Raw genomic sequence first — 105,763 nt, 5'->3', positions numbered from 1 at the left:
CAACTAGCGAAGGACCACAAACAGGACATGCATGGTAACCCGATGTAGTGAGACCTGAAACAATAGATGCAATTAAGAGTGGAAGGTGGGTTTAGGATGCCACGTCCTTGCCTATTCATAATTAAAAAATGCAATGCTTACCTGAACACTCGCCATAGCCTGGGAAGTCATGCATCGTCCACATCAAGACTGCTTTGCAGTTGAAGTCTCGTGATGAGGGAGACCTGCTCACATCATGCACCTCGATACCTCTCCAAAGTATCTCTAGCTCATCAATCAAAGGCTCCAAATAAACATCAGGGTTTTTGACTTTATGCTTCCCTGGAATTAGAAGGGACAGCATGACATGTCCTTTCTTAATAGCCATAGAGGGTGGAAGATTGTAATTCACCAATACCACTGGCCACACACTGTAAGACGTGCTTTTGAGACCAAATGGGTTCACACCGTCCATACCCAATCCAAGTCTCAAGCTCCTAGGTTCTTCCTTGAAGCTTGGCCATGTGTCTTCAATATGCTTCCACGCAGGAGAGTCCGCGGGAGTTCTCCACTTGCCATCGGTTGATCGATGGGAGGAATGCCATGACATGAGCTCTGCAATAGATTTGCACTTGAACATATGTTGGATGCGAGGGATTATGGGAAAATGTCGCAATACCTTACGAGACACGTCCAAGGTTTTGAGATCTGCTCTATATCTTGCCTCTCCACAAGTAGGACACTCTCTTGCATCCTTATGTAGTCCACGAAACAAAACGCAATCGTTGACACATGCATGGATGCGCTTGTAATCTAATCCTCCAAGAGAGGTCACATGTTGCCTTGCCATATCTCTTGAGGTCGGTAATTTATTCTCCCTTGGAAGCATTTTACACAATAGCCTGCACGTGAAGACCACAAATGAGGAAAAGCAGTCGCATAATTGACCCACGCGCATAATTCACCATGTTTGCAAAATCGACTTTAAAGCTTACTTGAGTAATGCATTCAAACTTGCATTGCTCCATCCATAGATGGTTTGCAAGTTTAGTAACTCAAGGGAGGCACGTAGAACAGAGAATGTGCACCCCTCAAATAGTGGAGTCGATGCTGCGGTAAAAAGATCATCCTGCTCCATGCTATTGTCCCTCCCTTGATGGACATATAAATCCCGCACCATATCATCAAACACCTCCTCCTCCACGGCTTCATGAGGTAATGGTGGAGGGCTACTATCACCATCACTCCATGCATCCGTAACGGTCCCTCCTGAAGATCCCACCTCATATCGCCAACGCTTCGCCTCCTCACGATGGGCATAGGGTAACATGTGCGGGTGTGGCACTGCATCCTGTATCAAATTAAAACGGGATCATTATAACTCAAACATATGAACACCCATAGGTATCTCAATCAACCTTAACTTACAAATCCTTACCCTGTTTACGGTCACATCCCATTCTCCATACTTTGAGATATGATTGAGCGTAATCCTGCGTGCACGATACATGTTTCCTCGACATCGATCACACAGACATTTGATTTTTTGCTCCAACCACATTTCGCGATGGTGGATATGGAGGGATTCATCCTCACTGGAGCTGCTTGTTGAAGATGGAGACATCCTACAAACAAACAACCCACCAAATTTGCTCTTCCTCAAATGCTTAAAAACTCTGTGTTGCGTCTATCTTCGCGTCTATCATCGCGTCTAATTGCGCGTCTAAATGCCCGTCTACTCTGTGTATTTTAACGCGCCTTTAGACGCGCTAATAGACGCGACTACTCTGTGTATTCAGACGCGACTATAGACGCGCTAATAGACGCGACTATACCCGCGACTTTTAAACTTGCTTTTCGGCGTGCCGCTCGCTTTGCTTTTCTTTTGACTACTTAAACTTCGCGAGCGGTTTTCTTTCTTCTTTATTAGCACTTCTATAGATTCGAAGCTCCCATACACAAAGCTCCCATACACAGTTCCAAGCTTTCACTCAAGACAAAAGAGCCGTACCTACACAGCTTGCTTCCAAGCCTAAAGAAGAGGAGGAGTACAAACAAAGAGAAGAAACAAGCTTGGAAAAGAAAGATCCTTTCGTACCTTTTTCCAGGTAAGTCCTTTTGAAGTTGTTCTTGCTTGCCTTTTCTAGTTTTGTACTTTTTCGCATCCACGAAACGCAGCATCTAGGTATGAGCAACACGTTCTTTTGTCGGGCAAAACGTCCTTTTCCACTTTTGAGTATTCTCGACTGTCGGAGCGCGTGTATAGAGGCGTCTAAGGGCGCGTCTAAACCTGCGTCTATGGGCGCGTCTATATGCACGTCTGAGTTGTTCCAGACACACACAGACGCGGATATAGACGCCCAAACAGACGCTCTGTTAAACGAAGGTTTAGACGCGATTTTAGACGCGCTGTGTAACGCACTGATAGACGGATTCTGGAACGGACTGTTAGACGCTCTTTTAAACGGAGTTTTAAACGAAGTTTTAGACGGTCTGTTAGACGCAATTATAGACGCGCAGATCAGACGGATCTATAGACGCGCTCTGACAGAGCCTCTTTTTTTTTTCCCCCCTTTTCTTCTCAGCTCCCAAAGTAATAGATTTGTTTATTTTTTTCCAGTTCAAGATGTGGCCAGGAAGTGCTTCTAGCTCACCTGATCCGCGGGAATCGATATGGAAGGATTTATATAATCTTTTAGGACACCCTCCTAGTCCTGCGGAGTTGTACGGGTATATGACGGGTACCCTTAACACTCCCCAGGAGTCGGCACTATAGACTCCGAGCCACCCCACACCGCCTGAGATCACCCCAGCGGAGTCCGCACAGCCATCCTATGCCCCTTCCCCCGTACCGTCCTATGCCCCTTCCCCCATGCCGTCTTATGTCCCTTCTGCCATCCCGTCTTATGCCCCTTCCCCCATGCCTTCAGGAGGTCCTTCTGCCTCAGCGAGCTGTCGACGTACTCCCCAGCCGTCGAGACTCGGTTCTCCAGCTACGAGTGGTCAGCGTAGTCCCGCGCGGTCCCCAGCTACGAGTGGCCAGCGTACGAGCTCGACACGACAGGGTAGCAGGCGTAGTAGCAGGGAGAGCGGTGGCGGATGCTGCTTTGGGCCATGTGGCGGTGAGGAGGAGGATGATTCAGATGATTTAGACGTGCCTCTGGGTGATGGTACGATTTATTATGACATCACCCAGACAGGAGGCATCTTGATGGATGCGCGGGGGAAGGACATAATGGCCTTCATGCGCTCTGTAATTGCTAACAATTACAGAGATTGCTTTATCCACTATAAAGACCACCCAAAGAGGTTGGCTGATGAGACCCTCGCTACTGTTCGCTCTAGGTATCCTAACCCCCCCAATCGCCAGTTCACAGATAAATGGGGGAAGTCAAAGATTGTTACGATACTTAGCAATAAAAGATCTTTCCTTAAGAGGCAGGCACTAGCGGAGCTTGCCAGACTTGAGGCAGGTCAACCTCCAAGGGGCCCGCCCCACACTGCTCACAAGCGTGAGTGGAAGAAGGCAATGAAGTCAGCGAGGGAGGAGCCCAGTCTACAGCACGTGGAGGCACGGAGGATCCAGATGGAGGAGTATAGGAGCGCGCATTTTGGAGCAGGGGGTGTTGACTCATGGGAGGCCCAATTTGTAAGTATCGATCTCAAATTATATTGCTTATGTAGTTTATTAGGAGGTTGGTTGTTTCTTTGTACTAATCCCTCCACAAAGTGTATTGCGGTCATGCAGCTTGAGATCGTGGGCAGATACCCTACTCCAGTGGAGACAGCCTACCACCGCCACCATCGCAGAGGAGATACATGGAGGCACTTCTATGATGACGGGTTGATTACTGAGGAGCAGTATACCCGAGCTACTGGACAGGCCCCCCAGGTATTTGAAAGTAATTAAATAATGCCAAAATTATAAGTAAAGATTTGATTTTTCATACATTGATATATGTTGTCCCTTGTTTACAGGGCGCCCCTGCACAAGACGACGAGGAAGACGCAGAAGGCAGCGCAGAAGACAGCGCAGAAGGGAGCGTGGAAGGCAGCGAGGATTAGTCGTAGAAGTAGTGCTACTATTCTTTTTTGTACTTAAAGCCATTGGCTTGGCTTCGTGCCTCTTGTATATAGACTCCTCTTATTTTTTGTACTTGAAGCCACATGACATGGCTTAGCTTCCTTATTCTTTGTACTTGGAGCCACATGACGTGGCTTAGCTTCGTGCTATATGTATATACAAGCACTTTTTGAGCTTTCAAATTTATTGCGTTTTGGAGTTGTAATATTTTATTTGGAATTGTAATTAAAATGCTGTGGATATGGGATTCTTGTAACTATATAGCATACACAACATACACAATATTCTGTAAAATTTAAAAAAAAAAAAAAGGCGCGTCTATCAGTGCGTTTAAAAATGCGTTTATATGCGCGTCTGTCTGTTCGAATTGCATACGTGCGTCTATCAATGCGTTTATAGGCGCGTTTATTTACGCATGTATGAGCGCGTCTATACGCACGTAAGTCTAATATATAGACGCGCAATTAGACGCGGGTCTCCTGACGCGCAAATAGACGCGCCCGTAAGTTTTTTGTTTACTTCATAAAACACGTCTGTGCGCGCGTCTATGGGTGCTTTGTCTTGTTGTGGGTGTTTCTTTCGGTTTTGAAAAACATACCTTTTGCTTCTTGGATTTTGTTGAAGTTTTTTTGGGAGCATTTCTTTCTTGAACATGTACGTTCATCCTATCACGCATCTATAGAATCACAAACATATTTTTAAAACATAATAAATGCATTAAAAAGTAAAACTTGAACCAAAGTTATTATAAAAAAGTTAACATATTTGGAAAAAATATAAAATTTTAATAAAAATATTTAACATATTCATACCTTTCTTGCTTGATCTCCTTTTCTTACAGTACCTGAAACATTTTCCATAAGAGCTACTTGAACTTCTTCCTGAGAGAGAGACTGAGACACAACAAGACAAAGCAACTATAGATGTGCTTGATAGATGCGCAAAATAGCAGGCGCGTATATAGGCACGAATAGAATTAGAGAAAATATGGGCGCGTCTATTAGCGCATCTAATAGCGTAGTTATTAATGTCTCTAATAGCACGTCTATACTATTATTTAAGCACGTTTATAAATGCGTAGCAAAGAATACAAAGAGTAAAATTTTACTGTAGGCTAATAAATGTGCATCACTACTTTCCAAACATTACCCATGATTACCAAAGCACATAATTTTAATAAAAATATCAATGCTTTTTGGCAAACCCACATATACAAAAATTAAGTGAGGTGAGGAGAATGAGACAATATATAAAAAAGTTTTGCCACTATTAATGATGGGCTATGGTTCGATCTCATCCTCAATGAGATCAAACCTTGCCAAACTATCTAGTTCAAAATCCAAACCAATGTTGAGATCTACAAATACATTCAACCCACTACTACTTGTGCTACTGTGTTCATTGAAATCAGCATCACCAATGGCAGGCTCATCCTCATGGGTAATGCCTTAAATATTTGTATCTCCTATCTCATAATCATCCTCCTCTCTCGTATCATGATCATCATCACCTCCATGGCCATGATCGTCCTCCATATGCTCCATATTAGTAAATGTACTATACATCACTCTGGAACGTGGCGTAATAGGTATGACATGCCACCACCTATTATTATCCACCGTTAGTTGATAGAAAACCTAATTCAAACACAAATACAATCATGTTATTTTCCTTGCATCGAAGGTATCAAATATGAAAAAGTGAGTATTTTTATATATGTGTACAGTACCTCTTCACATTGTTGCGGTAGTACTAGTGTGTCCTTGCTTTACCAAAACTTTGTGGAGTCAATAGTTACAAAGCCACTTGCATGGTGTTTGATTGTTGCATTAGGGCCTCTTTCCACCATGTCCTTAAACCACTTGACATCCAAAACATACACAAAGAGGCGTCGAAAGTCAAGCTTAATAATATCTTGGATTATGCCACAATAATCATCCATGGCTCCATTGGCTCCCTCAAAGCTAGCAATGACACCACAATCTTGTGTGTTTCTCTTATCATCAATCCGTTGTGTCTGAAAATGCTTGCCCTCACACCATATAACATTGAACATAGTACACTACACCAAGACAAAATCAATTGAATAAGCAATCTAAATTGTTGAAAGCTCCTAACTTATGCATAACATTCTATATACCGACCTTTTGCATGCATCCTCTAGCATACTCCTATTCATCCATTGTGATATGCATCCCCTTGTCTCTCTCTCTGCTCTCTCCATTTTGTCAAGTAGCCAATCCACATGAATATCCTTTGGAAGTGAGGGTATGGGACACGAAATCCGTGGTGTGTATGAAAGAGGTCCCTTTCTCCTTGTCTTCTTGCCTTTTCATCCTCGTATCTTGTCACCCATCTTTTGATCACATCACTATTAAGCATGCAATAAAGGTTGATATTATTAAGCAACTCTGTGTCCATTACCTTGCTCCGTCCTTTCCCTTGAAGCACAATAGAGGTCATCCTTAAAGGATAGTGACTCGTGAATTGTGGAAATGATGGCAATAGGGTTTGGAATGTCTCATTGTATTCTGAATGTATTCTTGTTTTTTGATTGTAGGTTGTGATTTAGGGTTGGATAAGAATTGTCTTGTTATGCATTGTAAATATCTTGTGTTTAGGGTTTGGGCTTTGATTCTTCCGTGTCACCATCGCATAGGCTTTTAGGTGGTAATGCCAATTGTTGTGCTCTTGACCAAGTTCAATTGATCAAGAGCATGGCAACTAGCATACCACTCTATCTCATATGCAATAGAATCCTATGCGATGACGTGCGGAAGAAGCATGTGCAAAGTTTAATTTCTTATCTTTGGTGATATTTTTCTTTAATGACTTTAGAGATAAGTTTTAATTGTGTGTGTATGTACATTTGTGTGTGTGTGTGTGTGTGTGAGAGAGAGAGAGAGAGAGAGAGAGAGAGAGAGAGAGAGAGAGCTTGTGATGAAAGTGCATATAATTATATTTCAATGGCAAATAGAAAATGCTTTTCAAGTTTACTTTATATAGTTTGTCTTTGGTAACACACAACAACACAAAGCAACTATAGACGTGCTTGATAGATGCGCAAAATAACGGGTACGTCTATACGCATTGCTTGAATAGAGAAATTATGAGCGCGTCTAATAGCACATCTAATAGCTCATCTATTTGCCCATGTATTGACACGTCTATTAGTGCGTCTACACTGAGAAAATATGGGCCCGTCTAACACTGCGTCTATCAGTGCATCTATTTGTGCATGTATTAGCACGTCTATTAGCACATCTACACTGAGAATTAGACGCGTATTTAGATGCAAAATAGAGAATATAGAAAGTGAGATTTTGGTGTACATCACTGCTTTCCAAACATTGCCCATGATTACCAAAGCACATAATTTTAACAAAAAAATCAATGTTTTTTTGCAAGCCCACATATACAAGAATTAAGTGAGGTGAGGAGAATGAGACAATATGTAAAATAGTTTTGCCAATATCAATGCGCGATGGGCTATGGTTCAATCTCATCCTCAATGAGATCAACACTTGCCAAACTATCTACTTCAAAATCCAAACAAGTGTTTATATCTACAAATACATTGAACCCACTACTACTTGTGCTACTCATGTGCTCATCGAAATCAGCATCACCAATGGTAGGCTTGTCCTCATGGGTAATGGCCTCAATATCTATATCTCCTATCTCATGATCATCCTCCTCTCTCGTATCATGGTCATCATCACCTCCATGACCATGATCATCCTCCATGTGCTTCATATTAGTAAATGTACTATACATCACTTTGGAACGTGGCATAATAGGTATGACATGCCACCATCTATTATTATCCACCATTGCTTGATAGACAACCTAATTCAAACACAAATACAATCATGTTATTTTCCTTGCATCGAAGGTATCAAATATTTAAAAGAGAGTATTTTTATATGTGTGCACAGTACCTGTTCACATTGTTGCAGTAGTACTAGTGTGTCCTTCCTACTTTACCAAAACTTTGTGGAGTCAATAGTTACAAAGCCACTTGCATGGCATTTGATTGTTGCATTAGGGCCTCTTTCCACCATGTCCTTAAATCACTTTACATCCAAAACATATACAAAGAAGCGTCGAAAGTCAAGCTTAATAATATCTTGGATTATGCCACAATAATCATCCATGGCTCCATTGGCTCCCTCAAAGCTAGCAATGACGTTGTAATCTGTGTGTTTCTCTTATCATCAATCCGTTGTGTTCGAAAATGCTTGCCCTCACACCATATAGCATTGAACATAGTGCACTACCCCAAGAAAAAATCAGTTAACTAAGCAATCTAAATTATTGAAAGCTCCTAACTTATGCATAACATTCTATATACCGACCTTGCTCATGCATCCCCTAGCATACTCCCATTCTTCTATTGTGATATGCATCCCCTCATCTTTCTCTGCTTTCTCCATTTCGTCAAGTAGCCAATCCACATGAATATCTTTTAGAAGTGCTCTTAGATACTGAGGGTATGGCACACGAGATCCGTGGTGTGTACGAAAGAGGGCCCTTTCTTCTTGTCTTCCACAACAAGACAAAGCACCCATAGGTGCGTACACAGGTGCATTTATAAAAAACTTATGGGTGCATCTATTTATGTGTCTATTTCCACGTCTGGAGACCCGCATCTAACAGTGCATCTATATAGCAGACACACGTGCGTATAGACGCACATTTAGGCGCCTAAATAGACGCTCTGCTTAAAAATTTAAAAAATAGATAGACGCATCATTAAACACATGTATAGATGCATTTTTAAACGATCTTATAAATGCGTTTATAGACGTGCAAATAGACGCTTCCCGAATAGACAGACGTGTATATAGATGCGTTTATAGACGCACTAATAGATGCGTTGTGTATGTTGTGTATGCTATTTGGTTACAAAAATCCCATTTCCACATTGTGTAATTCAATTCTTACAGCCAACCGCATTTTAATTACAATTCCAAATAAAACATCACAACTCCAAAACACAATAAAATTGAAAGCTCAAAAAGTGCTTGTATGTACATATAGCACGAAGCTAAGCCACATCATGTGGCTTCAAGTACAAAAAATAAGGAAGCTAAGCCACATCATGTGGCTTCAAGTACAAAAAATAAGAGGAGTGTATATACAAGAGGCACGAAGCCAAGCCAGTGGCTTTAAGTACAAAAAAGAGTAGCTAGCACTACTTCTACGACTAATCTATGTTCTCCACGTCCTCGCTTCCTTCCATGCTCCCTTTTGCCCTCCCTTCTGCCCTCCCTTCTGTGCCTGCTTCCTCGTCTTCTTCCTCGTCGTCTTGTGCACGGGCCTATAAACAAGGGACAACATATATCAATGTATGAAAAATCAAATCTTTACTTATAATATTGACATTATTTAATTACTTTCAAATACCTCGGGGGCCGCTCCAGTAGCTCGGATATACTGCGTAATCAACCCATCATGATAGAAGTGCCTCCATGTATCTCCTCCACGATGGTGGTGGTGGTAGGCTGTCTCGACAGGAGTAGGGTATCTGCCCACGATCTCAAGCTGCAAGATGACACAATTTGTGGAGGGATTAGTACAAAGAAACAACCTCCTAATAAACTACATAAGTAATATAATTTGAGATTGATACTTACAAATTGGGCCTCCCATGATTCAACACCCCCTGCTCCAAAATGCACACTTCCATATTGCTCCATCTGGATCCTTCGTGCCTCCACGTGCTGCAGACTGGGGTCCTCCCTCATTGACTTCATTGCTTTCTTCCACTCATGCTTGTGAGCGGTGTGGGGCGGGCCCCTTGGTGGTTGACCTCCCTTGAGCCTAGCAAGCTCCGCTAGTGCTTGCCTCTTAAGCAAAGATCTTTTATTGCCAAGTATTGTAACAATCTTTGACTTGGTCCATTTATCTGTGAACTGGCGATTGGGGGGGTTAGGATACCTAGAGCGAACAACAGCGAGGGTCTCATCGGCCAACCTCTTTGGCTGGTCTTTGAAGTGGATAAAGCAATCTCTATAATTGCAGAAGCTTAAAGGAGAAGAGGGCGAACAAGGAAGAGAAGCAACTTTGAAAAAGGAGAAGAACCTTCCATACCTCTATCCAAGGTAAGTCTTTTTGCAGTTGATCTTTTTAAGAAGTTTGCTCTCTTTGGATTTGTACTTTCTCGTATCCAAAAAATGCATGATTTGGGTATCAGTGTTACGTTTTTGTGTCGGGCACGTCCTTTTCTACTTTTTAGAAAAGTCTGTCTGTCGGAGTGCGTCTATAGGCGCATCTCAGAGCGTGTCTAAAACCGCATCTACAGGCGCATCTAGATGCGCATCTAGCCTATTTGCAGACACAGAGAACCACGTCTATAGATGTGCTGTTATATGCAAAAATAGACGCGCTAATCAGACGCGTCTATAGATGCGCTCCGACAGTAGTCCTCTCCTTCCTTCCCCTTTCTTCTCAGCTCATCAGTAATCGTCTTTTTTTCTTTTTTCCAGTTCATCATGTGGCCAGGAAGCACTGAGCTCACCTGATCTCCGGGAGTCTATTTTTAAAGACTTATATAACCTTTTAGGGCACCCTCCTAGTCTTGCAGAGTTATATGGGTATATGACGGGTACTCTAAACACCCCCCAGGAGTCGGCACTACAGACTCCAAACCACCCCACACCAGCTAAGATCACCCCAGCAGAGTCAGCACAGCCCAGTCGGCTACATAGCGCAGGCCCATGTCCCATGCCATCTTATGCCCCTTCCCCCATGCCATCTTATGCCCCTTCTGCCATGCCATCTTATGCCCCTTCCCCCATGCTGTCAGGAGGTCCTTCTATCTTGCAGAGCCGTCGGCGTACTCCTGTGTAGTCGAGACTCGGTTCTCCAGCTATGAGTGGTCCACGTAGTCCCGTGCAGTCTCCAACTACAAGTGGCCAGCGTACTAGCTCGACACGACACCGTAGTAGGCGTAGTAGCAGGGGGAGCGGTGGGGGATGCATGGCACAGTGCTTTGGGAGGGGTGGCGATGGGGACGATGATGATTTAGATGATTTAGACGTGCCTTCGGGTGATGGTACAATATTCTATGACATCACTCAGATAGGAGGCATCTTGATGGATGCACGGGGGAAGGACATCATCGCCTTCATGTGGTGTGGGTGCCTTCCTCTTAAGTGCAAGCTTGGAAGTAAGTGTGGGTGCCTTCCTCTTAAGCGTCGAAACTGTAAATCTCCTAATAACGAAGCAAGCAAGCCACGCGAAGTATAAGTAATGTGAAGAAAAGCAAAGCGAGCGCACTAAAAGCAGATTTAAAAGCCGCGTCTATAAACGCGTCTAATAGCGCGTCTATGTACGCGTCTAATTATACAGATTAGACGTGGTTTTAGATGTGCTTGTAGACGTGCACCACATAACAAATAGACACGGTTTTAGATGCGCTTGTAGACGCGCACCACAGAATAGACAGACGTAGTTTTAGACACACCTTTAGACGTGCCACAGAGTTTAAAATTAAATATTTGAAGAAAAGCAAATTTTTTTGGGTTGTTTGTTTGTAGGATGTCTTCATCTTCAACAAGTAGCTCCAGTGAGGATGAATCTCTCCGTATCCACCATTGCGAAATGTGGTTGGAGCAAAAAATCAAATGTATGTGTGATCAATGTCGAGGAAACATGTATCATGCACGCAGAATTACACTCAATCACATCTCAAAGTATGGAGAATGGGATGCAACCGTAAACATGGTAAGGGTTTGTAAGTTAAGGTTGATTGAGATACCTATGGGTGTTCATATGTTTGAGTTATGATCCCGTTTTAATTTGATATAGGATGCAGTGCCACACTCGCATATGTTGCCCTATGCTCACCATAAGGAGGCGAAGCATCGGTGATATGAGGTGGGATCTTTAGGAGGGACCGTTAGGGATGCATGGAGTGATGGTGATAGTAGCCCTCCACCATTACCTCATGAAGCCGTGGAGGAGGAGGTGTTTGATGATATGGTGTGGGATTTATATGTCCATCAAGGGAGGGATGATAGCATGGAGCAAGATGATCTTTTTACTGCAGCATCAACTCCACTGTTTGAGGGGTGCACATTCTCTATTCTACGTGCCTCCCTTGAGTTACTAAACTTGCAAACCATCTATGGATGGAGCAATGCAAGTTTGAATGCATTACTCAAGTAAGCTTTAAGGTCTATTTTGCAAACATGGTGAATCATGCTGGTGGGTCAATTACTCGAATGCTTTTCCTCATTTATGGTCTTCACATGCAGGCTATTGTGTAAAATGCTTCCAAGGGAGAATAAATTACCGACCTCAAGAGATATGACAAGGCAATATGTGATCTTTCTTGGAGGATTAGATTACAAGCGCATCCATGCATGTGTCAACGATTGCGTTTTGTTTCGTGGACTACATAAGGATGCAAGAGAGTGTCCTACTTGTGGAGAGGCAAGATATAGAGCAGATCTCAAAACTTTGGACGTGCCTCGTAAGGTTCTGCGACATTTTCCCATAATCCCTCGCATCCAACATATGTTCAAGTGCAAATCTATTGCAGAGCTCATGTCATGGCATTCCTCCCATCGATCAACCGATGGCAAGTGGAGAACTCCCGCGGACTCTCCTGCATGGAAGCATATTAAAGACACATGGCCAAGCTTCAAAGAAGAACCTAGGAGCTTGAGACTTGGATTGGGTATGGATGGTGTGAACCCATTTGGTCTCAAAAGCACCTCTTACAGTGTATGGCCAGTGATATTGGTGAATTATAATCTTCCACCCTCTATGGCTATTAAGAAAGGACATGTTATGCTGTCCCTTCTAATTCCAGGGAAACATAAAGTCAAAAATCCTGATGTTTATTTGGAGCCTTTGATTGATGAGCTAGAGATACTTTGGAGATGTATCGAGGTGCATGATGTGAGCAGGCCTTCCTCGTCACGAGACTTCAACTGCAAAGCAGTCTTGATGTGGATGATGCATGACTTCCCAGGCTATGGTGAGTGTTCAGGTTAGCATTGCACTTCTAATTATGAATAGGCAAAGGATGTGGCACCCTAAACCCCTTTAACTCTTAATTGCATCTATTGTTCAAGTGAATTATAATCTTCCACCGTCTATGGCTATTAAGAAAGGACATGTTATGCTGTCCAAAAATCCTGATGTTTATTTGGAGCCTTTGATTGATGAGCTAGAGATACTTTGGAGATGTATTGAGGTGCATGATGTGAGCAGGCCTTCCTCGTCATGAGACTTCAACTGCAAAGCAGTCTTGATGTGGATGATGCATGACTTCCCAGGCTATGGCGAGTGTTCAGGTTAGCATTGCACTTCTAATTATGAATAGGCAAAGGATGTGGCACCCTAAACCCACCTTTAACTCTTAATTGCGTTTATTGTTCAGGTCTCACTATATCGAGTTACCATGCATGTCCTGTTTGTGGTCCTCCTCACAGGCAGACGCATTGAATAAGGTCATCTATGAGAATCACCATCGATTTCTCCCACCTGATCATCCTAGATATGTTGCCCCTTGGAATGAAGTCCTCCCACAATCACTCACCGCGGGAGATTGGATGAGAATTTGGGACAGTTCCACGACTCCTCCACCACTTTGCATGAGCCGGTAAGGGTTTGTAACTATTGTGTGCTATATTGGCTGGAAATAAAGATTGCCTGCTAAGAGCAACTTTTTTTTAGATACTCCATCTTTTATCGTTTACCATATTGGTCCCACCTCAAGATAAATCACCTGCTTGATCCCATGCATACCTTCAAGAATGTGGCATCTACCATTTGGGAGCATTTGAATGGGACATGAGATTCCGCAAGCATAAGGGAGGATCTACATACCATAGGGAGGATGCGTGAAGCTTGGCCACAAGAGAGACCAAATGGGCATGTTTTTTTACCTCGTGCATCGTGGATGTTATCAAAGCTAGAGATGGTGACGGTGAAGCATACTTTTACTACAATTCATACTCCCACTGGATGCATGAGGTGTTTGAAGGGAGCCTTTACAAAGAGCAAGAAAATAGGTGTAGAGTGATTATATGGCTTGAAATCTCATGATTGGCACAAGATGCTCCAAGTAAGTATTTTATGTGCATAATATCTTTTTCCTTTCAAATTTGTGAGTGAATAATTATAAGCAACTAATCAACCATCTCCTCATGGGTTCAGTTCATACTACCTACTAGCGTTTCATGTAGTGCATCGAAGGACGTGAAAGATTGTATTTACAAGATGGGCGAGCTTGTGAGGTACTTTACATGATACAAAATATGATGCATATCAATGCTCCATGCAAGTTTGAATGCATATTGCTAATATGGTGTACTTTTTTATTTTTAGGTATGTGAGCTCAAAGGAAATAGATCCCACCACGCTTGAGAATGCTCGAGTTATGTCAGTGGAGGTGGTTTGTTTAGTGGAGGAGACATTTCCACGTTCTATTCTCACAAGCCAACTACATCTTATAGTGCATTTGGTGGATGAGATTGCTATATGCGGTACTATACATGCATGATGGTTGTTCTTCCTCGAGCACTTTATGAAGACCTTGAAGGGCTTCGTGAGACAAAATGCATGACCCGAAGGTAGCATGGCCGAGGGTTGGTTGGTACAAGAGTCACTTGTATATATTTTTGAGTTTCTTGTTGATGTGGATAGCTCTCTCCCACGACTATGGAGAGATGATAAAGACCTAAGGATGACCTCTATTGTGCCTCAAGGGAAAGGATGCAACAAAGTAATAGACACGGAGTTGCATAATAGTATCAACCTCTATTGCGTGCTTAATAGTGATGTGATGAAAAGATGGGTGACAAGATACAAGGATGCAAAGGCAAGAAAACAAGAAGAAAGGGCCCTCTTTTGTACACACCATGGATCTCGTGTGCCATACCCTCAGTATCTAAGGGCACTTCCAAAGGATATTCATGTGGATTGGCTACTTGATAAAATGGAGAAAGCAGAGAAAGACGAGGGGATGCATATCACAATGGAAGAATGGGAGTATGCTAGGGGATGCATGAGCAAGGTTGGTATATAGAATGTTATGCATAAGTTAGGAGCTTTCAATAATTTAGATTGCTTATTTAATTGATTTTTTCTTAGTGTAGTGCACTATGTTCAACTTCTATATGGTGTGAGGGCAAGCATTTTCGAACACAACGGATTGATGATAAGAGAAACACACAAGATTACAGCGTCATTGCTAGCTTTGAGGGAGCCAATGGAGCCATGGATGATTATTGTGGCATAATCTAAGATATTATTAAGCTTGACTTTCGACGCTTCTTTGTGTATGTTTTGGATGTAAAGTGGTTTAAGGACGTGGTGGAAAGAGGCCCTAATGCAACAATCAAACGCCATGCAAGTGGCTTTGTAACTATTGACTCCACAAAGTTTTGGCAAAGTAGGAAGGACACACTAGTACTACCGCAACAATGTGAACAGTTACTGTGCACACATATAAAAATACTCGCTTTTAAATATTTGATGCAAGAAAAATAACATGATTGTATTTGTGTTTGAATTAGGTTGTCTATCAACCAATGGTGGATAATAATAGATGGTGGCATGTCATACCTATTATGCCACGTTCCAAAGTGATGTATAGTACATTTACTAATATGGAGCGTATGGAGGATGATCATGGCCATGGATGTGATGATGACCGGTCAATACGAGAGAGGAGGATGATCATGAGATAGGAGATACAGATATTGAGGCCATTACCCGTGAGGATGAGCCTACCATCGATGATGCTAATTTCAATGAGCACATGAGTAGCACAAGTAGTAGTGGGTTGAATGTATCTAAGCACTTGTTTGGATTTGGAAGTAGAGAGTTTGGCAAGGATTGATCTCATTGAGGATGAGATTGAACCGTAGCCCATCATTGATATTGGTAAAACTATTTTACATATTGTCTCATTCTCCTCACCTCACTTTATTCTTGTATATGTGGGCTTGCAAAAAAGCATTGATGTTTTTGTTAAAATTATGTGCTTTGGTAATCATCGACAATGTTTGGAAAGCAATGATGTACACCAAAATCTCACTTTCTGTATTCTCTGGTTTGCATCTAAATACGCATCTAATTCCCAGTGTAAACGTGCAAATAAACGCCCTAATACACGTGCAAATAGACACGTTGATAAACGCAATGTTAAATGGGCTAGTATTTTCTCAGTTTAGACATGCAAATAGACGTGTTAATACATGCAAAAATAGACGCGGTGATAAATGCAATGTTAGACGGGCCCGTATTTTCTCAGTTTAAATGTGCAAATAGACATGTTAACACACATGCAAATAGACGAGCTATTAGATGTGCCCATAATTTCTCTACTCAAGTAACACCTATAGACGTGCCCATTATTTTGCGTGTCTACCAAGCACGTCTATAGTTGCTTTGTGTTGTTCTGTTCTTGCCTTTGCATCCTCATATCTTGTCACCCATCTTTTCATCACATCACTATTAAGCACGCTATAGAGATGATATTATTAAGCAACTTTGTGTCTATTACTTTGTTGCGTCCTTTCTCTTGAGGCACAATAGAGGTCATCCTTAGGTCTTCATCATCTCTCCATAGTCGTGGGAGAGAGCTATCTACATCAACAAGAACCTTCGGGTCTTGCATTTTGTCTCACGAAGCCCTTCAAGGTCTTCATGATGTGCTCGAGGAAGAACAACCATTGTGCATGTATAGTACCACATATAGCAATCTCATCCACCAAATGCACTTGAGATGTAGTTGGCTTGTGAGAATAGAATGTGGAAATGTCTCCTCCACTAAACAAACCACCTCCACTGACATAACTCGAGCATTCTCAAGCATGGTGGGATCTATTTCCTTTGAGCTCACATACCTAGAAATGAAAAAGTACACCATATTAGCAATATGAACACCTTGCATGGAGCATTGATATGCATCATATTTTGTATCATGTAAAGTACCTCACAAGCTCGCCCATCTTGTAAATACAATCCTTCACATCCTTCGATGCACTATGAGAAATGCTAGTAGGTAGTATGAACTGAACACATGAGGAGGTGGTTGATTAGTTGCTTCTAATTCACTCACAAATTTGAAAGGAAAAAGATATTATGCGTGCACATAAAATACTTACTTAGAGCATCTTGTGCCAATCGTGAGACTTCAAGCCATATAATTGCTATACACCTCTTTTCTTGCTCTTTGTAAAGGCCTCCTTCAAACACCTCATGCATTCAGTGGGAGTATGAATTGTAGTAATAGCGCGCTTCACTGCCGCCATCTCTAGCTTTGACAACCTCCACGGTGCACGAGGTAAAAAAACATGCCCATTTGGTCTCTCTTGTGGCCAAGCTTCATGCATCCTCCCTTATGCCTACAGAATCTCGTGTCCCATTCAAATGCTCCCAAATGGTAGATGCCACATTCTTGAAGATATGCATGGGATCAAGCAGGTGATTGATCTTGGGATGGGATCAATATGGCAAACGATAAAAGATGGAGTATCTAAACAAAAGCTAGTCTTAGTGAGTAGTCTTTATTTCTAGCCAATATAGCACACAATAGTTACAAACCCTTACCGGCTCATGCCAAGTGGTGGAGTTGTGGAACCGTCCCAAATTCTCATCCAATCTCTCGCAGTGAGTGATTGCGGGAGGATTTCATTCAAAGGGGCAACATATCTAGGATGATCAGGTGGGAGAAATCGATGGTGATTCTCATAGATGACCTTATTCAATGCGTCTGTCCATGAGGCAACAAGTGACGGACCACAAACAGGACATGCATGGTAACCCGATGTAGTGAGACTTGAACAATAGACGCAATTAAGAGTTGAAGGTGGATTTAGGGTGCCACATCCTTTGCCTACTCATAATTAGAAGTGCAATGCTTACCTGAACACTCGCCATAGCCTGGAAAGTCATGCATCATCCACATCAAGATTGCTTTGTAGTGGAAGTCTCGTGACGAGGGAGGCCTACTCACATCATGCACCTCGATACCTCTCCAAAGTATCTCTAGCTCGACAATCAAAGGCTCCAAATAAACATCAGGATTTTTGACTTTATGTTTCCCTCAAATTAGAAGGGATAATATAACATGTCCTTTGTTAATCGCCATAGAGGGTGGAACACTATAATTCACCAATATCATTGGCCATACACTATAAGAGGTGCTTTTGAGACCAAATGGGTTCACACCGTCCATACCCAATCCAAGTCTCAAGCTGCTAGGTTCTTCCTTGAAGCTTGGCCATGTGTCTTCAATATGCTTCCATGCAGGAGTGTCTGTGGGAGTTCTCCACTTGCCATCGGTTGATCGATGGGAGAAATGTCATGACATGAGCTCTGCAATAGATTTGCACTTAAACATATGTTGGATGTGAGGGATTATGGGAAAATGTCGTAGAACCTTATGAGGCACCTCCAAAGTTTTGAGATCTGCTCTATATCTTGCCTCTCCACAAGTAGGACACTCTCTTGCATCCTTATATAGTCCACGAAACAAAACGCAATCGTTGACGCATGCATGGATGTGCTTGTAATCTAATCCTCCAAGCGAGGTCACATGTTGCCTTGCCATATCTCTTGAGGTCGGTAATTTATTCTCCCTTGGAAGCATTTTACACAATAGCCTGCACGTGAAGACTGCACGTGAAGACCATAAATGAGGAAAAGCCTTCGAGTAATTGACCCGCTAGTATAATTCACCATGTTTGATTTCAATCAACCTTATTTTTTTAACACTTACCATGTTTACAGTCGCATCCCATTCTCCATACTTTCAGATGTGATTGAGTGTAATCCTACATGCATGATACATGTTTCCTTGACATTGATCACACATACATTTGATTTTTTGCTCCAACCACATTTCACGATGGTGGATACGGAGGGATTCATCCTCACTGGAACTACTTGTTGAAGATGAAGACATCCTACAAATAAAGAACCCAAAAAATTTGCTCTTGTATCAAATATTTAATCTTAAAACTCTATAGCGCATCTAATGCCATGTCTAAAACTGCGTCTGTCTATTCTGTGGTGCGCGTGTAAAACTGCATCTGTCTGTTCTGTGGTGCACGTCTATAGGCACTTCTAAAATTGCGTCTGCTTTTTGTATTTAGACGCATGTATAGATGCGCAATTAGATAAGCTTATAGACACAGTTTTCAAATCTACTTTTAGCATGCTTGCTTTGCTTTTCTTCACATACTTTAAGCTTCGCGCGGCTTGCTTTGCTATTAACAGACATAGTTCTGAGCACCCACACTTACTTGCAGGCTTACACAATCATCTCCAAGTACACAAGAGAAGAGGGTTCAAACAAGGAAGAGAAGATAGAGAAGCAACTTTGAAGAAGGACAAGAAGCTTCCATACCTCTATCCAAGGTAAGTCTCTTTCCGATTGATCTTCTTTGAAAGTTGCTCTCTTTGGATTTGTCCTTTGTCGTATCCAAGAAACGAATGTTTTTGGTACCAGTGTTGCACTTTTATGTTGGGCGCATGTCCTTTTCGAGTTTTTACAATAGTTCGTCTATCGGAGCACATCTATAGATGCGTCTGAGAGCGCATCTAAAACCACGTCTATGAGTATGTCTATAGACGCATCTACTCTGTTTTCAGAAATAGATAGCCGCGTCTGTAGATGCACTATTATATGCGAAAATAGATGCACTTCTCAGATGCTCGTCTATAGATGCGCTCTGATAGTTTTAGACCCTTCCCTTCCCTTCTCTTCCCTTCCCTTTCCTTCCCTTCCCGTTCCTTTCCTTTCTCTTTCCTCTTCCCTTTTCCTTTCCACTTCCACTTCCAAGAAAAGGATTTGCCTCTCTTTTCTTCTCTCTTTTCCTATATTTGCCTCTCTTTCCTTCTCTCTTTTATCCTGTCTTTCCCTCTTTTTTCGTGGTAATTTTTCTCTCTTATCTCCTCTCTTTTTTTCTCCTCTCTTTTCCTCTCCTTTCTCCTCTCTTTTATTCCCACTTTTTCTCTCTTTTTCTCCTTCTTTTCCTCTCCTTTCTCCTCTCTTTTATCCCCACTTTTTCTCTCTTTTTCTCCTCTCTTTTCCTCTCCTTTCTCCTCTCTTTTATCCCTACTTTTTCTCTCTTTTTCTCCTCTCTTTTCCTCTCCTTTCTCCTCTCTTTTCCTCTCTTTACTACTCTCTTTCCTTCTCTCTCTTTCTCTTCTTTTTCTCTTCTCAGCTCATCAGTAATCTTCTTTTTTTCTTTTTTCCAGTTCATCATGTGGCCAGGAAGCTCTTCAGGCTCACTTGATCTTCAGGAGACCATCTTTGGGGAGTTATATAATCTTTTGGGGCACCCTCTCAGTCCTGGGGAGTTATACGGCTACATAACGGGTACTCTAAACACCCCCAAGGAGTCGGCACTACAGACTGCAAACTACCCCAACCCCACACCAGCTGAGATTACCCCAGCACAGTCAACACAACCCAGCCGGCTACACAGTCAAGCCCCTTCCCCCATTCCGTCTTATGCCCCTTTCCCCATGTCGTCTTATGCCCCTTCCCCCATGCCGTCAGGAGGTCCTTCTGTCTTGCAGAGTCATCGACGTACTCCTGTGCAGTCGAGACTCGGTTCTCTAGCTACTAGTAGTCCACGTAGTCCCGTGCAGTCTCCAGCTATGAGTGGCCAATGTATTAGCTCGACATGATGCAATAGCAGGCGTAGTAGTAGGGAGAGCAATGGGGGATGCATGGCACAGTGCTTTAGGAGGGGTGGTGGTGGGGACGAGGATGATTCAGATGATTTAGACGTGCCTCTGGGTGATGGTATGATCTTCTATGACATCACTTAGATAAGACGCATCTTGATGGATGCACAGGGGAAGGACATCATGGCCTTCATGCACTTTGTAATTGCTAACAATTATAGAGATTGCTTTATCCACTACAAAGACCATCCAAAGAGGTTGGCTGATGAGACCCTCACTGCTATTCGCTCTAGGTATCCTAACCCCCCCAATGTTCAGTTCACAGATAAATGGTCCAATTCAAAGATTATTACAATACTTGGCAATAAAAGATCTTCGCTTAAGAGGTAGGCACTAGCGGAGCTTGCCAGGCTCAAGGGAGGTCAACCACCAAGGGGCCCGCCCCACATCGCTCACAAGCATGAGTGGAAGAAAGCAATGAAGTTAGTGAGGGAGGAACCCAGTCTGTAGCACGTGGAGACATGAAGGATCCAAATGGAGCAATAGGGAAGGGTGCATTTTGGAGCAAGGGGGTTGAATCATGGGAGGACCAATTTGTAAGTATCGATCTCAAATTATATTGTTTATGTAGTTTATTAGGAGATTGTTTCTTTGTACTAACCCCTCTGCAAATTGTGTCATCTTGCAGCTTGATATCGTGGGCAGGTACCCTACTTCTATCGAGATAGCCTACCACCACCACCATCACAGAGGAGATACATGGAAGCACTTCTATAATGACCGGTTGATTACTGAGGAGCAGTATATCCGGGCTACTGAAGTGCCCACCGAGGTATTTGAAAGTAATTAAATAATGTTAATATTATAAGTAAATATTTGATTTTTCATACATTGATATATGTTCTTCTTTGTTTATAGGCCCTTGCACAAGAAGACGAGGAAGGAGGTAGAGAAGGGAGCGCAAAATGGAGCATAGAAGGGAGAGAGGACACAGAGAACTTAGATTAGTTGTAGAAGTAGTGCTAGCTACTCTTTTTTGTACTTAAAGCCACTGGCTTGGCTTCGTGCCTCTTGTATATACACTTCTCTTATTTTTGGTACTTGAAGCCACAGGATGTGGCTTAGCTTCATGCTATATGTACATACAAGCACTTTTTGAGCTATGAATTTATATACTCTTTTTATTTTTTTGCCTTTCAATTTTCTTGTGCAACGTTCTATCAATTAATGCCTTGTGAACTAAACGTTTTGGAGTTGTAATGTTTTATTTGGAATTGTAATTGTCGGCTATAGATGTGCTTGCAAGAGTGCTAATTAAAATGTGTTGGTTGTAAGAATTGAATTACACAATGTGGAAATGGGATTTCTATAACTACATAGCATACACAACATACACAGCATTTTGTTCAAGCACACAAAATTTAAAAAATATTATGTAGCGCGTCTATCAAACCATCTATAAATGCATCTATATATGCGTCTGTCTATTCGAGGAGCATCTATTTGTGCATCCATATAAGCATCTATAAGACCATTTATAAATGCATCTATAAACGCGTTTAAGGATGTGTCTGTCTGTCTTTCTAAATTTCTAGCAGAGCGTCTATTTATGTGTCTATATGCACGTCTATAGGTGCATTTGTCTGCTATATAGATGTGCCATTAGACGCGGGTCTCTAGACCTGCAAATAGACGTGTAAATAGACACGCCCATAAGTTTTTTTTTAAGTTGAGTAAACGCGTCTGTGTGCACGTCTGTAGGTGCTTTGTCTTGTTGTGACATTCTTTTTTAACGACTTTAGAATTTAATATGATGGATTTAGGGATCGCATAGTTCTTTAAATTCCAAATTCCAATTGATGCATGGGTTTAGGTTTTAAGTAATATGATGGATTATGGATGCATGGTTTTATATTTTAAGTATTAGGATGGATGCAATTAAATATGACCATTGGATTATGTTTGTTTTCAAGTTATGAAATAATATATTGATACTTCCAATTCATGACTTTAGGATTGCATGTGATGGAGGCATGTGACTTTAGGATTGCATGTGATGGATTTAGGGATTGCATAGTGCAAAATAATTATGAACATCGGATGCATATAAATTAATCCCTAAGCATTTAAATAAATGAATTCCACTTCAATAAACTTAAAACAAAGGCATATATTTCCATCACAAAGAGATTGTATACATAAAGAGAATTTATAACTTCATTCAATGTCATGGTCCTGAATACAGCTGTCCCAAGCCCAACACCATGTACAATGCCATTGGCAGTTGGGCTTTACAAAGTGGACAAATTGATCTAGTTGGCAAGTAATCTACTAGACAATAAAGATGAAATTTATGGCCACAAGATAGAGAGTAATATCCAGTACAATTATCAAACAAGCATTGGCATATTGGGCATAAGAAATTGTCTGGGCTATCAAAGGGAAGGGGTTCCATGGCATATAGTTGTGAGGATGGATGGCGACAAATCGCTAATCGTGCCTCCACACTTGCATCTCCGATTAGTGTTACACGTGCTTCATGGGCCTCTTGCCACAACTGCATGTTGAGGTCCTCCAAGCTCTTCACTTGGGCATGTAGAGCAATAATCTCATTCTGCAACTCTGGCTGAGTTCACGGTCTTTTAGTTTCTAGGTGTTGGACCTACTCGAACTAGGCCATGTTCTCTTCATGAAGTTGTGCCACTTGTTGCTCCAATGGGCCACGCGCACCCTCAAATGCCCTAGATAATTGTGATTGGGTGATTGTCACTTCTGTACGACCACACGTATGCTTGTCCTTGTAAGAGGAGAAGTTCACCTGTATGCCCTTAATGAAGTGCACGTACAAGAATTTGGCAAAGTACATCGCCACTTCATTATGGTGCGGGGGCTTTCCATATACCTCAATGTAGGTTTGCCTAGCGTTTTGCCGAATCCATTCATCTCAGCTATTGGCTATCTTCCATCTCTCATGCTGGTCCAAAACTTTGGTTGGGGTGCTTTCATCTCCCTCTGTTCTTCTGCCTCTCCTCGCCTAACTGCCTAAGGCTACCTCTTCATCTACCTCTAAGGGCCAGATTGCCTAGAGCTCTTATTAGGAGACCAACTTGTTTACTTCTTTCCATTGCATGCCTGCAAAACCAATGCCCATGGTGTTGCTTTAAACAAAAATTGAATTATTAAACATACAGACCTCCAGGTTGAGCGTACGTGGATGTACATGCCATAGTCTCTAGCACATGCCCGGGCGCTACATTGGCAACCTTGAGTAGCCGCTCGAACTGTAACCGTTAATGCTCGGCACATCGAGCCTCCTCTTTAGCCTTCTCTTGCAATCAATGGACACTTGCTTGCTCTTCTAGAGACTTCCTCCTCCCTGTGTGGAGGAGGAGTATCGTCTCCTTGTGACATTTTTGAATAGTGTAGTGTGGATACTATAGTTTGGATAGCACACTATAGATAAATGCCCTGAGTGCAGTATGCAAAGTCTGCATGCATCAATTTCAATATTTGTGAGTTCATCTTGTGTGAGATAGGACACAAGATGCAAATGTCACATGCAATATGCTTGATGAAAGATGAAGATGTTACATATGCTATGCAAAATGTACATATTGCAATCTTGGATAAATGCTTTCAAATGTTGCAATCTTTACATTATATAAAAGGCCGTACATCCACAATATAAATGGCATCTTTTTGAATTATAAATGCTTTCAAGGCCAATAATCTTGTTTTTGAACAAGAAGTTTATTATAATAAGTTTGACAGACGCATGTTGTCCCAAAAATATTACAAGGCAAAAAATGTGGCTTTTGTTGCAAGCCTAAGGGCAAGAGGCATCTCTTCCAGAGGCCTCATAACCAATTCTCCCTCACATTCTACTCTCTTTAAGATATCAAGCTCTAGGGGAGTATTACTTTCACCATCTTGAAGTCACTAAGTCGGCTGCTGTTAATTGGAGTATTCTCAAAGCATTGTTTGGAGTAAAGATGTGCCATTCAAAGGCAAATTTAAAGCAACAATTGTACAACCTATGCATGGATGACAATGAATACTTGACAATCTTCCTAGATTGCATGCAATTGTTCTTAAAACAACTTCTAAATCATGGCTCAAAGATAGAGGATGAGGATCGAAAAACAATTTTACTGAAGATTTCACCATCTAGATACTTTGAGATAGCACCAATTCTTCAATTAGATGATGAAGCTAATTTTATAAACTATGTGGGTTTTACTTATGGCAAAAAAAAAGTGAGAGGAGAATACATTTACTTGTGATATTGTATATGCAATGAAGGATAAGTGAACTGTGATCAAACACAAGCGTGCATTCTATTATTATCGCAAGTCACACTACATAGATTTGTTCCAAGAAATAGAAAGATGAGGAGACAAAAAACAAAAAGAATAAGTCATGTAATTCATGCATGGCCAAGGAGTCTACATCTAAAGAGGGGGCTGGTTTTGTAAGTCTCAAGATAAGTTGATGCTTTGAATGCTAACATTGAAAGCATGAAAGAGAGAGAGAGAGAGAGAGAGAGAGAGAGAGAGAGAGAGAGCAAGCCTTGCTCTCTCTCTCTCTCTCTCTCTCTCTCTCTTTGTGTGTCTGCGCATGTGTATCCCCCCCCTCTCTCTCCAAACCACTAGACTTGTCCTTGTCTTTGCTTGATCCCTCGGCCTCTCTACCTCTGCCTGCTCCCTTGTCCTCCTCTCTCTCCACCACATCTCCACTTGCAAGCTCCTCCTCCCATGTGTCAATTACTATTGATAAAACTCTAGGAAGCATCAATATTAACGTCCAAAAGTCCTTTACTAGAGTGCATGGTAATGAGTGATTAGAGGTGATTAGGCTTCATGATTTACTTTTGTGGGTATTATTGCCCTATGGTGGTGGCTCTCATGAGCCATGTCTGTGATGGCTAAGATGCCACCGGCCTGGCAGATAATTACCGGCCACCACAGTGGCCCAAAGTTACCTCCCACTTACCACCACTAGGTTAGGTTTGCATGCATGATTACTACGAGTGTAGTAAATTACTAGTCATCAGCCACCGGGCTGGTGGATAATTACCAGCCACTGCAGTGGCCTGCAGTTACTCACCTACTAGTTACCACCACTAGGTTTGCATGCGTGATTACTACAAGTGCAATAAATTACCAGTCATCACCGCCGGGCTTGCATGCTTAGTAGAGTATTAGAGTGCATGGTAATGAGTGATTAGAGTGATTAGAGGTGATTCGGCTTCATGATTTACTTTTGTGATAATTACTACCTGCTGGTGGTGGCTCTCATCAGCCATGTCTATGGTTGCTAAGATGCCACCGGGCTGGTAGTTAATTACCAACCACCACAATGGCCTACAGTTACTCACATGCCAATTACCACCACCGAGCTTGCATGCATGATTACTACGAGTGCCATAAATTACTAGTCATTGAGCTTGCATGCTTAGTAGAGTACTAGAGAGAATGGTAATGAGTGATTAGAGGTGATTAGGTTTCATGATTTACTTTTGTGGTAATTACTTCCTATTGGTTGTGGCTCTCACCAACCACCTCTGTCGTGGCTAAGATTCCATCGGGCTAGCAGTTAATTACTAGCCACTGCAGTGGCCTGCTCACCCACCACTGGGCATCTGATTCATGATTACCAACCCGTCTGGGGTGGCACCTAAGATTCCACCATGGTGCCCTGCAATCAATATGGATGGAACCTCGGGCTCCAGCCACCACAGTGGCTCAAACTTTATAATATATAAGATCCATGGCATTTGGCATTTTACTACGTTGCTCTCATCTACCCTTGCTCTGCTACTTTGCTCCACACACCCTCCTCTAGCTCTTTTCTTCCCCTACTCTACTTTGCTCCATGCTCCCTTCTCCAACTCTCGTCACTCATCTACTCCCCTGCTCATCTGCTGCTCACCCACTCATCTTCACCATGCTGACTACCACCCCTCGATGCACTATGATCCCAATGTTATCTGCCTTCTCATATAAAGTGATTGTGTTGCACTCACTTGGAGTAGAAATGCTTGTCACTAGTGGATACCCTTGATTCCCATGGTCGATTCCCCCCATATCTACATGTCACCACCTTAGATGACATGCTCACCTCTGGCCTCTTTATGGCTGTGCTGTATGGGTTTACCCTAGACATCAACGAAGGCCTCAGGATTTTCACAACAGAGTACTTTCAACTTGTTGGGGGAGGCATAATATGAGTCCTGGCAATGTGCATGGTCTTCGACCTCTCCATCGTCTCCTCCATTGGCTCCCTAAAAAAATTTAATGCAACAAGCTGGGCTGGCGACAATACTGAGTTGTACAAATTTCCTCTTGCTCAACCACGCCCATAACCACTCAGCAATGGCTGGATGTACTCTTTTGTCCTCTAAGGCTCTCAATGATCTTTTGGCTCACTGAATGTAATGTTTTGGTCTCTAAGGCTCTCAGCAATTGCTAAGTTTTTATTACATTTATGCAATCTCTTTTTGTTCAATCTGAGGCTCTCACTATGCACTTTTATATTGAATGGTTATGGTCGCTAGATGTAATCTTTTGGCCTTTAAGGCTCTCAGCAATTGCTAAGTTTTTATAAACGTAAGATCCTCTGTTCAATTTTTGCTTAGTATAAGTTGTTCATTTTGATATAACTTGTTATTGGATGTAGACGTACATTGTAATCTCTTTTGCTCAATTTTCACTCAATGAATTGTAGTTGATTATCTGGATAGCACCATCAGGCCTCCAGTCACCACGATGGCGTGGAATACTTTTGCCCTCATTTATATTTACTACAACAAGGACAAAAATACCAGTAAAGTAAGACTAATTTCCTTGGTTTAGGACCAAAATAGGGCTAAAATAGCTCCAACAACCCACCATTCTGGTTGCATGGAGATACATCTACAAAAATACAATTAAACTTTAAAAAAATGCAATTGACGATATGGCCCTTGAGGGGTCCCCTCTGGGGGCAAGGGCCATATTGACATGCATTGTACAATATCTAGGATGCCATTGGACATATATGGCATGTCGATATGGCCCTTGCCCCTAAAGGGGACCCCTCAAGGTCCATATCATCAATTGCATTTTCCTTGGTTGCACAATTAAATACATTTTCCTTGGTACACAAATATATAACTCCAAGAACTAGCACGATGGTTGTCATAGATCTCCTTTTGTTTGCCAATACGGTGATCGTCATAGACTTTTTCCCATAATACGTAAAAATAGGTAACGGATCTATAACTCCAAGAACCAGCATGGTGGTCGCTCCAAGACAACCTTGAATTCTGAGCAATGACAGGTCGTCAAGCCAAAGACTGCATTGAGGTGATGTTCAGAATGATAGATTGCATCTCAATCTACTTCATAGTGAGGCAACAAGAGTTAAGATCTCAAACAAAGATTTAGATTGGAGGGTACAAAGATTTGGATATCTAGGGAGATCACTCTAATATAGCTCAAAGAAAGAATTATTGCTCACCAACGTAAAGTAAGCAAGGACAACAGGAACTGGATGGTTTATTGTGATGGGTAGGCACTAATGAGGAACTTGAAACCCAAATCCAAAGACTCGGTCTTAAACTGATGTGGTAAATGCCACTTAATAGTATTAGAATGTAGTAACCCATCGAGAGGAGATGAGCTTTGTGTACTCCCCTGATTCTTTGGTAACTAGATGTAGTGGGTCACTTTTTGGTGTTTGTACTTTGTCTCATAGACCCGTAAGGTGTTCTACATATGTTAATAGATATTTCTTTCTACCTTCCACAACCACCTTGGATCTTCTTCACCTTTTCTTCCTCAAGAATTATTGTTGCCCTTCAATGCTTAATGCAGTATCTTAATTCTATGTTTACGCCCTCATTTACCTCAAGAATTATTGCCTTTGTTGCCCTTCAATGCTTCATGTAGTACTCTTAATTCTCTGTTTACGCCCTCATGTACCTCGAAAACTATTAGATTCATCATGCGCTCCTATCACTTAACTACTCCTCCCTATTTTTGCTCCTTTACATTTATCCCACTCAAACTCTTCTCCTCCCTTTCCACTTGTACTCATGACACCAACCCCCCCTGCCAAGTATCACTTCACCTTTTGTTATGCTTGCACATATGCAATTGGGTTACCTCTTTCCGTTTTATAGAATGAAGTTTATAGGAAGTTTTTTCAAAATAAAATTTCTCCCCTTTGTTCTCCATCATCATAGCTATGATCTTTAAGACTAACTCCTAGAAATTTTAGCAAGGGCAATGTCCCCTTTGATGACCTACCTAGTTCATATAAGCTTATCAGCACTCCACTCTTGCCATGGTCTCACGTCTACATGAGCCTATCTCAGACCCCATTTTATATAACTTTTACCTCTTTTTTGTTGGAATACCATCTTCTTTCGATAGTCTGCTAAAAAAATGTATAATGTAAAAGGCAACTCAATGTCCCCCTCAATATGACTTACCTATTTTCCATAGGCTTGTCAGCACTATGCTATTGCCATGGTCTCACGAGGGCCTCACAATCACATAAAGCATATTAAACCCACCCAGTTTTTCCCTCTGTCTTGCAAAACTATTTACTCTATCGTGCTGGAAGACTAGCTCTCTCTAAGTGTTGCTAGCTTTGTAGTGCTCAAATGTAAACCTTCCTTTGCCTCCACCATCTTCTATACAATACATTGCCATGGCCACGTACTCCAACACTTACACCACCATTCAATAGATTTCTGCTCCCTTTTTAGCCCTATGATTAATACCCTTATGGTTCACAAACACCATCTTAAACAAATGGCACAAGTGGTGCATAATTCCACATACACGACGTTGAACTAGGGCGATTCACTCATATTGTTGGATTTAGATAATGCTATTGGAATGCAAGGGATTCCTCTTCTTGGTTTGATTTTTAACACTCTTGAGTGTTTGTAAATATGGTTTTTCCCAAAATTTGTTAGCAATTGTAGCCTACTTTGTTATCCTTAGTAGGAGTCTCAGGGGGGTCACTATGTATAAACCCTCTATACCACGTGCGTTCAAGGCCTATTTTTAAAATCCCTTATCTGTAAATTTTTCATTAATAAAATGTACCCCTTTTCTATACAAATCTGTAAATTTTTCCCAAAACTATTTTAAATAGTCCCTTATGTATATTTATTTTTGTAAATTTTAGAAATAAAAAATATCCTTCTGTTGAACTCACGTGATAGGGTTACATATGATGAGTGACTCCCCCGAGGTAGGAGTTGATCTCTCAATGATGGTATGTTGAGCGAGCAAGTTGCAACAAAGCTGTAGTTTGAGCGATCATGCAAGCAATGCAAGGGAGACTGTACGTAAACATCAACATGCATGCATGCACACATACAAGTGCAAATGTGTTCACATTTCTTGGAAAAAAAAACACAAAAATGTTGAGTAGCCCATTAAGCCCTTGGCCACCAAATAGCCAGACACAAATGCAGAGGAGTATCTAAGCACCATGATTCAACTATGTTCTCTGCTCATCTCAGTGAACCCCAACAAAAGGTACAAGATACATGCACAACTCATCATAGACTTTGGTCTAAGAATGTGCACCAACTCTCACTACCTCAATGACTAAATGCTCGGAGGATCCTTGATCTAGGTTGCTCCAATGCTCTAGGTACTTTATTGCTGAAGAAAAATGTTGCAGCCCAAAGATTACATGATAATCATACAATCCCATAAGTACATGCCCACAATTGTGCCAAAATAACAAATACAAATGACAGTCCACCTAATCCATCTACAAGTGTCTAAACAATAATTATTGATTGTCATATTGGCAAATTGGCAATGGGCTCTTTAGTGATTCCATGATTTAAAAAACAAATACCATGAACAAGAAATTGCATGACTAACAATCTTATGAGCTCATAGAGCATAGAGTGTCTTAGAGACTTAACATGGATAATGAATTTCCATGCACTTCCTTCGATCCATCTGTCTCTCTACCACCACCAAATGTAGTTGTCAAAGGATGGTGTAGTGAAGTAGGACTCCAAGTAGATACACATGCTAAATGTTGCATCCTTTACGTCATCATAATGGTAGTCTGAGCCTTTGTAGCTACTAAAGTGTCATGTGACATAGTGAACTCCCTCCCTCTAATGTCCTTTACTAGTCATGGTCATTTGACTTGTGTTCAAAGAAGACTCAAAAAGTTGAATTCATACAAATACGACATTGCTAGACCATGCACCATCTTGGGTGACTTGCACGAACATAGCATCCAACGGATTGTGAGGGGCATGCCCCCTAACTATAGCATCAGGATTAACAACAAAAAAATTCCAAACCCCAACCACATGGCACAAGTTGAAAGTGGCCATGAATCCGTCATAACCTCAAAACATAGTTCTATTACACAACCAAACATGATTATAAGAGCACTGCTCTTTGGGATACCTAGGCCACAAGCCATTAATGAAGGCAACATCAAGTGAAAAATGAAGGGGTAAAAGCCACTCAGGGTTACATGCAAGCTGGTTGTTAGGAGTAATACTAACACTTGAAATTTCCTAGCTCTATGCATGTGATATACTTGTGTATGCTTACACTGAAGGGAATTAGGGCTTACTATTGCTTATGGAGGCTAAATTTTAAGAAACGCATCCATATTACAAGTGGAGACAATAAGAAGCGTGGAGCGAAATTGAGGCCAAAGTATGTCTTTGGGGAGGATCACGAGTCAATGCATTTGTGTGATATGTCGCTATGTTGTTGAACACGGGTACTTATGATTGCTTTGTAGTGTAGGATGCAAGTTGTTTGGAAAACCGCAATGTCTCCCTACTTACTAGAAATTTGAAATTTCCAATTGATCAGCTTGTATAAGGAATAAGGGGTAAAAAAGAGAGGTGAATCAACTAATTAGGTGAACTGGGATGTCAAATATGCAACTTGATGAGTTGATATGAGCGGCTTGTGCACTTGTTATTAATCCATGAGCTTATGCTTATTACATATGCTTTATGTTTTCTCTTGACAAGCGTGTACTCTACTAGCCCCAATGGACAAAATGATGAAACAAGCGCATGCTATGAGTAAAGAGGACAAGGAACATGGCGAGAAATTGAACCCATTTTATTGCTCACAAGCATGCTTGAATTTTGCAAGATGAATTAGGAAACTGATGTTTCAAAAGTCTTACGCTGAGGACATGGAAATCCAGTCAAGCTGTTTGTGCACTATGAAGCCAAGCACATGAAGAATAATGTGGCCAGCGATTACGTTGCCCTTGTCCATGCCTTCAATTTATGCATGTCACATATTCTTACCCACAATGCATGAGGCAACATTCACAACCACATCCCATTGAGAACTTATAACTTGCAATTCAAGGAGCCTTGATGACAACAATAACCCAATTAATGAGTTTCCCTGAGAACTGTACAATAATGCTAATATTAAGGGGCCTGATCGATGTGCAATTGGCCTAGAAAGATGCTCCAATCATGCCTTGGATCCTAACCATCAGATGATCATGCACAACGGGAGCAAAGAGCCCATGGATGATGTGGCACATGGATAGGGATGACAGTGACTTTCTTGTCTGCTACATTCCCATTGTTTCTTGAAGAAACACCGGAATCAATATAAGATAATGGAATGGTAAAAAACGAATGTGCACGATTAGTATTTACTAAAAGCTAATAATTCTCACTTGAAAGGAAAATTATTGTCTTATCACAATTGGTTCGACTGTATTACTTATTTTCATAAAAGTCATGAATTTTTTATTGTTGACCTATTAAAAGGGGCCCCCAAAAATCAGAAGAAGCACAAACTAACAGGAAACTGTGCAAAGCTCTTAAAATGACATAGTTTTAGGCAACCAAACTCTAATACGATAGAGCAGCATGACTAGTAGCAGTCTTTTGAAAAAAGTTGGTAACAAGGGGTAATTAGACATAGAGCGCTATGGATACAAAACAATTCATACTCTGCATTGTCAGAAACAGTACAAGAACCAAACAGCATGGGCCCTATAGCAACAAGTCCCATTCTGTTATAATGTCGGACTGCACTGACCTTTTTAGGAGATCATATATTATGGCCCCTGCACTGCAAATAATGAGCCTTGCACAGCCACAATGATTATGTATACACGCCCTAACTGCTCCCTTGAGTTTACGCAAAGACTTGACTGGTGGCTCATGAAGCAGACAAAACAGCACTACAGCCAGTTCTAAAGGCCCTTACCTTGCAAGCCTAGTCCGTCAAACCAATTGATATCAAAAAGCTGCAAACAGAACTGATCCAACTTCCAGAAAACAGCTACGGTGTCTCAAATCCAAAGACACGGAAAACACCTGCACAGGACTCGTCAATAAGCAAACCCCTCACATTTTGGAAATGGAATCACAAACATGGCACAGCAAGATTTTGCTTACCTTCATCTGCTTGATATTTGTTTTTATCATCCCCAGCAAAGGCTAAAAGTTTGAACTTCGGTTTCCACTCCACGCTGTTCATGGCTGCTCTACAAGGTATTTGATATACTGAACGGCCGGTCTCTACCTCTGCCTGTAAGAAACAAAGCATCTTAAAGTATTTGCCTTCAAATATGCACTCAGGTATTAAAGTACTTGCTATAAAAGATATGGCATTGGTTAATTGAAAATAGCTCACTATGTCAATGAACAAGTCCTGGCTAGCTGAAGCTATGTACTTCCCATCATGGTTAAAGCTTATTGTTCGCACTGGCCACCTTGGATACAAGTACAAATAAGCACAAGCTCCTCATTCAGTGAAAAGACACGTGCTTCTTACACCAAAGTTTTGTACAAAAACAGTTCTTGATTTTGTTGTGTCACAGAAAAGGATGCAAAGAGGACTGGATCCCTTCAACCCAAACCAGGCCACACAACCATAACTAAGCCCCTCTGTTAAACCTTCTGAGCTAGAATGAACAGTCTTGTGACATTACAACACTCTGTCCTCATTTATTTATTGTCCATCACTTGCAATCAGATGCGTGGAGAACTAATTTAAGATTATAAGTTTGTCCATGCTTCAACGCTTCAATCTTAGACTACAATCAGGATTTTACGTCTCACATTCTAAGCAACTTCTAGAAGTTATTCGATATATTGACTAACATTAAAGGGATCCCAGTGCTAAATACAAAGCACTTATGGTGCTTTAAATGCTAAGAATTCATTCTCATTGTTACGTTACAAGAAAGAGAGACAAAACTCTTACTCCAGCTTGGTAAATGTGCGAACACACAGCATCTCTGAAAGATCCCACAGACTTACGAGAGCATCAGCGCTTCCCACGGCAAAGTATCTATAGGAGAGGACACGTGAAGATCAGCAATAGGCAGAATTGACTTTCATACCATACCCTGATCAGCAGAGGGCAGGCATCTGTTATGATCAATCCAGCGAGGCAAATTTCGAAACAAATATTTCACCTATAACTCATTATTTGGGTCACAAGAAAAAATCCTGCAACCTTCATGATGTAACAAATTAGAATTTAAATCGCAACCAATCCCCCTGGAAAACAAACATATGCTATTGTAACTGACCACTCCAAGTCCACAAGAGATACAATCAAGAGCTTTGGCCCAGACAGATGTAAACAGATACATCAGAGTGCAATACTCTCCAGACTGAAAATAAAGGCAAACTACTTCATATCACTGCAGAAAATTCAAAATTCCGACTTATCATATCATGCTTTTGTCATTCTTTCATGGATACACAAATACAACTTCAGATGAAAAAGTACCTTCTAGTTAGATCAATAGCAATACAGTAACAACCCGCAGTGTGAGCGTCAAGGCTATATAATGTGGAAAGAGATGGGTAGGACAAGATGTCCACCGTTCCTACTAATTAAAGAAAAGCCAACATCATAGCACCGCCAGGACTTAAATACAAGCAGTCTTTGGGTGGAGGGCTGTTTTTATGACAGTTTGACCCCCTGTTAGTGTTTTACTCATAACTTTCTGCTCGGTAGCCCGATTTTGATGAAACTTATATCAGCGAGAAGCTCTCTTCAAGGCACATGTTCGTATGTGAATAGATCTTGAATCAAATACTACTATAAAAAGTTATGAGTCTTTGTGTTTGACAATCTATTTTCATGATAGTTTTTACCCCCTTTCACTAAACTATCCATATCTCTTCAACCAATTATCTGTTTTCAATGAAACTTATATCAGCGCAAAGCTCTCTTCAAAGCGCATGTTTCTATGTGATTAGATCTTGAATCATATACTACTGTAAAAAGTTATGAGTCTATGTGTTTAACAGTCTATTTTCATGATAAATTTTATCCCCTTTCAGTAAACTATCCATATCTCTTCAACTGGTTATCTGTTTTCAACGAAACTTATATCATACGAAGATCACTTCAAGGCACATCCCTATATATACTTTAATTTCTTATATCAGCTTTCTAGTGGAAGTTTGGCGGCAGGCACAATGATAGATTGGGGATTGTTTCATGCACTAGCAACTTGGTGTGAAGAAGAGTTGAGTCTTTGGGTAGTTATTGACTATAACAATGGAGTGGTGATTCTCAATGCTTTCAACTTCTTTTGCTATGCAAAGGATGAAGAGTACAATATCTTGAAGCTGTTATGTGCACTTCCAATTGTGAGAAGGATGATTCTTGAATGCATGTATATATAATCTTTTCATGGTACTGGTTGGTCACTTATTTTTGAAGACTTTATTGAGGATCACATTGTGGAAGGTTTTCAATAAGTGGTTATGCATAATAAGTTGGTCGTGGTATACTAAGGCTCTGTGGGATCTTGTTTGGATGTTGTTTGGGATATTAGTTGGATCTTGGTATTTCCTTTTTGTGTTTCATCATGGTGAAGATTCCAGTGTTTTGAGGGACCTAAGGGGAAGACCCAAAGTCTTATCTTCGGAATTTTATTCGAGGATGCCAGCTTTCTGGATGGTCCATGAAGGATCGAGCAGAGATTTTTCCTGATTTTCTTAAAGGTGTAGCCTTGAGTTGGCATGAGGCCTTGCCGGACTCTACCAAGGAGGACTGGGACCAAGTTGTGGCAGCAATGAAGCAGAGATTTGGGGCAGTGGAGTCATCAAATGCTTCGATGTTGCAGTTGGACTGGTTCTATCAAGGAGAGGGTTAGACGGTCTCTGCGTTGCTAATCCGATATGAAACTTTATGGACAAAGTATGAAAAGATAGCTTTGCGAGCTATGGCATCTGCATCTCTGTCCCTCAAAGTCTCGTAGGGATGGAGCACTTAAAGATGAGAAAATTTGTTATGGCCTTGGAGCCTCATCTTTGCTCAAAAGCAATGAGTAAAGATCCAACAACTTACATAGAGGCACTTCGCATTACAACCAAGAAAGAAGCTTCTCTAAAGATCGAATCCTCATTTGTGTCTTCAACAGCTTCAACTTCTACGGTAGAGGTAATGGGCACTCCTTAGGTACTAAAGTCCTCTAAGTTAGATCATAAAATCTCCCAATTAATGGCACAGTTTGCTGATTTGAAATTGCATTTGATTAATACACAACAACCTAGAGTACCAAAGAGTGAAGATAGGCCTCGACATAAGAGTGGGGTCACTTGTTATGAATGTAATGAAAAAGGTCACTATCGCCTCGAGTGTCCTAGATTGAGAAAGAAGGAAGAAAAACAAGTATCCTTGTTAGAAGCTTCTTCAGGGGATGAGGAAAGAGAGGTAATGATGGCTAAACGAGAGTGTGGTAAAGCAAAAGAAGAAGAAGAAAGCAAGAAAGAAGTAGATGAGGAACATTAGGAAGAGGAACGCCGTAGTAAGAAAAAGAAGGCATCTAGAAGGAGAGTTAACCAGTCAGACTTTCCTTTAGGACAAGGAATTGGAAGCTATGACTTATTGTCCGACCTTAAAGAAAAGGAACCTCATATCACCTTTAGTCAATTACTTGCTTTGTCTCCAAAACTACGGAAGGAATGGGGAAAGCTAGCAAGCACAAGAGTGTCAAAGAAGAAAAAGAAGAAAAGTTCCATCCCTATTGTTAAAAAGGTAGATATAGAGGTTCGTGATTATGTACCTGTGGTTGATGTGATCATTGATGGTCAAGTGATTTACAATGTGTACATTGATGGAGGTGCATCGATTAATGTCATGAGTGAGAAGACATGATAGATTCTAATTTAAAATATTCTAGTACTACCTCTCCTTATCGCATCAAATTGGCTGACAACACTAGGGTTAAGACCTTGGGAATTGTGAAGAATCTAGAAGTGGATGTATGTGGAATTTCTGTGCCGACTACTTTTCAGGTGATTCCTACCAAGCCAAATGCACGTGCCTATCCATTGATTTTGGGAAGGTCTTGGCTACGCACGGTAAAGGCTGTTCAAAAGTGGGATACTGGAGAATTGATTTTGTAGGGAAATGATAAGAAGGTGCGCTACAACATCAGAAGTTGTAAAAAGGAAGTTGTCAAAGAGGAGTCTTAAGAAAAAGAGATAGGGTGTACCTCCGAGGAGTCTAGCTCAGAGAGTGAGGTGGAAGGAGTGGCCTTTGGTCTTTGTCTTGGTGTTGATCGGGATGAGTCAAGAGGGAACAAGGTGGTGGTACAAGAAGATCCTATAGAGACACTTCATGTGGAGGATGTGAGCACACTAAACGATGCCAATGCAATGAAGAGCTTCTTGGTGATTCTCTATCAGGTAGTGAGAAGCTCCAGTACTTGGATATGTTAGATGATTTTCCATGTCTCTTTGCAACAAGCTATTCACAGGTTCGACCGGTCTCTCTTATGGAGCACGAGATTGAGTTGAAGCCAAAAAGCAAGCCAGTTATGCAACACTTAAGGCGATTGGGGATGATCCAAGCTAAGGCACTAATGAAAGAGAGAACAACTACTTGAGGTGGGATTCATCTTTCCTGTTGATGATTCGGAATGGATATCTCCTATAGTTGTCACACCAAAGAAAGGAAATAAGTGGCAGGTTTGTGTGGACTTTCGTCCTTTGAGTGCATGCACTAAGAGGAATCATTTTCCTTTGCCATTCCAAAATGAAATACTAGACCAAGTAGCAGGGCATGAGATCTATTTTGTATGTGATGGGTATTCTAAGCACTTTCAAATTTATATTCAGGAGGAAGATCAAAAGAAAACATCATTTGTCACACCTTGGGGAGTTTCTGCTTATAGAGTGATGCCTTTTGGATTGACCAATGCACCAGCTACATTTTAAAGGTTCATGAGTCAAGTGCTCGAGCCTTACTTGGGAAAGTTCATAAGGGTGTTTTTGGATGATTTTTACATTTATTCTCGGCACATAGATCACATAGAGAAGTTAAAGATGGCCTTAACTAGGATTGATGAAGCAAAAGGGTGTCTAAATCCTAGTAAGTGTCATTTGGCTCAAACAAAAGTAGTCTTGTTGGGGCATATTGTGTCTGAAGAAGGCCTGCAGATGGATCCTGAGAAGGTTCAAGCAATCATGGCATTGCTAATTCCTGAGAATGTCACTGGTGTTCACAGAATTTTAGGAAAGAGCAAGTATTATCAATGCTTTTGTGATGATTTCACAAAGATAGTGTATCCCATGAACTTGTTAACAAGAAAAGGAGTCTTTTTCCAATGGGGTGTGGAGCAACAAGAGTCTTTTCAGAAACTTAAGGAGGCCATGAGTAAGGGCCCAATATTGAAGCCCCTTGATTAGTCTCAAGACTTTTATATAAATCCAAGTGTATCTTTGCATTTAGTTGGTACTGTATTGCTACAAAAAGGAGAGGCAAGCAGAATGCAACCCATCTATTATGTTAGGCGACAGCTTACACAGGTGGAAACAAGTTATGAAGAAATGGAGCAGCAAGCTCTCTCTTTGGTGTTTTCAGTCAGAAAGTTTTGCTCCTATTTATTATCTCAACCATTTTTCTTCCTTACCTCTCAGTCTGTATTAGCAATCTAGTTCACAAGCCTACTCCTAGGGGGAGATTTGCAAAATGGTTGTCAAAGCTTCAAGAGTTCTCTTTCTCTTTTGTCACTAAAAATACCACTAGGTCCACTATGGCAGATTTGCTCACAGGACGGGAGCTAGTGGTCCACTATGGCAGATTTGCTCACAGGACGGGAGGATCTAGGAGAAGAAAAGAAATATAAGGAGAATATTAAAGATGAAAGAGATACACCACCAATAGCTTTTGTTTTGTATTTTGATGGGGCTTTTAGTCCTTCGCTTTTAGTCCTTCATGCCAACAAGGAGTCGAGGGAATGGTCTTGCTGAATTCTAAAGGTCAAGAAGTATGGGCAAGAGGACAAGAGTTTCCAGGTATCACAACTAACAATGCAGTTGAGTATAATGCTTTGATTCTTGGTTTGGAGAATTGTATTCAAAGTCAAGTTAAAGAATTTGAAGTAAGAGGAGATTATCAGCTTATTATAAAGCAAATGCAAGGGCATTACAAGACAAGAAGTCCTCATTTGAAGGAGCTTAATCAAAAGGCTATGGCACTATGTAGTCACTTTGATTTTTGCAAGTTTGTTCATATAAATAGAAAAAAAAATCAAAGGGCAGATGAATTAGCTACTCAAGCCATTGTACTACAAGACCAGGAGGCGGTTTCTTTGGTAGACACTGGATGGCCAAAACTGCGAGATGATCAGCAATATGTGAAAGAAGGCATGTTTCCTTGAGGGTTAACTCAACAATAGAAGCAGAGATTGGTAAGGAAGGCTTGTCCCTATACTATTATTGATGTCATTATTTATAAATTTGGAAAAGACAAGGTGCTCCGTCGGGTGGTCCATCCCATGGAGACTAGGAGAATCCTAAAAAATGTGTCATATGCTCCAATCATTTTGCTTCAGCAAGCACAACTAGGAGAATTCTTAATGTAGGTTACTTTTGGCCACGCCTCCATAAGGATGTATATGAATGGGATCGAAGTTGTAAAGTATGCCAAAAGTTTGAAAGGCGACAGTTGATTGCTGGGCCCTTGAAGCTTATTTTAGCATATGGACCATTTGAGAGGTGGGGGTTGGACTTTGTGGGACCACTCCCTCGCTCATCTCAGGGCAAGCATTATTTATTGGTGGCCATAGATTATGCGACTCAGTGGGCAGAGGCCAAGGCCAAAGTCAATAGCAAGGCAAGCACAGTTGCGAAATTTCTCTTTGATCAAATTTGTTCACGCTTTGGTTGTCCTTTAGAAATTCTCACTGATAGAGGAACCTCTTTTAGAAATGAACTAATTGAGTATGTGGTACATAAGCTAAAGATAAATTATAGCATGTCCATGCCATACTATCCCCAATGTAATGGCTTGGCTGAGAAAACAAGTGGATTGTTATGCAATTCAATGGGAAAGCTTGTAGACACCAAGAAAAGGCATTGGGATAGGCACTTGGCAGAAGTTTTATGGGCTTACCGAACCACATATAAGCTAGCTATTGGTTTACACCATTCCAACTAGTGTATGGAATAGAAGCCATTTTGTCCATTGAATTGGAGATACATAGTCTTCGCACTACTGTTGCAAGAAAAGAAGGACAGGAGTATGTCTATGCTCAATGCTTGGTACGGCTAGAAGCCTTGGATGAATGTAGATTACAGGCCTTACAAAACTTGGAAGCTTCTCAAAAAAGGCACAAGGCCTATTTTGATACCAAATTATGCAAAAAAAAAGATATTGCAAAAGGAGATTTGATCATGAGATTTGATAGCCGTCTGGACAAGCGGCTAGATAAAAAGTTTATCGGCCGATGGGAGAGACCATATCGAGTCAAAAAGAAGTTCACGAATGGAACCTATCAGTTTGAGGATTTTGATGGCATGGTGATACTCGGACGCACCAATGAGTATCGCCTTCAATTCTTCTATGCTCGACCACCTTGAGGGCCAGCAGACCCTCTCTGTCACTAGGGAGGATCTGTTGGGAGGGGAAAGATGTGGCGCCAAAAATTGATATTTTTAATTTAGCATTGGTATTGTTTTTTTCTATGTTTGATAAGAGTTTGAGTATCAAGTAATAGCCTAGTGGCTTTCACTTATTTCTATTTTCTAGGATATTATATGGGATTGAGAGGATGAGTAGAATGGATCATTGTAAATACCATAGGTATGAATTATAAATACCTTGGTATGGGGTGAGAGTTATTTATGTATGGGATACTGTGGGGTTTTTTAAAAATAGAAAGAGTGAGTCATATAAAGAGGTAGGCTCATGTCCATGTGTTCCAATAATATAAGAGAGGCCACATGCCACGTGTGTGGAAGGCATGTGGAGGAGTGTGGAGTCAAGAGGAATCCTTCTAAAATTCTTATGTGGAATAAGGAGGATGTGGACATATGGAAAAGAGAGGGTCCGGCTCCATATGGGGAGACTCTTGACTTTCTCAATATTTTAAGAGTCTTGAGCATCTTTTGATGGGACACATGGCAAGAGTAGCCAAAAAGGACATGGATGGTGACATACGGGCTTATGTGATTGATGGGGAAAGGAATCTACAGGTAGCAATTGTAAATGGGTGCAGGAGGGTGACAAAATCTCTATAAAAAAAGCTCTCCTCTCCCTTGTTCAACATCTCTTCTACCATTAGGCCTCATGTTGTTGTAGCTTCAGTCTCCTCAAGCCCCATGAGCCTTCTCTCCCTCTTGTAGATATTCTCTTATGTAGATTCTTGAGTCCATCTCTCTCTAGTTTATTCTTTCTCTATATTGAGTAGTCTTGGAGCTTCCGCTCCCTCTTGTATGTATGAAACCTCTTCTTCTCCCTTGTGTTTATAGTATTTTGAGTGTATTTGAGTGGAGTCTTACTCTCATGGCAATGAAAGTCATTTTTATCATTTTCCTTGAGTCTCCATTCCTATGTTCTCTTCTCTCTCTATTCAAGTCTCTAAAGTAGTCCTTGTTCAGCCGCTCACTATGCACACATTGTCCATCCGTTTCCCAAGCCACCATGCAAGCTTATTTCTCTCTTTTGTAAAAATTCTAGGGGTACTAGATCATTGATAATTGTGGAGCGTTGAGGAAGTAGTTTGCTTCGACGAAATTACCATGGATGCATGGCTGTTTTTATGACAGTTTGACCCCTTGTTAGTATTTTGCTCATAACTTTCTGCTCGATAGTCCAATTTTGATGAAACTTATATCAGCGCGAAGCTCTCTTCAAGGCACATGTATGTTTATGATTAGATCTTGAATCAGATACTACTGTAAAAAGTTATAAGTCTTTGTGTTTGATAGTCTATTTTTGTGACAGTTTTTACCCCCTTTCAGTAAACTGTCTATATCTCTTCAACCAATTATCTATTTTCAACAAAACTTATATCAGCATGAAGCTCTCTTCAAGATGCATGTTTTATGTAATTATATTTTGAATCAAATACTACTATAAAAAGTTGTGTCTTTATGTTTGACAGTCTGTTTTCATAATAGTTTTTATCCCCTTTTAGTAAACTATCCATATCTCTTCAATCAGTTATCTGTTTTCAATGAAACTTATATCAATGCGAAGCTCTCTTCAAGCGCATGTTCTTATGTGATTAGATCTTGAATCAAATACTATTATAAAAGGTTATATGTCTCTATGTTTGATAGTCTCTTTTCATGATAGTTTTTACCCCTTTTCAGTAAACTATCCATCTCTCTTCAACGTCCGGTTATCTGTTTTCAACGAAACTTATATCAGTACGAAGCTCCTTCAAGGCATATCCCGGTATATACTTTAATTTCTGATATCAATTTTCTAGTGAAAGTTATAGACCTCTGTGTTTCTAGCAATTTTCATACATTACAAAGTTTAGAGATAGTACATACATCTTCAAATTTCACAATAACTTATAACTTCAAAGAATTCAAAGTTCGGCAAAGCCCCACATGCTTCATCAATTACCATAGATGATAAATCATAAATGACAAGTAGTTTGAGGCCTAGGCTTGGCTGAAGCCTCATAAAAGTGAAGACAAGCTCAAAACTTTTAGCCTCTTCTTCATAAATTTTACTATGCTTCGTGTAGTGCAAAAGATGGAATGAACCCATTGTATTTCACCTATGTTCTCAATCGATAAGTCAAGGCAATGTGATGCACAAGGGGTCCACACAATACTTGGAAACTCATCCTCCAACATAGAGCCCATAGACTTGCAATGCTCCCATTGCCTATCACTACTTGCGTAACATTCTCAGGCGCTATTTGCATGCTCTTTGCATGATTGCCTCTCCTATATGATCCCAAATAAATAAACTGGTACCTGTGAGACCTGGGAGGGAGGCATCAATGGCATTCAAAAACATGGTGCCTTTGCTGCAAGACACTAAAATATTGTACACATTCTGCCTACGTACATTTCACCGTCCATCACACAATATAGTGCAGCCATACTTCTTCCATGTTCCCTTCAAGGGCTCTAGCTGCACTTCTATGCATGCTCTTTCTCGCTTGAGCTCACGTACTCTTAGAGCTTTAGATGAAGGGCCTTCCCACTTGCATCCAATGTGGCTGATGGCTCTCATGGTCTTTCTTTATTGGTTAGTCTTGGCCCCATAAAGGGGAATGGCACACCGTATGAATAATCGAGTGAGCTCCCTAGTTGCCTCTACCATTGCCTGCTTTTGAAACCTAGATTGGATGCTAGCCCTTTATACAAATTTTCTAGGTAATGGATGAGTGGCTCGTGATACATCCTCTGGCAAAGGAGTCCTCTTTGCATGCATAGCCGACATAGAGGAATGGCCACTCTATGACTTTGTATCTTTGTTCCTCTTTGTTGCCCCTAGTGCTTGACTTGAACTACCTTCCTCCTCATTCGCTAACCCCACAGAACTTGAATCTTTGGGAATACCCAAATGCTTTTGCCTCCATTCTTCAAGGCTCTCCTTAACATCTTGAGGAACATAGGGGCATGGCCCTACATCTTTTCTTGGCTCCCCAATTTCTCTACATGTTTCCAAAATGCATGCGGTGTCTGAGCCATGTTGAGGACTTAGGAGAGCAAGGAGAAGAGGGCAAGAACTGAGGAGTGCAAGGAGGAGAGGAGAGGGTAAGGAGGAGAGCAAGAAGGAGAGGTTGGATAGGAGAGCAAGGAGGGGAGGAGAGGGAAAGAGATGAGGAGAGCAAGGAGGAGAGGAGAGGGCCGAGAGGATGAGAGGGCTAACAGGAGAGGCTGAGAGGAGAGGTGAGGGCTGAGAAGGTGAGAGCTAAGAGGTGAGAGCTGAGTTGAGCTAAGAGGTAAGGGCTAAGAGGAGAGGCTGAGAGTAGGGTGAGAGGGTTGAGAGGAGAAGTGAGGGCTGAGAGGAGAGTAAGATGTGAGAGGGCTGAGAGAGTTGAGGAGCAGCATGTGGGAGTAAAAGAGCAAGAGATGGCGTTGGTCGTTGCAGTGTAGGTAAGCAAAAATCTAAGGCAAAAAACTGCCTGGAGACTTGGGCTACTCGATGAAACATGTGAATGCTTCACTTTTCTTGTTACGAAATTGTATTTTCAATATTTCTTGCTATGGAAATTATTTTATTTTAGTCAAGTGTGACTATGGCAAAGTATTCCATATGAGCGTACCGAACGTGGTGGGAGTCCTAGTGGATGCTTTGTGGTGTTTAGTTGGGGATTCCTAACTACATGTGTTTTGCCAAGCTAGATGGTTAGTATTGTGGGTGATTCCATGTTAATAGTAATATCGCTAATGTTACTCGTGTTATTACAATTGGTCGTAAGGTGTCTATTTTGATGTTTATATATCAAGCGTACAATTATGTTGGCATTAGTTGGTGTGATGATTCATCAATTGATTGTAACAACTAACACAATTGCTAGCTTGAGTACATTTGATGAGTTGGATAATGAGGAACGGAGATGCTAAATGTGATTTGGATTGATCGACGTATCTAATGGCTATCAAAGGCCATGGGCCATATTGTAAGTAATGAATTTTAAGCTGAGGGCTAATTTATTTTAATTAATTATGGATGAGGGCATATTAAGCTTCGTGATATTTTAAGCTCATGGAGCTTTGTTGAGCAATCCCTCTAATTATGGATAAGGGATGCTTTTTGATGTACTATTATTGGCTCTTTGCTTTTGGAATTGTAATTATAAATACTCTATCTGATGGGAAGTAAGAGCCACCATCTAGGGGGGCTTAACGGACCCCATGCAGTGTCGCTCTCTCTTTCTCTTCTCTCCCCCACTTGTTTCTTCTATGGTTTTGGTAAATCTTGAATTTGTGAGCATGTTTGAGTTCAATTTTCATAACACTCCTTGTTTAGGAGGTACATAGGCATTGCATCAATGAAGGTGACAAAGTAGTTGCAACCTCCTAATATCACTATTTGCATTCGGTTTGAGTCAACGAGTTTGTGAATCTAAGTGGTGCATGTGCCTTACAGGCTAGAGGAAGTTGTCTTATGTTCCTTGCCCATTGCACAGGATCTGCAAAAGTTTTAGTGACTCGAGGTAAGAAGGGGGGCATCCAAAACATTAGGGCTACAAAGATTTTAGAGTGCTTGGAAATTAAGATGACCCATCTGCCGGTGCCAAAGATGTGCATATGCCAATCGAGTGAACACATCATTGGCTTTGAGACTTAGCCTCCTAGCATCACCTATGGGATAGAGGTTATTCACCTTCAGGAATCTAATATAAGCATTTTGATTCAAGTATATTATGCAATGGTTTTGGAAAAATTGGATGCTTGCCCCACTGCTTGCTGCAGCAAAAACAAAAAGTTTTGAGAAGCACAACTTCATCAAGATTCATGCCAGTCATGGTGCATTTGATGGATCTAGCTTTGCTATGAACACTCATTTAGATAGCCATGTTGTGTCTACTGTTAATAGTTACATAAAGCAACATGTCTAGAATTCAACACCAACACCATGAATTCCTTCAGTGATTCCATAACACGTTCTATTATTGATTTTGTAAAGAATTCTAAATTAGGCATTTTTCCTGATGGCACTGCTGGCCTCATCCGTTGCCTAGATTCATCTAATGGTGTCTCTGATCATGACCAAACTTTCCATTGAGATTATGAAGACTGCCATGGTTTCATCTTTTATGTTCCTACCTTAAGTCAAGCTTATTATGCAGATGCTATCAAGATATAATCCTCTTTTACTTGTAGCGAGGCATGATGCAGTACAAGCTCATGAGAATCTATTCTCTGATGTGAAGGAAAAAATTGATGTTTCAAATGAAAATAACTTAAGAGATACCTACAACTCATATAGAACGTAAATGCAAATTATTTTAATCATATATAAATGTGTGCTTCATGTTGTGTTTGATTTTGGATAGACAGGCAACACACACAAGCACTCATGCAACTCAACACACATTATTTGCATAATTGCTAACCATATTTTAATACTCAATTAGTATTTTTGTCTTATGGGAGAGTGTTGGAATACTATAAGATAAAAGTTGTAAGGTCATGCACAGCATGTTCACACATCACCCAAATGTGTCAATCAGACTATGCAACCACCTTGTAATTGCTTTGAGCCCATAAGTTAACCATGTTGATTAGTAGAGCAATTTAGTTTGGCCTTCTTGATGCCATCTCTGTCAGATGGCTCTACTCTTTGAGCCTTATGCATTGCTCTTCCTTTTTCCACACATATGTGATTATAGGAGCATAATCTTGCCATAATCTATTACTAGTCCTAGTTGATTTTGACAGTTCTTCAATACCTTCTTATAGTACATTTATCCCTAGTCCTCTCTATGTGCACCAATTGAAATCTAATAGGTCAAATTATATTATTTACTCAACACTATAGGGTTGTGTACTCAAATCTAATTTCCCCTCACTTTAGGTTGTGATTGATTGTTGGCATAGGAACTATCAATTGATTTCAAACATAAGTGTCTCCACTCATCACATTCAAAGAATACAACAAGAGTTATTTTGAGTTTCTCATATATAATTATTCAAGAAGCTATATTGTGTCAAGCCCAAGTAAAATAGATTCTCCCAACCAAATGATAATTCAATGACAACAACACTGGGTATCTTCCACGAACACCTACAGGTAATTCTAGTGTGGTACTAATGGCTCCACATTGTATGTCCAATGAAGAAATACAAGTTCTCAAGTAGTATGTCATTGCTATGCTACATGACATGATTGTTTAGCTCCCTAATGCGGTCTTTCCTACGCATTGTTTAGAAAGATCTCCAAGCAAGAGTTTTTCTTAATAGAGTCTTCTATGTACATTTTGATCAAAAAAAGCTCTACTTGGTCTTATTGATCATCGGATTGAGTGGGTTATTTTATAAATGAACTTAGAGAAAGAAAAAATAGATTTGGAAATGATTAGGTCTAAGTCTATTGGATAGAGGCCTAGGGGATGATCGGGGTATAGTCTCAATAGAGTCAAAACAAAGAGATAGAGACCAAATGATGAGGAGATCTTAGTCTCCATGGATAGAATAATAGGGGCTTAGTCCTGTGGAGTGGTAAAGGATAATTATAGTTACATGGCTAGGCTAGAACTAATATAGTTACATGGCTAGGATAATTATAGTTACATAGCTAGGCTAGAACTAATATAGTTACATGGCTAGGATAATTATAGTTACATGGCTACCTTAGAACTAATTTCTTTTTTTCTTGGTCCCTTTGAAAGTTTCAAATGGGTATTTTAGAGCTTATATATAAAGTTTAAAGCTATAAAATTTTAGTTTTTTTCATTTTCTAATATAGTTTTGTCATATGATGATGTGTCATGTATGACATGGCGTTTCGATTCCCGTTCTCTCGTTCCCCCTTCCCTAAACGTTCTCATTCCAACACCCAAATTCAAAAATGTTCTCATTCCCTGATAACTATGGTCCAAGTACAAGGATGAATAGGATGCAGCTATGGCTATGATTGAGCCATTAATGATTGCCATAAAATAGTACTATGATAAAAGGATAAATTTTGACAATAGAGCTATGAAATAAAATGCATTGCAAGACTTTGCATAGGAATCACCGAGTAGTATATTAGAATCATGCTAAAATTTGACAACAAATAGAGATCTTAAATGGAGATTCATGAGAGCTATGTCTATGAGCTATGCATCAAGTCATTAGAATCAGGGGATACCAACACAAAATAATGTGCAAAATAGAGGTTTTAGTATCTTTGAAACTATGTGCATGTGGAGGATATGGAAAAAAAAATCATACATATTGATGGAGATGGGCCAAGAAAGTGTGTGCATCTAAGCACTATATTTTTCTCCTCTCTATGAGTTAAATATTATGGTTAATTATTAATACCTTTTGTTGAAAAATGTTTGATTATTAGCACTATAGTTTTTCTCCCTCATTCAATAGGGAGATTATCGATGAGCTCTATATAATTTTATTTATAGTTCCCACCTTAATCAGTGGTTTGGTCTCCATCACAACCCTTCTTGCTTCAATTGACCTTTATGTCAATTATTACCCTAGAAGGCACTTGAGGGGTTCATTATGTCCAAATCCTATATATCACATGCAATTAAAGCCTAATTCATAAATCCTATATTTGTAAAATTTTCACGAATTAAACACACCCTTTTTCTATTCAATATATGGATACCCCCTTTAAAGAGTATACTTGTCTTTGTTAAAAAAAACCCTTTTGTTGAACCCACATACTACACATGAATATCTATGAGTGATTCCCCTAGAGAAAGCATAGCCTAAAGTTATGAGAGCACTCCTCTTGTTTCTCTAAAAGGCATGAAACAAAGAGATAAAAGAAAACTCTTTACAATTTTCAAGAATGGATAACCAATATAGTGGAAGTTAACCAAGGACAAAGAAATCTATACTAATGATTTCAATCTTCAAATAGTAATATTAGAGTATTCTTAAAGGATTCTGAAAGGCAAAGAAAAACATACAAATATAGTCGCGACTAGAGGTTAATTCAAATAAAGGGTACACATGACTTAGCTTGAATTTCTACAGCCTAAAGTTAGCTCTTTCCTTTTTTTATCACCTTGGCATTCTAGCTCCTCTAATCTCCTTTGTTTCTTGGTTTAAAGCCTTCTATTACAAAAATTTTGGAGCTTTCTTTTTTAGAAAATTTATGGGCATTCCAAAAAATTTGGATCTTCCTTTGTTACACATTTTCTTGGCATTCCATTAAACTTGAATTTAATCCCATGGTTTCCATTATCTAGTTGGATCCCATGGTTCCCATCCTTCTTATTTGATACAATAGCTTTTAATCCTTCAATTTTCATCTTGGCTATAACCATTCTCTCTTTAATGGAGAAAATACATTTTAAAGCTTATTTATCCCCAGTATATAATTTTTTAAAGTTAAGAAGGTGTAAGGTCTTATAGATGAACTTATTAAAGTAAAGGCTTCCATTGAGGAAGACAATCATATAGTAACATTACTCAACATTATGAAAAAATTTTGAGGCCTTCGCAGTTGGGATTAGTGATTTTTAAATATATTGATAGCATAATGTTATAGCACAAGTCAAGAAGAAAGAACTTGCAAAGAAAAAGTTTACTTTGAAAAGATAAGGTTTTAATTATTTAACAATGTATGCTACTTTGGTAGTGGTAAATTGGGAAAAGATAGTTAGAAATTAGAAATAAATGAACACTGTCTGGAATTCATAATAAACCAGAGGATTATAAAATCATGGTCGTTGATTATAGGTATAACCACTAGCATCCAAGGGGCATATTTGTAATAGTCATGTAGGTAAATGATAATTACAAATATAATAACAAACAACAATATCAAGGACCATTTGGGATACCAAAATCTTAGGAAAGTAAGATATATATCTTTTTAAATGTTGCATTTTTAGTTGTACTTGGACTTCTTTTCTTGAATATTTTAGGATTAATAGGTAAACAATAAAATTCATTAGTGACACACACTTTAGAAGACATGTTGTGGCTTTGCATTATAATCATATTTGTGATGTCGAGATACATAGTATCAATCAAAAGTTTTCTCTTACTAGCCTTTGCTCATTTATTTTACCACCCACCTTACTTTTTAGAATGCATAATATTTTAGTGCCTGCATACAAAGCTTAAATTTGATGATTAGCTAGGATTATATTATTTTTGGTACAATATTACATTCAAGGATTGGTGCATCTAATTTGGATGTACCAATTGATTTAAATTATCAAACTACATTATCATTAAATGTTATGGATCTTGATGGCCTCATGTATCTCCCTTGCCTCTTGGTCCTGCTCTCATCATGAATTGTCTATAAAATCTAGATGAAAATTAAAGTGAATGTGCTATGATCTACCTCTGACTAAATTGCCTAACTTGTAAAATGTTTAAAATAATCCATTGCTTTGGCATTTGTGAGAATGACCACTTATTAGCCAAATAGCAACAATAGATGAATATCTTCTGTTGTTACTAGCTTGCACGTCAAAGCCCACCAATCATTCCAAGGAACTTTCAATAGCATTAACTAGGGAGATAGAACATACAACACAATGCATGATCTACATGCCTTGCTCACATGCGAAACTGAAGTCATTCACTTAAACTTGGGTAATACTTGATAGACCATGATCGTAAGGGCGTTCTATTCCGATGGAATAAGGATTTATATTGCCCCATGTCTATGAATAATAATTTCCAATTAGAACAAATTTGTCTTTTGCTCCATCATGGACAAGCTCTATTTTCTTAATCAATATATCTTTATCTATCAAGTAAAACATTTTCTCTTCCCTCGAGTATACTAACATAACTAACCTCTGGATGATAGAGGAGGTCCAAGTGAGATCACTACATTTTTTTCAACTATTATTTTTTTGGCAATTTTGGATGTACAATACAATCATAGAGCATGCATATATTAATCAATGGGTCAACTGTAGAGGGATGGATGACTATGTATAAGTCTGCAAGAATTGGCAATCTCTAATTAACAAGGCAGGCAAGGATTTAGTAAGCATGAATTTGGCTAATTTGTAATACCACCACCATAATGGGAATAACATTCAAGAATGTAATGAAAACAACATTGACATGTGAAAGTAGTAGATGGGGTTCCATAAATCTATGACTTACACTAATTATGCAATAAGCATATTGTGGATATACTAAAAAAACTATTGAAAGAGGAACAACAACTACTTGAAATAGTTCACTAGTAATCATCTGTAAGATCTTGCATGATGGGCCTAATCTAAACATAGGTAAATTTAAGTCGACTTGTAACATATGGATAAAGCAATATGCAATAGGCCAACACAAATCAGTAGACATATCTTAAAACTTGACTTGCTAATATTTAAAAAAAGGAGTTATGAGGCATGTTGAAAGTGCAAGCAATTATAAATAATCTAGTTGGGTTGCATGGTAGTAGTAGACCAAGTTATTGCATTATTCCAGCATTATTGAATAGTATTAGTACAATGTTTTTGAGACTACAAGTCACAATGGGATGTAGAAAAGAGTCAATGCCTTTTGGGATATAGACCAAGTGATTGTACATTATTGAATAATATTATGATAGTTTTGAGACAGTTTCAGTTCTTTGGGATATAGATCAAAGTTGATGATATTTAAAAATGATGTTGTTCGGCTCCTTGAGGAGGAGATGCAAAGGAAGTGTCAACCTTAGGATGACAAAGGTAGCTTGTTGATGGCACAAAATGCAAATCGTCCATAGAGTCTCAAGATTGATATGTTGACTTGACCTCATAAAAAGGATTATTTAATGTAAAAGACTTTTTTGGGAAAAGAAACATTTATTTAAAAACTTGAGAAAAGGATACACATCAATACTCCATGGGATAACTTTTTTCAACATCATTGTGTTGTAGACCTTGTATACTTGGTAAACTCCATAGAACAATATACTCTAGTATTTGTGATACTCGAGAATTAAACGATGATGGATCTCTCACTCACTATAAAGCTCAGCTGATGGCTTGTGGTTGTACCTAGATGTATATGTACATGGAGACATGATCATGTAATGAAAATGAAATCGATGTGGATTATCATTGCTCTAAGTGCAACATATGAGTAACTGTTACATTTGCATCATATGGATGTCAAGATGATGTTTCTTCATGGGGTTCTTTTGCATTCTCAATGTGTTTACAACCGCAAGGTTATGAAGTTCAAGATGAAGAGACTAATGTTTGTTTACTCCTCCATAGTCTCTATGGTCTCAAACAATGTTTTTGCATTTGATATCATTGACTTCATACAATCGACTTAAACGATGATGGATCTCTCACTCACTATAAAGCTCAGCTGATGGCTTGTGGTTGTACCTAGATGTATATGTACATGGAGACATGATCATGTAATGAAAATGAAATCGATGTGGATTATCATTGCTCTAAGTGCAACATATGAGTAACTATTACATTTGCATCATATGGATGTCAAGATGATGTTTCTTCATGGGGTTCTTTTGCATTCTCAATGTGTTTACAACCGCAAGGTTATGAAGTTCAAGATGAAGAGACTAATGTTTGTTTACTCCTCCATAGTCTCTATGATCTCAAACAATGTTTTTGCATTTGATATCATTGACTTCATACAATCGACATGCATTGAGTTCTCTCGTATACTCTAGAACAATATACTCTAGTATTTGTGATACTCGAGAATTAAACGATGATGGATCTCCATACAATCGACATGCATTGAGTTCTCTCGTATAGCTCATGTGACTTGAAGTATATACATAGTTCATTGTGACTTATAGAATTGCATGTGGATGATCTCCGTTTGGCTTGCAACAACTTAGATTTTCTCATTTAGACAAAAGTGCATCTCTCACTAGAATTTAAAATGAATAACAATGGCCCTACTCAATATTGTTTTGGCATTCAAATTCAACGAGATTCTATTAGAGGAGAAATGAAGCTTCATCAATAAAGATCTAGTCTTGATATCCTTTCATGTGTTTAGATGCAAACAACCAAACCTTTGGCCATTGCTATGGAAGTCGGACTGATACTATCCAAATGGATGTCTCTTCACACTTGCACAATGCCTTGACATGCATAATATAACTTATTTATAAGCAATTGGTTTTGTGCGATACTTGGTAACCCGCACAAGACCTAAGATTGCATATATTATAAGCAACACATGCAAGGTCTTAGGATAATTCAGTAGCTTATAGTCAAATGATTTCTTTGTTACCCACTTTATACATATAATCTCGGCATTATTTATTCACACTCGGTCCGATTGTTTAGTATACTAAAATGCAAGACACGGTGGCTCTTTCTTCTCTTAAAGCCAAATATATGGCTCTTATTGCTACCATGGCTGAGGGTGTTTGGCTTCATATCACTTGGTGAACTCGGTTTTTTTATTACTACAACAATCCAAATCTGCTATAATAATCAAGCCGCTATTCTCATTACCGAAAATCATGAATCTTCTTCTAAGCACATGAAACACATCAACTTGAAGTATCATTTTATTAAACATCATGTTTCTGAAGGTTTTCTTACCTTAGAGTTTGTGAAGTCTATAGACATGCTTGTATACAATCTGTAGACAAAGGGATGGTTATAGAGTGGACTTCATGAGATGATAGAGCGATGAGCTTCCCCTTACTTTATAATTCAAGTTTGAGTTAAGAAAGAGTTAAGGGAAACATTAGAATAACTCTACTTGTGTTATTAGGAGTATCTCTATCTAAGTCCTAGGTCATGTCTACGTTAGTTTAAGTAAGGATGGCTTGTCATATCGTACTATTAGAGAGTTACTTATAATAACAAACATTTTCCAGCTTATATTGTCTATACTTAAGTTTATTGATGCAAGCATGATACTTAGAGCACGGTCGTAAATGCTAGGACCCTACTTCGGTAGAACATTTCCCCATGATGTAACGTTGAGCAGATTTCTTATGTGAATTGTGTGTTAGAGATGCCAACAAGTGATTCGGAGCGAAAAAATTACATCAGCTAGTGGAATCCATTTCTTCACTAGTATTTAGTGAAAGAGAAAGTAATAATCCTCAAAGTTAGTTCTTGGCCAGCGCCCATCCTCTGGAGGAGGAGCGATAGTTCGAGGATGCAAGGGAAGTACTTCATGGGTCTGTTGTGTTTGATGCCGATGTCAGCCTACTGATTTGAGAATTGGACTCTTAACGTGACCGTGCTCTAAGCATGTTTACACAATTACCTGCCCGTGGGGCTCACGGATGGGCGAGATTGCCTGCCCCACATCCCACCCATGATCCAAATGCATTTATTGCATCTTGGGCCCTAGGAGTGTGTAAACATCCTTGCCCTCCCCCCCCCTTTTTATTTAATTCAAGCTCCCCTCCCCCCTTGAGACTAATTATTGCCCACCCTCCCCCCTTTATGTTTATATATTTTGCCATTATATACCACTCCCCTCGATCTCCCCCCCTCCCCTAACTAATTAATTAAAATGATTTTTTGAATGTTTGGGGCACCTATTTAGATGTGATAATTTATTTGCAGGGCATCTTAAGCCCTTATGACATGGTGGGAAAAAGGTTTTAGTGGGTAAAGTCAATTCCCCATGATGAATATCATATTGTTTGGTGGAAATGTGGATTAGATGTCATTTTCAGCCTTTAAAAGCTTCACTAATTCCATTTTCCCATAAATCCCCCAAGTTGAGATCAAGAGATTGACACAAGACTCAAATTTGAGGGTCCTGAGCTCAAGACTCAAGAGCTCCCTGGTTTTGTGGGAAAAAAATGGGGAAAAGAAGGTGGGGACCAGATGCCACCTTGGCATTAAAGTTCCCATTTCCCCCACTATGTCATGACTCATAAGTTCTTTATTGAATGTCTCCTGATACATATGAACATTGTGAACACTACTCTCAGATTGCATGCAATCAATGAATTCATTTAACATTGTCAACATCACTCTTCGGCTTCGTCAGATTGCATGACATCATCTCCTTCATTGATCAACACACATTCTACATCATTACTGACAATGATGCGAGACTGTTTGGGACTCCGGAGTCGTCACTCCACAGCTTGTACCCATAGCGCCCTTGCAAATATCTCATAAACGTATCTCTTCTTTAAATCTGCTCCTTGCATCTGATTGTGTGCACTTCTCCACAGGTACTTTTGCAGTGGCACGACAACCAAACACCTACAAATGAGACAGCTTTTCACAAGGCCAAGTATCTCTTCTGCTCCTTGCATATGATTTCATGCACGTCTCGACACATACATTTGAAGTGGCACGACAATCAAACACCTACAATGAGACAGCTTTTCACCAGATCAGTTCTCTTCCAGAGTGCAAGCATCCAAAGCAGTCGTCCATTATTTATTTTGTACATAGGGAGCCGTCTGTACAGCAGCTGCCGGAAAGTGCTTTGACTTTCTAAGCACGCCCTGTGACAGCATATTTTTTGCAGCATTAACCAATGCTTGATTTTCCATTGTATCCTGGCATATATGGGGCTGTTAACGGTCTGAAGATGCCCTCTTACAATAATTCCGATTCGAGGTTCTTCTTCAACCATCTGCTTGTGAATAGCTAAAGGCGTCATTTCTCTCCTTGAGAAAATACCTCCGTCTTCCGGCTAAGATCATCTATATAAGTCATGAAATATTAGATGCAACATTTATTCGGTCACAAAGATCACTATGTACCAATTCAAGAAGTACTATGCTCGTCTACCCTTCCTGCCAAAAGAATGGTGACGTTGCCTGTCCATGATACAAGCTTCACAGCTTCTTAGCCTTGAACCCGTTGCAAGTTGAAAGCCTGTCAGCATTCCTGTATTGTGCATCTCTTCTGATAGCTCTCAGATTTGCATGGACAAACTATCCATGCCATAGCCCATATTGGTGCTAGAAGTAGCTCTCAAAAAAACGCCTTTAATTCACGTCCATAAGAGAGAAAAACACACTTTACTCCTTTTGCCACAACCCTTCGATTGCTCTCTTTCCGAATGATGCACTGTTGTGCATTGACCTCGGCATAACTCCCATATCTGTAAGCCGAGACATCTCGTTGAGCTTTGGGACGAATTATATGACTAGAAATTTACATTTTCCCATTATGCATCTGAAATTGTATTTCACCAACACGTTCTGTTCTATGCTCGATAAATCTCCCATCTACACAATACGCTTTCGAGTGCTTGGATGAACCAATCACGACGATGCATCATATGCAAATTGAATAAAGCCATTCCCAATTAGTCACCTTGACCACCTATGTGTTGCAATAGAGAAGCATGCACAAGGAAATAACATGCGTCATAATTGTAAAAATAAAGCTTACATTCCTCAACTTACATATAGACCATATAGACGTACCCAACTTCCTTATAGGCGTGATGATTGTGAAAATAAAGCTTACATTCCTCAACTTACATATAGACCATATATGCCTACCCAACATATAGGCCAAAGATTACCGTTATTATAACTTACTAACACAATCTAATGGAATATCCTTACTAAACCGATCTTAGACAAGATGTACTAGATAGAGATACCCCTGAAAAGCATAATTATTCTAATACCTTCCCTTAACTTCAACTTTAACAATGTACAAGGGAGCTCATGGATTTGTCATTTAAGAATGCCACACAATGCTAATTGTGTACTTGTAGGAAGAATATTTGTAAGTATGTTTATTGACATGTTTCTAGATTACAAGACTTCAAGATATTAAATAGACCCTCATCAATGTGGGGTTTTACATGTGCTTCATGTGCTCAGAAGAAGTTTTATTTTTTATAATATAAATAGTAACTTGATTGTAGGAGTATACCTAGTACGGTATGAAGCTAAATACCCTTATTCATCCTAGTAGTAGTAAGAGCCATGTGCAATTTAACTTTTAGAATACAAAATAAGTGGACCTCCTGCTAGCATAAACACATGACTAGAAGTGAACTCGTCGGAATCAAGATGCTCCCCGTAATCTATATTAAACCAATCTTGAAGAGTTGGAGAATTTGAATGTGAATAACGATGCCATTCTAGGAAAGAATACAAAATTTCACTTGACTCTAAGCTTGTGTATCATTCCAGGGTCTTGAGAGACTTTGACTTGTAGCATTTATACAATATTAAGTCTAGAACAGGTCATCAAGTAGCACACACAACCAACATTTTGTTGATAAGGTATATTATGCATAATAAAACATTGTACAAATAGTGTGAAAGGCATATGTTTGGAGAGTCTCAGTCTAACTCCCATCAACGTGGCCATAGGCTTGGTCATTTACATTTGAAAACATTTAAAAATGATCTTTATTGATGAAGATAATATCTCCCTACTAGAATCCATCTAGAATCTCTTTTAGCCAAGACAACATTGAGGAGGGCCATTATGGGTCATTTCGAGCGTTGCACTTTTGTTTGAAGAAGAAAATCTAAGTTGTTGTCAGCCAAGAGGAGATCATCCACATACAAGATTGTGAGACATAATGAACTCTATTTGGACTTTGAATATATTGAGCCATCAAAAAAAGTGTAAGAAAGTACATCAACTCAATATATTTATGAAGCCCATGATAGTAACAAACTTGAGGAGATCATTTGAGACCATAGAGATTGCAAAGAATTAAATAGACCATATTTTGCTGACCTTAAATTTTATAACATTGAGGCTATATTATCTAAACATGTTGAGAATCCAAAGGAACTCTATTAAGAAACATCGCCTTGACATCCATTTAATGCAGATGTAGCTCGTGAATCCACATGGAGTTTCATTTTTATGATAGGGGCATATATCTCTATGTGATGTACTGAGTAAATATAGGCAAATAGTGAGCTATTAACTTATCTTCATTTTCTTATTAACAAGACACTTTGATTCCAAGAATATTTTGATTTATTGGAAGACATACCAAGATCCACGAGTAATTGCATTGTAGAGAGTTCATTTCTTGATCCATAGCTTACTACACATTGAGGGCCTTAGATCATGCCATAACCATACCAGAATGTATATGATTGCTTCCCATGGATTGCTAAGGATGGAAAAAGTCACTGCGAAAACTTAAATGTATATGATTCTTTGCATCAACCAGGTTTGATATGTTTTATGGGTTTTCTTTAGTCAATATGCTTTTATTGAAGCAAACAATGGCCTCAAGGAACCCAAGAAACTCAAGAAACTCAGAGAAGTCAAAAAATGTATGGCATGAATGCAAAACACGCTGATTACCATCTCAATTAACTGAAATCAATTGGTCTTTATTACAAAGAGTGCCAAAACAAAAGAATAATATGTTACTACCCTCATCCCAAATCCAGGGTATGGGGAGACAAGATCTATATATAATATGTATGGCTTTCCTTAGAAATTTTTAAATATGCAAGGGGAAAATATGATAATTAATTTCATGTCCCCCCTCCCACAAAATATAAGATATATACCTTGAAAAATGTGTAAGATTTTAAGATTTGTATATATTTTTCATATGTGAGGCCCAAGGGGGGGGGTCTTTTGGATGAAGCGAGGTAAAATAAAAAATACACTAAAATATGAAAACCCATCTCCTTTCAAATTAATGTAACTTTTTCATGTGTTACCTAAATTTTAAGGTGTAAAGACATATTTGAAGCTCTTTTAGTGTAAAACACAACCATGTTAATTTGAATAAGTTCTACTCATGGCATATTATTAAATTCTCATACTCAAGATTTTGATAGGTTTTCTTACTAAAGGGAGTTGGCACTCCAGGGCCAAGAATCAAATCCCAATCTTAACTCTGAGGCTATTTTTAGTTCGTTTGATGACATTCTTATTGATGTTAATCGTTACATCACTCCTACTCATCAAAAAGATTGAATGATTGGCTCCTACCTAACGTCTAGGCTAACATCATTTGTTACATCCTACCTATCCACAAAAAATTGAATGATTGACTCCTACCTAATGTCTAGACTGACAAATTCCTACCTAATGACTAGCATGGACTCTTTAGTTAAAAGTTGGTTTGCCATCATTCTGAAAGAACTTCCACCAAGCAGACAAACAAGGTATTTGCAAAGAAGTTGATGTCAATCGGTCGAGAGTGGCTTAGTGAAGTAGATGAAGAACTCTGTCGCAAATGACTTGATGAATGAAGTGATGGCATACATCGACATGTTTGGTACGCTTATGGAAGGATCCATTTTCAAAGAGACAATTCTCTGTGAAAAGTTGAAGTGGGGAGGTGGCTTGCTGATGAAGTTTACCAAGGAAGTAGGACTTGCTGATTGTTCCTCCAACAAGAAGAAACATGTAGCTAGAGGTGGATTTATAAGATATGGTCATTGTTGAAACAATCGGTATCGCCATAGCCAAGAAGAGTAGAGACACCAGCTTGATAAGAGATGGAGAAATTAAGTGTGCCATGAACATAGCGGATAATGCATTTGAGAGCCGTTATGTGCTATGGATAGGATAAAGAGAAGAAGCAGCTAAGGTAAGAGATGGTAAAAGCAAGATTCGGGCAGGTGGTAAGCATGGTATACATCAAGCTACCAAGAATTCCATAATATGGAAAGTTAGGATGATGCTTCAGAGAATCTAAAACAATAGATAAAGGTTGCATAGGGGTTGGGACGGGATTGCACACAAGAAATGTGAAAATCAGATAGGACTCTTGAGACAAATGAACACTAGTGTAGTCAATAGCCCAATGGATACGAATGCTAAGAAAATGAGAAACCAAACCGAGATCTTTCATCTTGAATGAGTGCTCTATGGCTTGTTTTACCTTAAGGATGAGGTCTCGGGGGATCACTCATAAATGATATGTAAGTGTAGCACATGAGTTCAATAGAAGGAGTTTATCGAATCTCCTTTTTAAAAAATTTTCACATACTGAAGGGTATCATATAAAGGGTGTGTTCACAGATTGGATAGAAGAAGGATATGTTTTATTCATGATAAATTTATAGATAAGCAATTTTATAAATAGGCCTTGAACACACGTGATATATAGGATCACTCGGATTCTTTTAGAAAACATACATCTCTACTGTGAAGGATTTTGTGATTCGTCGAGCAGTAAAGCCTATAGCCCTTGGATGCCAGTTGTAATCCCATCAGCAAAAACATACAATGATTTGGGAGCCAATTTGAAGTAGTGTCAAAAATTTGAACCATAATGTAGTAGCCAAAAACGTTGAATCGAGATACACCAAGCTTCATTTTAGACCTGAGTTCTTTAGGGGTCTACATGATATAGGCCTGTGTTGGCAAGCACTTAAGGATATCAGCAGCTATGCAAACTGCCTCAGCCCCAAAGGGAGTGGGGAATTGGGCATCAAAAGGCATGGAACGTGTCATGTTATCCAAACCATTCTCTTGTGAAGCATGAGCATGGGCTTAGCATGGGAAACTTATCGAACCTTCATCATGGCAAAAATCAATAAAGGCAAAGAGCAGTACTCACCACCACTATCAGAACAAAGAGTAAGAAGCCACTTTCTCATCTACTTTTTTGCATAGGCTTTAAAGGAGCAGAATTTGACGAAAAGTTGCTCTTAAATTTAAGAATGTAGACAAAAACCTTGTGAGAGTAAGATTAACGGCAGGTATCTCGAACCACCAAGGCTTGTCTGTACCATATCACTAACATCGAAGTGAACTAGTTGGAGAACACGAGCAGTTTTCTTACTGGAATAAGGAAAAAGCCATCATGACTACTTCCTAGCATAGTAGGTAGGGAAAACAAAGTGTGGTTCAAAAAAACCATGATCCAAGTCATGTACCATTTGATATTATTAAAGCTCAACGAGGCATTGCATGCTTGTATGTCCTAATCCATGATGCCATAGGTTGCCAGTAGGTTGGTCTTTTGCAGACTCTGGTGTCAACATCTTCGGTGGCCAACTCATAGAGGTTTCCTATTCGGTGGACATGGACTACAACGGTTCTGTCAAATTTCTTAATCACATAGGTGCCACGGGAGAAAATGCTAACATTATCTTTGTTGTCGAGATAACTTATCAAAAGAAAGCTCCTTTGCATGCTAGGAATGTACATGACTTTGTGAAGTTGAATCTCAGTTGAATGCACCTCCTACCCGCTGGTTGTTGTAGATCCAAGCCCATACTAAATGTTGGATTCGCCCATGCGGACTACTCGTGGTGCTGAGAGAACTCTACATAGTCCACCATCATGCATTACCGCATGGGGGACATGTGGTGAGTAGCCCCAGAGTTAACTTTTAACTAACGTCCTTCAAATGCTTCTTTGGTTTGGTAAGCATCATCCATGGTCATTACATCTTCCTTTGGACTTTTGGGCATACCTTCAGCTTTTGGCATCTTGATGGTACAATTTTATGCATAGTTCCAAAATGATCGCAATTGAAACATCTCATGGTGTTAATGTCCCTCTGTTTATTATTAATATTGTCTCCCATGTTGAACCGCTTAGTCACATTTGGTTTTTTTCTCCCACTCAAAAAATATGCTGAGGCGGTCTCATTCTTTTGTTTGTTCACATGATCTCTTCTTCAAGAAGGCGAGCACTTATGTCACCAAAGGTCACATTATTAGTAGCATTATCAATAGTAATAACTAGTATTTCATATTCATGGATAAGGCCATTAATGAGTGCATAACTTGGTCTTTATGGTCGATAGGTGCTCCCACAACAGCTAGCTCATCAGTTAATCCTCGAATTTTCTTGATATATTTGAGTGCCGTGTCCTTAGCTTTCATGCACTCACTCTTTAGTTGCATCTTCAATTTCCTTCAGTCCATTAGGGATCTCCTCTCATAGATTGTGACAAGCATGCACTCAAGGAATTGAAGAAACTTAAGAAACTCAAGAAACTCAAAGAAGTGGACAAACGTATGGTGCGAACACAAAACACACTTGCATTATTTCAGAAACCTATTTACATTTTTAGAGAGGTGATGATCACCATCCCGATTCACTAGAATCAATCAATCATCACTTATTAGAAAGAGAAGCAAAACAAAAGGCTGCCAAGAATCTAATCCCAAACTTAATTTTGAGGATGCTTTTAGTTTGTCTAATGACATTATCAATGATGTCAGTTGTTTACATCATATGTCCCAACATCTATGCATTATGCAGTAATCAAATAATATTGTATCATTTGAAGGAAATTCCTATCTAAGCATACCTCCATTAGATGCTTTGATGGTGAAGTTTCATTAGCATTCCTATCTCAAACTCACTAGTATATATAGACGTATGGCAAGCCAAAGTTTGGCTTTTGTATCTTTTTGATTCCTCAACCTCTTCATCATGTAAGCTAATTATATACCTCAATTTGAAAATCGTATTATCTTATTCTCTATCATACTATAATGTGCAATGTTAAAAATTTGTTGATAGAAACAACTCTATCATATTGATTCTTGCTATGTCCTTAAAGTAATGCTCATCCTACAACTATGGTAGTAAGTGTAATTGGGATTCAACTTGCCTTCCTTAGTCATACATGGTAGATGTAAAATTTGTCCCACATGTTGATGGTGGCTTATTGTAGAGCCAGTATATTGGGGATTGATTGTAGGGCCCATATATTGACATGTAGTCCTTTTCATTCTACATCTCCTCTCACCTCATTTTGGAGTGGCTTGGCAAATTGCTATGATGGAAAAGTAGTGGCTTTCATTGCTACGTATATGTCTAATAAGAGATTTTTAGCTTTTTACAAATGTTACTTTTTAGCTCCTATGAGATTCTACTTAGTAGATCATCAGGCACATTAGTTAATTATGTATATTATTAACTTACTTTATTAAATCTTTAGGAACATTAGCTTGAAACCCATGTTGGTTATTTGTTTCATCAGGTCTTTAGGCATCTTACACCCTTAAATTGGTCTTTAGGCAACTTTAGGCAACTTTGATTTTCCCTCACCATACACCCTTAAATTGGTTAGTATGATCTTAGAGATTACGTGAGTAAGGGTCCTCATCCCTAGAAGCTTCTCTACTCTTTTGAGCTTGGACAATGTAGAGCAATCGATTGTATAAGGAATAAGGATTACAAGGAAGCAAACCCATATGTTCAACATGGCTCTGTTCAAGGCCTCAGTGAAAGAAGATTGAGATTTAAGATTTGCAAAATTTTAGCTTATGGGAAAGAAATAAGATGGATAACTTTGGACTTTTAGCGGTAATTGAGTTGTTTCAAGCTCTGAGTTATTATTGTATATAACATTTATCCATCCATAGGATTTGAGAATCCTCTACTTGGATTATTTCTCTTTGGACAAAGCTACAAGGTTGTAAATGTTTGTCTTCACAATATTATCAATCACATGTCAAGAGATGGCAAAATAGTGTCAAGCACCCATATCATGACATTAAAGTTTGCCAATATACTTTTTCAGTGCCTATAGGAGGAGACCAAGACACTTACAAATCATTGTTGTAAATTCTTATAGTAGCTTCTGGATGCACCGTGCATAAATTGACAACTCTAAGAAAATTTGTTTGCAGATGAAAGCTTACTTCTCACAACATGCCCTTTTGCCAAGTGATACCAACACAATGCCATCTATCTTCTAGGAACTTGTGTGATTCCCAAATATGAATTCTTTTTAAAATATTCGTAAATGCTAAGATCTTATAGAATATAAATTCATAATGCCAAAAAAAGAAGTGTTATTTAAGCTGACTCAGTTCACCTTTCTCTCAAGCATTAGGTTTTTTAAGTATCTTTCAAGCTTCTTGAGTTGCTATTGGGGTGGCCACTATCTCTTGCATCTTGCTATACCATATGATTGGACCTATAAATATTTAAAACATGTAGACTTTTATCCTTTTATTGATCGGCGAGTGTATAGATCACCTTCACAGTCCAACCCACCAAGGTGGGTTATGCTTGTCCAATGGAAATTGATTTGGTTAACGGATTAATAATCACCATCTTGCATGATTGCTCATTCCATCATCTTTGTCCCAGTATTCTAACAATCAAAGGAAAGGGAAACAAGTCTCATAACATTTATATGGTCATCTAGATCTAGAGGTAGTTTTAGCATATGAATAACAAGAGAATTACATGAAAACATAAGAAAAAACATGTATTCTTTATTACAGTGTTATCTTGGTGTCCCTACCTCTAAGAGAGAATAAAAGGACCTCGATATGCAAAGAATTTAAGAAAATGCACCACAAACCGTAGTTCGTTACCAAAGCTTTTTTCTTACCAATCAAAGGTCTAGTATTTGTCTCATAAACTAAGTGTTTTCCTTCAAGTTCATCTTTCCCTTGATTATCCATTCACATATAATTATGTGAATAACCCGTTGTTTCCATGCCCCATAAGTATGTCCATTTGAAATTTGGTCTATTCATGTTCTTAAAACACTTGGTGCATGTTTAGTCTAGCATAGTCTATAGACCCTTGCTACATGTTCAATCTTGCATAAACATTTACTTTTTCTACTAGCCTCCACAAGCATATAGTTCTTATATAGAATCCTTACTCTTACAAGGCCTAGGTGCATGTTTAGTCTAGCATAAGCCCTTGGTACATGTTTCGTCTAGCATAAACATATGCTTTTGCTTCCAGCCTTCATGAGAATATAGTTCTTATATCAAATCATTGCTCTTACAAGTCCTTGGTACATGCTTAGACCAACATAAACCCTTGGTACATGCTTAGACCAACATTGCTCTTATAAGTCCTTGGTACATATTTAGTCTAGCATAAACATGTGCTTTTTCTTCTATCCTTTGCGATATAGTTCTTATATGAATTCTTTCTTTTACAATGCCTATGGCTATTATTTATTTTTTTGTAAGTACTATACATCCATTGCAACCTCTATGTGGATCATGTGCTTATGCAATATGGTGAAATAAAGCCTTTCTATTACTCTTCTAATTCTCTATATATATGGTATATCCAATATGTCCCTCACACTCCCATTCATAGTTTCTCATGGGCTATGTCCGTCAATAACTACCCACCATGGCACTTTTTATAGAAACATTCCCATTACATATATAGGTGCCCATACTTATTGCATATGGTCCAGTGTCACATGAAAACGCGTTTCGTCCTGTCAAAACAGGATGAAACGTTTCGTGCCAAAACGTTTGAAACAATATGAAACACTCTCAACAAAACACATGTTTCGCCCAAATCTCAAAAAGGCGTTTTTGCCTGTTTTTTCGTTTCTGCCCTTCGTGAATCGATTGTGATCCTTCCGACCTGATTTCGTTACTCAGCATCCTCTCCAGTCCGTAGCCCGCTTTTACTCCCTAGTATGCTTCCTACGCTCACGTGAGCTTGTGGCTCGTGGCCCGTGGGCTAGTATATGTGCTAGAGCCTAGCACTGCCACTGCTCCATTGACCTGTAGGCTGCTTGCAAGGCTCAAGCTAGCTACTGCTAGCCACCACTAACACAAGGCCTAGAGGCTAGAAGGGAGACCTGCGCTAACTGACGCCATCAACGACCTGCTGCTTGCACAAGCATCGACGCTATCAACGACTTGGGCAAACAGGCTGCAATCGACTCCCACGCCTAGGGCCTGCCCACCATCCCCTTTATTGCTGCTATTTTTTGGTTCTGCTCAAGGAGCAGTAGCCCAATTTGCCCCAATTATCTGTTTCTTCCCAAATTTCAAGGCCTTCTCCATCATGCCTCCTTGCAAGTCTCCCACTCAGCGTGATGTTTGGCAAGATTCAGTTCTCATTAGCAAATATTGTACTTCTGGCACAAAATGTGTGGTTTGCAAGTACTGTGGGGAAACAATTCGAGGAGCATCAAACCGGGTGAAGGCACATTACATTTGGGAGAGAGCACAAGGAACACATGGCTGTACTCATGTTCCAGAAGGTATTTTTTTGGCCCACGGTGGATTGCCATCAAAGTTTGAAGAGGTCCAGTCATTGCTCCTTCTACCTTTGCCTTCAGAGATAATTGATGGAAAGGTGCAAGAAGCCAAGGAAAGTGAAGCGCTGAAAAGAGGGGCCTCTACTTCAACAAGAACCTCAGTTCAAGTGTCTTCTCAAAGTAATATTGGGGCTTCTTCCCAAGTTCATATCACCCCAGAGTCTTTTAACATTGGTGAGTTTTTACCCAATGTCAATACAAATGAAGCTCCCTCGCATGTTGTGGCTTCTCCACATTCATCAAGCTTTGTTAGTGTTGTTGTGGGTCATGAGAGGATCCCAACATCCTCCCATATTCATCTCAAGGCTACAACAACAAGAAAGAGGGGAAGAGAGCTGCCAAGGCACCAAATCACCCTTGATGCTAGCTTTGCTCCAAAGTTGAAGCAAGAGGCTCAAATAGCTGAGCATCGTTTCTTCTATCAATGCAACCTTGCTTTCAACATAGCTCGATGTCTAGCACACCAAAAGTTCCATCATGCACTTGTGGCAGCAGCCGCAGCAGGAGCTGCAGGTCTACAACCAGCAAATTCTGAGTACTTGAGAACTACCCACTTGATAAACCAAGTCAGGCAGATTTAAGAGGAGCTTGTGGGTTTGAGAGCTTGCTGGGAGCGATATGGTTGTAGCATCGTGTCAGATGGATGGAGTGACACTCTAAGTTATAAGTACAACCCTTCATTCTTGAGTCTTGAGTCTTTGGTAAGATTTGTGGTGGCTGATTTTAGTATTAACAACAAATGTATGATTTACTTATGGATCTTGATTCTTGTGACTTGCCATATGTGGCCAGCGACGGTGCCACATGATAAATATCTTGGTCTCATCCTGTGCTGGCACTACATTACTTCGTGAATTTGATGCCTCCATCCCTGGCTTGAGTGTCACTGGGGAATGGATTTATGGACACATTAAAAATGCCATTGAGGAGGTTGGGCCACAAAATGTGGCCCGAATTATTACTGACAATGGCTCCAATTGTCCCAAGATGGGAAAATTGGTTGAGAGAGATTATAAAAGCATTGTTTGGACTCCATGTGCTTCTCACTCAATGGACTTGATGATGGAGGACATTGCCAAGTTGGATTGGGTGCAATCTACTCTTAATAAAGCAAGCCAAATCATCAAGTTCATAACAAGAAAGAGCATTGCATTAGCTCTTTTCAGAGCAGTACGCAAGTATGATCTTGTAAAGCCATCTAAGACAAGATTTGGCTATCTCTTTCTTGTTCTTCAAAGGTAAGTCAACATCCTTTTTTAGTTAGCCAATTGAGAGTTCATTTCAATTATTACTACTTATGTATTCAAATTTTGATTCTTAACTTGTAGGATGACACAAACGAAAGATGCACTTAGGCGTCTCATTTGTAGTGAAGAGTGGGAAGCTTGGAGAGGAAGCCACAAAGCAGAGGCATGTACAATCACTTCATCCATCTTGGACAGTATGTTTTGAGAAGAAGCTGCAGCCATAAAGGCTACCATTGCACCTTTGTACTTCATTTTAAGATTGTTTGACCATGAGGGAAGTACAATGAGTCATCTTTATCACTACATGCAAAAGCTTAAAGAGAGTATGCTCAATTGTAGATCTCTCTCAACTCATAGGTATGTAAACTCTTTAGTGATTCTATCATGACTCATGAGCTACAGCTACATAGAATTTAGAGAATGTTTATTTATACATAGTATTAAAATTTAATATATTACAATTTATAGGGTGGATGATCTTTGTGCCATATGGATAAAAAGATGGAACTAGTTTCATAAACCGATCCATATTGTTTCCTACATGGTGCATCCATTGTACAAGCAGGAAAGTCATTGGTCTGATATTGTTCTTATGAATGGATGGACATCCTATGTGGATACAATTATCCCCTCTGAAGAGCAAGGAATGTGAGTATTAACTTTTAAGTATCTTGATTCTTGATTCTAGACTCTAGTATATTGTACGATCAATTAGCTTTTACTTGCAACCTCTTTTAACTCTGGCTTGCATGCCTTTAAAGTCTACTTCATGAATCATTATCCTAATTCCTATCTAATACTAAAGCAATGTCCATGACTCATCTTATAGGATTGAAAGAGAGTCTGTCCTCTATGTTCATGACCATAGCCAATTCAGGCGAGATGTGGCTATGAGTCTAGAGCAAAGGAAATTTGCTATATCATGGTGGGAGATAAATGGGCGACTTACTCCAACTTTGCAAAGATTAGCTCTTTGAGTTTTATTACAAGATTGTACTAATGGATCAGCTGAGCGCATATGGAGCATATGTGCCGACATCCATACTAAGAAAAGAAATAGGTAATCCAACTTATAAGTTATGAATGGTTGGATGCATTTCTTGAGACTTGAGTCTTCTCCAATTTTACGAATCATGACTAATTAGAATCTAGATGCATTTTCAATCTTGTTTTAGTTCAAAATATTTACGTTTTATGTGATGTATCATGTTATAGATTGAGCACATCACAGCTTGATAGGTTGGTCTATGTAAATGCCAACCTTCGTCTCTTGGAGCGGTTCAAAGACAAAGAAAGTACCAGTGGGGCTGAAGGCGCTGAAGTGTTACATTGGAAGGTAGAAGAGATTGATCCTGAAGTTCTAAGAAAGCTTTCTTGGCTCAAGGAGAGAATATTGATATATCATTCATCCAAAGGCGCAGCGATGAGGATATAGCATATGATTTCCTTCGAGAGGATGAGGCACACTTTCGACGCGTCACACGTTCACAATCAAGGGTTATTATTGCACAAGCATCTACTAGTGCACCATTCTTGATTACAAGCATTGGCACTTCATCTTCACCACGCTATTATAGACGCCGATGAGATCGTGTCGTACCCTTGCTACTAGTGGTCATAGTAGTGATTCCTTTAAGGAGATGGTAGTAAGGGTAGAGAAGGAAGAGAATTCCGATGGCACAAAATCCATAGATAAAGATGCAGATAGTGATAGTGAACTTGGTAGAGAGAGTAGTGAGCACTGAGTAGTTTCAAATCATGATTTGTTATCACTCATGTTACTCATTTTTAGAACTTTGAAGTTTGAGCTTACAACTTGTCACTTTGGAAACTTATTATTTCATATGTCTATTTTGGGAACTTATATTTACTTGACATTTTGGAAAGTAATGACTCATATATTTAGATTCAAATTTCAATGAATCAATGATGTTCATATCTCTAGATGCTAGAATCCAATGTCCAATGTCAATATGCTTTTAAGTTTTGACTCCATAAATATTAATTGGTCTAAATTTGAAACTTGAGAAAGGAGACTTGAATTCTGAAGTGTTTGTGTTTTGGATTACCTAGAGGCTAGACACTGGGTGTCTTGACTAAGGACTTGTCACTTAACACTTGTATTTCTCTTTGTTCACTCTAAACTTGAATATAACATGTCTTATCTACCCCTATCCTTGTATTTATCAAGTATCATTTCGAAACCTATCCATTTCGTCCGAAGATTCGAAATGAAACGAAACAAAACCTATCGAAACCTTGAAACAACGAAACGGACGAAATGTTTCTTATGACTATGATATGGTCTTATCATTATAGAAGATGCCTAATTCAATTTTCATCATAATAATATTCACTCATGGTCATGATTTGCATATGAATTTCATAATTAACCATTATTAGGGGAATAAACATATGGTTATGGCTAACAATTGTTTTGCATTAAAGATCTTATCTATGACTCTACTATATTTTTCCTTGTTGACTTAATTTCATCATTGAAAGTTCACTAAACTCTAGGTAAATCAAAAAAGTCATTGAGGACTATAAGTAACTTCTCATCTTTTCCTTTCACCTATGATCCATCAAATCTAGTCATGGAGAGGAATTTCTTTATGTTTGGCTTTCCTTTAGATCAGTCCAAAACATCACTTAGTTGCCTTCTCTTGTTGCTTAACTAGTAGTGCCTTGGTTGGTACTAGTGCAATATTCTACTAACTCACTCATATCTTTGATAAAGTAAGCTCGAAGTCTCTTACCAGTGTATGTTTCTAAATCCATCTATCAGAAGAGAAGTATCTCTGGATCACAAAATTATCACCCTTATCTCTGAGTAAACATGGGCCATAAAGTGCAATTAATCTCAGGCCACCTTCAAATCCAAGGTGATTCAAGTGTGATCATACTCTAAGATAACATTATATGCTAACTATACCTTATTATAGGGAATCCTAACTCTAATGCCTCCACTTTCTTGAACATGCTTGGTATAATACCGAATTCTCATCTTGTCAATTATTTTTGGTTTGTTCATGAGTGACTTCTTATAGCTTTAATCTCCTATAGAACTAATAATAGTGGAAAGAGTTACACATATCATAGCCATTATAGCTCTCTTGTTAATCCTAAATTTCACAGTTAATAATCTATTACCTTGTATCATGAGATTTGTATCATGAGATTTATTTTCTTGAACATAACTGGAAATGAAATGACTTCTTTGGTTCGTATGATAGAGATCCTTAATAAGAGCTACAAAATTTCTTGATGCACTTTTCTTTACGGAATTATTTACTTTTTTCTCTTTTTGTACTGATGTCATGCCTTGCATATTAGATGAACTAGTATTTAGCTTATACATTAGACTTGTTTTGCATTTGCTCATCCTAAGCACTACAGCAAGCATAGCTCGAAGTGCTTTTTTCTGGCACAAGACCCTTTGGCAAAATCCTTCCAGACCTCATGCCTCTGGCTGGAAACACCCAAGCTGAACTAAGGTTTTGGAATTTCTTATTAGTTCCTTGGCTACCCTAGAGGTATCGCACCAGTCGGCAAGAACTTTATAGCATCAATTAGTGGGCTATAGGTATAGCAATGGGTTGTGTAATACTGCTTTGGCAAATTTCTTGCATTTATTGCTATAAAATACCTTGTAAAGCCCTCTCAGCTATTTTTCACATTTATTGCTATATGAAGCCTTGTAAAGCCTTTTGGGCTATTTCCCACGAGGCATTTCTAAAATCATTAGTTTGTAATGGAGCTATTGTAAAGTTTGAAAACTATTGGATCCTTGGAGACACTCCTTTATTATCAACAAATTTAACTATAAATCTAGAAATTAAATCATCCTCAGTGCTAGCTCTAGCCCTTGAGCCTTTCAAGTTAGAAGCTCGTCAACTTTCTATTTATCTTTACCAATTTCTTTTTCTTTCTAACTAGCACCAAACTTCATGACCTATTCTTTTATTTATACTCTTGACTTGCCATTTTTTCTTTTCAATGGATAGTCCCATAAGATGTGACCACTTCTACAATACATGGAGCAAGAATTTGAAGGATTTTCAAATATTAATTGTTAATGTCTAGGATATAATCCATATTTAGAATAGCTCACTAAGTACTCATGTCTTTCTTCAATTAAATCCATGTATACGCTTGCCTAAGGGTTTGAATGATTATTAACTTATGTTTATAAGCTAGCAACAAACGTAACCCCATAAAATCTATCCTTAGGCTGGTAGGAGTCCAACAATTAGGTAGGAGTGAAGTCTAGCATAGATCAGGCAATAAGGCAGATTGTTTGATGGGTAAGAGTCATGTAATTCATTTGAAATTAGACAAACTGCCACTAGAATCTAGGATCCATGATTTGCTATTGAGAAATTAGGAAAAATCAATTTCTCGATCTCCCTTTGAGCACCATTGGCCTTAGCCATTGTATATATATGATTCCATGGTTTGAATAAATTGTGTGACTTTCTTGGTATTGCATTGAGATCAATGTGCTCTTGTGCTTGTTTTTCTTTCATGTTTTTGCTTTACAAATTCTCATATATGGTTCATTAAAAGGAGATACTATTACTTTGATCCACACTTGACACTGCCATACATATATATTGAGATGTATTAATTACCGTTCTTCCATGCTTCACACTTTTTTCCTTCAGTACATAGAGAGAACAACTTCTAGCAGACTACAAAGACTACTGATCCTGATATCATCTTATATTGTGCTTATACACAAATTCAATTGGTCCACATGTTACAATCTAGAACGAATGGAAGTCCACATGTTGATTTTATTACCTAAATAATTGATTGTATGATTGGCTATATGTAACTCCATCTCAGCTTGACAATATAATCAATCGATCCCTCTCTCTCACTCACTCACACACACACACATGTGCGCGCACACACATACACACACGTGTGTGCATGCATAAGCATCCACATGCATGTATATCTATGCACACACATGCAAACATATGTGCACGCATGCTCAGTATACACACACACCCACACTCATGCATGCACACACACATACACACATACTCATTCACTCACTGATGGGTGTACATATCTATCTTCTCTTCTTTTCTAATTTATTTCTCTGTATTCACATGGTATTAGAGTTAGTATACTTATCCATAATTCCCATTTGAAATCTAAAATTGCTTCAGTCCTAAAGGAGGCCCCTCCTCGTAGTTTTGTGTTTAAAGCCCATATTTGATGAGTTGATAAGAACGTGTGATGTTGACTATTGGGTGGATCTCCTTGTCTTACTTCCTTATTGGAACAAAAGCTAGACAAAGATGATTGGCCTACTTTTGTAAATTGCCATTGACATCCTCCTCAAACATTCCTAAGACCACACATTTTGGCATTGCGTACACAATGGCAACCCCAGGCACAAGGATGTACACGATTGAGAAGCCCTCAAACATGAACTATTGCATCTAGTCAATCAAGATGGAGATTGCTTCTCAGCCATTCCGAATTGTGAATCGCATGAATGAAAATTCCATAAATCTAGGCACTAGCCTCTCAATTGTCTCTATAGCATGGAAACTTATAGACAATAATTCAGGGTCTGACATCATCCTCCATTATGGGGATCCTTAGGTATAGTTGGTTCATACCTTGAAGACCATGAAGTTGGCTGGGGATAAAATGAAGGCGACTTATGACCATAAATATTTCAACACAAGTTAATCTACATTGACAAATATTCTCCAAATATTCGACAATGGTAATCCCTCCTAGATCAAATAGTGAGTGCTGGATTTAACAAGGTTATTATCTACCCTACCTCTCTGATGGAATCCCTTTGTAATGACATAATCATGCTTGGCACATTTGGCTTGGCCCTCGGTCATAGGGAAATTCTTGCAATAAGACATCATGTGAAGGTAGCATGATGCGCAAAATGAGTTGGCTCAATTTGTCTTCTTTACCAACTAAGGAAATGGCAACAATCAATGCTAGTTTCATAACAATGGAAATCAATCTGACTTTAAGGGTTTCACAGCTACTTAGGCTACAAATTATCACCCTTTGCTCCCAACCCCAGCTAAACGGCACCTTTCCGAATGGAACAACTTCGACAAACAAAGGAAACTAGGCTCCAATCAATGGACTCCCATACTCTCCTTCCCTGAAGCCAACTGTGCACAAACCTTTGACCCAACCCTTCACTACTATGTGCATAAACCTCTCGGAGAAATACTTTTACTTGGCCACTTGCTTGGCCGATTCTTGCACCAACAACATGCTATCTTGACATTGTGTTATGGCAACACATGACAGCTTAAATTAAGGCATGGTTTCGGGTCTTTGATCTTTTCCCTTGGCCCATTCCAGTGTATCTTGGAGATATCAATTGTCTGGAAGAAGTTGGTTCTAGAGCCATTAAAATTTCACCTTATAATATCCACGAGATGAGTTAACGATGTTTATCTACTTCCAAAACTCCACAAGAATCCTCTTTCTATTTCAAAAACCAGTTGTGGAGTGAGCATCTAGTTTTTCCAAAATCATTGCATCATTTACTTGAGTTAAAATGTTTGAATCAGATGATTCCAGATGGACAACCTCAATCTCATAGGTGATGCGAGCCTGAGTCTCAAAAACAATATTGTGTTCACTCAACCAATAGATGCTCATCTTTGGCATTGACACATGGTTCATCTCAACTTCCAATCCCTTTAAAAGATTTGTAACTTGTTGTAGGTATTCCCCCTCGTCACCTCAAAGTCATAGAACTCTTCTACAAATCCTATGCACTTGGCAAGCAACACAAGACGACCTTTGCTGGCCCTCTAAGACACATGGGCCACTTAGCTTCTCTAGCTTGCTTACTAGGTCATTTGTGGTTTAGTGCAAACTGCTTCCATAGGGGGCGTTTTCTACTTCACTACACTCATTGATGGTTACAACTCTTACACAAGGTGTACCTCCTTTCCAAGAAGAGTAAAGCACTCACAAGGTTCACCACTTTTCATCACGTGGCCCAAGATTATAAAGTTGAATTCTTTAGATTCTCTGTGCAAATAATGGTGGTGAATACTAAGCTGGCATCTTTTAGGATTATTATCACAGACATTGCATCTTTTCCCAAAAGACAATTCCAGATAATGATGAATAAAATATGAGAGCTAAAGAAAAGAATCAAAAGTTTGTAGAGGGCACTCACACCATGATCTTTGAATTGAACCTCATCTCTCTCCCTTCTTTTGGGACGAGCCGAGGGGGGTCAATAAGAAATATGTAAGATAAGACGTGCAATCAAACTGAAGGGGTTTTATATTTTTATGGAGTTACAAAATATACATAATTTTTAATTCAAAAGTGAAAATTTTCTTACATAACGGATACATTAATCATCTAAAAATTTTTAGAAAGGGTCTATATAGGCTATAAAAATCCATAGGTAGGGGATTTTTTAATACCATTGATTACACATGCTGTATTAGGTATTTACATAGTGGCTCCCCTAGGAGATGAGGCACTCGTCAAGCCCAACTACCTTCAAAACCAATCACAGTCATGATTATAATATTACTACTTTTGAGCTTTGGATTGTTCATCAAACCATAGCTCCATCATCTCTGTGTGTTTGGCTCCATTGCCTTTGCATACATTCCTTCAAATGATTGGCACAACTTTGATCCTAAGTCTTAGGACTATGTGCTCATTGGCTACAGTCACGTTGATGGGATCAAGGATTACAAATTGTACAATTGACGGACATGGAGGATTATTTATTCCTCCAACAATGATCTTCACCAAATAAGTTTCTCCAAGCGCAATGCAAGACACTAGTCAACAATCTATCCATATCATCATCACCAACTTGAAAGAAGAACTATATAGTAGATTGGTTAGAGTTAATGTCATCGTTCCAATCAACATTAGACCAGCCAATGAGCATTGGAACCGGCTAAGCATGATATGTAAGACTAAGTTCCTATGTGTATAGAAGGTAACAAATATTCTTTTGAGTAGAAGCTGGTGAGGCATGCCTAGATCTTGCATGTGCATGAAAACTTGAGTGGTTGCATAGGCAAGACCTACTTGCGTGTAAGACAAGAGGTATTGTATGCAATGGATGGTATTCATCAAAGCTCGTTGGCGAAGGCAATTTGGGGACACTTTCCATGGCATCTTAAGACCAACCTTCATTTTATAGGAAAGAGTTGAGCATTCGCTATGTTAGGATATCATGAACATACTACTTTTGAAGTAAAGTTATATCACTTATGGAGGGATCTTGCTGGATCTAGACGCCAAGTATGTATTGTGCAGGACCTGTGTCTGTCATCTCAAATTTCAAAGAAAGCTCAAGCTTGACTTAGGTGAGTAAGTCTAGATCATTACATGCGAGAATAAGATATATCGACATATAGATTAATGATGCAGTAGTAATATTTGCTCTTTTTCAAGTAGATAATGCTATCACTAAGGATACAAAGAAAACCAATGCTCTCAAGAAACTCATGCACATGTCTATACCATATGGATGGAGATTGTTTGAGCCCATAGAAGCTTTTGGCGGGCACTTATATCTTGTCTTCATAGTAGGGAGCTAATAGCCTTGAGGCTGCATCATCAAGACACGTTCTTTCAGAGGTAATACATCATTGAGAAAGGCTATCTTCATATCATCCTTCTAATGTACATGAAGTCCCTTAAATGTAGAAATGGTGATGATGATGATGCATAAGCTTTGCATGGACATGATGGGAGTAGACGTTTTTGTGTAGTTGATGTTGTAATTTTGTTAAAACTCATGAGCCATGAGCCTTTTTTTATAATGTGCTTGAGGTTCATTAGAGTGAAACTTCTTCTTGACGAGCCACTTGGTGTCAATGATGTGGTTGTTTTAGCGTTTTGACATGAGGTTCCAAGCTCAATTCTTTTGAAGAGATTGGAATTTGGCATCATCACTACAGCCACCAAAGGGCTTTTAGGTTTGAGAGAGCGAGGTCAAGAGGAATATGATCATATAACTAGTGAAATGATATGGGAAATTTGAGTGAACAAGGAATGAATGGAGTCCCAGAATCTCTCAAAGTAGGCTTCTCTAGTGAGGTGAACGAAATGCTGAGGCTATGAGGAGGACATAGGATCAAGAAGAGGAGGTGAGGTTAGTGGAGAAGAGTGAAACTCAAGAGGTTGATCCAGAGCATCAAGTTAAGAAGGGCCATCCACTTGGTCATCATGCAATGGCAGTTGATCCTTGACATACACGGTAATGAGATCAAATTGTAGACTTTGAGGAGATTGCAATTTGCATGCAATCAGGAGCACAAGCATGTAAATATGAAAAATATTTTCTTCATGAAATGGGCGATGGTTAGGTAGCGGTTGTAAACTCTCTCTCTCTCTCTCTCTCTCTCTCTCTCTCTCTCTCTCTCTCTCTCTCTCTCCCATGTACACATATCTATCTCTCTGCTTTCCTTCTTTCATTTATATGTATTCACATTAGACATGGGTGCTCACTCGAGCCACTACAATGTTGTAGATTCCAAGTGTCTATTAAAGAAAATCATTATATAGCTAGATCTCTTGCTTGCTATGAGGATTGCTTGGTTGCATACAACTTCCCATAGATACATGGCACCAACTACACCAACGCATACATCCTCATGATGAGATGTAATCTCTCTTGGTGATAGTTGTACTCTTAGCTGCTCAAGGACTCCATCTTTAATTGATGGATGTGAAGACAGATTTTCTCCATGGTTTGCTTTCTCAAGAAGATGTCTTCATGTCATAACCTCCTAGTTATATCTCTCATGGTGATGGAGCAAAGGTTTGCTTAACCCTTAAGAATATTTATGAAGTGAAGAAATTACCATGTGTATAGTATAATCATCTCTATGATTATTTACAAGCATGATGTTTCTACAAACTTTGAGTGACAGCATGAGTCTTTTACAAACTTTAAGGGACCCCAGGTAACAGTAGTGTGTGGTTGAAGAAAACTCCAAATTCTTTTGTATAATTATGCTTTATGTAGATGATCTTCTACTTGCTTAAAATGACCTCGATTTCCTAACTCAAGTCAAGAACTCACAATCCTTATAATTTGGGATGTTTGATATAGCTCCAATCCAATATTGTGAATGTATCTAGATATTTCAAAACACTTCTATGGTTCTATTACATTGTTTCACAATAAAAGTTTATTTTGGATATTCTTTGAAGTTTCAATATGTTGAACTGTGACAAATTCTGACTCCATGGAAGTTGGATTTCATCTTACTCTCTCGATGTCCCCAAGAAGTCAACTTCAGTAGGACTCTATGGCTGTAATAACATGTCACTAGGCTGTAGGTACCATCTGCGATCTAGTAACATGTACTCAACTTGATATTGCTTTTGCTACTTGCAAGCTATCTAGTAATGTTGCACTGGGCTTGATATTGCTTCTGTTTCTTACAAGCCGGTGTCCCTGCATATGTAAAATCTAGGAATGCAACATTGTCTGACTATTGAAAGACTCGTATCAAAATCTATTTGTATCTTGCTAGAGATCGTAAGAATCTGTGGTGCCTTGATCATTGATCAAGGGCTCTGAGTGAAATTATACTTAACCAATCAACAAGGTCCCCTCAATAAGGAGTCTCTCTATTGGGGTCTTATATCATGAGCCTAAGTAATTATAGTATTTGTAGGTGTTTATGAGTTATCTTTATTATTTGCAATTTGATTCAATTTATTAAATCTTTTCTTATATGACATGGTAAGCCCTTTTTTGAATTATTATATTAAATGTTAAGGAAGAAGTGATAATTATATTTCAAGTAGAATGTACATGTACACATGATCATATACATACATGCATTATGAAAGAATATCTTTACTTAACACTAAGAAATTATTCGTGATTATGACTAAGAATGCTTCATCAAGTAATGGGCTTATGAATAAATCACTTTTTGCATATTCATGGATAATTCATAAAAGTCGCATGGATTCAGCTAAAGACTACTAACAATAGTTAGATTCATGTGTACTTCTAATCCTAGTTAGAAATATAATATGTTCAAGCATAAAAGATCTTGTGCTTATGCTTAGATTCTAATTAACCCAGTTGTCGACTTACGGATATAAAGATCTTGTGCTTATGCTTAGATTCTAATTAACCCATTTGTCGAGTTACGGATATAGGGAGATGGGTGACAAACTTTGGTATTAGAAGAAGCAAAGGTTTCTAATGGTTATAAATAGTTTGATTCAAAACAGATATATAAATTGATTAGATTGATCTTCAAAAATAAAAATTATTAAAAAAGCAGCTTGATACAAGGGTTTTTTCTTTATTTATTAGTGGATTGGTCGATTCCCATTAAAACATGGATGTGATAAATATTACTTATATATAGTAAGTATCCCATGCAATGAAATGAGATATATTCAGTAAATTCTTGGTTAACTAGCTATCATATTTGGCCAAAAAAGTAGGTATTTTTAATGATTTACAATCATTTAAATTAGTTTAAATTGATTCAAATGTATTTTAATTGATTTTAATGACTTAAAACTTTCCGTTTAAAAAACTCCTAGGAAGAAGCATTATTTTTTTTTCTTTTTTCACAATGGAGGTATGGAGATGGCATGATGGGGTTTGCAAAATCTATACCTTTTGCCACTTGCTCGATTGGGATCCTTTCAAGAGCATGCAAGTAAGCAAGCCTATTCATATGGACATTTCCCTAGATAAAAAATATATGGACAATTTTAGAACATTATGAATACTACAAAAGATAGATCATTCCTAGATGGAAGATGGAAAAAACCCTTTTTGTCAAGCTTGACGTTCATATATGAACACATAATGTGAACTTTTGTTTCATTATGTATAAAGCTATCTAATAATTAAATGAAAATATTATTGCCCAAGCATCCAAGTAATAGTGTAGCATCCAATGATGTCAAAAGAGTATTTAATACTTATGGGGTGGCCAAAACAGTGTTTAATATTGATGGGGTGGCTAAAGATAATATTCTTTCTCTCATGATAAAGAAATAGGCTATTGCGGTTTTTTTCGTAAATGCTAACATAAGATATCTAAATGATCTTTCAAGAAGTTAAATGGAAACTACAAACTCCTAGTTAACGCTAGATGCTGATGACCACTTAGCAATCAAGGTGAACCAGCTAATTGCTAGTGGTTGATGCCTACTTAGGCATCAACATGAATGAGCTAATTGCTAGAGACTAATGTCTACTTAGGCATCAAGATGAACTAGATAATTGCTAGTATATGAATCTCTAAAGAAATGTGAGATTATCCCTAAGATGAGGTACTAGGTTCACACAATGGTCTTTGATCGTACTAAATCTAAAATCTACCAAATCTTAGATACGAAAATCCAAGAAGACTTATAGTAGTAAGGTGACGAGAACTGTTGATTATGGCACCATGGTGCTATGAAGAGGATGTCCATAATGACATATACCAAGATATTGAGAATTATGCCTACATGTGAAACATTTTCTATAAAAATAGGCAAATGCCTAAGATAAGGTACGATGGTGATGAGAACCGTTGATTGTGGCACGATGGTGCTATGAAGAGGATGTCCATAATGACCTACCAAGAGATTGAGAATTATGCCTATATGTGAATAATTTTCTATTAAATTTGACAAATTGCTAGTATATGAATCTCTAGAGAAATGTGAGGTCATCCCTAAAATGAGGTACTAGGTTCATACAATGGTCTTTGATCTTACTAAATATAAAATCTACCAAATCTTAGATATGAAAATCCAAGAAGACTTATAGCAGTAAGGTGACAACAACTATTGATTATGGCATGATGGTGCTACGAAGAGGATGTCCATAATGACCTCCCAAGATATTAAGAATTGTGCCTATATGTGAAACATTTTCTATTAAAATTGGCAACTACAAAGACTTAATAGTTGTGATTACCTGCTAAAGAAATGGAAAGGACATGGAAGTAAAGAGCCGCATCGATTTAATTATTCATTGGACATCCTAAAAACTCCAAAGGCTTTAATAAAACTATTAAATTCCTCTTTTGTACATTTTACAATCAACATCTCATAAGATGGAAAATTATCGCTAATTTAAATGTAGTTTTTTTGCTCTCTTTTTTTGGGGTAAATGATTGGTATGCTAGTAATGATAGATAAATTGCATACAAAATAAGTAATTTAAACCTCCATTGAGTAATTGAAGTCTAGTTTTACAGATAAAACTTAGTAATTTCTAGATATTACTTGTTAGCATATATTAAGAATGACTATTATAACCATTACACTTACTCTATTTTCAATCCATTCAATTTGATGGAATATTTTGTTGCTTGTTTTACTAATTATAAAAGCTTGAGGTTCACAAACAATTGTCATGAGCAACATGACCACTACTCAATGTTCATATCAAGTACATGCATACACATTCACATGTACTCATGCACACACAACCGTCATATTCCATGTATCATAATTTAGCAAGAAGAAAGGTTGTAAAATGTATTTTTCCAATGATGGTGCTTCTTATTTTGATAAACATATTTCTACAAAGATGCAAGCACACGTGCACACCATGCACACCTGTATAGAGCATGCACGCATGTGCACATGCACATGAACACACATAGATGCAAGCATGCATGCACATACAGCACATCACAACCAAAACTCAATACTAATCATTTAGAAAGGAGAAAAGTTGCTTTGTCCTATACTACTTCTAGTCCTAAGAACTTAGATTACTATGTCTTTTTTAGCATTCCACACCTAAAGAAGGATATGGGTACATCCACCAATATATTATGGTTGTCACCCCTATCAAAGCACATTGGACACCCCCACTTAACTCATGGAAAAGGATCTTTAATAATTCTCCTTATTGGCAAGATACTCATAGAAATCACATTGAGTAGGATCCAGTTCCCTTATCTTGGGTTGTGCAAAACTTCCAAGATGTACTATCTACAGGTTGTGTGAAATCTCCAAGGTACACTATCAATGATGGTACTGTTAGAATAAAATTCATGCTCTATTTGCCCAGAACATGTAAGGAGCATGTGAGATATTACCACAAAGGTACTATCTTGCAGAATGATAAAATGGTATGATTAACTCTAGCTCCTCATAATTATATTATGAGGAATGAGGTAGCGTTTTTAGTGAATGCATCCTTATAGCTCAAGGAATAATAAACTCATTTTAATTGGTGAAATTTCTTACAAGAAATTTACAGTTACCTCTAATATTTAAGATGAGTTTATGTATGTCTAATGATGAATGGATAGTACCCATATCATAATTCAATTGAAGTAGCATGTTAAAGGAGTATTTAATAAGAGATTAAAGGAATAGCATGCAAAGAGACTCTTTCAACCCTCCATCGTTCATTAATATCCAATACTAATTACTATTATAAATCAAGTAAGGTGACGGGCATAGTATACAAACTCTTTAAAAGCCATGAAAAGTTTAATGATTCATACTATTTTCAAAGGCATGACAATGTTGTTCATGTGAAGTTCATATTTTGGGACCACAAGCATGTGTTTTCTTAATACTGAGCCATGCAAATGTCAAATTTATTGTCAACCCATCATTCCATCCATGTGTATCGCCTAGCATTAGTATTTTCTTAAGTCTTGGTGGCTTTATTTGGTCCATTGATTGAGAATGAAAATGCCTTCAACTTGGTTATCTATAAGTAAATATTTATTTTCCAATTGAGCTCGAATTTTAGCACCCAAGAATATATATACTCTAGTATGGGTTTAAAGTAAAGAGTATTTTAATCTAGAAATCCAAAAAAAATTAGCATAAATGAGACCCACCTATGTAGATCTTCTATTTAAAAAGGGTATGAAAGAGACTTCTCTTGTTGAACACACATTCTAAGGCTAAATTTCTTTTCGTGTGCCCCTCTTGATTATCATCCACACATAAGATGATCAATGCTTAGCTCTAGATTGTTAAGTTTTAAACATTTTGCATCTCATGATAGAATGTGCTTCTAATGCCTTGCATAAGGTTAAACTCTATGCTTTAGAAAATGAATCTAAAGTCATATAAGATCAAGTGTCGCTTGATTTAACTCTTTCATTTTATTTATGGCTAAGTAAGAGAGCTCAAAATCGCTTGCCCAATTTACTAGATAGTGCTTAAAATTTTCATTAAAGAAATACAAAATAGGTTTTCTACAAGCATCATGGTAGGAATTTATACAAATATACAAATATTAAGACTTGTGAATGAAAACATACATGATAATTATGAAATTGAAAAATACATGCTAATTATGAACTCAAATGTTCACAAATATGAGACTAACATGTAGATGATTCTATCTTATTAGGAAAATGCACAATCTTAATGCAATTTTATTCAATTAGGTCTTAATATCTGTAAGATTGATAACAATAGTAATGGCACATACAAGTATATACCCTCTCCCTTTGTAAAGGAAAAACATGCATATGCCTAGCACTCACACACACATGTGCATACAAATTATATACCGCAAGCCAAATTTATTTATGAGATATTTCTTCAATGAGAATGGTGTGAATAGCCTTGAATTAGTGGCTTTTACGATAATTTTATGGATGAATATTACAATGGAGAGTCATATACATAAAATAAGCCACCATGACATACAAGTGATAGAAATAATAAAGGTAAGGAGTAGATAGATATACAGACAGATAGATAGACATACACACATACATATATACATACACATACAACAGCATGCACACATGTGTGTGCATGTGCATGCGCATGCATGAAGACACACACAAACACACAGACACACAATAATTTTGATTAGTAAATGTATCTCTCACACACATACACTTATTTCTTTACACACACACTCTCTCATACACATACACGTGCATACTTTTCTAACTATGAATTATTCTTTTAAGTACCCTCGGGGAAATCTCTCCTTTACCCTCTCTTTTTAACCACCCTATATACCAAGCATACTAGTCCTCCAATATCTCCACTGATCTGTTCTCAACCCGTGTACTCATTCACTTCTTACTCCACTTATGACTTAAACTTCACTTGTGACTTAAACTCTTTTTTAGAATCCGTATGGTTGTCTATATTCCTAGGTAAAATGATAACAAGTCGTGGAAAACATGCATTACCTTTCTACTCAAACATAACTATGATGTTATAACACCTAGTTTCTTTGGATGGTGTAGGTAAGTGGACCCTGACCTTGGAACTTGGACTTCCTGAGGATTCGACATCTGTTTTCAATATTGTATTGTTTGTCAAACTCAATATTATTAAAAATTCTTAATTTTGGTGGAAATTTAGCAAACTCTAGTTGTTGCATTTTTCAACTTAGATGTCTCAAACATTTTTTCCTTATATGTTCCCCTTTCTTTGACTTTTTATCAAATTGATGGAATTAATTGTATGGCTCAATTATTGATGGCACTTTTTAATCTAAACACAACACTCACATGTATGTGTGTACATACATACTTACTTACATACACACATACACATCCATACAAGTGTACATACATACACACATACATACATATGCAACATATACATATATACCCTATATATACTTACATACATTCATACATATGTTTGGATGCATGTAACTACATAAATACATACATAATTCCTTATAGTACATGTCATGTTAATCTTTAACATCTTGGCTTATTATACGAAATCCCTTGCTTAATCTAAAATTTTCAAAATGTATCCAACTGGTTTTGATGTTGTTGCAAGATTGTCTTTATTTCTCTGATGTGAAGACCTTAGTAAAGCAAAGATGATTCCTTGGTTTCACATTTAAAATCGCTAGTTATCCTTCTTCTTTTTATTATTGGAACTATTGATATGTACATATACAAACATGCATAGATACATAAATACGTGAAAGTAATAAATGCTCAAGCCAATCATAATGCATGCTTGAAGGTGGGTAAAGAGAACATCAACAAACCTAGAGTAGCTTTTGAGATCTTTTCTCCGTGAAAGTAAGAGATTCTTCCAAATAAACAAGGATCTTGAACAAGTCACATAATAGAGCATTAGCCTATATGAACCTCAATTTATTAATGTCTGGGTACTTGGTTATAAACAATAAAGTTGGGATGCCAAGGGCACTCACTTGGAAGGTTTTGTTGGACAGAGCCTCCATCTAAAGCTAGAGCATCGGTCGAAATGGAGAGGCACTCAAGTTGGATTTATCATCCCTTGGAACAAAGTTTATGTATTGTATGTTAGAGCTTAATTATTTAAATGACTTTAAGAATAACACCTTAAATCATCTTGGCTTTTTTTGCATAGAAAACATGACTCTTTCAAAGATAGCATTGTATATATTCACTTCCTATGATCAATGGTGTATCAAGCATATATGTTGCAAAATGGATGCTAACCAATCCTAGTAGACTTACTACCTTGTGGTTTTGTTTGTTGGCATGGTCTCTATGATGTTTGACATGTCTAAATCATTCACAAACATGATTGTGGGTGAAGAATATTGATATGACTTGTGATATACTACACGGTAGTCTCTCATGCATGATAACCAACTACCTTATTTGTATGCCTACTAATTGTCTTTTGCTTTGATCTACATTTAGTTGCAATGTGAGTTTTTATTGGGAAACTATGCCCTATAGCCTACCTAGTGAATTTTGAGAAGACATAAGGACCCTAAATTGTCTAATGATAGGTGTAAGTGAGGCATTCACTTGCAATGTGAGTTTTTGTTTAGGAAACTATGCCCTATATCCTGCCTACTAAAATGTGAGAAGACGTAAGGACCCTAAATTGTCTAATGAGAAGTATAAGTGGGGCATTATATCCCACATATGAAAACTAGGTGATGCCTCAGATACACCTAATGGGGTTGCATCCTAGAGTAACATGCTTGCTAGAGTGATGCTTAGGCCTTTGAAAAGTCAAGGACTCTTAGAAGTACACATTAGCACATATATGGGCCTTAATGGGCATGCAACTATTTGTTAGTTGGAGCTACTTTCAACTACATATAGCCTTACACTTTAATTATCATTCATATTTAATAGGTATTAATGCAATGGTTAATTTGATCAGATTAAACCAATTGCCTTTATTATAATTACCATAAAGAGTTGATCCACGAATATGAACTGTAAACTATTGTAATGGACCTTTAGTTAACTATCATCTATGCCATTAGGGCTCTAGGAACATTGTTTGATTCACAAAATGAACTCAAAATTATTGTAATCTACCTTTAATTAACCCTAACATATATTATCTTCGCCATTAAGGCTCTAGGTATATTGTTTCCAATTAGCTTAGTCCTTTCATGCCTCTTCTTAACTTAATGTACAACAGATGTACATGGTCCACTTTGACTTTCCTAAGCATGACAATGTTTAGATATGGTTATAATGAGCTTCTTAGGATTTGTTCCACATTTTAAAAAAAGGACACAATTAAGCATGACAATGTTTAGATATGGTTACAGTTAGCTTCTTAGGATTTGTTCCACATGTTGAAAAAAGGGCACAATTATGTAAATCTTGATTGATTACCATATCTTGAAATGCTAGGCGAAAAAGCTTAAGAAGTTACAAAACGTCATTTTAGGAATAACCAAGGTAGAAGACAAAAGGCTGGTGAAGAAACTAAAACGCTACAAAATCTTTATGTAGGACAATATATGTAAAAGATGAAAGACTAAGAATAGTTGATGAGAATGTCAAAGCATTGGGAATTTAATAACATATGTCAAAGAAGTAAGATTTTTCTCAAGCAATCAACATGACACATGAACCAACTCAGGTAGACTGGACCTAAGTTGCATCAAATGTACTTAGATGGACTATTATCGAGTTAAAATCATTTTGAGTTAATTGAATCTAATTGGCTTACTCATGGTTGGCTTGAGACACTTGTGATTGTGGATAGATTAACCTTGGAAAACTTGACAATAATGACACATGCAACTCTCCTTTTGTCATGGCAAGAATTATCGCAACCACTGTCACATTGGTACTCTCGTGATGTCCCTCATAAATCAATCTCACAAATACTTCTCGCACTGAACCATCGCATAGTAGTTTCACATATGAAATTTTAAATGAGTAAATTGATAAGTGGTCTAAAGAGTACATCTAAATGATAGGCATTACATCAAGTAGTGGCAACCTAAAAATATTGTGGAGAATAAGAAGCTCCAAGTTCTCGATGTAAACCTTCATTCTAATAAACTCATAGCTACTATATATAAAGCTTTATTCTCTAATAATGCTCTTGGGCATAGCTTCACATCCTACATCTACAACGCTTTGTTGGACTCTCTCACCTTGGAAGTTGACTCCATCATCTATTTTTTGTAATGTACTTTCAAATGCAAAACATGGGGTTAAAGTACGTACTCTTTCCGTGGGCGTCTCAGGGCATGCAAGAATGAATGTAAAATTACATGTATGCATGAAAAGAAGAATGTATGGAAAGTCACAAATATGGTAAAGCACTCCTCTAACAACGAAAATTCTACTAGCAAAGTGCAGGTCTTTTCGTAAGCAAGGAAAGGGACGCTCGCAATTAGCGTTTCAAACTCGAATATGGTAAAGCACAACGCAAAATCCTAGTAGCAAGGCAAGTCTTATGTTGACTCAGGGTTTATGGGAGGCTGAAGCTCTGCACATTGTGTTCGCAATTACCGTTAACAGTCCACAATGCTAAAAGCCTAAAGGTCGTTAACTTTTCCATTACCATCCTAGGATTTTCCACCAGGCTGAAAGGCAGTTAGCTGGCTAGGTTGTTTGAACCCTTAGTACATGGCGATACTAACCTGTCGATGTTGTGCTTAGTTTTCACGTGGTTCTCGACTCCTTCGAGATGACAAAGTAACCTGAGTGCCTAAGAATGAGACGTGATTAGAGCTCGGATCACAAGAATTGAATTTTTCTTCTTGAAGGTTGAAGCTCGCTATGCAGGCTTCATGTGCAGCTTAGGAAGTTCTGATGGCACTCTGCAGGTCAGGAATTGGATCTTTTCAATATGTAGTCCCTCGTCAGAGACGTTGTCAACGAGATACTTGCCGGTCACGAATGAGATTGGATAACCACTCTGACTATACGATATATTACATCGGATATGAAAACATCGTTGTGAGCAAGCAAATTTAAGGTCCAAGACCCTAAAATCTGAAGTGTTTTGTGAGCTGGACAAACAAGAGTAGAATTTAGAAGTCCTTTCGCTGTGGGGAAGAAGCACATGACAAACAGGTAATGCGTGACTGGTACCAGCACATGCGAGTGAGGAATCCAGGCAAGTGCGCAGGACACACCGCAAATCTTTCAATGAGATGATGCTTTAAGTATCCAACGAGCAGATCAAGGATTTCGGTTCAACTGGAAGCTAATCGAAGTTGCTCAGAGTCTAGGGCTGTTGTTTTTCTTATTACAGTAACTTACGCGAGTTGATTCTTAAACAAACGTAAGATTTTACAATTGTCAATACGTTCAAGATATCACTAAAAGTTCAGAACTGATTTATGAAATGGAAGGAGCAAGAACGGAATTTTGAAATGGATTAAGTAGCAGGATACCGGATGTACATACCGAAATTCCCGCCTTCCTTGGATTTGATCGTTCGCTCTCGAGCTCTCTTCCTTGCATTCGCCCTTGACTCCGATCGTGCTATGCTAATTCCACTTCCCCCCGCTCCACTCTCAAGCTCTCTGCTCCCGTCTGATGCGCTGCTGCTCGTGGAATCCCTCGACTTGTGATGGCCTCGCTGCAGAGCTGAAGCCTGATGCTCTATTGCTTGTAGAGAGCCTGCATCCTTTCCAGTCGCTTCGTTCTTAGCATACGAAGATTTGGCGACGGACAATAACTCGGATGATGCAAGTGCTTGGGAATCACGGATATCGGGGTGCTCAGGGCCGAAGCTGGGGCCGGGTGCACCTGAAGCTTCATGGGAAGAACCGGACATAGTTTGGCTTGTAGCCGAATACACAGGCATTTCGCCTTTGCCGGAAGACTTGTACACCTGTGAAGATTTGGAATCCGGATCTGAAATTGCAGGAGCGTTCGGACATTTGGGAAGCTCATCGATGGCTGCCTTTGCGTGCTTCAAGAGCCAGTCGACAGCCTTACTAGGTTGATCAAATCCAAGCCTGTCCTGGATGTCGTAGAACTGAATTGCTGTGGATACAGAGAGCCTCACTCTCCGGTCTCGGAGTCCTTTGGATGTTCTCACCTTGCTGTGTCGATCCTTTCCTCCAGAAGGACGTATCACTCGATCAGCTTTCGTGGATGTATGTACAGCTCCGCGCTCCTGAGCATATCCTGACGCTGGATTTGAACCATCATCTCCCCTGTTGGCACGCTCCGTTTTCTTTTTCAGTTCTGCATCTGATCCGCACAACTGAGGCTGATCTACTCGACTCATATAATAGTTTGATCGGGCTGCAGTGCTTTGACGTGGTGCCTGTGAATCTGTTTGCTTCTCCGCTTGTAGACTCTTAGCAAAATCCCGACCGCAATAAACGGACTTGTACTGTGCATCAGGATTAATAAGGCTGTCTCGGCTCCTCATCGTAAGATCGGAGAGTGCCATTCCTGAAAATAAGCCTGTGTGTACACCCTCGCCGATATTTGCAAGGTAATCCTGTTGCTTGAAGTGATCTGGAAACCCGGCTTTCTCCATGTTCCTGGCCAATTTCCACTGATGTGAGGAAAGCTGACAATCAAAATGGAACTTCAGATGAGCAGCGGACGACGGTTTGCTTACAGGACCGGTCTCCGGTCCCGGACTTCCGTCTTGGAAACGGAAATTCCGTTCGAAAGTAACATTTAAATGAGGTGGAGGTTTCATTCCACCGCATGTTTCAGCAAATCGAAACACGCAGTCGTCTCTCGATGTGGTTCCAATTACATCGACAAGTTCTTGATCTGCCAATCTCCTCCGATCTGCAGCTGCATCTGCTCTATCCAGGCTCTGTGTAAGCGGTGAGACGTGTTCCCTTGTTGCTACCTGAAAGCTTTCCAAAGAAGGATACCGTTGTGCTAATTCTTGGAAACCCCGGGTCCGCTGATCATAAGATAGTGGCAACCTCTCGGGATCCCATAGTTCCACTGGGATCATTCTCGAACTCTCCACAGTGCCGGCATGGAAACTTGCTGCAGATCTCACCGTGTTCCAAGTATCAAATTCAGCATTTTCAGGTTTGCCCCATAACTGATCTTCCGAAGGCCGTTTGTTGGCTGCCACGCTTGCAGTACTTTCTCTTAATCTCTGATCACTCTTGTCTTGTTCCTGCACCGGTCTATGGTGCTCGGATGAAACCAGAGGTAAGAAGTATGTAGACATAATAAGCCCGCCGCTCGTCACGATCACGAAAACTCCTTGAAGAGAAGAGCGATCTGGCAGGAGAAAAGCTGGAAATTGTATGTTAGACACGTATCGAAAGCGTAGTTAAACAAACCATCCGGGGCTCCTCGATCCAAAGAATTTGCGCTTAGGGGAACTTGAGACGGGGGGAAAGATGGCAGTGGTTTCCTGGCATGGCCTGGCATGGAAACATGAAACTCAGGGCCGTGGAGGAGGGAACTTTCGGCCAATGCTCCTTCCCGGTTTTGAGCTTTATGCAAGGGACGGCATCGACCTGTGTGCAGCTAATAACGGTGAAGCTCCTAGTTGTACGCTTGTCCGAATGATTTATAGCTGCGCAGTCGCAACAGTGATCAATCATCAGATCACTTGTCGTCTACTCAGTTCTACTGTTCGTATCATAAATACAAAACTCTCCGCGATCCGCAACGGAAAGTTTAAATATTTATAGAGTAGAAGGGGATGGACCCGGATGGTGCACACCGCACATGCAAAAATATCTTACAGGTGAGATGTCTTGTCTGGTTTGCGTCCATCCCTAGGGCAAATGCACGCCGCCAGGCTTTTAGAAAACGCCGTCGTCTTCCATTCGCGGAGCTTATCGGTCGTATGACTAAGAAGCCAATGCGCTTTCACCTGCACACAATACAAAAGAAGCCATTTTTACGATCACAAGATTGGTCGTTGGAAGGTTTTCTTGCTTCTAGGAAACGGAGCGACAGAATGCTGGGTTTACCGTAATCATCTGTACGATGCCGCTGAAACACTTTTTTCTATGATTGATTCTTCACGACAATTCTTTACAGCAATGCTACAAAAGGCGCATACAAGCAGTGCGAGAACCGTCACGAACCGTGACGACACTTGGAATGGACGGGAAAGAGTAGAGGCCGGACGGAGAGCTGCTTTACTGAAGAGAGATCAAACGCTTGGTAGCCGTTGCGAAGGGAAAAAATTCTGCTGTCTATACGACTCGGACGTAACAAAGAACTTGAAAGACAGGAGCTGGAGCTCCACGAGAAGCGAAGAAGATTGGTGTAGCTCCAAACTGCAGATGTACATACAAGAGAGGAACCGGGCAAGTTTAATTAATTCGCTCAAACGCCAGCAATGGAGCTTTGGCTGCTAGCCGTCCCGTACAGGAATATAATGCGAGAGAAGCAAATCTGGGAACGGAGGGAGAACAAATCTGGGAAGGAGAGCAATGGCGTGGGAGGCGGGGGCTGGACAGGGAGAAGGAAGAATAATGAGAGTGTGCAGAAAGTGAAAGAGGGCGGGAGTGCCGAGGACAAAGAAGAAGAAAGAAAAAGGAAGAAGAAGAGGGAATGGATGTTGGGGAGACTGATTCCGAAGAGGAATCGAGGAGTTGGGAAAAGGTAAGGTGACGGAAATTGCAACTATCTATGTCATTCATTGATGGACGGTGAGGGTGCACCTGCAGAGCAGTCACACACAAACTCAAAGTGAGTAGAGGACAAGTTATCGGTCAGGGCACGGATGTCCGGACGACAGTGAAGTTTGTGTGGGAATGTACCTTTACTAATACTTACTTATAGTACTCTGGAATTTGTCCCATTGTTCTGTGTTCTTCTTTATTAGTGGAATGGTCGGGTGGAAACCAGACGCTGCTGCCGTTTCCAATCTGGTGAGCTTGTGTTCTGAGGGGCTTGGTCGGTTGTGCTTGCCCTTCTTTCCTTTGGCCACGGCACCGCCGCTTTCTTTTGCCGGTAAAACGTCGCGGCCGGAATCTTTGCCGCCTTTGAAACGTCGCCGCCGCCATCTGGGCCGCCAAATACCCCTCAGGTGGCTCCGGGCTCAACATCGTCTCGCCACGTCATCCTGCCACGTCGTCATAGACGCCTGTGTACTTATGCCACGTCATCATCTATGCCGCACTTAATGAAGCATTGCCGGTTTGGTTTCGAGCTGTGTGACTAAGTTTTTTAGTTCAAACTTTCAAAATCTGTTCTAGTCGCTCGCTTGCTTTGCAGCTTCGCTGGTCGGGCGAAATTTGCTTTCACCATATCCTCCTCGGTTGGACCCCCGGCCGTTCAGCCATTCCGCTCTGTCGTCTGATAAAGGTCGCGGCATCCCTGGAGATGGCGATAAGTAAAGACTATCGTTGGGTCGGCCAAGGAACAGAAAGAGACACACACTCACGTAGAGTGAATAAAGTGTGCACTGTGTATGAGTCACTCACAGAGCCCGTCTTGCCATCACTTCGCGTGCCGCCATAGCCGGCTTCTTCTCGACCGGACACACCCCAATAGCGCACCCAGCTCAATCAAGCATCACTCCCAGCTGCATAAATTCGCCCACATGTAGTCTAGAATTCCAAAAGCAAGCGTTCAATTATATAGAATCTTTTCAAGCTCTCTCCCACGCGAGACCTTGTCCCACAGCGCAGTACCACGGCCACCAGCTCCAAAAAGCTTTCCAAGCCTTCCACCGACGTCTCTCTCTCCCGCTACGTTGATCGCTCTTTCGATCTCCCCCCCCATTGGAAATCTCTCTCCGTCTCTCTGTCTCTATCTTTCGCATCACTCACCACCTCGACCCCTCACACGTGTATACCTCCATAATTCGAGCCTTTCGTTGCGCGCGTCTTATACACTTCTCTCCCCTCTAGTCTCTAGTATCTTTAGTTCCCTCAAACAAAGTACTATTCTCCTTTGCGTCGAGTCCTACAGTAAACATACTCTTCGTGCCACCTTCACATTTTCCACACATCAGTTCTGGATTCGAGCTCCACCGCATCTACTGTACGTAGCACATCTGCATGGACTGGGAGGGAATGACGAGAGACGGAAGAGCTAATAATTTCGAGCTACAAGGAGATCACTCGCATTCATCGTATAGAATAAGCAAAGCAATCGAAGCATGTGCTGAAAAGCCTGCAGAGATGGGCGAAAGAGCATGCGCGTTGAAGGAAAGACGAAAAAAAGTCGAAAGATGACGAGAATTGGGTCCGTTCCAAGCTTATGCCCGAAATGTGGATAAGCTAATTAGTGCTTCTTCGCTTTTTATGCTTTTCAATCCATGCTCTACTTTCCCTCAAAAAACTCTTAGAGCTCTTAGACTTTTGCAATCTAGCTATAATTGCCTCTTCCATGATCCACATATTGAAGATTCGAGTAATATGTGACAAATGTCTTAAATGCCTTGGAATCTACATTCAATTGTTATGTAGTCTAACGTTTAAGTATTGGGATACTTCACAAGGATGAGTGCTTTTGGAGATAAGAAATTTTAAAAGTAAACATAGTAAAAAAGATTGTAATACTTACCATAAAGTTGCAAGCTTACTTATGAACTTTCTTTGAAAATTAGCTTCTCAATGCAAAGAATCCAAATAGGATTGTACTTTCAAAGGAATTGTATATAAATCTTACCATAGAAGATCGTAGTAAGTCAAATAAATATTATAAGTCTATGTGCATAATTCATGAGAGCAACATAGTGGACACTTGTATTTCTTACACCTCACATGTGGCATCATTGAAATAAATCTTGAATCTAATGATTAGAGGGAAAAGGAAAATAAAATGGTTGGAGGAGATTGCTAAGATAAAGTTTATTTCACCTACAAATGACTATTACTGCTACTTCACAATTTCCACACATGGCTAAGCAGTATGTCACATAATATATACGTTCAACAAAAGGAGTTAAATTTTCCTGGGGAGTTACATTAATAACACATATATAAGGGTTTTGTAATTTTAAAGTGAACTTTACTCTACTAAAAGGGTGTATGTAGATTATAAAATTCCATAGGTAACGGATTTTTCGAACACCACTTAACACAAGGAAAAGACTAATGTCTATATAGGAAAAAGAGGCAATTTACTAGATGTTTTCCTACATTGAAATGAACATATCTAGGAAAAGTGCAAACTAGGTAAAATGGTTTATTATCTAGATTGGCAAACCAGGGAGTTTTAGTAGACTCATAAGTATTCTATATACTAAAATTTCCTAGGCTATTCTCTACATAGAAAATTTATCCATAAGTATTCTATATAGTGAAATTTCCTAGCCTATTCTCTACATAGAAAATTTATCCCATAAGTATGCTATATACATAGAAAATTTCCTATGCTATTATCTACATAGAACATTTATCCATAATGGTTTCCTATATATAGAAACTCCTCAAGAGTTTTTTATATAGGGAGATTTCCTAGTCCATTCTCTATATAGGAAAATTATCCATAATGGTTTTCTATCTAGAATAATTCCCGAGGATGTTTTTATATACGAAAATTTCCTAAGCCATTCTCTACATTTAAAATTGTTCATAAAGGATTTCCTATAGAGGTTGTAACTATGCTTTTTCTTAATATTGATTTTCTTAATAGAGGTATTTATACAGTTTTTAAGCTTATTCCCTCTTAAGTAATTGCTTCGTCCTAAGATAGGGTATGATGGTTGCATGTTATGCTTTCAATGCCATTTTTACGATATGAGATTGAGCTTCACTCATGCTCTCCACTTGACATTAATATCAGAGATGGCATTTTGTACTGATTATTAATTTTATGCAAATTATAATTTCCTCAATAATCAAATCTAAATAAACATAAGCAAATTCTAGCTTTCTTAATAATCACATATCAATAAACTTTAAAGCATATATATGACAAAGAGGAAAATTTTTATTTAATAAAACTTGCAATAAATAAAAAATATAAATATTAATTGGATGATAAGTCAAATTGTATCAATTTAAAAAAATAATAATGTTGTAGTTTCATGCTTACACTATCAAGATGCACATGCATCTAAGGTAAGATTACTACATCATCCACACTTAAATTGCAAGTATTATGTACTCTAACTTTGCCATGAGCAAGCAGCCAAGATACCAACTCCTTTCGGGAGAAGGGCCTCTGCTGTGTAGCCGGCTAGGCTGTGCTGACTCCGCTGGGGTGATCTCAGTTGGTGTGAGGTGGTTTGGAGTCTGTAGTGCCAACTCCTGGGGGGTGTTTAGAGTACCCTCATATACCCGTATAACTCCGCAGGACTGGGAGGGTGCCCTAAAAGGTTATATAAGTCCCTAAAAATAGACTCTCGGAGATCAGGTAAGCCCGAAGAGCTTCCTGGCCACATGATGAACTGGAAAAAAGAAAAAAATACGATTACTGATGAGCTGAGAAGAAAGGGGAACAAAAGAAAAGATTACTGTGGGAAAAGATTACTGTCGGAGCGCGTCTATAAATGCATCTGAGAAGCGTGTCTATTTTCATGTATAACAGCACGTCTATAGACGCGGCTATCTGTGTTTGTAAATAGGCTAGATGCACCTGTAGACGCAGTTTTAGACGCGCTCCAACAGACGGACTTTTCTAAAAAGTAGAAAAGGACATGCGCCCGACACAAAAACGTAACACTGATACCAAAATCATTTGTTTCTTGGATACAACAAAGGACAAATCCAAAGAGAACAACTTCCAAAAAAGATCAATCATAAAGAGACTTACCTTGGATAGAGGTATGGAAGCTTCTTCTCCTTCTTCAAAGTTGCTTCTCTTCCTTGTTCACCCTCTTCTCCTATAAGCCTGGAAGTAAGTGTGGGTGTCTTCCTCTTTAGTGTAAGCTTGGAAGTAAGTGTGTGTGCCTTCCTCTTAAGCATCGAAACTGTGGATCTGTTAATAGCAAAGCAAGCAAGCCACGTGAAGTATAAGTAATGTGAAGAAAAGCAAAGCGAACGCGCTAAAAGCAAATTTGAAAACTATGTCTATAAGCGTGTTTAATAGCGCGTCTAAATACGCATGTAATTATGTGTCTACATACACAGAACAGACGCGGTTTTAGATGCACCTATAGATGCACACCACAGAACAGACAGACGTGGTTTTAGACGCGTCTTTAGATGCGCCACAGAGTTTTAAATTTAAATATTTGAAGAAAAGCAAATTTTTTTGGGTTGTTTGTTTGTAGGATGTCTTCATCTTCAACAAGTAGCTCCAGTGAGAATGAATCCCTCCGTATCCACCATCACAAAATGTGGTTGGAGCAAAAAATCAAATGTATGTGTGATCGATGTCAAGAAAACATGTATCGTGCACGCAGGATTACACTCAATCACATCTTAAAGTATGGAGAATGGGATGCGACCGTAAACATGGTAAGTGTTAAAGAGTTAAGGTTACTTGAGATACCTACGAGTGTTCATATGTTTGAGTTATGATCCCATTTTAATTTGATATAGGATGCAGTGCCACACCCACATATGTTGCCCTATGCTCACCATGAGAAGGCAAAGCGTCAGCGATATGAGGTGGGATCTTCAGGAGGGAGCGTTACGAATGCATGGAGTGATGGTGATAGTAGCCCTTCGCCATTACCTCATGAAGCCATGGAGGAGGAGGTGTTTGATGATATGGTGCAGGATTTATATGTCCATCAATCCAAAAGGAGGGATGATAGCATGGAGCAGGACGATCTTTTTACTGCAGCATTGACTCCACTGTTTGAGGGGTGTACTTTCTCTATTCTATGTGCCTCCTTTGAGTTACTAAACTTGCAAACCACCTATGGATGGAGCAATGCAAGTTTGAATGCATTACTCAAGTAAGCTTTAAAGTCTATTTTGCAAACATGGTGAATTATGCTAGTGGGTCAATTACTCAAATGCTTTTCCTCATTTATGGTCTTCACATGCAGGCTATTGTGTTAAATGCTTCCAAGGGAGAATAAATTACTGACCTCAAGAGATATGGCAAGCCAACGTGTGACCTCTCTTGGAGGATTAGATTACAAGTGCATCCATGCATGCGTCAACGATTGCGTTCTGTTTCGTGGACTACATAAGGATGCAAGAGAGTGCCCTACTTATGGAGAGGCAAGATATAGAGCAGATCTCAAAACTTTGGACGTCCCTCGTAAGGTTTTGTGACATTTTCCCATAATCCCTCGCATCCAACATATATTCAAGTGCAAATCCATTGCAGAGCTCATGTCATGGCATTCCTCCCATCGATCAACCGATGGTAAGTAGAGAACTCCCACAGACTCTCCTGCATGGAAGCGTATTGAAGACACATGGCCAAGCTTCAAGGAAGAACCTAGGAGCTTGAGACTTGAATTGGGTATGGACGGTGTGAACCCATTTGGTCTCAAAAGCACCTCTTACAGTGTATGGCCAGTGATATTGGTGAATTATAATATTGGTGAAAGCAGAGAAAGACGAGGGGATGCATATCACAATGGAAGAATGAGAGTATGCTAGGGGATGCATGAGCAAGGTCGGTATATAGAATGTTATGCATAAGTTAGAAGCTTTCAATAATTTAGATTGCTTATTTAATCGATTTTTTCTAGGTGTAGTGCACTATGTTCAATGCTATATGGTGTGAGGGTAGGCATTTTCGAACACAAAGGATTGATGATAAGAGAAACACACAAGATTGCGGCATCATTGCTAGCTTTGAGGGAGCCAATGGAGCCATGGATGATTATTGTGGCATAATCCAAGATATTATTCTGCTTGACTTTCGACACTTCTTTGTGTATGTTTTGGATGTAAAGTGGTTTAAGGACATGGTGGAAAGAGGCCTAATGCAACAATCAAACGCCATGCAAGTGGCTTTGTAACTATTGACTCCACAAAGCTCTATTTCCCATACTCCTCACCCCTACCAAGCCCATGTCCCATTGACACTTGTGCTCCCTCTCCACCCTCCTCCCTCTCTACTTGTGTGAAAGGAAGTTTTTAAAGAAGGTGTGTCTCTTTAAGCAATGTAGGTTCATTTTTTGTGAGATTTCATTTTGTGAGTGTTGAAGCATGTTTCTCCTTGCATTGCTAAGCCTATGTGCTAATTTTCATGCTTGATTTCTCAGCTTGATTTTCATAGATTAAGGACAAAAACGAGATTTTCTCTTCTCTTTTTGGTATTTCTCTTTCTCGTCTTTCCCTTCCTTTCGATGCCTTCTCCTTGTTTGTAGGCTTATGCTTGTCTCCTCAATCTAATCCCTTTGGAAAGTTGCTTCTCCAACTCCTCCTTCCTCTAACTTGTTATCTGAAAAATGGTATGTTTTCTCTCTTTTGTAGGTACAGTCCACGAAACACCGAGTGGGACTTTTCCAAGTAATAAAGTGCTTCCTCTTTTTTTCTTTTTTTCTTTTTGTTATTTGCATTGGCTTGCAGCTAGTGCTTTAAGTGCTAGCTACAGTGATGGGCATAGGAACCCTTTCTTCCCCTCTGTTCTCTTATTCCCTCTTCTTTCCCTCTTTTCCTCTTTTCCTCCCTCTTTCCCCCCTCTTTCCCTCCCTCTTATTTCCTCTTCTTCCTCTCTTTCCTTCTTTTTCCCTCTTTTTTTCATTCTATTTTCCCCTCTTCCTTTCTCTTCCTCTTCTTCTTTTCCCCTCTCTTATTTCCTCTCTTTCATCCTCTTTTGTCTTCTTTTCATAAGCATATGCATTTGCCTATGCTTATGCATGAGCATATGCTCATATGCTCATATGCTTTTCCCCTCTCTTTTTTTCTTCTCTATTTCCCTCTTCCTTATCTTCTTTTCCCCTCTCTTATTTCCTCTCTTTCATCATCTTTTCTCCTCTTTTCATAAGCATATGCATTTGCCTATGCTTATGCATGAGCATATGCTCATATGCTCATGCATAAGCATATGCATATGCTTTCTCTTTTTTCCTCTCTTTTCTTCTTTTCCTCTTTCTTTTTTCATTCTTTTTCCCCCTCTTCCTTCCTCTTCCTTCTCTTCTTTTCCCTTCTCTTATTTCGTCTCTTTCATCCTCTTTTCTCTTCTTTTCATAAGCATATGGATTTGCCTATGCTTATGCATCACTACAAGGCATAGGCCCTTTTCTGACGAAAATACCGACGCTTTTTACATTAAAATTTTTTTTTTTCACGAGCGCAAAAGCATCGGAAAAGAACCGTCGCTATAAAGCATCGCTATATAGCGACGCTGTTAAACATTGCTATATAGCGGCACTATTAATCGTTGCTATATAGCGACACTGGTAAACGTCACTGATTAACAGAAGTAAAAGAAAAGCATTAGTGGGGCCCAGCAGGCCCATAGCAAGCCCTGTTTTGCCCCACTAATGCTTTTTTCTTTAATTACAACAAAAAGTTTTTTATTACAAAATTTCCCTTACGAAAAGGGTGATACAAAATCGCTCAAATGAAATGATTGAGCAACAAAAGAATATACATGTCGAACATATACAACATTGTTTGTGACAAAATTACCCTTTCGAAAAGGGTGATACAAAATTGCTCAAACGAGTGGATATACAAAATGACATACATGGCGAAGTATATGCAAACTGTTACTACTACTACTACTACTACTACTCATTGGAATCATCCTCATCGTCCTCGTCCTCCTCCTCGTCTTGTTGGCCTGATCCTTGGTCCTCTTGAGCTGTGCCTTCTCCCTTATCCTCGTCTTGTTGGCCCGATCCCTGGCCCTGCTGATCGCTCGCCTCCAATGATGGGACGTTGGAGCTTGCACCCTAAGAGTGAACCATATAAATTAAAAATTAGATTGCAAATTAAAGAATAAAACAATTTAAAAAGTGAGATTACAAGTAGGAGTAGACTTATACCATGTGAGCAGCCACCTCAGCCCAATCGACCGTTGCTCCCATTGCCTCTTGCTCAATAAACCATGGTTTTGTTCCTATGCAAAATGTTCATCGCATCTCTACATCTATAGGAGGACGACCCATCGTAGCTTGTGGATCCAATTTACCAGAGTTAGAGTTAGATAAGAGGAGGGAAAGGAAAGAGGGAAAGAAGAGGGAAAAAGATGGAAAGAAGAGGGAAGAAGATGGAAAGAAGAGGGAAAGAGAGAAAAAGAGACATATGTCTATGGTTATGCTTATGCTTATGCATGAGGATAAGAACATGAGCATGAAAGAGAGAAAAGAGGGTGGAAAAGAGGAGAAGAGAGAAGAAGATGGAACGGAAAGAGAGATTGGAAAGGGGGAAAGAGGGAAAGAAAGAAAGAAGAAGAGGAAAAGTAAAGAGAGAAAAAGAGACATATGCTCATTCATGCATGAGCATATGTCTCCTTCTCTTATGCTCATGCATAAGCATAAGCATGAGCATATGTCTCCTTCTCTTATGCTTATGCTTGCATAAGCATAAGCATAAGCATAAGAGAAGGAGACATCTTGCATAAGCATAAGAGAAGGAGACATCTTGCATAAGCATAAGCATAAGCATAAGAGAAGGAGACATATGCTCATGCTTATGCTTATGCATGAGCATAAGAGAATGAGCATGAAAGAGGGAAAAGAGGGGGAAAAAGAGAGGAAGAGAGAAAAAGAGGGAAAGTAAAGAGGAAAAAAGAGACATATGCTCATGCATAAGCTTAAGCATGAGCATATGTCTCCTTCTCTTATGCTCATGCATAAGCTTAAGCATAAGCATATGTCTCCTTCTCTTATGCTTATGCTTATGCATAAAAGGAGAGAAGAAGAAGGAATGGAAAGAGAGATTGGAAAGGGGGATAGAGGGAAAGAAAGAGAGAAGAAGAGGGAAAGAAAGAGAGAAAAAGAGGGAAAGTAAAGAGGGAAAAAGAGGCATATGCTCATGCTTATGCATGAGCATATGTCTACTTCTCTTATGCTCATGCATAAGCATAAGCATGAGCATGAGCATATGTCTCATTCTCTTATGCTTATGCTTATGCATGAGACATATGCTCATGCTTATGCATGAGCATAAGAACATGAGCATGAAAGAGGGAAAAGAGGGTGGAAAAGAGGAGAAGAGAGAAGAAGAGGGAACGGAAAGAGAGATTGGAAAGGGGGAAAGAGGGAAAGAAAGAGAGAAGAAGAGGAAAAGTAAAGAGGGAAAAAGAGACATATGCTCATGCATGAGTATATGGCTCCTTCTTTTATGCTCATGCATAAGCATAAGCATAAGCATGAGCATATGTCTCCTTCTCTTATACTTATGCTTATGCATGAGCATAAGAGAATGAGCATGAAAGAGGGAAAAGAGGGGGAAAAAGAGAGGAAGGGAGAAGAAGAGGGAAAGTAAAGAGGAAAGAAGAGCATATGTCTCCTTCTCTTATGCTCATGCATAAGCATAAGCATGAGCATATATCTCCTTCTCTTATGCTTATGCTTATGCTTATGCTTATGCATAAGCATTATGCTCATACTTATGCGTATACATGAGCATAAGAGAATGAGCATGAAAGAGAGAAAAGAGGGACAAAAAGAGAGGAAGAGAGAAGAAGAGGGAAAGTAAAGAGGGAAAAAGAGACATATGCTCATGCTTATGCATGAGCATATGTCTCCTTCTCTTATGCTCATGCATAAGCATAAGCATGAGCATATGTCTCCTTTTCTTATGCTTATGCATACGATTGCTCTTATGCATAAGCATATGCTCATGCTTATGTTTATGCATGAGCATAAGAGCATGAGCATGAAAGAGGGAAAAGAGGGGGGGAAAGAGGAGAAGAGAGAAAAAAAGGGAAAGGAAAGAGAGATTAGAAAAGGGGAAAGAGGGAAAGAAAGAGAGAAGAAGAGGGAAAGAAAAGAGGGAAAAATAGACATATGCTCATATGTCTCCTTCTCTTATGCTTATGCTTATGCATAAGAGGAGTCTTATGCATAAGCATAAGCATATGCTCATGCTCATGCATGAGCATAAGAGCATGAGCATGAAAGAGGGAAAAGAGGAGGGGAAAGAGGAGAAGAGAGAAGAAGAGGGAAAGGAAAGAGAGATTGGAAAAGGGGAAAGAGGGAAAGAAAGAGAGAAGAAGAGGAAAAGGAAAGAGGGAAAAAGAGACATATGCTCATGCATATGTCTCCTTCTTTTATGCTCATGCTTATGCTTATGCTTATGCATGAGCATAAGAGCATGAGCATGAAAGAGGGAAAAGAGGGGGGGAAAGAGGAGAAGAAGAGGGAAATGAAAGAGGAAAAAAGAGGGGGAAAGAGATTGAAAGATTGAAGGAGAAGGAGAAGGAGAGGAGGGAAAGAAGAGGAGAGAAGAGGGAAAGAAGAGGGAAGAGAGGGGAAGGGAGGGTTCCTATGCCCATCACTACAACTAGCGCTTAAGGCGCTAACTACAGGCCAATGCAAATTTAAAAAAAACAAATGGAAAAAAGAGGAAGCACCTACCTGGAATAGTACGTCCTGCTTGGTGTTTTGTGGACTGGCCCTACAAAAGAGAGGAGTCTTCTTTCTTTCTTGAAATCTCATTTTTTGTTTCAATCCTTTGAAGTCAAGCATGAAAACTAGTAATCAGGCATGAAAACTAGTAAGCAGCTTTAGCAATACAAGCAGAAGCACTCACAAAACGAAATCTCACAAAAAACCTACCTACATTGTTCAAAGAGACTCACCTCTTCAAAGACTTCTTTTCAAGAAACCAAAGAGGGAGAAGGGTGGAGGGGGAGCACAAGAGCTAGGAGAGGGGTGAGTAGTGGTGAGAAGTGGAGAATAGAGTGGGAGGTCATCGAAACTAAGTGGGAGAAAAGATTGCTTTGCTTACAATAGAGATTAGAGAGTGCTAAAGAAAGCGCCGCGCATCGTGATGGGTTTTGGTTTTAATCCACAGCGTCGCTATATAGCGATGCTTTTTCATCGCTATATAGCGACCTTTAACATAAACCCTTAACCCTAAACCCAAACCCTAAAAGTCGCTATATAGTGACCTTTAACCCTAAAAGTCACTAGATATTGACACTTAACCCTAAAAGTGGCTATATAGCAACCTCTTACCCTAAGTGTCACTGTATAGCGACACTTATATCTTAAAAGTGTCAATTCAAGGCACTTGATCTAAGAAGAGAGGGAAGGAGCTCATGGGTAGCTATGTTTTGGATTTTAATGGATTTCCTTGCATTTTGTGTTGTGACTTTAGAGGTGTGCAAATGGAAGGGATGAGTGAAAGCTTGTCAGATGATGCGCCAATGCTCAAGAGTACAGAGTGGATTACAGAGAGGTTGTATTGTCATTGCACTCATTGCAAGCGAGAAGTATGACATCAACGTCGTATTGTCATGCACCACTTGAGGATATATGGGAAGGAGCCCAAACCAATACCCACCGTTGGTGGTGCACATGGTGATGGATCATCGAAAAGTCATTGCTATTTGAGTTCGTGATTAATATTACATGCGTACACAACACGAAATCTTGAGATAGGATGAGGAGGGTGGTGTGCGTATACCTTCACACTACCAATGTGGATATGAAGATAGAGATCATGTGGATATGGAGATGCCACTACCAATGCCAGATCCAATTGATCTAGATGGATTTAGAGAAGAAGATGAAGATCACAATATGAGCCAAGAGGAAGATGTGCATAATGACATTATATGGAAGGAAGATGGAGATCATGATATTGAGGAAGAAGGTGACGATCATCAAGAATCACCCGACTTTATTGAAGAAGATAATCAAGTCTATGGTGAACATACGATGATGATATAGGAGATCAACTCAGTATAGAATTGGAGATAGACTTGTTTGGCACACTAGACTTGGCTCAGGATGAAGCCAAGTCTCAAACGTAGACATGAATATATGAGCTTCGAACTTGATGTATATGCTCTTGTACTTTTATTCTTTCAAAGGATCAAACATGTACATGCTCTCATATTTTTATTCTCTATGAGATCAAACATGTATGAAAATTTAAAAATTTTTATCATTGGAAAAAACTAACTTTTAAGGCCTATATGAGTAAAAAACATCTCTGAAAAAATGTCGCTATAAAATAGTATCTCAGTGTCGCTATATAGCAAAGTGCCTAATACGATGAGGCACGAGTGGCAAGAGCACCAAGGGATGGCAAACACCTAGACAGGACGACATAGGGCATGGGCATGAGTGGGGTGAGGGGGTATAAAGAGAGATACTGTTAGAGAGTGGTGAGGGGTGGAGTTAGAGAATATAGCGACACTTAAAAGTCACTATATAGCGATGCTTTACGGGACGTGCTTTTCATACCGACGATTAGCACCCCATGCGCACTAAACGTTGGTATGTAAATGTCACAATAGGATCCTGTGTAGTAGTGCATGAGCATATGCTGATATGCTCATATGCTTTTCCCCTCTCTTTTTTCCTTCTCTTTTCTCATCTTCCTTTCTCTTCCTTCTCTTCTTTTCCCCTCTCTTATTTCCTCTCTTTCATCCTCTCTTCTATTCTTTTCATAAGCATATGCATTTGCCTATGCTTATGCTCATATGCTTATGCTTATTCATGAGCATATGTTCATATGCTTTTCCCCTCTCTTTTTTTCTTCTCTTTTCCCCTCTTCCTTTCTCTTCTTCTCTTCTTTTTCCCTCTCTTATTTCCTCTCTTTCATTTTCTTTTCTCTTCTTTTCATAAGCATATGCTTTCTCTTTTTTTCTCTTTTTTTCCTCTTTTCTTCTTTTCTCCTCTTTTTTGAAAGGGTAATTTTGTAACAAACAATGTTGTATATCTTTGACATGTATATGGTTATGTCGCTCGACTCGTTTGAGCAATTTTGTATCACTCTTTTCATAAAGGAAATTTTGTAACAAATAACATTCTTTTGAATTACTTTAAAAAAAACATTAGTGGGAGCAAAACAAGACTTAATATGGCCCTGTTTAGCCCCACTAATGTTTTTTTTAAGATTTTGTTAATCATTGCTATATAGCGACATTTACAAGTGTTGCTATATAGCGACCTTTACTAGTGTCACTATATAGCGATGTTTATTAGTGTCGCTATATAGCGATGCTTATATAGCGATCATTCTTTTTCGATGCTAATAGCAACGTTTTTGCACTCGTCAAAAAAAATCTTTTTAGTATAAAAAAGGTCGGTATTTTCGTCAGAAAAGGGCCTGTGCCTTGTAGTGCCTTTTGCTTCTTGGATTTTGTTGAAGTTTTTTTTAGAGCATTTCTTTCTTGAACATGTACATTCATCCTATCACTCATCTATAAAATCACAAACATATTTTTAAAACATAATAAATGCATTAAAAAGTAAAACTTGAACCAAAGTTATTATTAAAAAGTTAACATATTTGGAAAAAATATAAAATTTTAATAAAAATACTTCACATATTCATACCTTTCTTGCTCAATCTCCTTTTCTTACAGTACTTGAAACATTTTTCATAAGAGCCACTTGAACTTCTTCCTAAGAGAGAGACTGAGACACAAAAAGACAAAGCAACTATAGATGCGCTTGATAGATGCACAAAATAGCGGGCGCGTCTACGAGCACACATAGAATTAGAGAAAATATGGGCATGTCTATTAGCACATCTAATAGCACAGTTACTAACATGTCTAATAGTGCATCTACACTATTATTTAGGTGCATTTATAGCATTGAACATAGTATACTACACCAAGACAAAATCAATTGAATAAGAAATCTAAATTGTTAAAAGCTCCTAACTTATGGATAACATTCTATATACCGACCTTTTGGATGCATCCTCTAGCATACTCCCATTCTTCCATTGTGATATGCATCCCCTCATCTCTCTCTACTCTCTCCATTTCGTCAAGTAGCCAATCCACATGAATATCCTTTGGAAGTGAGGGTATGGCACATGAGATCCGTGGTGTGAATGAAAGAGGTCCTTTCTCCTTGTCTTCTTGCCTTTGCATCCTCGTATCTTGTCACCCATCTTTTCATCACATCACTATTAAGCATGCACAATAGAGGTTGATATTATTAAGCAACTCCATGTCCATTACTTTGCTCTGTCCTTTCCCTTGAGGCACAATAGAGGTCATCCTTAAGTCATCATTCTCTCTATAGTCGTGGGGCAAAGCTATCCACATCAACAAGAAACTCAAAAATATATACAAGTGACTCTTGTACCAACCAACCCTCGGCCATGCTACCTTCGGGTCTTGCATTTTGCCTCACAAAATCCTTCAAGGTCTTCATGAAGCACTCAAGGAAGAACAACCATCGTGCATATACAGTGCCGCATAGAGCAATCTCATCCACCAAATACACTATGAGATGTAGTTGACTTGTGGGAATAGAATGTGGAAAGGTCTCGTCCACTAAACAAACCACCTCCACTGACATAACTCGAGCATCCTCAAGTGTGGTGGGATCTATTTCCTTTGAGCTCACATACCTAAAAAGAAAAAAGTGCACCATATTAGCAATATGAAAACCTTGCATGGAGCATTGATACGCTTCACATTTTGTATAGTGTAAAGTACCTCACAAGCTCACCCATCTTGTAAATACAATCCTTTGCATCCTTCGATGCACCACGAGAAATGCTAGTAGGTAGTATGAACTGAACACATGAGCAATGGTTGATTAGTTGCTTCTACACTCACAAATTTGGAAGGAAAAAGAGATTATGCTAAGTCATACTTACTTGGAGCATCTTATGCCAATCAAAGACTTGGAGAATGCACAGTATGTACTTGGTAGATCAATCTTGCCATCAGGATATCCACTAAGTATGGTCGATAATGATGATATGAGAGTTGCATGGAATTGCATTGCTAACTATGGGCCGGGCTTCAAGCTGCCTTCTTACCACACATTGCGTACATCATTATTAGATAAGGCATATGCAAAAGAGAAAGAGCACATAAATTGTAGCATTTTTGAGCAACTGCATAGCATCGGATGCACAGTTGT

At 39.2% G+C, this 105,763-nt stretch overlaps 1 protein-coding gene across 11 annotated transcripts; it reads right to left on the bottom strand.

The window, feature by feature from the left end:
* Window positions 1-32,888: 32,888 nt before the first annotated feature.
* Window positions 32,889-90,510, bottom strand: LOC147897443 (uncharacterized). 11 transcript variants are annotated; one of them, XR_015541656.1, is made up of 6 exons: window positions 90,223-90,509; window positions 89,664-89,794; window positions 87,385-89,205; window positions 33,973-34,117; window positions 33,400-33,478; window positions 33,242-33,294 (listed from the first exon to the last, which is right to left on the bottom strand). XR_015541656.1 is itself a non-coding variant. In XM_087380177.1 (4 exons), exons 2-4 carry the CDS (start codon window positions 89,692-89,694, stop codon window positions 34,083-34,085), a joined length of 1,887 nt encoding a protein of 628 aa, XP_087236303.1. In that variant the 5' UTR covers window positions 89,695-89,794; window positions 90,223-90,509; the 3' UTR covers window positions 33,176-34,082. The 11 variants fall into 11 exon arrangements, 6 of the variants coding, with proteins under 6 accessions (XP_087236303.1, XP_087236304.1, XP_087236299.1 ...); XR_015541654.1 differs by lacking the exons at window positions 33,400-33,478; window positions 33,973-34,117 and adding an exon at window positions 32,889-33,080 and having other exon boundaries at window positions 33,162-33,294; XR_015541658.1 differs by lacking the exon at window positions 33,400-33,478 and having other exon boundaries at window positions 33,169-33,294; window positions 33,973-34,059.
* Between the last annotated feature and the right edge of the window lie 15,253 nt (window positions 90,511-105,763).

Source organism: Dipteris shenzhenensis, chromosome 10 (genome assembly GCF_047967505.1).
Source record: "Dipteris shenzhenensis isolate YYH24624 ecotype China chromosome 10, Dip_SZ_1.0, whole genome shotgun sequence".
NCBI lineage: Eukaryota > Viridiplantae > Streptophyta > Polypodiopsida > Gleicheniales > Dipteridaceae > Dipteris > Dipteris shenzhenensis.
Note: the sequence above shows the minus strand (reverse complement) of the source record. Positions and strands in the feature narration are given on the sequence as shown.

Coding starts and splice junctions, on each gene's coding strand:
- LOC147897443 (XM_087380173.1), bottom strand. CDS start 89,694: ATGGACGCAAACCAGACAAGACATCTCACCT. Junction 89,206..89,663: donor CCAGACAAGACATCTCACCT/GTAAGATATTTT, acceptor TACAATTTCCAG/CTTTTCTCCTGCCAGATCGC. Junction 55,662..87,384: donor CAAGGAAGGCGGGAATTTCG/GTATGTACATCC, acceptor CTCGGCTTACAG/ATATGGGAGTTATGCCGAGG.